At 39.2% G+C, this 103,462-nt stretch overlaps 3 protein-coding genes across 5 annotated transcripts; 1 reads left to right on the forward strand and 2 right to left on the reverse strand.

The window, feature by feature from the left end:
• Positions 1-48,874: 48,874 nt before the first annotated feature.
• On the reverse strand, positions 48,875-67,575 carry dhx38 (DEAH (Asp-Glu-Ala-His) box polypeptide 38). 2 transcript variants are annotated; one of them, XM_053323514.1, is made up of 27 exons: positions 67,437-67,575; positions 66,464-66,792; positions 65,601-65,797; positions 65,233-65,385; positions 64,969-65,131; positions 64,440-64,558; positions 64,278-64,351; positions 64,017-64,172; positions 63,741-63,902; positions 63,476-63,583; positions 61,782-61,906; positions 61,510-61,647; positions 61,187-61,373; positions 60,578-60,763; positions 60,277-60,417; positions 59,848-59,958; positions 59,482-59,598; positions 59,215-59,322; positions 58,952-59,064; positions 57,583-57,791; positions 55,301-55,455; positions 54,340-54,495; positions 53,455-53,589; positions 52,876-53,001; positions 52,679-52,774; positions 51,876-51,997; positions 48,875-50,020 (listed from the first exon to the last, which is right to left on the reverse strand). In XM_053323514.1, the coding sequence occupies exons 2-27, from the start codon at positions 66,787-66,789 to the stop codon at positions 49,939-49,941; spliced, it is 3,765 nt and encodes a 1,254-aa protein (XP_053179489.1). In that variant the 5' UTR covers positions 66,790-66,792; positions 67,437-67,575; the 3' UTR covers positions 48,875-49,938. The 2 variants fall into 2 exon arrangements, with proteins under 2 accessions (XP_053179489.1, XP_053179481.1); XM_053323506.1 differs by having other exon boundaries at positions 65,601-65,800.
• A 3,074-nt stretch (positions 67,576-70,649) lies between these two features.
• On the forward strand, positions 70,650-77,802 carry LOC128362717 (cytochrome b5). Of its 2 annotated transcripts, none has more exons than XM_053323565.1 (5): positions 70,650-71,109; positions 72,560-72,688; positions 75,530-75,556; positions 75,684-75,715; positions 76,225-77,802. In XM_053323565.1, the coding sequence occupies exons 1-5, from the start codon at positions 70,909-70,911 to the stop codon at positions 76,316-76,318; spliced, it is 483 nt and encodes a 160-aa protein (XP_053179540.1). In that variant the 5' UTR covers positions 70,650-70,908; the 3' UTR covers positions 76,319-77,802. The 2 variants fall into 2 exon arrangements, with proteins under 2 accessions (XP_053179540.1, XP_053179546.1); XM_053323571.1 differs by having other exon boundaries at positions 76,228-77,802.
• Positions 77,803-84,278: 6,476 nt separating this feature from the next.
• On the reverse strand, positions 84,279-86,762 carry zgc:162592 (uncharacterized protein LOC561993 homolog). Its single transcript, XM_053323533.1, has 2 exons — positions 85,961-86,762; positions 84,279-84,574 (listed from the first exon to the last, which is right to left on the reverse strand). The coding sequence occupies exons 1-2, from the start codon at positions 86,760-86,762 to the stop codon at positions 84,279-84,281; spliced, it is 1,098 nt and encodes a 365-aa protein (XP_053179508.1).
• Positions 86,763-103,462: the final 16,700 nt, after the last annotated feature.

The following is a 103,462-nucleotide window of genomic DNA, read 5'->3' on the forward strand; positions in this document are numbered from 1 at the left end:
GGCTGCAGGCTTGTTTTTTTTTAATCTCAGATCAGAATTTGGTGGACAGAAACCAGCTGGACTATCACTGTCATTGCTGAAATTTGCTTGATAATTTGCTGTCTGTGATAATCCATCTGTAATAAACAGATGTGTCTGTGGTACACTGTAACTAGTGCCCCACTGTTTACTGTAAAGTACATAGTACAATACTGCAGCATATGTATGTGTCTCCTGTAGCTGTGGAGTATCAGGGGATTGTATTGCTAGAGTACAGACACTGCCTGCTGTTTCCCCTTGCTGAAGGGAGCTCTTGTGCAACGTTATTGGGGAATCAGGCAGCCAGCAGCAGAGCAGTGGAGCTCCATTTCCCTGCTACAGGGCACAGACTCATCTTCCTCTTGCTCCTCCCCCGTCCCCTCTTCCCCCACCACTAGGTATGATTATTTCTCCTCCGCTCCACCGCACCATTATATTCCAGTCCGCAGTTACCCCTCCCTGCTGTCATTTTTCATGGCATGTTTTTGCCCGTGTGCAGCACTGCACATTTGCTCTGTGCCTGTGCAATATGTTAAGGAGGTGAATATATGCAGTGTGCAGAATGTAATAAGTATATATTCATTTTATTTTCTGGTGATTTACTGTTTTTTCCGGTGCTTGAGAAAAAAAGCAGACTCTAGCCATGTATCTTAACAAACATGACTGCTGCGTATGCACTCGCCTCCAAGGCTTTTTACTCACCGGGGAAACCAAATTATACATCTGAGGCAGAATGGTTGTTTTTCGTGCTATGACTGTTAAAATTCTGCTTGGTATTTTGGGGTATAAGCTTTGCTTACACCAGTTGGGTAAAGTTTTGGTTGGGGATAAGATATTTGCTGCATTACAAATAGACTATTTTAGATACAGTATTTGCAGTAACGGTTGTGTTAACGTCTGATCAGGTGATCGTACAGGGCGTCTCATTGGGCCATTGTTTGTACCTCAAACATCTGTGTTATAAAAGACACCAAGCCAGGCAGAAAGCCATCACCGGTCTCCTCTGTGTCCCTCTCTACACTGCCCCCCAGTACTCCAAACTCAAAATGCAAACACACAACACACACACAGCTGAAATTGACATTATACTCAGAGGGGAAGTAGATCTAACCCTGTTAAACAGTAGGATTTAAATGGATTCTGTGCTGGGAGCAGCACGGTGCACAAGTCTCCCCCTGTTAGGCTGTCACAGTGGGAGACTTGCAGATTTGAAGAACAGACGATTAAAAAAAACTTGATTCTTAAAGAAATTCTTAAAGGTATACTACCTGATTTTGTTTTGTGCTCACTACTGCTCATAAATACCAGAATATCCTCCTAGCTCACTGTTGTTGAGTTTAAAAACAGTGAGCAGGAAAAGGAAATTTAGAGGTGATATTGGCAACTAAAACAAAAACAAAATTAGTGACTGAGAGAGTGTCAGATTATCTGAGTTCAAAACTGTGTTAATAAAATCACCTTAATGCACAATTTCAGTACTTTAAAATGAAAATATACTTTCTAATTTACACTTTTTTGTGTAGTTTTACATTCCTTTGTTGTTTGTGAAAAATATACTGTATCATACTGTATATCAGTGTACAAATATGTTTTTATTTAGACTACTTAATCATATTGAAACTCTAATTTAAAAATATTTACTGTGTTTTTTCTTTTCATTCAGTAAGATAGAGCAGGTTCTATATAGAGAGTACCTATCCTCTAGCTGTTGGCTGTAATGCAAATCATTTCATACCATACTTTCTACCAAATTTAGAACAACTTTGAAATTACAGGTGTATTATATAGGATATTGTAGGATATTGTGTTGTTATATTGGTCTTTGTAAAGACTGACAAACAAGGAGGCTCAAATTCTGTCTTTTTGTGTTGATTCATAAAAATGTACAAAATTGAATATATCTCACGGCACACAGAGCTCGTTCATATTCAAGTATTTGCACCTGATACCTGGTACAGTGCCTTGATGTAACGTTGTTTATAGATAACTTGATTCTGCCTTCAGTGTGATTGCATAATAGCCTAGCATTCAAATGTGTGAGTGCTTTTTTTGTTCCCGGTAGTAGTAGTGGTAGCATTATTTTTCTCTGGTTGGTTGGAGGGCATACTTTCAAAGTGTTGATCTCAGCTGTGGTGCAGAATAAAGACGGAGAGAGGAGGAGGAGAGGGCCGCAGGCATTCTGATGTAAGGATGTGTGGGGAATCTGGAGTGTGGAGAGAGAGGGAGTGTTTTGCCAGTCCAGTGTGGCAGAGCAGGTCTGGCTCAGTGCCAGCCTGGGCACTGTGCCCACGAGGAGGCAGTGTGTGGCTAGCAGTAACTGTAGCACTGACGAAGAGAGACGCACAGACAGCAACAGACTGGGAAATGCAAGTGTGTCTGTGGGGGGTGTCTGAGGCTGACTGGCAGAAGAGATTTAGTCGGCATTTGCATGTGAAGTGGCCAGGTTATGATACAGCAGGAGTGTGAGGCAGCAAGGAAGCATGAATGGAGAGTTCCTGGCTGGTGTTATGTCACCAACTCTATTACTGATCGCAGGCCTAGTGTATACAAGCAGTACTGGTTAAACTTGCAGTTAAACTTGTCTCCTGTTCTTACTGACGAGGAGTCAATGGAACAATTGGCACAGTTCATTTAATCAGACATTTGTTGTTTCATTTAATCATGCACTTGATTGTTGCTGTTAATTGCTTTGTCTATTGTTTCTTTATGCGCTGCCTGAGTAAATACTTTCTCCATGGGACGCAAATGTTATCTTTCTGCTTTGTTTGCATTTACATATTGTTTGCCTTTCTACATACTATATTATCTCTGTCTCCCTCCCTCTCTCCCTCTCTTTCTCTCTCTCTCTCTCTGTTCTCCTCTTTGTATCCTTAAAATATTCTGCACACCCCTCAGCAGTTCCGCATGGCAGACAGCCCTAATATAATCTGTGCGTCTGAATTCTAATTTATACCGTCAGGATAAAATAAATAGTCTGCAGTTAATTATGGGGAGCCAGCTCCTGGCTTTGCCCCGGTGATTTATGAAGTGCACGTAGGCATTCTGCGACGCATTTTTCTTAATTTATTTTTAATCTGTCTTTCAATTAATTTTACTGCAAACGTCTTAATGATGGCAGAGGGCTGTGTTAATGAGGCCGGTGAGGTGAAATGAACAGGGAGTCACCCCTGGTGGGTGAAAGTGAGAGGCTCTGTGGATGGGGTCATGCAAAGGGTCTTATCCAGCTATAGTGATCCAGTCTTGGCCATGTCTTTAACTTACACCCAGATCTTTTATAGAGATATTCATGTGTCAAAGAAAAATGTTCCTCTGAAGTAAATTTGAGTTTTCCAGTTCTCTTGGAGCTTTTTTGTTTCATGGTGTGCAAAAGAGGGGTTTGGGGCCTTTTTTGACTTCCTCAAACAAAAAAACAATACAATACATTGTCAGTTGTTCTCAGTGATTGGCATCTTCACACCCACCGTCACTTCTATTTAAACTGATTCATTCAGCTCTTGTATAGGAAGTGTCAATCTTTTCGAGTGTTTCAAGGGATTTTGACACTGTTTGATTGTCTAATTAACATACTCAAATTCAGAGCATGAAAAAATCAGATTCACAATGGAATTGAATTAACCATGTTATTTTTTGTGACTAATTACTTTACAGTTAAGTTCAAATGTAATGCCGCTTTATAGTCTGGCTATTGCTGACTGACCAACTTGAGTGGATTTCAGGTGTTGCTTCAAGTTTCTGTGGATCCACAATCCACTGATACAGTCTTTGTTCCTGTGCGACTTATGGCTCTTCAGAGGAGGGTGAGAAAGCCACAGTCTCTGCCTCACAGACAAGAAAATGCCTCATATGATGAGAAGCATTTTATCCATCGTTTCACCCCGTATCAAATTAAACCAATGTCTCTTCTGTACTTGTTATGCACCATCATTTTCTGCCAATTAGCATGGAGCGTGGTTGTCTCAGTGCTGGGAGGGCCTGGTGTGGGTTAGGCACGGAGGCTCAGTGTAACCGTGGTGGTCAGCTACCAGACAGCTCACATCAGCCTACCCCATTAGGGACATCCGCACACAGCTCTCTGCATCAGGATGCTCTCATTTACCGCCTCCACATCCAGCCATTTATCTCTCTTTCCTCCTCTCTCACTCTCACTCTCTTCTCTCTCTCTTTTTAATTTTCCTCTCAAAAACAGATCCCACATTAAGCAGCCAAGCATGGCTGCTGCAATGCTTCTCCTGAAAGAGCAAAGGAATGATTTAATTTCTCCTCCTCTCTGTCTCTGTGGCCTCCTCTCCCTGCTCATACACAGATCATTACACACAGAGGCCTCATTTTCATCTCCCTGTGAGGGCACATGGAGGGCTTTAACTAGTCAGCCACACCATGGCCATTGCTGACGATCAATACCTGTGGTCAGGACAGAGCACGCAGCGCTTCCTAAATAGGCCCTGCAGGTCCAACCATAAAACACCTTAGAGGCCATACATGCCACCCCATAAATCGCTTCTTCTTTTTTTTTGGCATTTACTCCTATGGAGTGGTGAGCTTGTTCTGGATAGGTTATTCATTGAGCCAGGAAAAGAATGACTTAGAGATCATGACACTATCATGAAAGAAATACTGCTAATTAAAGGTTCAGGTTATGCTGTATTTAGTTAGTTTAGTTCTCTAAAAATGTGTCTAGTTGGCATAAGCTCTGGAGATGTTATTTTGGGTTGAATGTGTGCAGGATTTTATTTAATGTATACTCATTTTTTGTCAGGTAAACAGAGTAAAGTTAAGATAGAAGACATACACAATTACATGAGAAATGTAAGTGTGTGCAACCCTCAGCACTCAAAGTACATGGTATGTAATCTGCTAAAACATCAAGGCCTGCAGAGATGGTTTAATTTAAACTGTAAACTACTCACAGCTGAGAGCTGCTAATGAGATTTTACTCAGTTGGAACATAAATGGAACCGAGATAAGCTCAGAGGAATAGTCAGTTCAACTTTTCCTATATGGATAGTTTCCTGTTTAGTTTGTGGATTGCAGGACTGGAATAGGTGATATATGGACCAGATGAGAGTTTGCCTGGGGGCTGGTAGACAGAGACCGAAAAATGGATGTGTTTCTCATCTTGCTTCGCCTCCAAGGCTCTCAGCTGGCCTGATCCCTACATTAACCAAACAGATAGCCAGCAACTTTAATTACCTTTGCATCCAGTCGCTCTCCCCATCCACCACTCCCCACTTCACTTGTGCAAATGAAAAGAAAAAGAGGAATAGAAGGAAGAGAATCATAATTACTTATTTTACTGGAGTGCGGCTGAATGCCTTTTGCCAAATGACTCTAATTCCAAATGGTTAACAAGATTTTTCTTTTTAATAGAGCCGAATCCATGTGACAGCAAATTGCTTTCCTATTTGGGGCCTTAATGGCTTTTCATACTTTGCACTTCCAATAAACCCGGAAATTAATATTGCACACTGTGTTATGATGCAAATGGGAGTGAGATAGGAGAGCTGTACCTTCATGCAGAAACCTCTGATTAGATCCGTAATTGCTCTGGTGGGATGATTTTTCCCATTTGTTTGAGCTTATTTATTTATTTGTATAATTTTCGTCCACACGCTTCACTCCAGCATCATTATCAGTGGCACATCTGAGTTGCTGTATGTTGCATTTCCCTTTTGAATGACTTTTAATCAGTTGTAATAAAAGATAAACTTATACACCAATTCGAAATATGACCAAAGAGGATTTTTGGGGTCCTACCATGCTGCCTGAAGTTCACTCTTTTGATTTGCATTAAGTGATTTACGTACATCCTCAAGTAGACTTTGTCCTTTGATTGAGACAAATGCAGAGACCACGTTTTGTTTCTCACCAGTTCAGAGTAGTTGTATTAGTCTGCTGTTGTCTCGGTTAGAATGGTTTGAAGCCGCCCTGCTGTTTTACCAGCAGGCACAATCCAAAAAGATATATTTGTGCAAGATGTGTTTCTTAATTAACTTTTGATCCAAGTCATTTCATTTCCAATTCCATTTTACACATTCTCAAATATTAATCCTTGTCTGTGTAGAAGGTATTGTATTCTTAATAAGGGGGGATCACAGAGTGGGACACAGTTCACACAGCATACAGTATAGGCACAGAGGTGCTCTGTTAACAACACACAGATCAGAACATACATATATAATTTCACCACTGCCACTGACAAAGTAAACTCCTGACAACATGCTTAGGCAAAAAATCCTTTCTAATTTAATTTTACTCCATCATATTTGGCAGCCCTTCTGCCTCTTTTTTGTGTGTCTCTGTGTCAGTTATATGTGTATTTTTGCTGCATGTGACTCTGTATCGTGCTGCTTTGCATCCACTCCTCCTCAATCTTGTAACACTGTCAGAAGTCTTCTTAAAATGCAGATGTTGTAACCTGTAAATATTCTACTACGGCCCTCTTTAGCACTGGGCTCAGTTCTCAAAGGCTGTCATTAGGCAGATAGGAGTTGAGAATATCCTGGGTTTGACTGTAGCTGCAGCAGCAGACACACAGCCAACCTAACCTGCAGACAGAAATAGCAAATAAATTCAGCTGGATGGGTGTGCGTTTGCTGCCAGCGATTGAGGTTAAGTGTCCTTTGGTGTACAGGGCCTGAGCGTAGCAGTAGTTCAGCCAGATATTGGTTAGTTCAGCCAGATATTGGTCACATGACTACACACATACAGTCTTGATTCTTTGGCTATATCACCATGGCAACCTTTCGTTTCTTCACAGCATGTTCCCATTTCACCTGTCATTCTGGTAATTGGCTCTGAATTTTTCTGCATATCTGGAGAAAAAAGTCATGATGATCATAATAAGACAATATTTATGAACCGAACAGTGACAGGCAAGTGTAGGGAAATGGGAGGAAAAGCTGCTCTCATTAGACTAGAATATTAATGTTGCAACGAGGCTTTTTAGGGACTAATAAAGCTTGTTCTCCTTGTTTTCACAAGTTCCTGCTCATTGTGTGCATGAGCCACATTGTAGAGTGAGTCTTGAGATTCGATTTGGTTTTAATTGGGTCACCCTCTCCTCTCTCCTCTCATGCAGCCTTTCTGTTGAACTCAGCTTAATTAGACCTACAAGATTGTGACACTACCAGAAACATATTATATATGCTCTGCCTCTATTTCCATTGATGTTCTGTTTTTAGAAGTATTGATAAGACAAGCTATGTAATGACATTTGCTATACTGCTGTAGTCATTAATGGCCCTTGCCCAGTGTAAGACTGTATAGCAGCACAGAAAGAAATAGATAAAAGGTTTTATGGAAATAAAAAATGGTTTCTGAAGGTGGAAATAGCCAGACCTAATGACTGTTGCAGTTGCTCCTCATTACCAAGGTCGCTGGCATTGGGACCAGCTGAGATCTGCTAAGTGGTCTATAGCCTTAAAAATGGTTGTGAGGCTTGGCCATCTGCACTGCACTCACTGACACTACAAACTGATACTTTCTATCATTATCCTTGTTTAAACTAGTTTTCCACTTGGACACTGTGTTAAAAGAGGTCTGCAGTCATGTTGTGTTTACATGATGGCAGCATGTTTATATTGCAGCATACAATATAATGCATTTTTCTGTATTGTGATGGTTGCCTGAGTGGTAATTAATGTAATGTGTGTAGTGAGACATACACTATGTGAAACCTCTATTATTCTACTGTTTTTATGCATTAGCAGCAGGCAGTTGTGCAGCTTTATTTTCTAATTTACCAAACCTCATTAAATTATAAAATATCTACACCTAACTAAACTTTACTCTGTTGTGTAACAATAACAAATCTTACCTGTACTGTAGAGTTTTTGTTTAGGATAAGGACATACAAACTTAACTATTCATGCCTGCTTGGAGAGCAAAAATGAGAAACCCAAGCACAATATTGTATATGTCCTGTGAGGGAAATGTCAGTGGAATTAATTGATTTGCACATATATATCAGAAGAGAGAACGCTCCTAATCCCAGTTTGCATTATTAAAGATAATACCACAGTGGTTTCTGCAAGACCACCACACTGAATCAAAGTCTGACATGGAGTGATGATGTATGGATATATTATTCAGAGCATTGCATGGGCCTCAGAACAGGGCAGCTCCTTTATCTGCCGTCCCAGCTTACTACCTCCTCATACATACACACACATGCACACAACCACCACTCATCAACCCCTGGAGGGCACCTGTGTTTTCAAAGTAAAGACCACTTAGAGAATAGCCCCAGGCATCTGAATACTGAAGCGCCCTGTGTTACACATTAGAAACCTCTGTACAAGCCAGGAACATAAACACTCTCAATAGTCTTTGTCTCCTCCCAAGAATACCCCAAATACCTGGAAAACATGGGGAAAAGCGCTTACACAGGCCTGAATATATAACAGATGATCTGTGGGGAATTGACCATATTAAGGACCTCTCACTTAGATGTGCTTCATTGGACAGTAACCTGGCCAAGAAAATACACTATAAGAGGAGAGGCTGATAGTCCACTGAGACTTTTTAATATTTTGTCTTAGGCAACTAATAATGAAAGTAAATATCTTTCAACATTCAAGTACACTGCCTATATCTGGTATGTGTCACACAGGCTTTAGGTAGGTTTCTGATGACTGAATACATTGATAGACAACATAGAAAAACAGCAGCTTAAACAGATGCACCAAAAGATAAAATGTGTAGGAGGCAAACAGCCACCCCTCCTCCAGAGGCAGACACGGTGTTAATTCATTCGATCCCCCCGTTGAATAAATGAGGTTTGATCAGATGCCAGGCACAGGAGCAAGCAGCTCTCAGAACTGGCTTCACAATCTGTCATAATGAACACTTTAATATTAAAAGAAAAACAACCCCATTAACAAACAGAGAAAGACAAGAGTTTTCAGGGAAGCAAGGAAGCTGTAATCTAAATTTTTAATGGCCGTTCCTGCATGATGACTTTGTCTATGTATTTTGTCTGTTTGGAAAGGGAAACGAGTCAGTGCTGTCACACTTAATTCAGGCTACCCTTTTGTGCTAGAACAGTGGGTACTGTAAATAGCTGGGGGAGACATTTGAATGTCTTAATAGACATTGTAACTGCTCCATCTCTAAATGTGTTGAAATGGAGGCGTAAGGAATGGCATCATTAAGGTAATGTGTTCAGGAAGCCAATGAGTTGGGCTCTAACCTCTGCTGCTCAGCCTGAGATTCAGTAAGTGCACAATCTAAGGTCACCTTAATCAAAGAGAGGCGGCTCTTACAAACACACACACACACAAACCCTCAATTACATTGTGAAATTGCTCTCAAATGAGTTGAACAACATGTCTAGCTGCTCTGTTTATGTATTCTTGTGAAGATTCTGTGTTTATCATGTGAGTGGAATGGTACAGTAAGTTTTTTTTTGTGAGATCTTTCTGTGTTTTTGCTGCTGTAATGCTACAAACTGCAGTTTTTATATGCGGTTTTGAATGCAAAGAGAAGCCCTTTATATATATATCACTACCAGACAACAGCAGGTAGTACTGTGTGTTCAGGCAGACCAGGCAGACCAAATAAGTAGTTCTTTGGTACGCTTTAGCTGAGACTTCTCCATGAGCTACCAGAACCTGCACACTTTTTCTCAGCCACAGACAGTGTTTTCAAGCACAGTGAAAGCAAAGATTTCTCTCCTTTTTTTTTCGTCATCCCTGCAGCGAGAGTCAACAACCATCTTTTTCCACACACATTTGTCCCATAATGTGTCTTCTCTGAGGCAGTCAGTAATGACCAGAGGTCTTGTGGCATTTGGTGCTCTAATGTGTGTTTTGTTTGGGCTGAAGAGTTTTTAGTGATGAATTTCACCCATCACATTCTCCACTGTGGTTGACCAATGAGTTTTGTGAAAGCATGGCCTGTGGTGTTTTTCTTTAATAAGTCCAGAGGTGAGGCAAAGCAAGCATGTGATCAGTCAACCTGTCAGGATCTTAGCCTCTGATTAGCTCAGTATATTGGTGGAGATATTTAACTTGCCCCAGTTGCCTCGTCACAGACCACTCTTATCCGACATGTAATGGCTTTATTTAGTCAGCAAGAATGTTATATTTTTGGCTCGTTGACAATTCACTTGATTTGGCACTTTCTTTGAGTGTGTGTGTGTGTGTGTATGTGTGTGTGTGTGTGTGTGGGGGGGGGTTCTGTCAATAAAGGCAAATACATTTAAAATACTGCTAATTTTGGAATAAGAGCCTGCTGTATAGGAAATGTATGAGGGTGCTGTGTTGACTGTATTTTTCAAGTCTTCCAGTCTTCTTAGAAAAACCTATATCTTTTAGACCAGTCTGCTCTCCCCCTGCCCTCTGTCCCTCCTCTTCTCCCTCAGGAGTTAAGGACACTTGTGTGGTCCAAGGCAGTCTTTAAAGGGCCAACCTGAAGAGTGGCACTCTCTCGCCTTTGGGCCTCAGTTACACACCTCAGAATGGATCTTTATTTACAACACAGAACTCGGAAACAGCTGGTCAATCCATTTAGCCTAAGGCCACTGATTTGTTCGTATTTACTACAACAGCCAAAGAAAAGCCGGGGTATTTTTTCCTCTCTCCTTCCTATTGATCCAGCACTTAGAAAATCTGCCCTGCTGTCTAAACACTATTGATCCCTCCCTCTGAACGACAGTCTCTCGCACCAGTGTATAAAGGGACTGGATGAATTGAAATTTCATTTCCGACAACTTGTTCCTGTTATTTTTACCCTTTTTTTCAATAGTGAAGAACATGTGCTGGCAGGCCACCACTCGCAGAGAGTCAATCGGCATTTGGCTTAGAGGGGTGAGGAGGGATAGAGGTGAGACTATTCAGATCACCCTAAGCAGGTTTTAACACCACTATGCCAGAGACTGGTCCTGCTCTGTTACTGGTATCCCAGTGGTCATGGTTTGTAAGGCATATAGCCAGAATGGATATGCCTTAAGGCTTATGCACGAGCAGTTGGGATTGAGGTGATCTCTTAGTCACTTGAAAGGTCAGTCAGGCCTGACTCTGCCTTGAAGCTAGTGGTTATGTTAAACATACAAGTAAAGTCATATATACTTCATGTTACTGCTGGCTAACTTGCTTTAGTCCATTTAAGTGAACATTTCATTTTAGTTTTCTTTGGTAAACTGTGCATTATTATTGCGTGAAAGCTGCAGATTGGAGTGGTTAAATTATATATAATCATTATTAAAAGGACAATTAGAATTTGAACAAGTTGCCTTAGAAAGGTTGCTGCTCAGCAACTAATTGTAATGTCTCCAATGTGTATTACTGCATGTTCTTGAACACACCAAGAAAGGTTTTGAGAGGACCCATTACTTTTGTATACAATACAATAATGTTAACTGTCACAGAAGTTTCCAGTGTGAACCAATGGGTGCCTAGAGTCCACAGCAGAAACAAAATGTCTGTAGTGGGGTTTTATTTGTTAAAACAAATGAGTTTGAGTTATTGAAGGCTTGAGGATGCTGTTGAGGTCTTGCACAGACTGTTAGCTAAACCTGCTGTCTTCCCCACTCTGTCACCAGTTAACTTTATATAAACTTTATGTTAATGTGGTCACCTTTCATCATTCTCCTAATGGTCAGAGAGAGAAACTAAGCTAAAAGGGCTGCTGTGGGAGAGAAAGATGTTGAGCTCCTCTCGTTTTTAATTATTCTTCCCTGATTGAAAACGTCACAAGGTCAAGGAAAAGTCTAAAGGAGAATTCATAATGAAGTAAAGGAAGAACAAGAAAGAACAACCATGGTGTTGAGAGAATCTAGCTGAACTTTCATTGGGTGAGGGAAACATTGGCTAGGATTATTAAAAACATGAAGAAAAAAGTAAGTAGCATAAAGTACTATTTCTGTTTTAAGTTAGTTGCTACCAGTGCTATTTAGTAATTAAATCCTTCAAAGATTGAAATCTTACTGTAACCTACTGCACTGAACAAATTGATGCAGAAATTGTATCTGTTGTACCTTCTTTCATAGTGGTTGCTTGACTTGCTTCTGCATTTCCCAGTATGAAAGATATGATAAAGGAAGCATTAAACTCACTGCCCTGGCTTTATCTTATCACAGCTGCCATTTATGTTAAACACCTGGATAAAAAAAAGAGAGTTTGTCCACACTCATCAAAGTTGGGATTGAAACAGCCACCTTATAAGGCCGTTAGCACATCCAAGAGGAGTTCCACAGTGCCCCCCTGTAGGGTAAAACAACCAGTAATGACTTCTGCTCCATCTGGCTCACCACCGTGTCCAACTCTTTCCATTACAACAAGATAGAGCATTACATAAAAAGGGAGGTTCTGTTTTAATTAACATCAATATTCATGTAATGGTCATGAAGCCAGCCCACATTCCATTTCAAGCTCTTAATGTTAATGCATATTTTAATACATTATCATTGCCACCATCATAATTCTTATTATGATAACTGTAATTATTAGATTTATGACAGAATTATGGTTTTGTTCCCTGAAGGAACATATTTTGCAGTGAATCCAATTTTTCCCTCGTGTATAATGCTCCCAGTCTTTCCCCTCCAAAATACTGAGCAGACACTGATAAAGATAAACATACAAACACCCTAGTGTGTCTGCTGCTGTGCCTGTAAAACACTCAATCTGAATTGCATATCCGCCTTGCCACCAAGCTTGTCATAAGCTGTATTAAGAAAAATGGTCACACGGTTTGACATAAATTGGAAAATGACATTTGGAAAATGGGCGCTGCTGTGGAAATTAGAGATATTAAAATTATAAATCAGTGTCTGCAAGTGCAGGGGGGTGTGGAGGCTTTCCTTTTCTCTTTCTCTGTCTGCCTTTCTCTCAATGTTCATCTCTCGCTCTAGTTCTTTCTTTTTCCTTTTCTTTATACACTTTGTCTTCTGCTCTTTCTTAGGAGGCAGTTTAGGATCCGAGTCCAGAAGTCCAGTAAAAGTGCATTTTAGATGTAGCCACATGTGATTTTGCCCCACAGGGACAATCCCACTCTCTTATCTGGCAGTAAAAGTAGTGGATATTATTCATGTGTGTTTGTCTTTGTGTGTCTTCAGAAGCTGTATCTTGTCAGCTTATTGCTCGGCTGTCTTGCTGTAACCTGCTAATGGATCATCTCCAAGGTGTGATATGTATTATGCAAAAGTAAGGTGTGCTGACACCTTTAAAAACAGACAGCTTCAATCCTCTGTACGTCTCACCTGTGCTCCCTCTTTCCCGTTGGTGTGTTGAGCAGAAAGACGCAAAATGGCAAAATGAGGAACAGAGTTACAGGTGAAGATATACTAGAGCAAGAGCTGCAAAAGAAGGCAAGTAGCCTTTCTATTGACAATGGTTATTTTATTTATATACTACCTTTCATTACAAGTCAACTCAATGTGCTTTACACTGAATTGCATAAATAGAAATATAGGCATAAGCATGAGAACATAGGTAAGCAATATACTGTACATACAAGAATATAAGCATGATTAAAATGCAAAAACCGAATCAATAAAGCATACATACATTAAACATACTACACAACAACCCTAATCCTAACCCTAACCCTAACCCTAAAACCCCAAAACATCAATACAATCAAATACAAAACCCCTCCTGTGGCCCATAGCCGCACTCATGGTATCACACATACATCAAATATGAATTCAAACATATATTTCTATATAACACTTTTCCTTAGTAAAGACTGAAGAGTTTGCCACTACATATAAGTGCTTGTGTGTACCTTTGACTTTGGTTGATCCTTTATTTTGATTGAGCTCAAAGAAGATATCTAGAAAGGGCTGGGAGTGCTGTGGGCCTTGGTGCCTTAACCTGTTGACCTCCTCCTTTTGAGAGGGAAAAAAGTCTCTGCCTTAAGAGATGCTGCAGCTATGCCACATATGCTACCTTTAATGCCGTGGGTCAGAAGCTCTTTTCAACGGCTGTGCAGGAAGAAAACATTCATTCTTAGTGTCCTTGAAGGGTGAATGTTACTTTCACATATACCATCTTGTTGTTTAGACAGAGGTCCAAAGTCATCTTTCTAGCATGTGAAAGACAGGAGGTCATTCATTTAAGAGCAGTCACTTCCTCAGACCTGCTTCACTCAGTACATGTGCACACACTCTCTAGCTTGAAATGTAATTTCTCTTGCATTTGCAATGGTATTCACTGTTAAGGCTAATTCATGCCAGCATTCAAGTCATCTTAATTTCCTTATCATAGTGGGCCCTTAAATGTCAGGGAAAACCTGATGTAGCTAATATTCATTAAGCTCATAGCTTGGTTGGAAAAATCAACTGTGTCTACCCAGCCTCACTCCCTGTACTGTCTGCCACATCACTACCCAACAAACCACACCTGTGCACTTCAGTATTTTAGTGCTTTATTTGCTTGTACTTTAAATTTCAGTTGCACTCTCTGTCCTAATATTGAAATATTAAAGGAGGCATTCTTGAAGAGGTCAAGTAACGAGAAGAGGCACTTTGTTTAGTTAAAGTTTCAGATGCCTTCTACTGTAGTCAAGTACAGGGAGTATGTAGGAGGGGTCAGTGTCCCTGGTCATGCCACTCATGAAAACAAGAAAGGACCTTGACAGGTTCATTGGTATTGAAATGGCAACAGCAAATATTTGCTGTAAAGTCATGAAATGCCACATTCTCCTAAACTCCGTGATAATAAATAAATATATATATATGTATATATATACATTCATGAAGAGTTTGAGTCTTTGTGTGTTTGTTCGAGCCTTGTGACACATTACAAAGGAATGAGGAGTGCCAGATGAAGGACAAGGTTTGGCCCTCAGGTTTGTCAACAAGCATAACCTACACAAAGTGACACATTCAGAGACACACACACAGGTCTTGAACTATACACCAGCACACACTGACTGCCTCTTGTCACCGTGATGTTCACAGAGGAAGCACTTAAAAAGAAATGTGTTTAACAAGGCCTCACCCTTCTGCCGTGGGATAGGCGATAAGACCAGAGTGACCTTTTCATAATAAAGCCTCCTGTAAAGAACCATCTTAACTTTAACTCAATAACTGATTGTTAAACATGGAACAGGAATTCCTAACTTTTGATGTCGAACTGATTTACTGCTTTTTTATCATTATTATTATTATTTGCATGGGTGGATGGAGGTACAAAAGAGCGTGATCTTGATTGTCCTTATTAATAAAACTTAGGTCATTCTGTTGTTATGATCCAGCATCAGAGAGAAGCTGAGAAGGAGGACTGCCTGTTTACGCAGACAAAGCCAAGCAAATGATTTAAACACTTGATTTACATGTGATAGCCAAACTTTGACCAGTAGTGGTTAAGGTGGTCTTCAGGCCCGCGCTAGATCACCGTGTGTGAGGAGTGTAACCTGAGGCAAGTGTTGAGCACTGAGATGATGTGTTTTTACAGCACAGTCTTGCTGTGCTTTGGGATGGCAATAAACCACGGCCTTCAAAGCACAGCCAAGCGCCACTTACTGCTGAGTGCTTCTCTGGTGGTTGGACGAGATTACTCTCAAAACAAAGTGCAGACAGGTTGATTAATAGAAGGGTCTGCAGAGGTGCGTGCCGCAGTATATTTTCACACCCGGCAAACACTCGTTCATTTCATTCGCATGGACTTTTATGGGCTGATCCTGTCACTGTGTGAGTCTGTCACTTCATAAAAATGGTCCCCCTCTTTGAGTGTCTTTTAGAGGAAACTTATCAGAGCTGTTACAGACGTGTTTTCTTAACGTAGAGGGAGCGCTGTGACTCGGGAGAGCGATGTAGTTCATGCACCATATTAGTTCATAGCAGATTTTGGGATGAAGAGACCTGTGTGTGTGTTTCTTAAATTATTATTATATACTTCAAACATCTTTGCACTGATATAAACATGATTCATAAATGCTATTTTAAATAATCGCCTATCTGACCAGTGGGAGTATTGACTGATGTTCCTCTCACTGACTATCATTGATGGCGACTGTCATAACTGCCATAACGACCCTGGTCTTTTGTGTGCTGTCAGGTTTCGTAGTGGAGCTCCACAGCCAGGCAGAGAAGGATGAACATGACCTGAAGATGGACCTGGGATGACTTCCACACTGCCTCTGAGACAATGAGGTTTACATAGGCACAGAAGCTGCATGGCCTTACATTAGCAGGAGGAACGAAGCCTCAGCCTGGTGGTCCAGAACTGCAGGACGTAGTGAGAGACGTACATGAAGACTATGAGTGGGAAAGGCAACAAGGAGATAGCAGCAGGTTGGGACCTTAAATCTGGATGCAACTTTTCTTTTAAAGCAGTGGGGTCGAGTGTCTAAGTCTATAGCAGTAATGACAAGCAGGCTCAGGGTGATTGCAGCCGTGGGGGGGATGTTAGCGCGCCGTGCGGTCACCCCCTCATCAGATCACAGGGTTGTAATTAACTTCAGCACAGCATCAGACTGCAATCAGCAGAACCACAGAGGAAATTAATTTTTTTCCATGGCGTTCAAAAACGTGGCGTTAAAATGCATATTAGCCTTGTGTTTTTAATTAACATTTTGTGCTTAGGAAGCATGTTAACAGTATCCCTTAATGAGCTTTGTGGAAAACGTGCCATGCAGAGGACAAAGGGCAACTTTCCCCTGTGTTTGCTGATGTGCTGTTCTTTATTCTAATACAATCAGATTAGTAATCATTGTTTAACTCCTCATTCAATATAGCCTCCACATAATCCCTAAAAGAGGAAACTAACTTTTGCAGCCTATTTTTCAACATGATTTTCTTATTTAATCAAGGGAAAAAATGTTTTACTTTACATAGATATAAATGTTATTGGTGGTGTTAAAATACAGCCCCCAAAATGTATAGTTTAACATTTCCCTAAATAACAGACATTGAATGCTGTCCATATAATGGAACAAATTGTGATTAATAATGTTACTAATATGTCCTGTGGCTTTTAATGTATGTTAAAATGGATAACAGCCCTCTCCTTTATTTGTGACTCCATTCTGGGACTGCCATCAACAGACTATTATAATCACATGTATCGTCACATTTAAACAAGTGACCAATCACATTAATGGAGACAGTGATTCATAATGTCACTGCTTCTGTTTATACTTTCCTACAACCTGCCTCATGTTGCTGCTACTGAGCATCTTGATTGATTTCTCCCTCTGTGATCTTAGCAACCATACTTTGCTGTGGTATATATAGTACTATAGTATATAGTGTACATGTTATGTTTGCCATATTTCAATGATGTTTGTCTACCCTGTGTAGCATTAGAGGATTTGTTTCACTCCCCAATTAGTCCTGTATTGCCACAGAACAAATTCATTTTGAGTAGAACCGTCATTAGCAAAAAAAACTTTTTTCACCAAAGAAAGAACCATTAATGCTGTAAATGGCCTTACATAAGAAATGGTTTAACTGATGTGTCTCTTGGAGTAATCGCAGACTGAACTTTGAGCCTCTATAAAATATGATATAAACTTTAGGCTGTCCCAGAGAAAATGACAATTTTCTTGTAGTGTCCCACTGTCCCAAAGCTGTGCAGTATGAGAATTCAACTTGTCATCATGTCTCCTTTACTGCAGAACTTAGAAAATACTGTTTCTTTCCTAGCACTTGGAAGTTTTTTTCTTTCTAACGACTTGGTGAAATTTTGGAAATCCTGTCAATGGCTGGCAGCTCCTTGCTGGTTTATTTATTCCCTCTTGCATCTGACTGGTCAGTTATTTGTTTTCCACAGTGTCCTTGTGTGTTATAAATGGGACAGGCCTGTCACTTCAATGCTGAGAGGATGTTTTGAGTTCCTTGAGAGATTTTTATTTATTTAATTTTGGTTGGAGCAGAGCGGTGAATAATGCATCTCAGCGTGCAACATGTACTGTTTTTATCATTAGCATGCAGCCTGAGTTATCTGCAGAATACTTATGAGTACCGGCGAAATGTTTGTGATGTTATTTATTTATGTTGCTCCTTTCAATTATTCATTTGTTTATTTATTCATGGAAGAACTAACTGAAATTGGAAAATTCATTTTTGCTGAAGGGCACTTGGCCCCACTCTATCCCCCCTTACACAAAGGGAAATGGGGGGCGGGGCACATCAGGCTTGTTAGTAATTGCTTTATGTGGTGTTTCCTTAGACTCACCAGAGGACGTCATTTTCATCCAAGCAGACAGGTCAGCAAAGATAGAAAGACTGACAGGAAGAGTGACAAGTGAGTGGAAGCATGTAGGTGGAAAGAGTAGAGGAGAGACAGAAGGATGATACTAATTCTGTGCTTTTCTTTCAAAACTTACAATTTAGCTTGTTCAGAGGGCTGAGCTTAGGTAACATGCAGTGATATACAAAGAAATCAGATTTTCTGAACAGCCTGACAGGACTCCACAGGTTGGACTGGAGGCAGAAGTTCAGATAGAGAACGAACATAATAGGCTGCGCTTGCCTTCGGTCGCATCCGTGCCTTCACGCTCTCCTGGCCTCTCCATGTTATTGTGTGCTCACTGTGCTTTCTTTAATTATATGGAGTGGGATTTTGTTCAATTTCACACTTGCACAAACATGCAGCAATTATTCCTGATAAGTGATAACGATTCACTGAACTTTAAATGAGTGTGTTTGTGTGTATGGGCAAGCATTTATGCGTGTTTGTGTCGACTTTAGCTTTGTGTCACAAACTGCTCATAGACATAGAATCCTAATTAGCATTAAATGTAAAAAAGAAAAACAGATTTGTATGTCTGTGGTGCAACCATAATCGTATTCACTGATCGCTCATTCATTGTGGCACTGTTATGTCCTTGAACTTTCTGTTTGTATGTGTTGCTGGCTGTGCTGACAGGGCAGGAGATGCTGATCTTGCGGATTGGGGTAAATGTCCAGACTGGTCAGAAAGTGGAGAGGCTGAAAACAGATTCCGCAAGCAAAGGTACAGTTTTATCTCACAGATCTTACATGCATATGTAGACAAATATTTGGACACTTTTAGCACACATGCTCTGGGTCACAACACCAAATGCCAAACAGCTTTCTTCCTCAGTAGCTGAGTTCTCCCTGAATTCTGATCATATGACAGGCAATATAATAGATTAATTTTGCTTATGTCGAAGTTTAGAATTTTTGGAGTGGTGGAGGTGATGTAAAATATTTCCATCCCGACCCCTTGTGGGTAGCTGGCTTTGCCATCTGGTAGTGAAGTTAACAGCCACATCTATAAGAAGGTAAAAATCGTGCCATTGGCAAGATAGGGTGACAAGAGATCACCAAGGTCTGGAATGTTCTCCACTTCAATTTCCTCAGTTTTTGAAAATGTTGGAAAGCCATAATGTTCCACGAATGTTGGTTTCACTTGTTTTTCTTTGATTCTTTCAGTAGTATTTCACCACCAAACTTGAATGATTTTTATTGTTGTGATGAAAGTGTTAAGTGGTTTGAATCAATTGACATACAAATTGTAGCTGTATAGAAACATCCGTACATTCATATGATCAATATCAGTATCTACATTATGTTTTTAGTGTATGAAGAGTTAGATTTCAAATTGCACATCAAGCCATTTCTAACTCAAATATGCAGTTGCCTGAATAAAAAACATATGAGCAGCCTGCAAGTTGGAAGTTGTTAGAAAAAAGTAAATCACTTACAATTTTACAAAATAACTTCAAATGTTCTGTCATTAAAACAAGTCTGCCATCTGGCCAGAACATAACATATCATTTATCTGCAGTCTAATGAATTCTGTTGTGGATGCTGTAATAGGTCTCATGAGGTTGGTCAGGCATGTCACGCACTCTTCTTCTAGGTGTCAACAAACAGAGCACAGCCACAGAATGACCATTTGTATCATTTAATTAGAGCAGGCTTCTCTTGGAACAGTTCATTTATTTTAATCTTGTTTATGCACCTTGATTGTTTCACAATATAGTTTTTTTTTATAATTAGCCCAGATTGATTAAATTGCATTGATTCTGTCTCCTTATTAAAATAAACCCCCCACAGCTCTCCTTCCTTATTTTTCATAATTAATGGTACAGTGTGGCACTTTAGGGGAGGCACCAGTGTTGCACATTTTGTAATCAAAGCAGTTGCTCAAATTATTTATCGTGGTAGCTGTCAGAGCAGCACAGTTACAGGCATTTTATGAGTTTGTGGAGGTGTTGTGCCATGTGTGGTGATAGATGCAGATATTTGATAGTGCTGCTGCTGACTTAAAGTGCTAGAAGATGAAAGATTAAGCTGAGCTCACATGTTTTGTTTTAGCCTAGAGTTCAGATCAAGCCCATGGACACCACCCAACTCCATCCTACCCATCAACCCATCCACCTAGCACTGACCTTGGCCGCTCCGCCCTCTGCATGTGTGTATGCGTATGCAGGCTTGCACGCAAGTGTGCATACGTGTGCCTGCTAGTACAGAATCTCATTCCAACCCTAGCACTCTTTTTAATTTTGATTGATGACTCTGTTTATCTTTGGAATAACAATCCTTTGATACCCCTCACCACCATGTCTACAGCCTCCCTCTCTCCACTTCGTAGCCCCCGATTCTTCTCCCCATCACACCCCCGGTATGAAAATGATATTAGAAACAAAATGAGATTTGAAATTTTGTGTTTGACAAGCAGCTTGATGAAACAGTTTCATAGCTGGGCTTGATCCATGGAAATTTTATGCTAATAATACTGCTGGCCAAGCAATCTAGTTGGAAATTAATCAGGGGGCTGGATGGAGAGGAGAAGAGAGGAGAGGAGAGAAGAGGAAGAGGAAGGTATGTTGCTCCATAAACACCCTTCCCCCCTCCTTACCCACATTCCCTCTCTCCAGCTCTGAATCTCATCAGAAATAGCCATGGGGTGTTGTCTGTGTGATGGGGTAGGGAGAGAAATAGGGAGTTAGAAAATTACACTGCAGCTTAGCACTGATTGATGCAGTAATGTATACAGTAATGTATGCAGCCATGCAGCAAGCTGCCGTATTATGGATTAGACCTCTCCCATTCTCAAGCAGTCCCCTTCTGCATTAGAGAGGGGACACACACACACGCACACCTCTTTAGCCATGTTTGTTCTCCTGTTATTATTCAATCTATCCCGTCGAGCTTTTGTTAGCGTCTTTTCTGTATATATAATTTTCTTCCATTTTTGCGTGCAGTTAGGTGTGTATCTAAATGGTGATTCAACATGCAGCCTTAGTATGTTTCCTTTGTCTTGTCACACTTTCGCTCTCACACACGTACACTCTCTCTATATTTATTCCCCCTTGATCTCCAAACCCTGGGAGTCATCATTACACTGAGTCACTAATGAAGTCATTATCAGATTTCACTCGTTTAAAACAACACAATTAGTACAGAACCCTTAATGATGTTTGCAAGTTAAATGCAAACTAATCGCTTTTTTCCCCCATTTCTCTCTCTCATTTCCTCTCTCCCAGCTTTGTGCTCAGTTGGGATAAAGAGAGTAAATGAATCACTGAAGTGTTTCATGGATGTGGGTGTGTTTGTGGGCGCATATTTCTCAACCATGTTACAAGTCTGTATGATTTATTATTTTTACCCCAAGAGACATCTGTTACACCATTCCTTAGTTTTGTAGTGCATCATCAGCCAGAGGAAAAACAATATTATCCAGTCTGGGATATTGTACTCTGGAGTCTAATAATCTAATGTACACTAGAGCTGGTGTCATTAAAGTGCCAGTGGAGCTGTAGGGAAATGGTAGGTACACATCTGTCTGTCCCTGAATCCCCACTGGCACTCACACTCCATTCCTCCACCTTCTCCAACACAAATACACACATACCAGAGCACAACCATCACGTTCATACAAACACAAACTCACCCTCTGTCCTATAGCTAGTCCTCTTGCTCCTCTTCTGTTGCTGTAGTCCAGCCAGCAGGAGGCAGTGTATATAGTAGGCACTGAAGGCTGAAAGGACAAAGTGACAGACACTAAGCCACAGGCTCTCTAGGACATTTTGCAACCAATCCATGGGCAAAATGTGTATATATTTTGATTGGATATACCTGTCTCCTTGATATATCAGATGATTAAAATAGACCTCTGTGTGCTTTTCTCTCTCGTTTAGAGGGGAAATATATATGCGTGCATGGCCTTGAGGCTGATCTGTAGACAGGGGGCAAAGAGGCAAACTGCAACCTCTTTCCCTCTCCTTGGACCTCTACAATGATGCCAAATCATAGGTGACTTCAGAAAGTGCATGCATTGTTTTGATTAATAAGAAGAGTGCAAGGAGATGCATCGGCATGCCCAAGTGAGCAATACTTGCAACATGAAAAGCCTCCATCTTTAGAAATGTATTAAACCACACCAACCATGACTATTATTTTTAATGCTCAGTCCTTTTTTTTATCTCTTGCACAGATAGTATTATCCATTTGTTGTTCAAATCATTCAAATATACAACTATATGTTGTAAACATATTAATTGTATCTGGCATGATCAATCAATAGTCCGTTTCCATGCAGAGCAACAGTGGGAAAGAGAACTGAGATGAAGCAACAAATTCAAACAGTGTTGTGTTCTTAATGTAAATATGGACATGGATTTCTTTTATTGGTGAGCCTGTTAAAGAAAGTTTGGCCTTTCAGCCCCCGGGAGCTGTGCTGCTGTAAGGACAGTTGGTTGTGAGACTTTGTGAAGTTGATTTTGGTTTGAATAGATGCCCTTTCACTGCTACAACGTAAGACGGATCAGCTATATGGTGGAGAGGGAGCATCAGGTGTTCTAAGCATCAGTGTCTGTGAAATACAAACAGAGCTAAACAGCAGCTGTGTGTAAAGTCAGAAGTGATCTGTGTATGATGAATAGTGGGTGTTGATGCCTAGTGGAGACTAGTAGTAGAGGGTTGGAGGTGGTTAAAGGGAGCTTACCTCCATCTATGGTTGAAGTGTGGAGGTGATGCTCTCTACACACTTACTTTCACACTAATTTTCTACTCAGGTACAAGCCCAGTAAACAGACAACAAATCCCCAGATCCACAGTCCTGATCTTCCAGCACTAAATCTACCTCTATGATTCCAAAATGTGGGAGTCACTGGATGTCGCTTTCTTATGGCAGACCTTGACTAACAATACAGAATGTCTTAATCATATACATATCCATGAGCAGATAATCAGTCAGGTCTCGTGTGAGTTACAACCTATGACCTGTCTGTGTTTGTAATACTGTTTGTATTCCCCGATATTAATTCACTGTTTGTGATCATCATATGGGGTGCACAAGGTCCTGTGTTTCTCCTCTTGATATCTGAACTTAACTTGTCTACTCTGTGTGCGTAAGTACCCATGTGTTGAGAGAGGTTTAGAGAGTGAGTATGTGTATGTATAATAAGCACATTTGTATTATAACTTAAAAATTAGCAAGAAGAAGAAGCTCTTAGAAGATTTGACAGACTTCTTCAAACAGGATCAACATGTCAAATACATCGCCATTGAACAAAGGTTGAACACCAACAGTCAAGATTATGTGTTCCTAATGTGAATTAGTGATATTTAAGATTGAACTGCTTACACCAGATACACAAGCAACAGCAAAGTATAGTGATGTTCTAGACTAATTAGCTGTGTCTGGTCTCTCTCAGTTATGACTGTGAATCCAAGCTACAATACAACAATGTGTATACGACCTGTTACCAATTTTTACTACATCGCTATTATTGATATTGTTTGTACAATATAAACAGTGAGGCTGAAACAAAAATGATATTTCCTGTTGAATTAAGATTCTGTGAATCTATGACATCATCATCCATGGTTTATTTAGTCAATGGTTTGTAATCAGAGACTTTTGAGTCAAAAAAGTGAACTTTCTGGTAGCTGTGAAAGGTAGCATGAGTTTCTAGCTGAAAAGGATGATAACAATTTAAGGTCCAGCCAGGTTCATGAGAACAAGCACCCATCCTGCTGAGCAGTCCTGGGGTACACGGATCTCTGCTGGGTCCATTGAGCCCTGATATCACTGAAGGGGGACGAACAAAAAGTTATTGTTACAACAACTGTAGAGGTGGGACATGGTGGGATATGTCATCTAGAACTGTGGTCTATGTAATTATTATATTAGTCACTTTTTCCATTAGATAGCATTGTTTCATGGTACCTCTATTATGTGGTTCAAGTTATGTGGTATAGTCATTTATAAGCTATTTACTATTGTTGATACTTCGTCGGACAGTTGTGACTGATGAGTTAGATGTCAGTGATGTTAGATGACGGTGATCCCAGCAAAACAAAAGCTTGTGTATTTATTTGCAGACTTATTCATTCATTATGTGATTATTATAAAGGATATCGCTGTTACAACAGTATGTCACAAAACAATCAGATACTTAATGTTCCTCAGTGCCCAAGACGGGAAAGGAGTGCCCATCACCAGGCAGGCCCTCGGCATGTAAAGTCCATACCCACAGCAGTGACTAATTGTTTGTTATGTCAGTGCTTGTCGTGCCCGTTTGCCTTTAATGGAGTGTAGTGTGGTGATCCATCAGGCTGTCGAGCAAGCCCCATGTCAGTTGAAGTGGCTGTGTGTCAGTGGGGCGAGCGTGCCGTGCAGATGTGATTTACTGCCCTGCTCGTTGCGCCGTGTTGTGCCTCACCTCTTAGCCATGCAATGCAACCCACTCCTCTCCTCTACTCTTCTCTGCTTTCCTCTCCTCTCACCCCAGATTGATTACCAGCACAACTGGCTCATGACACTCGTCATCTTCTGGCAACCTTTTAGTGCCATTTTATAGATGGTTAGCGCACCTCATTTGGCTATTTATACATCTGTAAGTGGCCATGAAATATAGATTTGTCTTGATGGGTGTCAACATTGGAGCTATGGAAGCGGAGCTCAGTGACACCTCGTTATTTTAATGGTGTAAGATGAAGAGGCCACATGGAAGGAGTAATTTTCAAACATGCCTAAATGATAGTGTTTTTATTTTCATTTAATGTTTGCGCTCATATTTTACTGAAAGCAATAAGGCTGTTTTCTTTTTCGCAATGTTTGGTTGGTGCTGAAAGATGGAAACAAGGAGAGAAGAACATCTCTCTCTCACACACACACACACACACATGCACACACTTTAAACCACATATTCAATGTGTATGTCAAGGTGGTGCGAGAAGAACCCTTAACAGTAACATGATGTGTGACCTGTCATCCACACACACATCCACACACACGCACACACACATTTCACTCCATTCACAGGCAAGGTCTCATAGGTAATTAGGTGCTGGCACCCACTCAGTGCAATGTGCTGGTTAATTGAATAGTTAACACATCAGAGGCAGGCCTGTGCAGATTGGAGGTGACACCTGTCAGGAAGCTGTTCTCCCCCAACCCAGGACATTTCCTGCTCCGCTTGATACATATGTCATCTTTGTGCAAAAACCAAATTAGGGACAGGCAGCCGAGAGAGTGCTGTGCAGCAGGTGTGGAGATAGGTTGAGGGTGGAGGAAGGCAGGCACTCCTCCACTCTGTCCTTCAAGAGGATTTGTAAAGCTCCGGGCACCCATCTTTACTTCACCTCAGGCCATTTCCATGGGTATGTGACAGGGAAGTGACAGTTCTGTGAGTTTGTGTGTGTGCGTGTGTGTGTACGTGTGTGCGTGCATCATGTGTGCATGCGTGCACGCATGATGTCAGGCTCTCCCCCAGGCCCCAGAGCAGTGTGCCCAAGGCATTCAGGAGTTGAGTATGCATCGTAGAGAGGTGTGTCAGCTGAGTAGAGGTGTCCAGACTCAAGCAGCTCAAAGATAGCTGTCTGACAGGTTTGCATTAGCAAAAAAGATTCCAGTTTATCAAACAAAACCTTTTTGTCCACACATACCATAAAATTGCATATGGATACATACTTCATGTTTGTTGACTCAGGCGTTGCATTCTTGTCTGCATCTTCAGACGGCAGAAAGAGAAGCTTGGGGCAGAGGTCTTGTTGGGAGTCAGCAGGAGATAACAGCTCCAGAGGAGATTGTTGCCGCACTGGAGCAAGACCTGGAGGCTGCTCACAGTCAAACCACTGAGAGAGAGCAGGTTATCAGCTGAGCCATGTTCTCATGTTACAGAAGTTGTTCCATACATATGAACTGAGCAATTAAAGTCACACACATATACTCTCACACAGTGGACTCATTATGTCTTCTCATATCCTCCACAGCAGGGCAGAAAAGGGTTGGACTTATGTGTCAAGGCAAAGCACAGGAAGCTCTGCAGAGAGGGACTGTGGAGGCACAGCGGCAAGCTGCTGGAGCCGCACAGCCTGATGGCAGAATCACCATTGCTAAATCACAGACTGACCCAGCATGGCCTCCTCTTAGCCCAGCAGCTGCAGCATTCACAGGTGCTCAAGAAAGACCAAGTCCACTGTAAAAACTCAGGTATGACAGCTTTTGGCAAACACGGCATTTAGTCCTCTCTACCTGATTGAGAAAGTGTTTTTGTTTTTGCTCTCTTTCTTACTTCTACCCCTACTGTCATCCTTCAAGGTCAGATGGGCCAGAAGTGTCCTGAATCTCCTGAAATACACATTTGTTTTTCTTCTCTGTCACATACATATGAGTTTTTCTGTTCTTCTCATATCTTTTAGAAGAGACTTTAAAAATGATAAAATCGAGAAATGAAGAAGACATTGATAAACAGAGAGAGAATGATTGAAATAGTATAAGTTGGGAAGCAAGGGATGAAGAAGGGCAGTGTAAGGTTTTCGTGTCAGGTCAGCTAGCCTCCAGTGCAGGCTTTAATATGCTGTGTGAGACAGTCCCCTGTGTGTGTGATGTGGCAGCTGCCTCAGCCACTCACATGCGAGGAACTTGCCCATCAGTTTACAGCCCAAGGCCTTTTGTGCATTACACACACCTTATCTACACAACATACCCATTCGCAACACTATGCTACCATTTCATTATGCATATGAAAAGAATCCTAACATATGCACATGGAGAAAAGGTTTGCAAAATAAAACGTTTAAAAAAAACATAAAGTGTAGAATAGAAAATTGACAGGTCAAACAAAATATCTCACTTAGAATGATTTCAAAAAGTCAGTGTACTTGGCAGGGGACTCCATTTAAAACAGTTGCCTGAATACTTTGTAAACACTTTCAGGCGACAGTTCTTTTAAGTGTCATCCCATCATTGTGGATTTACAGCGAGAAACGTGTATTTGTGTGAGAGTGAATATGTATTTGTTTTCGTATGTTTCATTTGAGATGCGTCTGTTTATGTTTATGCTTGACAGAAAAAGAGCACTTTGCTGTCGGCGGGTGGGCATCAGCAGTCTCAGAAGCAGCTGGTGAGAGGTGGTGAAGACTGAGCAGGTCCAGAAGAATCTATGCACGACTGAGATTTAACTGCAGAGCTACAGGTATACTTTATTCCCTACACTCTTTAGATCGTGAACCTGAAATATTCACATCTCTCAGAGCTGGTAGGATATGAATTATCGTGGGACTGAATTTAATTTAAATCTCACATGATCCCTAGTCAATATGAAACACGCCAGGAAGGAAATCCTGCAGTGCCTCACACAGACACAACTAGTGGCCAACAGATGCTTTAGCACTGTGATTCTTGTGATGTCCTGTATCTTCTCTCCCCTCGGCTTCCCACCCATTCCACCCATCCCATTGCTCACCATCTATCCTGCTGTGTGTGGGCCAGGCACTCAATAGGCAGATCATTTCAGGTCGGGGCCCTCATGTGAAATCAGATGTTTAACTTGCTAGCTGAAGTGGGACAGGAGCATCTTAACCAGCACCTTGGTAAAGGTCTCATGTTCACTCAGCCACTGGGGCTGCTGTAAGTACGCCCGCCACCTGCCAATAGGCATTAGGGAGGATTTAGTAATTAAGTGATAGGCTGAGGACTAAATTGGGTGATTGTGGGCTGGCAAGTCACCCCAAGGTCCCTACAGCCATGCAGATAGGGGATTCTAATTGCCAGGAATATTGATCAGCCTGGCGAGCGGGGTGCACAGGGAATTCACTAGCCATCGATTAGCTGTTACTGCACCTCACTTGTCAATGGAAGAGGGAGGTGAGCATTGGAAAGGCTCCGGGCTTTTCCCACAGTATCCCTCACCACCATCTCACCACCTCACCACCTCCTGACACACACATTCAGAGTCAGTGACACAGCATGTTGGGATGAAAGCATTCTCTAAACTTCCCATACATCTTCTCAACATGTGTAGGCCAACAAAATTCTCTTATTGGCAGTCCAAGGATGTTGTATTGTTTGAAACAAGGAATAGAAAAAAAGGTTTTACAAACGTCCCATTGGCAGTATTTTATGTACTTCCACCCACCTTCCACCCAGCCCCATCTTTCTCCTTCCTCACTGCTTTTTTTCTTTTCCTTCCAACTCGCCTCCCCGAGTTTGTAAGGGCTCTGACCCGTGACTGTGGTCCTAGTTAATGTCGGAGGGAGAGAGGGGACTGAGACTGCCTGCCCTCTGATATTTAATTACTTGCTCCACCTGGCAGTAAATAGTCCCTGGTCAGCACTCACATACACATACACACACACACTTCTGCGATCCTAGTTTTATCACTTATGCTCCAGTGACACGTCTCGGTCACAAAACAACATGCCATAAAAAAGAAAACTGTGCAGGCAGAATTACTAAACATCCTCTCATTAAATGTTAAAGCTTGCCTGGTCAGATTGAGTCTGTCGCACATGCACACATTGCCTCTATTGATTTAGTTTCATGCATGACATACTTACAGCATTTTAATTTCCTATGACTGGGCTGAATAGAGACAGGATGCGTTAAAGGATATGAATTTTAAGATTTAATTTGGATTTAGATTGTGAGTTTGAGATTACTCTGCAGTTTGGTGGATTTTCAGGAAAAGTAGCTTTGTACAAAGTCCAATGGTAAGGTTGTCATTTAAAGGATGATAATATGAATTGCTTTTCAGATTTGTGAGTGTGTGATTCAGGTTAGGAGTTTGTAAGGACAGAGGAGAAGAGCTGAGCCTGCTCAGTCTGGCTGCTCTACAGGTGGTCCACAGCCACAAACAACAAATGCTACAGATGGAGGTAATACTGAAGGAAAGGAGGAGGGAGGTTTATTAACTTCAGATCTGTCAACAAAAAATTTGCTTTGATCTCAGTCTGGTGTAAAAGGTACAGCACAATCCATGTGACTGAGTATCAAGTTCTTACATAATTAATTTCCTATTGGACATCATGACTGCAAGTATCCACCCTGCTGAACACTGAATCTCTGTTGGGTCCAGGGGGCCAAACACTCAAGGGGAGCAAACCAAAAAGGAACTGTGAATAGTTACAGAAGTGGGACTCAGTTGTAATATGTCATCCACAACTGTGTTTGATGTTATTATTATATTAGTTACATTTTCCATCAGACAGAAAATGGTATCATGAACTGAGTTTATAATAAGAGAGCAGGAAGGTAGTTTGGCATCTTGTTCAAGGACAATTCAAGAAGATATGGCTTTTTGGAAAAATAAATCCTGTCCCTGACAATGCCTTTGGCATGTACATAATGTCATTTGGATTCAAAAACATGATTTTCTAGCTACTCATGATTTTTCCAGGCCATCTTGGCTTGTGATTTCTTTTTGTGCTGAAATGAACTGCAGAAACAGAAGCAGTAAGAAGGTTTGCTGTGCAGCAGTCTCTAACCTGAATCATTTAGAGCCTATTACAAAACATCAATATATTGATTGAAGTAAGTGTCTCGGTGTACTGCTCTGTAAACACACAGTCAGTTCAGTTGTGCATGTTTTATCTGCTTGAATCTTATCAGGATTTAAATCTTTTCATCTTCAATTCACTCAGTCGTGGCTCAATTGGCTTTTGAGACAAAGATTTGACCTTTTGATTTGTTGTTTAATTCACATCCTCTCACTGTTTTGAATGAGAAAGTGTGTCCAAAGTTTTGACCGGTACTATATACTTTTGATTTTCTTTTTACTTACATGCATTGAATTGTCTGCAAAGGATAGGTGTTTGATTCTGACTGGAGCCCACCCATTTTTAAAATAAAATTGCTCATGGGGACTGTAAGTCACTTTGATTGAAAAATGTCCCCAAATGAAGAAGCCTGTGTCCTGTGCACCAGCTTCAAGCTGAAGCATGCCTCATTTACAAAGAAGTAGGCTTAGCAGCAGGCTCAGGATGATCACTAAAATGAACAAAGACAATGCTCAAAATTATTTTCATCAGAATTACAAACATGCATGCTATGTTTTAAAGTCTAAGTTCATTGTGAAGATTTTTTAATATTTATTTTTTGATACATAGAGCATATAAGAAACATTTTCTGTTTTGTGTTTAACATTGCACAGTATAACTCATGAAACTACTACAGACCAGTTTACATGTCCTCTGAAACTAACTATACACATACCCCTAAATATACTGAAAAATAGCATAACATTTCAGTTACAGACATTTAGTTTTTTAGTAAAGCCAATTAAGTCAGCATATATGCACCCAGACACATACCATGTACGCAAACATGTTATTTATTTAACAGCTTTGTGATGAGAAAGCATTGTTGTCTGTGTCCATCTGTTGATATTCATGGCTTCCAGCAGCACCAGACTGTAAGCTGAGCATCACGATTTGATTCCCTGCTCCCACCTGAGTCCCTGATCTGTGTGATTTCCAAGGTCATTTTGTCATCTGAAAAGGGGAATTGTTTCTCATGCTTGTCCTCTGATTGAAGCCTAGTTACAACCGTTCATACGCCACTCCAAGTCACCCTCCAGCCATACTCACAAATTGAATTAGTTTCAGTCAGAATTTGTGTTTCAAAACTAGTAATTATTTTTTAACCCCAGAGGAAGCCAAGAGAAATGAGTCAGATCTTCAAAAGTCATGAAATTTGACGATATGTGATTTTACACCAACCAAAGGGACACAAGCCTGAAGCACAGCAATTTACAAACCATTCATCTGTTAGCAAATTAAATCACACCACATTTGACATCTTTTAGAAAGTTAGATAAATCTGATGAAAAAGTTTCTCTCTCAATTACCATGTGAAATTAATCTCCTTATCCCAATTTGATCTCTTTCATGCATATAAGGGGTATCTTTCATCTGCCCACCTATGTGCTTTAAATCTCCACCACGGAGTTAAGATGGAACGTGAATGTCAAACTTAGTGCTATGTGAAACTCCAACACCGATGCAGCTCCATTAGATAGAAGAGCTGATTAGCTGAGATGGGGACAGAGGGGCATAACTGACAGCCTCCTATTATCTCTCCCTGTCTCCAGGACTGTGTGACGATGCTGCAGAGTGCCGGAGGCAGGTGTGGTCCAGCTGTAATACATAGTCAAAAAGCCAAGCTGCCAGGTCAAAGAGAAACCCACATTCACTTCACAAATGTCTGTTGTAGACATATAGCCAGACATAATGCTGTTACAAATATCTAATGACATGGATTCATTTAATACTTACTTTTCTTTTATGATCTTATAACAATACAATCTGAAAAGGTGAAGTCATCCTTTATATTAATATTCTCTATTCTGTGTTACATCATGTGTTGATTGACAAGCAGCTACTGATTCATTTCATTTCATTTCACAAACCAAAAAGGGTCAGAGCCACTGTCACATTTTATACGTTTTAGGTGAAAGATGAACAGATTTTTGGTTTTGTGTGCACATTACTCTGCCTTTAACTTTAATTGATGCTCTGTGCATGTTTTGTATGCTGTGTAGGTATGTAACCTTTTCGATATTATGTCCCTGATGAGAGAGGCCTTAAAAAAAGAGGTGCACCAAAAGATATAAAGATATAAAGAGATGATCAGGCTACAAGCCACTAGCAGACACTCTGATGGTGAGCTGCAGATTCAGCAGCCAGGTCCACATGATGATACTGATCAGGCCTACTAACACACGAGCTCTCTCCTCTTTTAAGAGCACTTTGACCAGCCAGTGCCCTACAAGCCCCGAGCACGGCTATGATGTGAGTGCTCCATAATAGGAAGGAAAAAGAGTTTCAACAGTGAGTATTAGTATAAGATAGCCAGAGCTGGGAAGGGGCACAATGCTACCCCCTTCACAGAGTATTCTGGTCATTAGCGTGGACTACACAGCCTCTCTCAAGTAGAGTCGTAACCTCCAGAGGTCACACTGTTCACTAATTGTACTCTACAGGCAAGATCAGATTCTGTTGTCAGGAAAAGGGGAGACTATTAGCTTTGCCCTTTATATGTATTCCTAAAGTTGATTAGATAATGAGGTCTATTTTCAGACTCAGGGCTTGAGTGTATAGTTGTATTTAATGCTTTCTGATATTACCAGCTGAGTTCAGGTTTTGTTTTGTCTTTTTGTTCATTTTTTTTAATTTTAGCCACTCATACACCTCAACACTGCAGACTTCCTCTATTACTGTATGTTAGTTATATATTTGTTTTGGTCTGGAGCTCCTGGTGTACTCATTACTTGCTCTCTGCCCTCAGTGCCATTTCTTTTATTGATGTGTGTGTCTGCATGCATGATTGCATACACATGTATTATCCTGTATGCTTGTGTGCTGACTCCTGAGCCAAGAGCACATCTCTGGCTCATCTCTGAGGCCTGGCGTCAGCCTCCTTAAGTGCTGTCAATGTCACATGGTAACAGCAGCACTGCAGCCTCTTAATTGGTTTAGGAAAAGCATCCTTGTCATTTTGCGGTCAGTAAACTCTGCTAGAGAAAATGAAGTCCAAGCTGCTGCCACCTCCTCAACCCCCACACAGCCAGCCTAACAAAAAAATAATGATTATGTGCCGTGTATATTTGTGCGTTCGCTGTCTGTTTTCACTTTTTGCTTTTAGAAATAATTGCTGTTGGTTGTGTGGCTGCATCAGAGGAAGGGCATTAATGATTCTCGCTGGCCGCGAAGAAACACTGTGCTGCAGAGGGTGGGAGGAGAGCAACTCATTTTCTAGAACTAAACATGTGTGAGCGAGTGTGTGTGTGTGTGTGTGCGTGCATCTGTGCCTGAGTGTCTTTGGTCATTTATTTTTAGTAGATTTCCTCACTTTGTTCTACAGTATATATTGTATACAGTCTATAATAATTACTCTGGCAGTGTTTATGTGTGGGTATCTCCTTGAATAACTTTAATGTGCATGCATGTGCATTTGTGTGTGTGCAGCGTGTGTGTGCATGGCTGTCCTTTTGCACGGATTAGCTGGTGAATGCTGCGAGAGGATGATCAGACTGGGAGCACACCAGGGTTGCTCTGCGATCACACAGGGATTATGGGGGATATGGAGCTGTAGTGCATTCTAGGGCTGCCTCCAGTTAGGCTCATCTCCACCACGCTCCCCTCACACACACCACTTTAATTGCCTTTGCTTCTTTCATTACTTTTATTGCCTCTCCTCTGCATTGCATGCTCCCTGGGCTTGTGGAAAGGTCATTGTGATGGTGGTGGTGCACACACAGCCTCTCAGTCTTCCTGACTAGCAAGAAATGGCTGTTGAGCTGAGGCTGGTGGAACAAGTGACACAATAGGGTAGCCACTGACAGGCTCTGTACAGATTTTACAAAAAGATTTTACACAAAGTCTATAATTCATTATTTTATAGCAAGGCAGTAAGGAAACATCAGGATCATTTTTTGAATACAACCTACACACAGAAATTAAGTAGATTTCATTAGGTGGCAGCTTCAGTGGTGAACATATAGATCATTGATCCTCACTCTGACTGGCTCTATGCACTCTATGTTAATGTGTAGAATGGTAAATCAAGCAAATGCATAATCATTATTAAAATGGCTTCATCGCCTGACAAAGGGAGGAGCTGTGCGTCAGTGTTAATGATATTGGCAATATGTTTTCTCAGAGGCAGTGAAAGGGTGACAGCCCTTGGATGAGGGACATATTTACGCCTTATTGCATCCCCTGTGCACAATTTTGAATATATATGTATATATATATATATATATGTATATATATATATATATATATATATATATATATAACAACATGAGAACTGCACGCACTCGTTTAAATTGTTTGCTTGTTGAATGGTTCCGAATAGTGTGGTGTTAAACATGGTTTGTTTTTATGTGTTTTTAAAGTTTTTGCAAGGACCCATTGCTAGTATAATGTCATAGTCCTGTATCAGGTTTTCTGTATTTTTTCCCTCTAGGCTTTTATGGGTGAATTGAGGTTAGCATAGCTGTGTGTCCAACTTGCAGTGAAGCCAAGAGTAACCCGTTTTATTATAATAAGGATAGCTATTGTATCACCCAGGGCTAGCTATAGCCCTGAGTACTCTATGACTCTAAGGTGATCCAGGTCAAACCCTTTCAATCTATAAACTCTAACTGATCATAAATGTTTCCTTGCTTCATAGGGTCTCTCTCCTCTTAGGCTTTACACTCCAAGCTCCAGTCTGTAAAAGCAAAAAGTACAGTACAGTAGCTAGGGTATAGACACAAACAATTGTTGTAACATAAATGAGATATGGGAGTTTTATATTTTATTTCACTCCCATTGCCTGCCGTCCCAGTCTGAGGTGGAGGTTTTGTGTCCAGAAGATGTCTGTGCTGTCAACCAGCTGTTCCCAGAATCTAAGTAAGGCTCTAATATAACCTAATATATAGCACTACTGGTGAGGTCTCTCTGCAGTCGCACAATGATTGGTTTCTATCCCAACAATAGTTAATGTACATTTTATCATATCCCTACATTGCTGCAGGCAAGCAAATGAAAAACTGGCACTGAAAGTAAAAGAGCAAAGCATTAAGATCATTCATCTCCGCCATGAAAGAGAAAGTGGTCAGAGGGGAGTTTATTTATGTACTTTACTCTCAAATGCAACAGTATATGAAATACTGTTTGTTTGCGTGTTTGAGTCTGAGTGTGTGTGTGTGTGTGTGTGTGTGTGTGTGTGTGTGTGTGTGTGTGTGTGTGTGTGTGTGTGTGTGTGTGTGTGTGTGTGTGTGTGTGTGTGTGTGTGTGTGTGTATGTGTGTGTGTGTGTACGTGCCGGAACCCACCTGCAGGAAGGTGCAGAGGCTCGTCAAATTGAGGTCAGGAGACTTGAAGCTGAGCGAAAATAAACTCAGCGGCAAAAACTTATCGTGGTGCAATGTCAAATTTTCATTGTTATTCACGTATATTAAACTGTAACACAAATACAGTACAGCCGTCATCAAAGCTTTACAAACAAATAATTCAATCAGCCACATTATACAAATATTTTAGCATAATATTTACACAGACCCGACTGCTGAACCGTATCACTGTCAGTCATCAAATATTTCAGAAAATGTCTATAATGGCTACAATATACATACACTATAATGATGGTAAGTTGAGCATGGCATTTTCATCAGCATCAACATTTTTTTTTAAAGTATAAAGTAACTTATTTTATTTTAGACAAGTTGCTATAACTATTTCTTCTGCTAAGCACATAATATTGTGTCATCTTTGTTTGGCCTCTGGAGCCAGTTTGAACCCTTCATGCAGCATTCTTGCCAAAGAGTCCATCTACTTGATCAAAAGAATACTTACCATAGACACAGTAAAACCATCCTTATTAGTTGTGCTGTTCCCTTCCTCTGCATCATCTGACCAAACTTACAAGTAAGATGTTGCAGACTGTGACCAGAGATAGTCCTCGATTTTGTGGCTTTGGGTCTGATCGTTTTCCTCTGTTAAACGCTGATAGTCCTGAAAAAGGACCCCAGTTCTCTTCAAAAAGAGGCTTTAAATCTATACAAGCTCTTTTCTGTGAGTACATGGTTTCTGCTTTTCTGGCTGACTCCAGAGACAGTGTCAGTGACAAAGCAGTGAGCTTTCAGACAGTGCAAGTGTTTTTGGAGTGGCTCATCTAAAACACGGGTCAATACAAACACTCACCAGCACATCACAGACAGTATCACTGAAAAGCAAAGCTGCTGCATAACTCCCAGGATTTTATTGGCTGTCATGTTGATTTTTCTTGTTCGGGGATTAGCATAGGCCTCAGTGTGTTTGTGTGACTAATGGTCTGTGTTTTCCGGCTGTGAAATCAACAGCCTGAGAGACCCCGAACAGTCTGCACATCAGTGTTTGAAGTCTGCTGCCCCCCTGGGTTGTGCCTCTGGGTCCTGCTGCTAATGCAGCCCCAGCACATCTCTCTCTCCCTCCGTCTTGCAGAGCGGAAACTCTCCTTTACATACAACCATGTTTGGCACTCCTCTGCTTCTGCACCCAGGATGACCCCCACTGTAATCTGCTTGACTCTGGCCAAGTTGTCATTCCCACCTGTGTGGCCCAGCCTTAACTGATGGCTAAAACGTGTTAACACTGAAGACACATTTGTACAGTTCGCTGGGAAATGTGGAGGGTGGCAGATGGAGTCAGTGATCACAGGACATGACACAGCAGAGGAAAAGGTCTCACCTCATTGGCACACTTTGAACCTTTAGAGTTGGCAAACTTTTCACCTAACTGACCCAAGGATGATCTCTTTTCTGGCCTGATAGCAAGATAAGTGTTAGTCGCTGTTTGTGTTCAGAGACCACACAGGACACTTTAAGTAAACATGTCACTCAAGCATCACCATGGAAACTTTTAACATTTTCTAAATAAAATATGAATTTAACGTGTTGCTTGAGAAAGGGTTATTTGTTGTGTCTCACATTTGAAGCCATCTCATTTTCCCTGCCAATACCACCTTGCCTCAAAGTAAGAAAGATTTGTGTTACCTGGCATTTGCCTGCAATACATTCCTATCTGATATCCTCTCAAATTGAAAGGAGGGAAATTGGGTCTGATAAGGGATAAGTTTCTTGTGGTTGAAGGACAGAGGCAGAGCGAGTGTGAGGGGAAGAGATGTGAACCCAATCTGCCTCGTGTTGACTGTACTGATTAGGGGCTTGTGCTAAGAACAGCCTCTCTATCCCCTCATTCCTTCTGTTTACTTTGAGCCTCACCACCCTACACAGGCATCAATGCAAGCAGAGCCCCCTCCCCACCCTTCTCTTCTCAGCTTCACCCATATCACCTGCATCATAGAAGGCACAAGTGCTCCTTTGTATGCCCAACTAGTCCAATTAAAAATATGAAAGCTTACTTAGGACTAGAAGGGGTTTGGTGGAGTCTGTTAATCCATTAGAAGTGGAGTAAGCAGTGGGGTAATGGGTAATAAGAGGAGATCAGAGACATGTCTGAATATTTGCTCGGCTGTACAGTTGTCTGACAGCTCTTAATGTGTGTATATTTGTGGATGCCCGAGATCAGTGGAAACCGGATGCAAACTCAGCCCATTAAGGGCCGCAGGGTGAGTGGAGCAGAGTCCAACTAATGTTTTGGGACATTCAAAAAGCCCGCAGGGATCCCAGAGTACAGAGGTGGGCTGAAAGCAAAACGGAGATCCAGGGAATAATAATAAATAGATAAATAAGCAGATGGAGTGGCATGAGGGAAGCTAGGGAAATAGCACATCCATTCTCACGCAGCACGCTTGTTTATTTATGGCGTCTGAAGGCCTGGTGTGGATGCAGGGTGGGGACTAGGGAGTACATACACAGGCTTTCCCTTCTCAGAGCCCGGCTCCCCAGCTTTCATTAAGTGTCATTACCAGTACTTTCAGAAAGCTGGGCAGGCTGAGACCTCACATCCCCTCTACAGATAGTTGTCCATGCATATGGATGGATTTCTGATCCCTCTTATCCACCACTGAGGAGGGAGAATTAGGCCAGCGAGAAGGAGAGTTGGGGGCTTAAAGGGTGCGTCCATATCTGACTTTAATGGCAAAGATGGAGCTATTACTTCAATCGAGGGACAGTGTTCATGCTTGGTTTGTTTTTATATATAAGTCAAACAGGTTACCAACATTGTGAGTGTTTCACTTAAGATTTCTCTTCTTATGACCATATGGGTCATGTACACCCATGTCTGCATAGTCAAATAGATTTTCCGGTCCTGTGAAGAATTGTATTTCCATTTCAGCCGGTTCTACAATATACCATTTTAAAATGTGCATTTCTAGCAGCATGGTATTCATTAGCAATTTGCTCTTCCAGTTCACTCAGTCTCATTCAGTCTGAGAATGTCCTCTGATTGATGGAGGTGCTTGTTCTGTTTATTTGTATATCAGGGGATGAAATATTCATATTCATACGCTTTTCCGAGCAGAAGTTATCTAGATTCAGTGTAAATGGTACTTGGGATTAGATTTTCACAGCAGATTGCTGTTATTAAGGGGAAAAAAGGCAACTCCTTTGAGCAGTCATCTTCCTGGGAGGCAATCTATTTCTCTTTCACGCAGCCAGAGTGCTGGACCAGGCTCTTAATGCACTGAAGCAAAAGTGCTTCGGTCCGCAACCTTTCACGCCTTCAGCTCTCCTTTATGTGATTGAATAGTTAATAACTATGAGTCACCTTTGAAAGCTCTGTGCCGTTGGTCCTTCTGAGGCACTTCTCTTCTTTTTGTCTGTTTGGCTGCTGTACCTGCCCATTGCTCTGTCTGGCTGCATGTCTACTTGCCCCAGATGCCAAGTCGACTGATAGCCCACCTCTTCTCCACCAGCCCCTCTTACTTTTATCTCTGTCTCTTGCCTGACTAGCTGCTTGTGTGTCTGGCTGTCATAGTCTGTACATCAGAATTTTGAGGGCTAGGGATCAGCTTTTTCATCTCTTACTGCCTCTTTCTCTTCCTATACACATTGACACAAACAGACACGCACACACACACTCGCTCACACAGCTCATTAGCCCATCCCACGCTCACAGCTCTGGCAGAATGTGACCCTGCCTAATTGTGTACCATGCTCATTTGTTCTCCCTGCATGATGTGACGATTGCTTATTTATTCTCCTCAGGGCTCCCATCTCACATTAAAATGATTGACTCATTTCATTCACTGCACATTTTCAAGCTTTATTTGATAAGCTCATTTCCCTTGGCATTCAAATCCCTCCTTTTCCCATGCTTAAAAGTTATAATGTTACTGAGGCACATTATTGTTCATACTTGGGATTGTTTCTTTGGCTAATTATCTGTGTTAGAAAATAATTTTGTATGTGTGATTCTGTTTATTCCAGTGGAATTGAGCAGCACAAAAGGGCAGACATTAATGATGCAGTTGGAATATTTGAGGAGCCAATTGTGTACACAAAGCTGGCAGATGCGGTCAACAAGGAGCTTAAGAGGGATTGGGACACTGTGGAAGCTCAGCAAGAATAAGCAGGCCAAATTTGCATTCTGCTAGAATTTACATCTGGTTAGAGACCTGTTTTACAAATAAAAAAGCCATCAACCTTTTTGTCCAATCGTGCAATAAGGGAGTGTTTTGACACAGAAAAGAGAATAACAAACGATTGCTGATTGGGGATTTGGGCAGCATTGTTACAGTAGGATTTTGCCAGCTGACAGTTGTTCTTTTCTCCCTTCAGCCCAAGTGACACAGCAGCTGCTGGAAACCTGCTTGTGTACCTGTAAGTCAGTTCAGATTAGATAGATAGATAGATAGATAGATAGATAGATAGATAGATAGATAGATAGATAGATAGATAGATAGATAGATAGATAGATAGATAGATAGATAGATAGATAGATAGATAGATAGATAGATAGATAGATACTTTATTGATCCCCTAGGGGGAATTTAGGGTCCAAGTAGCTTAATACACATAGAGACATCACACATTACATACAACATAAACAGGAATGTAAAAAGTAAAATCAAGTTAAATGAGAATAAAGATACTAAGAACAGTATACTAAATAAAAACCAAGGTCCACATTAATGTGCTGAGGCTGTGTGATAAGAGATTGAGATGTGTTATACTGATAGTGAAGCAAAGAAATGTGGTTGACACCATTCAATAACCTAATGCATATGAGGCATTTTGGTACTGGCCGAAATGTCTTTATTTACTTTATATACTGATTCTTAACTCATTCTTAATTAAAATTTTGCCAATTCTGACTATTTTATGTAGACAAAGTTCTTGTATGGCTGCCTGTGATTAGGATAAGACCAAAACCAACTGTGAATTTACACTACTAACAAGTTTAGCCTTATTAGCCTAACACATTGATGATGGAGTGTCCTGGTAGCCAACTGGTGTCATCTCCTTGTTTTCTGTCTGCTTCTCTGCTATCAGCTCTCCATTAAAGGCAAAGAAACCCATCTTCACAAAAAAACCACACATCAATGAGACATGCCAAAGTCATGGATGTCATTAAACTATATTATATAGCAGTTTTTAAAGATCTTCAACAGCAATGAAATGGCATGGGGGCTAGTGGGCTCTGTCTCTGTCTCACTTCCAACCTAACACAATGTTGGATAGTTTTATGGAGTCAGTTAATATATTTTTATAATAATTAAAATAACAATTTAGTCAGCAATTCACAAGGAATAGATATGTGAAGGAATACTTACAGCATTGACATATAGTATCTGACTTCCCCACAAGAAAACACCGAGCTCAGCACAGCAGGAAGTGAGGAGCTACAATATTTTTTCCTCCTAGGATAAGGTAGACTCAGAACCTACAGGTGGATGCATGTTTAGGAGGGACTTCTGAAATGCTTTATGAACACCAGGGGCAGCAGGAGCATCAAGTGATAGCATAGCTGTCAGGTGAGTGGAGTGGCAGCAGGCATGCAGCAGAAGAGTAAAGGACACCACCATGATAAAAAAAGTATCATGTGCATTGTTGCTGTGAGTGTAGCTGCATTTGACCTTGATTCATTATGGAAACGTTTTTTGTTGAAAAAATATTTTATACCTCCCAAATCAAAGTATCAAAAAAGTATTTTTAAATTTCGTCATTTAATTTTATTTAAAGGGAAAACCATTGGACTGCCCTTATAACCAAATGGTTACTGTGCGTACCACATATCTGCAACATCCATGGTTTGAATCTGGCAAGGAAACTTTGTTAAATGTCATACTCATTTCTCTCTCCCTTTGTTTCTTCTCGGCCTCTTCGCCAGTACCTGTCCAATAAAGGCAAAAAGTACCCTAAGGAAAATCTTAAATAACAATGTTACAGTGCCAAGTGCATTGTAACATTGCTTGTTTTTAGCAACCTTAATGCTCTTTGATCATCCATTTATTGCATGTATTGTCTAAATGATGTCTCTTGTGCTTTCGCTGTGCTCTGACTGCAGAAGGAGCTCTGATTAGTCGAGCAGAGAGGCTACAGAAGAGGAGAAGAGTCTTGGCTGCCAACCTCCCCAAGCCTGTGTATTCCCCAGCAGCCATGAGCACTGCAGAGTTGGGAGACTTTCTGCTGAAATAGGAGTGAGGGACTTCAGCCTTGTGCAAGCATCCAAGTAGATTTGAATGTATATATCACAACTTTCCTATTCCTGGGACAGACATAATTCAACTAATGACAGACAATTGCAATGCATAAAAGGAGGACTTTTAAAATCCCACCCAATTTTCATGAATGATTTTAGAGTATTGACTACAATAATGTATTTTGCATTTCTTTAGTCTGGACATGAATATGGTTTTACTTTCAGAATTATTCAGTCTAAAAAGTATATATACATTGAATAAATAAAGAAAATACCTATGTAAGTGAAAACTGCTGTGTGAATAATTATTTTGTTTAAATTTATTGTGTTCATTTTTGAATTTCATTTGTTCTTTCATATATATATGATGAGCTGAAATGAAATCTATGTTTTATGAATAAGTTACTGTATGTTGATGTCTACAAAAGAAAAGTAGCTCTTGAAACCTTGAGTCACATAACTACTCCTAGAGCCATAGACCTCCACAATGTAGCCAAAAACTTAATGAACATGGGCAGATAGACAAGAAATTGCAGCCAAATAAAATAATAATAAAGGCATCTAAACCCTAACAAGTCGGCCTTTGTTCTTCCACTCCACCCACTAGAAGTTGGCTGTGTGAAAGCAGGCATTGTTGCAGCTTTGAGGGCAGCTCTGAGAGTTCCATGCCCATCGGCCTTCAATCACATGGGATGTCTGAGTTTGACAGTATAAAGTCTTTCTTCTAGAACAAAATAAGACCCCTAAGCAATAGTGGATGAGCTGTTAGTAACCATTCGCTCCACAGGGAGGTAGACCAAGCATGGTAGTTCAGTATACACAAAGTGTTGGTTAGGGATAAGACAATGGACCAGTAAAAGCATTACTGGATGCTGCAATACTCTTAAATTTATTACATTTACTAACAGAACTAAATGGTATCTGTTATTTTGTGTGGCAAAATGCCATTTTACCCAATAAAAAACAATAATAAAGTTTGTGAGAGTTAGTTTGTTAAAACTAGAATAGATGTCAAAAAGCTTACTTTCATTACTGAGATATAAAATGTACCCAAACATTAATTCTCCTCTTGCAGAAGTTGTATTCTGCTCCCATGGCCTACAAGTTGCACTTATTTTTCCTTTTTCTTGCAGCATCCTGTAAATACCATGCATATGGTTGTGCCCATCTCTTGTTTCATTTGACTTTTCAGAAAGCATCAGCAAACATCTGCTGAGCTCATACAGAAGCAGTTAATGTGGCTCTCTGGTCTCTGGGATGTGGGGTAAGTTATTCACTCACCGGCTGCATGTAAGGATTAATTCCAGGCTTACAGGAAGAGGACACCATCGGTTTCTGCCTTGGCCAAATCAATAGGCAACATTCTTTCCAGCATGGCAGTCAATACACAACACTTAAGGTGTCTGAGGAACTAAAGAACACCAATAAGTGTTATTAATGCCTTGAATATACCCAAGCAGTACATTTACAGGCAGTTCCCATCTAAAACACAATCACCTGTCACCTGTTCTGTCTGTGAATACAGAAATGTATAACGTGGTCATTTTCAAAAACAATATTTTTTTGAGTATGCTTGATTTGCATGTAAAAAATGTTTGAACATCCAAATTATATGTGTGTTTTAAGGGTATAGTTTTTATTCCGAGAAATAAATGGTAAATGGACTGTACTTAGCGCTCTGCTAGTCTTTTGACCACTCAAAGCGCTTTTACACTACATGTCACATTCACCCATCCACACACTGATGGCAATGGCTGCCACACAGGGTGCCAACCTGCTCATCAGAGGGAACTAACATTCACACACTGTTTGCACAGCCATCTGGGGCAATTTTGGGTTAAGTATCTTGCCCAAGGACACATCGACAAGTGGACTGGAGGAGCCTGGAATCGAACCGCCAGTCTTCTGATTAGTGGACAACTGCTCTAGCTCCTGAGCCACAGCCGCCACAGAATGTGATTATTTGCCAATACACTTATTTGCCAGTTAATGCTAATACTAATGTTAAATGGGAAGACTGATTACTGTCATTTTGTATGGTAATTAAATAACACAGCATAAAGACTGGAAACAGGAGGGAATAACCTGGCTCCCATTTAATTGAAATATTATTATAAAGCAGGGTGTACTTTAGAGCTGGGCTACATTGTGAATGGCAAGTCCACTACAGCAACAGTGCTGGTTAAGTAATGTAAACATGGCATAACCCCTAAAACATTCTTGTTTGTGAGTGTTTGGTTGTACTAAAAGACCCTCTAAGAAGTTGGATGTTCAGTTCTTACAGTAAGTATATTTTGTTTTAATGCTCTTAAGCCTGTTTTTTGCAAGCAAACATTTGCCTTAGCCCATCACAGTTAACCACTGACTATGACTGTACTGTACTAACCAAGCTAACAAACCGTTAGTGTTAGGGTCAGCTCCACCTTCTCATCCAAATATGGTCACTTATCACTTCTGGTTTCAAAAATCCAAGATGGCAACAGTCAAAATGCCAAATTTGTGGCTTGAGTCTACAAACCAATGGGTGACATTACGGTTGCTACATCCATTATTTGTATACAGTCTATGACTGGACCAAGCAAGACTGTTTTTTGTTGTTGTTACTGCTTTTTAATTAACTTCTTATATATACACCCAAACACAGCAACACAAGAAAAAAAGCATTAAGAAAAAGTAATACAAATAATGTATCATCAGTCTGTATGAAACTTATCAAAAACACAGTTTTAATTGCCCTCTTATTAAGGCCTCTTATCATGGTGCCATGTTAATGCAGTTCTTTATAAATATGAACATTTGATTTAGTGTTGGATATACTCTGTGCAACATTTTAAAGGAAACCTCTTTAACTTTATTAAAGTCTAGAAGAGCTGCAATGGTTTTATCCCCACTCAAGTTAGCCAGAGGGCTAAATCAGAAGTAGCTAGCTCAGTCACATCACTGGTACAATTCACTGGTGTGCTTGCTCTATGCAGCGTATGAGTCTTTGACAAAATGTAAAACTGTACTCCTTCATTGCATGAATGTGTATACTGAGCTCTGTTTTCCATTTTTGACATTCATTTGATCCAATAGTTGTTTTATATTGTTTATTTTGGTTTTGTTTTGTTTGTACCTATCCTACATTTGCACAACGATATAGAATAGCCAATAAACTCAAACATTCTCAGAATGTCACCTCTACCCCACCCCACCATATATTGTGTATAAAGTATTTTTAAAAATGCACACACAAAATGAACCAAACAATTTTGTGTAATAATTCATATGCTGTGAAAAATGTGTAGTCCTCTTTTGGAACCTCAAATTTGCATTTTGACCATTGCCATCTTGAATTTTTGAAGCCATAAGTGACTATATTTGGACAAGAGGTTAAGCTGACCCTAATGCAGCTGCTAATCATGTTAGTGTGGTGTATTTAAAAGCCTGAGTGTAATTGAAAAAAAGGTCATGTTCAATTTCGGTAGTGAAAAACAGGCTTAAGTGCTTGTGTTAACTACGCCTATACTCTGTAAATCTGGGGTTACGCCATGGTTACATTACCTTACCAACAGTCAGTGTGTAAACAACTTGCCAGTGAAAACACCCACTTGTCACTCGAAGCAGCCACACCCTTAATGATGCTTAACTTTAAGGCTTAATAAAATGTAAACGGGAAAGTCATATGAAAGCTATAGAAATGGAAACAGTTTTTTATACCAGCCTGTAAACATGTTTATTTCTGTTGTAAAGTTGGGCATTTTAATATGGGTGTCTGTGGGGATTGAGTCACTTTTGGAGTCAGTCCGTAGACCCTAACTGCAGTTTTTGCATTTGCGCTGGCTTCATTTTTCAGCCCTTGAAATCCTGTAGTGACGTGATATTATAAGAGCTGAATGGGTTTCTGCCGCTCAGCCTTACAGCTGATTTTTTTCCAGTGGCCACAGTGGAAAAATCCCTTTGTGGCCAAAAAAGGATTTTCCCCATAAACCATCATTGTAAAATTGATGTATGTAAAACTGTTGACAGGACACCTCAAACTGCAAACAAGGTTAATTATGACTCTTTCTATTATGAATGTTTGATTCATGGGGGTATGGTATTTGTAAAACTTCCCTCAAGCCAAGAAAAGCAATTTTTAAAATCTGTGACATCATCACAATGTAAATTCTATGACTGAACTTACAGGCAGGGCCAGCAGGAGAAACACTACTGCGTATAATCAGCAAGCTGTACAACACAGAAGCAAACCTGGAAGCTATACTGTTGTATGCACCAGCTGAGCCATTCTGATTGGACTTAATGGGCACTCATTTAAAATGGGGGAGCTGCATTTTTTTCTTTAAAAAAAGCATTATAATGTTTACTTAACTGATTTCAGCGAGTGGTTTTTATATTCAAAGGTTTATGAAATACATGGAGTACAAGTCTCAATTGTTATTTGATTGCTAAAATCGCTGCTAGATGCTCAAATGAGGCGTGTGTATCAATGTAAGGCTTACAGCACATGAACTGAATTACTTGCATAATTCTCATAAGAATTTGTAAAATATTCAAATTTGTCAAGCATGGATTTGACTTAATTTCCTTGCTTAATATTTGTGGAGACGTCCTTATGTAATATAATTTGTATAAATGTCTGTGTTGCTTATGGCCAGAAACCCTCAGAAGAAATGGTTTTACACTAAATGTTTTTTCATATGTATATATATATATATATACATATATATACTTTTTTTGTGACAGACAAAAAACAAATAATTAAAAATCATAAAATGAAACTACGGTTCACTTCCCTCACAAAAGTATGCATTTTGTTGCATACAGGGGTAGTGAATACTCTTTGAAGTGGTTACACTGTCCATTCTTCACCAACTCACACCACCCATTAAATATTGTATTGTATAAAAAAACACTCCATCAGTAAAAGCAGTTATCAAATGAAGGACAGCTAACATCATATCAAGCATACATCGCCTCCTGTTTCCATCATAAACCACATGTGGGTTCAGAGCTGGCGAAGGTAAAGAACTGCAGAAGACGTGTGTGTGTGTGTGTGTGTGTGTGGTGGGGGTGTAACATTCAAAATTCAATCAAGTGAAGGCCATCTCCAGCAGGGTAACAGGGAGTGGAGGGGGGAGATAAGGGGAAACTCAGCTGAAGTTTCCACTGGGCCTGCTGTGCTCCTAATGCAGCCTTGGATGTAATTGGGTCCCAGAAGACCATTATCGAGGGTGAGCAAGGCAACAAAACATAAAGGGGTGGAAAGAGAAAAGAAAATGTCTCATTTTTTGCTCAGTGCCTCTGTCCCGGCACCATTATGGGACAGGAGTTAATTAAAGAGCAGTTGATGCCTATGTTTTTCTCATCAATCTCACTTCTGCTCTTATTAAGTTTGTAATGACAGCAGTGCTTGTCCCTGTCTGCTGCCAGACACACAACAAGCGAGAAGAATGAGGAAGGGGCAGTTAATGTGAGGGACAGCTCGTCTCAACAAATCTCACAGTGGTCAACAACTAATATTCACCATAATCCCTCCATCAAATCTCATGCAACGATATCTAGTCAGTGGAGGAGGGCTGTACTCTTATGAAAAGGCAGCTTCTTTATTTAGAGTGTGGCACAAGAGCCAATTTAAGAGGCGTGGCTTTACATCCTAATCCTGCAGCGCCTATCTCCACCACCCTGGAGGCCATTTTAACTCCCTCCATCATTACAGGGACCTTCCCTGGAAAGCTTTCATAAAGGTGACTGCTGACACTGTCATTCACAAGGACTATTTCCAAATGTCAGCCCATAGCTGAGATTTGTCTCATTAAAGTTGGTGGAGTCCATTATATCCATCCCCTCCTCCGCCTGCCATACTCAATCAAGAGGACTTGGAGAATTGAGGGGGTCGGGGGAGCACTCATAATCATTCTTATTTGCATGTGGGTTACAGTGAGACAGACTATCACTGACCAACAAGAAAGGAGTGTAGCAGAGGGATTCAGCAAAGAGAAAAACACTTGCGAGTTGTTGCGCACCACATTTGAAGAAATCACAGGCAGGCCAGCTTCTTTTTGTCTTCTCCTTCCAAATTGATGCCAGCAAGTAAGAAAGGTTTCAGCTAAGAGACATCAAGAAATGTCAGCGTAAAACCATGATGAAGACACTGGAACACCATCCAGGCTTTTTGTTCAACAGTCTTGTGACCTGAAGATTTACATACAGCTTCAATAAAGCCAGACACATGATCCACCCACATACAGCTTGGCTCTTCATCTAAAGCATATCAACATCTTTACAGCTGAGGGGTTTCAAAGCCCTGGGATCACTCATGTAGATGTGTGACATCTGTGGGTGCGAGTGCCTGAGTGAGGGAGGGATGGACCCAGGCTTTTTGTTTCTGTCTGATCAGTTTCACTCGCCTCAGCTCACAATTGTGAAGCCAACAATGAAAACAACCATTGTGGGAGTTTCATTATGCCCATTTCAGTAATGTAAGTTACAGGATGTTGCTGTGTTTGGGTTGCGCTGTATTTATATTTACATCTCACTGACCGAGAGAAAACCTTAAGTAGTTCATCATTTGCATGTCATTCGCCTGTTAGGACAGTTTAGGGCAACATGAAGTCCTTCCATACCCAAATAATCATTGTCTTTTACTTTCATCTGTTTAGTGATTAGGCTATTAATCACCTACCTTACCTTACCTTACTTTTTTCAATCAGTTATTTCAGGCAAAAGTAATTTTTCAAGCAAAAGTGCCAAATATGATCTTGTTTCAGTTTCTTAAAGGATAATATACGATATTAAATTTAACATATTTTAGATATTTTTATGTTTCGGATCGTCATCATACAAAAAGAGCAACCTAAAGTGGAGCTGAGACAATTAGTTGATTCTTTGATCTGTGGAATGTCAAAAAGTTACTTTTGATAATAAATTAAACATTTAAGTCATTTATCAAGCAAAAGTGTAAAAATGATGTGGTTTCTTAATTGTGAAAATGTGCTGTTTTGTCTTCTTGCATCTTTTGACTTTTTTAATTTTGAGCAATTGGCCAAACAACACAAGAATGTTTAAGACATTACCTTTGGGCTTTTAGAAAATTGTGATGGGCATTGTATAGACGAAACAATGAATCAATGAATTTAGAAAATGATCAGCATATTATTAAATAATGAAAATGATTGTTAGTTGCAGCCCTAATTTGAAGACATTCCCTTTGGATCTAAGAAATTATGATGGGCATTTTATTCATTGCTGAGATCTCATGGAAAAAACTATTAATAATGGAATAATGGCCATATGTATTAACTAAAATTAATTATTTAATCTCCGGCTGTAGAAAATGATTGAATTGTGGATATGCTGACCACCTTAAATGATGTTTGTTGATACTGTGTCCCTGACACTTGTCCTCATTGCTGCCCTATATTGTCAGTTGTCATGTACTGATTTTAAAATGTGGGGAAGCTTATGATAATTTTCCACGAGGTGGACAATAGAGTCCCTAAATATTTTCTACTGTTTTGTTTTAATAGGACCAAAGTCAAATGACAGTCATGTCGGGCACTTGCAGTGCAGAAGAAGACACATTAACAACTACAATGTCAAATGAAATCACCTTGGATTAAAAAAAAAAAGCTAACATTTATTTTCCCATTTTACAAAAGATGTTGAGAGAAAAAAAACATCCATTAGCAGTCCTCCTGCTGTCTCAGCTCCATGTAAAAAAAAAAAAAAAAGACAAAACACTTTCACCATCCAAATATGGCCTTCACTAAACTGTTTTGTTACAGACCAGTCTGTCTGAAGCTGTGTGATACTCTGATCAGCTGAGAGGGCAGACGAGGGCGAACATCAACAAAAGCACATTATCTTCCCATTTAAGACATATTTGCAAACATTTGTTTATAGAAGATTCACAAAGGAAACAGTTTGCTATTTTCAACACAAAGAACATGAAAATAAGTGTTGATATGTTTAATCCAGCGTGGCGATGTTCAGTATGAAGCTAAAGCTGCAGTACATTACATTGTTGAAACAAGGTTAAAAGAGAGCAGAAAAAGGTCAATTGCCTAAGACTGCATGAGTGTGTCTGTGTGTGTGTATGTTTGTTACAGTATAACTCTAGGTCTGAAGACACTCATGCCACAAGTAGGCTACAGTTTGAATAGTGCTTCACACTGTGTAGAGGAGCACTTCATAGTGGCCACATGCTGCTCAAGCCACAACAGCACAAGTAGTAGTAAATGCAAGGGCACAAAGACAAGTAATATTGAAATTAGATGACTATTTACTGTATAGGATCTCCTCTGGTGACACTCAGGATGGAGAAAATGCATAGAAAATGCTTCTAACTCAGGTAAAATCCCCATATGGTCATCTGTAAAAACATTTTTGCAGTTACCACATTCAGTAACAAATAAATATTGAATTTACACCAACAACACAGCCATCCTTTATTCTTCCTTCAAATGTATCATGGAAACAGCCACCAGCTGATAAAAGTGGAGGGAGGTGTTATGATGGACTGGGCTGTCTTTGAGTCTTGTGCCTTATACAAGTTCTCTCTCTAGTGGTTTGTACATGAACTGCAGCTGATTCTGGGAGGGACTGTCAGCTTGTGCTGGTGTGGTCGAGGTCTGGATGACGATGAGTTCAGAGGACCCAATGTGGTTTGCTCTGACCTTCCTGGAAGCTCTGACCTTCCTGAAAGTGTTTGTTTTACAGTCCAAAGCGGGCTGGGGTGCGTCTGGGTGTCATCGGAGCCTCATCTTTTCTTCCTGGTGTGCAGATTTTCAGTGCCCTAAAACACAAGAAGAGAAGCAAGATAAGTTTACTACATACAATTCAGCTTCTTTATTACTCTGTTTGAATGCAACTCTTCATCTCTTACATAAATGGTTAAAGGCAAAAGAGAAGAGAGGCCTGAGCGGCTCAACATGAAAGCTACAGGAGAGTGAAAAGGCAAGCTGGTATCTCTGAAGAGTGTTGGGATGTAGAGCCTGACGCTTCTGACAGCACAATCTATCATCTTTAATTACAGCAGCGTGACATCCTGACACTGCCTCCCCCCCCACTCCCACACACGCACACACACACCTACACCTACAGCAATTACAACCATCAGGCCATAACCCCCTTCTGTCACTGTGTCCCTCTCTCTGGCTCCCTGTTCACATCAGGTAAAATTGTCGCACTCAGCTTGTTCCTCCACTACCTACACTAACAGTGACATACATAAATGTAGATAAACAGTATGTACATATTAATTCATATTTTAATTTGTTTAATTTGTTTATATATATTCTCCACTGTTGTCCATTCCTTTATGTACATCATCAAAAAAAATCACCCTTAAAACTAGCTGGAACTGTGCAACTGACCAAACTTGCATTATTTTTTTTTTCCCAATCATAGTTAAATTATTGTTGTACTACAATGCAAACTTTCCAAAGGAATCTGCACTTAAACTGCATTACCACACCACAATAATGTGATTTTGACTAATGATGGATAAAACAACTCACACAAGTTTCCCTCTGCTATTTGATTTTTTTCAACCAATATAGAAATAAATCGATACAACTGTCTGGAATTGAAGGAAAATACATCCATAAATCGAGAACTGTGTAACATGTATTGACAAATGTAGTATAGAATGACATAGACGATATTGCATGCAACTATTTTTTCCCCATTTGAAAAAGAAAATCTGAATAAGTTTTAAAAAATCCGGAATCTGAACAAGTATTCAAAACACTAAAGTTTGATACAGAGAACTAAGTACATCATTTTAAAGCGCTCCATCTCTGTATAAAGTGCTATACTGGCTCCATAGCCAACTCTTACCACTGATGTAATTCCAAAAACACTCAATTTCTCTATATCACATTTATACACAAAACAAATGACCGGGCCATTTACTAATTCACACCACTGATCTGCGCTGGTGAGCTGGGACGCAGGTAATAAGCAGGCGGCACATGAAGGCGTACCCGACAAAGTATTTCAATCCTGGTCACACTGAACTCAGAGAAGAGACGCTTGTGAGGCCTGCCGGAGGACAAAAGCAGCCAAGAGCCCAGGAGAGCTGACGACGTTCATTATCACACATCCAACTTCCTCTTCTTAAATCTAATTCTTAATCCCATAAGTGTGATTATTTTCAACTGATCTGTCACAGACGTGGTCACACAAACTCAGATAGATAAACCAGCTGATTAATTAACAATAAAAGTTCTTTTTAAAACCTGTCTTTATAACCCTATTTCTCTCTGTAAAGCTTGTGGATGGGTGTGAAATTAATTTTTTTGGTCTAATTTGAAAATGAACGTTCCTCTCCTTTCTCTGCTCTGCTATGGCACAATTTAAATTGCTGCAGTAATGGGGGTCAGCCAGGAGTCAATATTATTTCTTTTTGTCTCGTCTGGAGGGACCAGAGGTGAGAAAAGCTCATCATGAAGAGTGAGAAAGGTGGAGTAGAGAGAGTGGGAGAGGAGGAGGAGGGAGGGGTGAAGATATGGATTGGAAGCGAGGTAGGTAAATTAAACGTTTCTATCTTGACTGTGTATGGAAAATGAGGGCCACGGGGAACTATTGTTGGATGAGGTCCGTCTGTGATGAGGAGTCGAAAGGAGGAGAGATGGTCACTGACTTACTTAACACTGCCAGTGTTGTTCTTCCTGTCCTGCTCCTCTCGCCGAGATTGCAGCTGCTCCTCAGCTAGTGTCATCTCCTCCTCCATGTTGGTGATCTCCTCCTTGGCCCGCCGACGGTTCTCCTGGAGGAGGAAGTGGTGACAGAAAAATGAGGAAAACATTAAGAGATTTATTAATGTCGACACAGCAGATGAGTGTATAAGTGCACAAGGTACACTACATAGTCAAAAGTCTGAGGACACCTCAACATTATATCTGAACATGTGATTGCTATTGGCAGTCATGTTTTTCTGCATCAGATTTCTTGTGCATGAGGGCATTGTCATGTTAAAAAAGGACAAAGTTGGAAGCACACCATTTTTTAAAATCCTGTTTAGTTCTCCACCATCTCCTGGGGGAAATATCTGCCATTTTAGCAACTAAACTCCACTATGTTCACCAATGAGTCACAAACTATCTGGGCAGCTACTCTATATTGGGTTAATCAGTTGCCATCTGAGGTTAAAAATTCCACTTACGAGAGCAGAAAGAGTAATCCAGTATAGTTGTGCGCTAAAAAGCCAAAACAATCGGCTGAAAGATGCCATAAAGCTCTGTAGAGCTGAGGGAAAACTAGTCAGTCTGTGTATGACTACCAGTGACTCCATTCACGTACAACTAGTCGTGATCAACTGTTAACATAAAAATAGTGATTATAGCTTTTCTATAAACTAAGCTCGATCATGCAAAACATGACCAAAAGAACAAATGTGGGCACTCCCATCCACATACTTGTCATATAATGTACTTAACAGTTGTCTTACCTGTCTGCTCTTTCCAGCATGTTTGATGCTGTAAAACATTGGTCCAAGTTCTGCCAGCCACTCTCCATCCACTGCAGTCACACACTGCATGTACTCCTACAAGACAGAGCACAGGTTAAACTTCAAAGATTTCATACATTATTTGTATGCTGGACAAGTTCTGCTGCCAACAGATTATTATTATTACTATTTTTTACCTTGGTGGTCATGACAAGCTCGTGGTAGATGATGTAGTCCGGAGTGTAGCCCATACCAAACAGGGAGCTGGTGGGATGGAGGTGACATGGCATGCCTGTCCTCACGTTCACATATTCACCGATTCCCTGCAAGCAAAACATGCATTAATCAGAAATTAAATTAGTCAGAGCTTCTGAGTAAGTAAAATAGGACCTTGTGTGCTGCTAGCCCAAGTCTGGGTGAGTATGTGCAGGTCTTAATATGTGTATGTTGAATTTGTGCATGCACTTTAAGGTAAGAGTAAAACAGGTCATCTGGGCTAATTTTCTCCTCCACCTTACATAAATAGCAAGAAAATAAATGTAAAGTATATCCAATACCACTACAATTGTTCAGGTTAGCCAGCTACCCATAAGTCAAATGGAAAACCTTGATTATATAGTCATGATCTCAGATTCCCTTTCAGATTTTAGCATTGTATTAATGTGAGGCCAGAAGGAATATTTCAGGACTCTGTAATTATGCTGCTATAAATCTGCCCCAACCAGTTGCCACCAGGCTTGACATATTAACTGAGGAAAACCCAGAGAACAGAATACCTTGAGCTTGGCAGCCTGGTGGAAGTAAGCGGCACAGATGCACTTCCTGATGATGTCCCAGTCTGAGCCACAGGAAATAAGGTTCATCCTCTGCTGCACCATGATATCCTTTAACTGGGAGCGCACCTCACGTACCTGCACAAATATAAAATGTAGCGTAAGTACAACATATAAGACCACTGTCAGGTTAAAACCTTGTGTCTCTCTGTGAATATTAGAAAGTTTGAGAGGAAATTATCAGAAGTTGTGCTATTTGCAAATTGACAACAGTTCCTGCAGCTTTGAAAATTCCTTTGGGACTCAAACGTAGAGAAAAAACATGTTCACAACACCAAACTGTATTCATGTATTTCTGTATTTCTGTATATATGTATGTATTCATTTTTGCTATGTGGTGATACCAAAGATAATTTTTCACAATGTGGACAATAATGTTTCTAACTAGCAAACTAAAAGCAAGACAATAATCTAGAATTCAAAGACCCCCTGAGTACTAGTTGCGCTACAAGGGTAACTCGATACACATTCCTGTCAGGGTTAGGGTCAGGTACAGTTTTGAGCAATTCAATGTGATATTCTGCTGATTGACAGCTGGTGACAGCAACATGCAAATACACTTAACAGTATGACTGCAAAAAAAATCTGCTTTGTGAACATTTTAAGAGAAGGTAATGCATTTGACAAGTTTGTTAGACCTCAAGAATAAACACAATGCATTTTGGTGAGAAACAATAAATGTAAACGTAACCATTGTTTGTTTCACTGTTTACAAGAATGTTTATGTTTCCACATAATCATCGTGCTAAGCTTGAATTTATCAAGTGAAAACTCAATGACAGAAGTGGGTGTCGACAGAAAGAAGAGGTGAGGCAGTGGGAGTCTGACCTTGCGCATGGCCTTCGTGTGGATGAAGTGCTCGTTGCACCAGATGCCGGAGTAATTATTGTTCTTCCACTGCATGTAGACGTTGAGGTAGGTCAGGTGGTCACTCTCTGGCACTGAGAATTTCTCCCTCACCTGGTCACTCTCCTCCTCACGACCCTGCAGACACACAAATGGAGTTTTCCATGTAACACGAGGATTTAAAAAATATATATTTTAAGGGTGATTTTCCCCTATTGTATAATATCTTCCTACACAAACAAATTATTTTCCACCTTTGAATTTGTTTTAAAGTATGATGAATGAAATAAATCATTTACCTTTGTTACATTTTTACACATTTTTTTGTTTAGTTTAAAATGCTATTAATAAGGTAATGGCACCCAAAAATGTTAGAGAGATCCACCAGGCATAGAAACTCATCATTATTCCATTCTCATAAAATATATAATTCTCAAATTATATCATTCGGTCCGAATGATATAATTGGCCGAGCGACCTGCCCGTTTTCCCCTTCCGCATTACGTAATCACGCGCGCACCCCCACCCGGAAGAGTCTGTTGTGGATCCACGGCATCATAATACATCCATGATACATGGAGATAGCCGTAAACAGACAGCAGCGACTGAATGACCGACAAAAGCGGGTCATGGCTACTCCCACGGGGCAAAAGAAAACTATATCAGTAGTGCGCGTTCGCGGAGGCGGGGTGGGGGAGTTGCAGTGGAGGGGAAGGGAGTGCGTGGGTGGGACATAGGACGGAGGAGGGGTTGTTGCTGTTCAAGTTTTTTGAAAGTGCAAGAAAGGTAAGAGTCGCTTTAACACATAAAAATATGCTATTGAAAATTATTCTTAAAAAATGGGAAAAGATGTTCAGCAGCCTTTCACACAAACATATTACAGTCCATGCTTCAATTAATGTATGCACAATTGACCAACATTAACTACATCAAATGAGAGTACCTTAGGTCTGTAAAAGATGGCCGGCACAGACAACATGGAGACAATGATGAGGATATCAGCACTGCAGCCCATGTCACAGGATACAATCAGCATTTTGGACAAAGCAGGGTCAAGGGGAAACTCCACCATCATTCGCCCGGTTGGTGTCAAAGCACCTGAGAGCACAAAAGAGGACATGATTACAAGGTCAAACACAAAGATTATAAAAGTGCATGAGAGGTAAAGAAAGCTTCTTTTGCATCAAAAGCCTTCTGGTGTGAGGGAGAATGCAACATAATGTGCCACTTATTTGTCTATCACTGTGAGAGAGGAGGATGAACTGCTGACAGTTGAGAATACTTACAGTGAAAAAAAAAAAAAGTGTGAGATCAAAAACTTTGCCAGTTCTGATTTAAATGATTAGACGACAGAGTCTCAGATAAGAAGCTTATGAGGAGGAAAAGCAGAGAAGCAGAGCAGCCAGTTTGGGGCAGGTAAGCCTTAATCAGAGATAATCTGCTGTTAACACACCATACGGGAATCATCAAAAGTCCCCCCTTATCCCCAAATCCCTAAATCCCTTGGAATCTGGCTAAGGATGAGACAGAAATGAGACCCGACCAGTCAAATCAAACACGGGATCAGTTACTAGGCAATTACTCCACTGGCTAAACCTCACAACTACCTCCTGTGGACATGTTTGCAGTGTCTGCATCATCATCACAGCAGCATCTTTTGCAGAAGCTACCGCCTGTGTTTGTCATGTCAGCATCACCATGTAGCAACTCAAAGCAGCGCTGAGGAGGAAATACAACCCTCAAACACACAATACTGTGTCACAGCTTCATCTTCATCTCAAAGAGGTGATGATTAATGTTGTCTGGCACTTTACAAGACTGGTGGAGGGTGGCTAAGGCCTGATACTGCAGGCATGGAAAAGAACATTTATACTGAATATAACTGGAATATTTTGCAGGACAATATTGATACATGATAAGCAAGTACTCATTTTTTATTAGTTTAATCATGTTTTGCTACTTATTTATTATGTATTAAGGTTAAAATAGAAGCTGTGACAATTAGTTACCTAATTGATTGGTTGATCAATAGAACATTAGTAATCATTCACTCAAATCTTTAAGAAATGTTCTTATTCTTACAGACAGGACAAATGAAAGGAAAAACACAGAAAGAGGGAATATCTTTTGGAAGAATGGTGTTCATCACTCCAGTAGAGTTCTAGTTGTACTGCACAGAAGATGTTATTTCTGCTTGGCATGATTGCCTGCCGCACTTGGGCCAGTGCCCACCGGGTCAGCTGCAGGGTCGTCAGCTGGAGCCACCGTTCATTCATGTTTTACCCTCTACCCAATATATCTCCTGGAGGGGGGGGGGGGGGGCAATAGCCAGTTGGGGACGTCGCCCCGCCACTGACCCCCTGGCGTGTTGCACCCCACGCTCCATCCGTCCCATGTACGCACAACCAGTAAGTCAACTTCTCAGCTGCCTCTGCCAGCTCTTTGATGGCCCTCTGCAGCCTCTGGTTTTTCCCTTTAATTTATCACCCATCTTTGTGTAATGAAGGTCTCAAAAATGGTAGGCTATGTTTTGTTTAACTTGTTAATGGGTATTCCAGGAGATGAGGATTCCTGTCAGGAAAGTCACCTGTATGTAATATTGAGTGTGGTTACATATCTTATCATTAGTAGCATCAATAGACCACTGGAAGAGCGATTACAGTGAATTAGTTTATGCACAAACACTTGACATGTCTGGATTATAGCATGTTGTGGTCCAACACCATACTAAGACACTTGATGTTGATTTTTCTTTTAATTTTTAACCCGTCTGTATGCTACAGTACACTGAATATCTTTAGGTCTTGCACTGTTATTCAGACAAACCAAAGATGTTACCTTGAGCTCTGGGAATGTGTGTCTTTTTAAGAATTTGCTGGTATTTTATAGAATAAACAATGAATTCATGGAGAAAAATCATGGCTGAAATTGTAAGTCATCCTTTCTGAGATACAGATAAAGCTGTGTAAATAAAGAGTCACTGTCAGTTTACCTTCAATGAAATATAATGATATAACCAGTCCAGACTGTACTCAGATGTATACAAAATTTAGAAGACTGACATTAAATGCGATTCAGCCTCTCGACTTTACTTGCTCCCAAAAATGGAGAGCTGACCCAGCATATTACACGCTGGTTAAACATTTCCGACATCACATAAATGAGGTATCTTATTCACATGATATTATGGTGCCTCTGTTAATTCCCACCTCTTTCGCTACCCACCTGTGTTGTCCAGGGCTCCCAAGATCCAGAGCTGGTACATGGAATTGAGCATGTTGTCTTCAGGTGGTGGATCCATGAAATGGAAGAGGAGCAAATCCTGAACGCCCAGGGACTTCAAGAGCAGTACCACATTGGCCAGGTTGGTTCTCTGAATTTCTGGTATGGTGGTGGTAAGCATCTCATTCTTATATGCACTCTGAGTGTAGAGCCTGAATGGAGAAGGAGGGCAAAGACACCGACGTGGACACAGTGAGTGTGAAAGTTGAGCAACCATGAATACAGTTACTTAAATAGTGTAAAGATGTTTTATATTTAAACTGAAACACTGTACAGCCATGGGCAAAGCAATGAGGAAATGCTGCTGTATGCCATGAGCACTAATGTGAATTATTATTTCTTCTTTAACATGCCGACATGTAAGAAGGCTACATATAACTTTGCTGCAGAGACTCAAACAATATATGCAGGAAAACATCCAAAGCCCAAGTTCAAATGAAAACCCTGAATTCACAAAGCTTTCTCAGTAATTACAGTTATCTGATTCAAGTGCTTGAAATCACAGAACAATTTGAATGTGTATGGATATTTGAGGTTTGTGTGTAAGTACAAGCAGTCACAGCTAAAAGGGTCTTTGAGTGGGGAATTCTCCATGTGAGTAGAGCAAACCAGCATGACTCACTCTCTCAGCTCTCCAACATTTGGATGCATCCACCCAAACACCTTAACTGTATTCTGTGTAAAGCTGCTCCACAAACCACTCTTCATATGTGTGTGAACATGGTTGTATGAGCAGGTGAGTAGGATTAATCCTGAAATATGTGGGCTTTCATAGGCATTCTAACTCATTAGCAATAAAAAATGTATAACTGTGTGTGTGTGTGTGTGTGTGAGTCAATCTTTTAAAGTAAATATTGCAAATGTCAGAGAGGTCAACTAAAACCTCCGACAGAGTCCTTTGTGGTACATTTCCCTGCTGTAAACAGAGCTAACCGGCATGAAATCCTCAGGAGATTAAGGCTCTGGGTCTCTCTCTCCCTTTTACTGCCTCTGACACACATCCAGAGCCCTGAACAAACCATTTGAGAGCTGCGCTGATCTCACATGACTGAAGGAAGGAAAACACATTTGAACAGTTATGCTAAAATATTGGTGGATTTTCTAGGAAGCAGAAACCAAAAGTGGCTGTTTATTTTTGAAAGTGGACTCAGAGAGGCACCAGGGGGAGAGGGAACAAAAAACAAGAATATCCTCATTGTTTACACTAAGGAGACTTGGTATTGGCAGCTAAAAGCCAAGATTAGGAGCTATGCAGGAACTTGAATGTGGCAAAACTATAAAACTTTGCACCAAAGCAAATGCAAGCCTTTACCTATAGCACTGCCCTGGTCCTGTACGCCCTGCTCTGCCTGACCGCTGGTTTGCATTAGCTTGACTGATGGGATAAACCTGTAGAGCGTCCATTCCAATGCGAGGATTGAATACCTGTAAACAGAATAAAGTTAGTAAAACAAAAAAGTTTGGATAAATCTTGCACATGGGGAGAAGACTTTTTTAGACCTTTTAAAAATTGTTGAGTGATAAAAAAACTCAATCAAAAATTTTAAAAAAAAGGTGACTGAGGCCTTGAAGTACCTTAAGTTTACAGTATCCCGAATCCACAACAAACATGATTCCATCCACAGTGAGCGAAGTCTCAGCAATGTTTGTAGCAACAATGCATTTCCTTACACCATCGGGAGCCTAGTAGGGTGTTAAACAAAGGAGGTCAGCAGGAGGTTAGGTTTGTTTTCTCATTTGTGTTCATAAAAAATACTCAATAGTTGCAAAATGTAGAAATGTAATCAGAAAATGGTTTGCAAATAAAAAGAAATATATTATTGTGCAGTGATTAATAGAAACCTTCTGGAAGATCTTGGCCTGGAGATCAGAGGGCAGCTGGGAGTAAATGGGCAGCACAGCCAGAGCTGGAGCATTCTCCAAGTCCTCCAATCGCTCCACAATCTGATCTGATGTCACCTAAAGGGACAAGGATACAATATACACACACACACCCCTTAATCCTCATGAGAACAAGATAGACAATAACTTATTGTCAACACACGAAATATATTTAAATATAACAAACTGAATATAAAATATACATTTACAGTATGAACAGGAAGTGGCCAGCAGCTATTGACAGATTAAAACAGCAAACAAACACTTTTTACGCCTATATTAATATACGAGACCCCTTTCACTGGTACAAGCAGCCATGTCTCTCACCTCGATATCCTCCTGTCCCGGCATAAAGATGAGGATGTCTCCTGTCATCCCACTAAGGTGGATCTGCAGGGCCTGCTTCACTGCTGCCTCCACATAGTCCTCCTGAGGAGTCTACACAGCACAAAACACAAAAATATTTAAATCACCCTACAGCAGGCAAAACAAACTCGTCTGAATTTACACAAAATGTTTGAGATCTTGCAGCTGCAAGTAACAATTTGTCATACAGTACATGTTTCAAATTCTACAGATAAATATTGCAGAGACTTATTGTTTTTAATCCATCACCCACATTAGTCACGGAGGATTGAATTTAGGGCAAATGTCAGTGATGGCAGGTTTACTTTTGTAGATAATGTAATAATGGTAACGTAGTGCAAGTTCTTTTGCAAATTATGGTTATAAGAAAGTAAGTAAACAGAAACATACCTTGCTAAATAAGACGTCTACTGGAAATGTTCTTCCTGGAATGTGGAATATGGGTACATTGCCAAAAAATGCTGCAAATTTATCAGAGTCCATAGTTGCAGAAGTAACTATGAGCTTTAAATCAGTGCGTCGCGATACAACCTGGTAGGAAACAGAAGACAGAAGTGACAAAATGAGAAAATTAAAATCATCCATGATTTACTTAATATGGTAACACACAACAGGCACACAGTTGTCCATTTGTCTTGGGAATCACAAAAAGAAATCTATCCTCAGTGGATGTTAGGCAATGTGAACTGACCTCACGTAGCAGGCCAAACAGCACATCAGTATTCAAGGAGCGTTCATGAGCCTCGTCCATGATAACAGCACTGTAGTGATCCAGGTCTGACTCCCTCAGTGACTCTCTGAGCAGGATACCATCTGTCATGTACTTTATCAATGTTTTCTCAGATGTGCAGTCCTCAAAACGAATTGCATAGCCCACCTGTAGGAAAAATGCATAGGCATGACAAAGAAAGGTTGCCTTATCAAAATTCAATTGTCAAAATCAATTTGACACACTCAAAATTTTTATCATTTCCAGTATTTTGTCTTTTCTGTTTCTTCTCATTTAATTCTCTGCTAAACCCCAAGACACAAACACATGTTATGTTTTCTTTTGTCCGCTAGATGGCAGTGTGACACAGCATGTGACCAACCACTCTGCTTGTGTAAGAGCTACTGTGCCTCAGACTGAACATTACACAGTATCACATTTACTATACAAGCCAGTCTAATACACTTCATTGCAGGGGATAATTATCTCAAATCAGAGGTCATGGAGCAAACACAAGCAATCAGACAGCAACCGTGGAGCTATTAGCCAAAGTTGTTGTTAATAAGCCCAAGCTTCACCCTGCAGTCTCACCTCTTCTCCCAGGCTGGTGCCAATCTCCTCGCTGACTCTCTTCGCCACACTCATGGCGGCCACTCTTCTGGGTTGAGTACATCCCACCAGGCCGTAGCTGGTGTAGCCATCTTCATGCAGGTACTGAGTCAGCTGAGTGGTTTTCCCACTTCCCGTCTCCCCTACAACGATCACGATGCTGTTGTCCCTGCAGATGGCAGAATCGGAATGAAATGCTTTAAAGTTCATTTGGTCATAGAGCAATTATCATAGTTTGTATGTGATATAAAACTCTTTGTGGGTGAAAATTAGGAGAGCCATGAGCTCCGTCAGGGTGTCAGTACCTTATGATGTTAAGAAGTTGCTGTCTCACGGCAAAGATCGGCAGGTACTGTCTCTGCTCCAGTAAGGTCTTCTTCTTAGAAAACTCACTGCTGGCCTCAGTCTTGTCTTTCATGTGGTCTGCAAATTTCTGCTCTGCTCTGTAAGTCAGAGAAAAGTCACTAATATTTAATAAGGCAGGGCAGACACTGACACCACAGTTGAATCAGTAAAACCACTGGATTATTAAAAAGAAAATGTCATCTAGATCCTAAATTCAAAACAGTCTGGTCACCTGTAGTCCACTTTGCCATCCTCGCCTACCGCTTTGCCTCCAGAGGAGTCTTCTTCCTCAGTCTTCTTGACCCCCATGATATCTCCCAACTTGGTCCCTGCCAATTCCCAGTGTTTGTGCTGTGCCTGAAAACATTATTATTCAAATTAATTCATATGATTGTTTAGATTAAAGCTTCAGTCTGAAACTTCATGCAGATTGCAATTTTATGCATGTTCAACACACAGCAACAATGACGGACCATTTGTCAAGTTGTTGCACCTCATTGATAGTGGTCTGCTGTGAAAATGTCATCAACCAACCAGAAGAGGTGATCATGAATAAATTATTTACAGGAGTGATGAGGTTAGACAGCACTGGCATTATCAACCAGACAGGTATGAACCAACAAACCCTATTAACATTTCTCAACCGCAGATGATGAAGATGATCTGTTGCGGTTTTAGTGTTTCATCACATTCCAACATACACATGAACCTAACAATAAAATAATTTAAAACCCTGCCTGGGTTTGCTTTTAATATATATATATCAGCAACAATGACATCAGCTCTTATACAGGTGTACATTCTATCAGTCTTTTTAAAACCTTTTTTTTTTTTTTTTTTTAAAGACCAGGCATAATGTAAAATAAAAAACAAAACAAAAAATTTTAAAACTGGGTTTTATTAAATGAACTACAATCTGGATTATCACGAACACTAAAGAAGTAGCCTGGGTAAACCCATGCTCTGTTTCTAGTGACATTCCACTTCGCTCAGAAAGTTAGCATGGCCACCAAGACCAAATTTTCGCCTGAGATAGGGAACCAATCACAGAACGGGGAGGCGGGCTCAAGGCGATGACGCCCGTAGAGCGACCTTGTTTACATCCAGCATGGCGGCCACAGAGGTGCAGCAACCGTTCGAAGCAGCAGTAGTTAGTGTGCTAAATAAATTGGAAAGCAAGTTCACTTTGAACAAAAACTTGCGCTACATGATTTTTCCTTCATAAAAAATATGTGTTTGCGCTGCTCCCTACAGGCTCTGAATACGTCATCATGTATCGTTGATATGATTGGCTGTAAGTAGCGTACAGAAGCATTTGATCGACATTCATTGATCCCGCCTCAAATACGAGAAAATGAATGGCTACTCAATAGTGGTAGGGTCTGGCGTTATAATTAATGTGTTTAACTATGTAATGCTTAGTGTAATGCCCAATTAATGTATCTATGTTTGTTTTTTTAATAGAATGAAATCTGTACTGTTTCACAAAACTGAGCTGGCAACATGTGTCTTGACTTCTCTATGAGCAAGAAAATTGTTGGAGTACAGTCCTTTGAGTCACGCTTGTCCATATCCTAACCACATCTGTTGGGGAGGAGGCAAAGTTCTTTTAGACCAAATAAATCTTTGTCACATCTGGTAACTCTTTTAATATCTGGTAAGCAGCACCTACAAAGTCAAGTCAGATCTGTTCAAATGTAGAGCTGAAACTATTAGTCAAGCTCTAGGAAATGTATGGTAAACCATTTTGGTAACTGATAAACCGTTTTGAGTCATGTTTCAAGAAGAATGATAATAAACTGAATATCTTTGAATAAACAGATGAATCTCTCTAATTGTTAACCCAAATATAAACAAGTTTTCTGTCTGAAGCTGGTATTCCCTTTTGGTTAGATTTGTTTTAGTTTAGTATTTCATAGAGCCTACCTTCTTGCGTTCTTTTTGCTCACGATGTTTACGGACAAGCTGGCTGCCCTTTCGGGAGATGATGGCCATGTCAGAAGTGGCATCTTTCACAGGGATGACAGGCTCTGGCTGCAGCAGTGAGACAGGCACACATACACAGACATTCAGATCAATATCATGACTATGATTCTGACATAAAACTATGACTGAATAATTGCTAAATATTTGTTGCAGTAATAACCACAGATTAGACGCATTTATTATGACCTGTTTAGGTCTTGGTTACCTGTTTAGTGAAGACTATTCTCCCATCAAGGAAGGGGGGGACCAGGTTGTGAACCAGGAGGTGAACTTTAGTAGCATTGTCTTCCTCAAAGTCTTCATCCACTTCCAACCGCTGCACCACACCACTGGTCAGCATACGGTTAGTCTCCCAACGCTCATTATCCTGACAGGAGAAACACAGCCAGTTAAAAAGGTATACCAACACTAACAAGACAAAGTACACACAGATACACACTTATAGTTCTGATTAGGCTGATAGTTCATACTGTTGTAGTACCTCGTTGATCTGTCGTTTCTGAGCAGATATTCGTTTCTGAGTCTGCTTCTGAATGATCTGCTCTCTCTTCTTTACATATTCATCAGATGTGGAAGTAAAAGGGTTGTTGAACTCATCATAGCCTTCATCCATCATGTACCAATCTCTGTCAGCTTGCTGCAAAACAGTGAGACAATTAGCAATGTCTAAAATTAGAACCTGTCACCAGCTTTATGAGAGTTCATAGTTGCTATGAGGGCTGAGTTTGGCTGTGCCACTTACCTTCTGGTCCTCCTCCCACTGTTCTTTCTCACCCTCATTGTCAAACGCAATTCCTCCTTCGCCATCTTTTTTACCTAAAGATAAAATAAGGAATGTCATCAGACATTGATTTTAAATCTTTCATTTGAGCACACAGCAGATTATTTTCTTCATAAATGTTACCTTTTCCTTGGGATAAACGAGGTGTAGAGCCCAAATGCTTCCTGTCACTGGCCCATTCGTTGTACTTGTAGGATGGGGTGGGCAGAGGTGTGTCGTCAGGGTAACGGCCTCTGACTGACCTAAGATCACAGCAAGTAATACAAAAATATGTCAATTTGCATTATGGAAGTACATGCTGTGGTGGTATCAAATACCAATAGCCATGTTATAAAAAGCAAACAGTTTTATCTATTGCTTTGGAAACTGGGGTTTACAGGCAAATAAGGTGTTTGGAACATGTGAGTCCTACCAAATTCAAATATATCTTAAACTTCACATAGATATTTAGGCTTCAGCATTTTTTAACTCATCTTCAGCAATCTACTTGTAAAACAAAGTGATGTATTTATCAGAAACATAATTTCTCTGTTTTAAATACTACTTAGCATATTTTATGCCTATTGATGAATATAACAAATGTAATTAATTTTGTTTAAGTCAGAAGTTTTAAAAATATAAATTAAATATAAAATGAAAGACAGTTATTTACCTGTCTCTCCTCTCACTCTCTCGGCCAGAGCGATGGCTTCGCTCTGAGCGTTCAGACTCTTTGTGAGAAGGGGCTGGGGATGGAGACTCCCACTGGGAAAGCCGCGAACTGCCATAACCACTGTCGTCCTCCTCCCAGTTGGAGCGGGAGGGAGTGAAAGAATCTATATAACAATGAACAGCAGATTAGTCAACCAATGGAAATAAAAAATAATTTGTACATACAATTATACATAAAATATTAAATATGACAACACAAAGCTACCTCTGGGGCGATGCTGTGGTGTAAGGGGTTCGTTGCGCTTACTCCCCCGGCTGATGCGTTCAGACCAGCCGTCTCTCTGTGAGCGCTCACTCCTCTCACTGCGCTCCAATCGGCTGCTGCTGCTGCCACGGCTGTGGCTGCTCTCTCGCTCATCTGATAAAGACAAAGGACAGTTAGTTTCAATAATCATTGTTTTTGTGAAATGAATCTAGGATTTATTCTTTTTAAATTTTTTCATATCGTTTTCATTTTATAGTCAGTAAACTGTCATGCCCATCACAAGTCACACAGTGACTATAAAAGTAGAGCAGCATTAAAATACCACTGTTACTACATGAGTAAGTCAGCTCAGTGATCTTTAGAATCACCTCTTTCACTCCGCCGATCTCTGCCTTTATCTCTACTCCTTTCTTTATCTCGTTCTCTGTTCCTGTCCTCTTTGGAGGAGGCGTAGACTCCATGCTCACGTCTGTCCTTCTCTCTCTGCTGGTGTCTGCGACGAAACTCTTCGCTGACTCCTCCAGGGTTGGAAGGTGTCTCAGAACCAGTCACACGATACTTCCTGCTACTAAAATGAAAATAAAACATTGCATATTAGTCATAGTGGAGTGAGTACTGAGTTTACCTATTATTGAGAGAAACCCATCATCAGTAGAGTGTAAGTGATAATTAATACAGAGATACAATGATCAATAGGGTAAAAGGTCAATGAAGAAGGTTCTATGATTATGAATATAAAAAACAGTAGAAGAAAGAATCCCCAAGATCATGTATGTTTTGCATTCACTAGAGATGCACCAATCGCTTGACCACTGAAACCAGACGACTTTCAGCTGATCAGCCATGACCAGTGACCAGTCGATCAGTCTCATATATCCAATTCTTGGCTGGTGGCTTTTTTATTATTTAATTATCTTAAAGAAGTAAAATCTGAATTTCAAAAGAATGGGATAAGCCAAGAAAACTGCAATCGGTGCGTCAAGTATGCTCTATAAAATGATGTTTTTTTAATGCTGTTTAACCAATAACCCCATAGCCTCATTTAGCCAATTTTAATCTTAACCTTTAATTTATCCATATTGTTTCTTTTAACAATTTATTTTTCAATTTCACATAAAAAACCTGGGGTCATCACAGACATGAGTGGTATATGATATGGACCCTTCTTTCATGTATCCATGATCCACAATTTTTAATAAAATATTATCCAGTGTAACACACTGACACTTACCTCTCCTTCTTAGCATTCCTGTCCTGATCATTGTCTTCATCATCTGACCCAGAATCACTTTTACCTTCCTCCCAATCTTTGAAGGAGGAAACCTTTGATTTCTTAATACTTCTGTCATCACCGCTACCATCTGCCTGTTCCTTACTCTCACGCTCCTTCCTTTTCTGGGCTGCCAGCAGATCCAAGCCCAGCAGAGAGGTGCGTGGGGTGGGAGCCCGAAAAACATGCTGCTCTGAGGCAGCATTCTTCTTCTTGACTATCAGTCCACCAACTTGAGCACCTGGATCAGTCCCCTCCAGCCTGTGCATGGAGTCATCGTCATCCATTTTCTGCGGGGGAACAGCATGTGCAAAAAATGTGGTAATAAAAATGTGTAATCCTATCGAATGTGAAATCTGCTAATGACAACCACCAACAAGTGTTATTGCTCATGTGTTGTTTCTAATTGAAGGTTTAATCTTTTAGCACAAACAGGGCACCATTGAAATGGCACTGCACCTAATCATTATCGGTTATAAAATGTCAGAAAACAGTGAGTGCCCGAGTTGGTGTCTTCAAATTGCTTGTCTTGACTTGCCAACAGTCCATGAATTAAGATTAGAGATATTGAATTTACTATCCTATCATGGCAGACAAAGAAAACCACCAAATACTCACATATTGGGAGCTAGAACTGGTGACTATGGGGCAGTTTTACTTGCAGCTCAAAGGGGCAAAGTCTTTGAATATTTATGAACTTGCTATTAACTTCAACAAATCAGAAAGCAACATATTTTAAACCGACTGTGATACTGTTTTAACTTCATGTTTTGTTAGAATAAACTGTCCGTTGTGGTTGTACTAATATGTTTTATAACAGGAAATGTGCCCTTTTAACTAATTATGGTTAGTAAACTGTGTGACTTCTGAATGTGTAGTTAGAGTATTACTCTGTTTACTAACAGCGAGATGAAATGAAACTAACCTTACTTACCTCAGAGGCAGCGAGCTAGCTTCAGCTAATTATCAGTCCTGACAAAAACAGCCGTGCGTTTCTACAGCTCTCAAATCTACAAACTCTCACATTAAGTAAAACGATTTAACGACAATTTCTGAAGCGCCCAGTAATTCCGAAACAACAGGCCTAATGCTGAAACACTTAAAGTACAATTTTCGTAAACACAACGCATATGTTTACCGAAGCCGCCATTGCTTTCCCACAATTCCACCTGTTGGCGCAAAAAAGCATTTAAACCTTTATTTAAAAGCTTGTGATGACAGACAGAGGAGAGACAAGCATATTGCTGATAGTTTACATGGGATCCTTGTTCAAGACACGGTATAAATAACAGCACACAAGATGTAAATATAAACAATAAAGTTAAAACATAATATATTACAATATTGAAATATATATGTGCATTAATACACTGTTACTATTATGTGCAATAAGCTATGCTGGTAATGTGCAATTCATTCTTTAACATATGTGCAATATAGAACTTCAATCTGTGCTACTGAGCCTGGCATCATTGCCATACTGTGAATGTTTGTATGATTATTCTGATTATTTTGCTTTATTCCTTATTCCTTATTATTATATACTTATTTATTTATTTATTTGTACTGAATTTTAAATGCACCTCTGGGGTTGTCGGAAAAGTAATTTCATTGTGCTATACAATGACAATAAAGTGATTAAACTTTAAATAATAATAATTGATAATTATAACATAAAATAATGTAACACTATAATAGCCACAGTAACTTATAAGTAATTATACACATTTATTTAGTTTAAATACAAAATGTGCAATACATTCACTAATTTTTGTATATTTGAACATGCTGTATATATTGAACATAACCATCTAAAATATATAATAAGTAACATGCCTATTTTACTTTACTTGTATATAGTCATTCCTTCTATATATTTCTGAAGATTGATATATTGTTATTTTGTGTAATACATTGAGAGTCAAATATTGAGTAGAATCACCAAATGTCATTTTACCAACTGTAAAATTAACCAGAACAAATCCTTCAGATATCCATTATTGTCAATATTATCATATTGCAGGGACAACATTCAAAGATACCAGGTAATTATTATGATCCCTGCAGGGTACACCAGCGTGCTTGTAAACTTGGAAGTTTGAGGAGTGCATTATGTGGGAAAATCATCAGTAAAAAGGCTTAAACTAAGGAAGAACCTACTGGTATGTACTGAGCAGGAGATATTGAGTGAAGTTTCCACTGAACTCAAAAAGTAACAGTTTCACTTAAAACACGTTTGTGATAATGAGAAACGTGAAAGAGGATCTCCATATGTTACTTTTTAAGTTTTAGGTTGTAAAACTCTAACCATCATGTCAACATTATCAGTGCCAATAACTGAATCAAGAAGCACTGGTTAATCATTTTGAAGTGTTAAATTAAAGAAAGTGTAACTTGGTCTCAGTTTTAGTATTATATATCTAGGAACAGATTAAAACTTTCCCTGAGACATGATATGGAAAAGGGCAACAGATATTGGAAGAAATTGAAATGGTACTTGGATCTGAGATGACAGTATTACAATATGTTTGCTTCAGTTAAAGAATTTTATTTATTAATTTATTTTCCATGCTGAGACTTTTAAAGTGACTTTATGACTGTATGGGGGAACACTCCTTTTGATTGAAGGTATCCAGCATTTCACATTGTAGCAGATGACCCAGTCTTGTGTGTATTTTGTGTATGTATTTGTGGTTTTATAAAATGTATTGCGAAAAAAGTTGTATTGATAGCTATGTAATTGCATTTCAGTAAAAGTATTACCATAATGCCATCTGCAAAACATCTTGGTGAATACAGTTACAGATCTAAATTACAAACACTGCTCAGTAGTCATTTGCAGCATTTGGACATACCATTCATTTTTTCAGTTAATCAGTTAATCCTCTGTTTCTTTTAGCCTATTCCTTTGGTTCATAATGAATATTGCAAACAGTGATATTTAAATAAATGGTTTGTTTGGATTTATCCATAAATGTTGCAATGGGTTGTCAGTTTCTCAGTGAAATAGTAGTTCAGATAAGAGGTTATATTAGGGCAAACTACATTCAGACTTTAGCATGTTGTACAAAGGTATTCAGGCACTTTGTTAAGACGGGGCAGGGTAAAGGGCACATTTGAAACTGATACAGCCAATAAATCTGAGACAAGTCTCACAAAAGACCTTGCCAAATACATATCGGAATGTGTTTTGGACTGCAGAGCATTAAATCCAGTGAACCATTTGCACATATCTGCCACTCTCATGTTGTAGTTGCTACACTGACTTATCAGTAGCATCCATATGCTTCGAAGGGCCCCCTATCAGCACAGAAATGACATCAGCACCACTATATCACTCAAGTTATTCCCATATGTAAAAGCATAAAATCACTTACAGTATTTATGTTCAATATACATTCATATTTGATGTTATAAAATAGTCTAATTTGATTTCCAAGAACTGAAAACATGATCATGACTGTAGATAACACTATAAGACCCACAGCTCCTGTTTACAGCTCACAGAAACAGTTTCACCTGTATATTCATTCCTTGTGTATATTTCTGAAGATTGCTGTGTTGTTATTAGGTATAAGTACGCTGACAGCCATTATACAGTTGTCAAATTCCTCACCTAAACATCATTGGCCAAGAAAGATAATTCTGATCACTTACACCCAGGGGTGCTAAGGGTCTTGGTATCATCAAATATGATCTTTGTTTTTATAGGTATTATAGTTGTACTTTACAATAATATTTTGTTATTGTTGTTATTATATATATAATTGTAATGAATTGGTGTTTTTTTCTCACTTTTATGTGGTCATATTATTTTCTGTTGTGAAATTTTAACTTCTTTTTATAAGTGGAGGCTTTTAATATGTCCATTTGGGTTTTCTGCCTCTTCCTGCACTAAAATAAACTACATATTCACAAATTAATCTCAGCAATTTAATCGCAATGCTTTAAAATAGCCTCATACAAAGCAAATGGGACGTGGACTCTCATAAGAGCTTTTAAAAACGTATATGCGCAATGACAGCGCACATGCGAGACCTTAGCAATTTTCCGTCTCGTGATCATCAAGTGGTCGATTCTGATTGGTTGCCACCTGGAAAGTCGCGGTTTGATTGGTTAGATGTCATGTTTGCTTTGGACGGTAAAGTAACACGCATGTCATTGGTCTGTTTGTCACGTCTGCTGATGTGCCGGGTTGGGGGGTTATCTGGTAACCCAAAACTGTTTAGCATTTTGTGGTAATAGTCGTGTTTATGTTATCTTCTTTCTACGAGCTCTACTAGAGTTGTTCAAGCAGGGTGCAAACTGATCTAGACGTAGCTAGCTCGCGCTATATTCGTATCTGGCTAACTGAAGCTAACGTTGGCTAGCTGGTCAATCGATATTTTGTCGATATTAGCGTTAAAATGGGTGAAGAAATTAACGACAACCTCGTCAACACAGACAGTATACCCGCTAATAACACCAATGTTGAGGAAAACGGTGAGACAGTGGAGGGGACTGTAAAATACTACACATTAGAAGAAATAAGAGTACATAATATGAACAGTGACACATGGCTCATCATCCACGACAAAGTGTACGACATCACAGGTTTCCTTGAAGAGGTAAGAAACATTTTTGTCAGGTGATAGTGGCAATTTTTGCGTTAATATTGTCATATTTTTTAAGTTTTGCTTTAAATATTTGGTACCCCGTTTCGCGTAAGTCTACTTCCTGGTGTTACAAAAGGGTTGTCAACGTCATGTGTTACGTGTACTGATTGACCATTAACCAGCAAAGAGGCTCTCCGGTGGTTCCGATGAATCAGTGACCGCGTTAACTGGCGACTTAAAGACCAGTTAGTATATGGTTGCTCGTTGTGACTGCAACTGTTGAAACCACGAGGAGACACCTTAGGCGTTAAATTCTCTTAAATTGAATGCTCAACACAGTATATATTCGTCTGGTCTTTTTTGCATGCAAGGTAAATGGTGTCGCCAACAAGAAGCATTCACAATTTTTATTTCACTACTTATTTCACTGAAATGAATGCTTTTAAATGTTTAAACTCGATGTATCGTTGATCACACACTATATCGAGCCACAAACTGTAAATCCTAAAATATGGCAGCGGTTATAGCTGCATTAGCACCTTATACACTACATTGCATTGTAAGGAATATTACCAGAGGCGAATGCTTCTTGCTGAACACAATTTAACTTAAGGAAAAGGTTAACGTCGATAGTAAACACAGATGAATATTGACTGTAGTATACGTAACGAGGCTTTTAGGAAGACACCTAGGCTGCCGTCACTACGACAACCACTGACGCATTCGGCTGAAACTCGCCAGTTAACACGGTCACTAGTTAAACCGGAACAACGGCATTTCAAGTCTGCCGGTATTTCAAGTTCCACCGGGCCAGACTGTAGACGGTATAGGTCAAACAAGGTTACGTCAAGCGACACTTAGCCAATATATCAATGTAATATCAGCTTATGGTGTTTATATGAACACTGAACACTGCAATCTTTCCCCATCATTATTCATTGCCTATTAAAAGATCCCCCTCAAATGCACTTAAATTGTAGGTGAGGGGAGCCCAAATCCACACTGTCTCCGGAGTCATGTTATGCAAAAACGCTTTTAAAAGTTTATTTGAGGCTTCAGCAGTCTGTGCTAGCCATATCAAGTGGATATCTGCTACATTTACAGTCTTTTTTAGTCAATTGCATTAGTGTTCCCTGTTGAGCTGCAGTGGAAGTAAGTTATAGTGACAAAAAGAGGGACTTTGTCACTAAAAAGACTATAGTGTTTAAAGATATTTGCTTAATTTATCTCATTTGAATGACAGACACTTTATATTAGCTTCAGATAAACTTTTAAATACATTTTTGTACAGAAGGAGGCTTGTGGATTTCAGCCTGCATCACTTACATTGTAAGTGTATGAAATGCATTATGAAATACTGACGGACTGTCAAGTACCTCAGAATTGTACAAGTGCATTACTTGAGTAAGTTTACTACTTCTCGTCTTTTGTAACACTGTGTTAACCCAATCTACGATTTCAGCATCCGGGAGGTGAGGAGGTTTTGCTGGAGCAAGGAGGGACAGACGCAACAGAGAGCTTTGAGGATGTGGGTCATTCTACAGATGCCAGAGAGATGCTCGAGCAGTACTACATTGGGGAGCTTCACATGGTAAGATGTTAGGTCTGAAAGGTCTGGTTTCCTGCCTGTTGCATTTTGAGATAATGTGCATTTCCCTTTGTCAAATACATAAGTTTAATGTCTAACAAAGAAAAAAAGAAAATGGATATTGATGGTTTCTTACTGCTGTAGACTGCACAGAAAGGGTTTTCAGGCAAGTGGTGATTCAGTGTGTTACTCAGAAGAATTTTAGGAAACTAGTGGCTGTAAAGTTGCAGTTTTTACAGACTAAACTGAATCAACTGATGTTAGCGGACACTGAGGCATGATGCGTAAAAGTGAGCAGCTTTTATTGCGCTGTGGGAGGGACACATGGTATGAGCATGAATCTGAAGCCTGAAAAGGTCGATAACTGTAGTTTTTTACATTATAATGGAGAACAAAGTCTCAGCATCATTGTATTATAAAGAGAGACAAACCCATCTAAAGAAATCGCTTCTGAGTGTCATTCTGTTCCAATTTATAGTGTGTCAGTCTGTGGAGAGAGAGGAGCAATTTAAATAAATAAATAAAGTCATCCAATCCGATCCTAACTTTATTTGTTAAGCACTTTAAAACAACCAAAGTTGACCAAAGTGCTGTACAAAATAATAAATAAGACATCATAAATAAAAGACATAACAGCTCACATGAGGCCCAAAATTACATATAAAATACAAAAATAAATTAAAAGATATAAAACATGAGTAAAGATAATAATAGCCACGCAATAAAAAGCAAAATAAGAATGAAAATAAGAAATTAAATCAAGTAGATAAAGTCGACATCTTACTAGGTGTCAAAGGCCAAGGAGAAGAGATGGTTTTAAGAAGTGATTTAAAAACAGACAGAGAAGAGGCCTGTTTAACGTGCTGAGGCAGATCATTACGTCCCCTCTGAGCTTCCACTTAGTTTTAGGTGCAGAGCGGGCGGGTGTATAAGGGTGTAGAAGCTCAGAGAGGTAGGGCGGGGAAAGACCATTCAGGGATTTAAAAGCAAATAAAATAATTTTAAAATGGATCCAGAATTAAGGTGATGTATTCAGGTTTTCGTTGTGCTGTATGGTTTAGGGGACATGTTTTGATTGGCAGTCAGTGTTTCTGTCATTCATGAAATCACTCTGAAAGTGGTCCCAACTACATTGTTCACCACTGGCATTGTTGTTACAGTCGTGGTGTGGACTCCACCATCCATATGAGTTAGAGAAATTTTTAAAAACTATTTATTAATAATTATCACTATAGTTATTGTTCTTGGTGTGGTCGGCCCCTGAATCTAACATAACCAAGTAGCATTATTTATTGGTGTCACCAGATTGCTTTGAGAATAAAGTAGCTATTTGTTGCACAAAACGGTGCCTTGAGTCACAAGATGGTGCAATGTCTAGCCACTAGCATGTCTCCTTAGAAAGAATCAAATTATGACATGTAATGTAGCCAAAGTATTAAACTATAAAGTAGTTTTTTTATATCTCCCATATTATTTTCAGCCTAGCTTAAACGTTTTATCATTTTGGAAGTATCATCCATCTAAACTGGTCAAAAGACATGCTGCCATCAGACATCATGCTAGTAGGACAGCAGGCACTACAAATCTAGTCGGTATGGAAGAGTGACTCGAAAAGACCATGTCCCTAAGGGACAATAGCATGACTGTTTGCCAGAAGATTCAAACAGGCATGAGGCAATACATTCTGATGAGTGTTGAAACTAAACTCATCTTTTCCACCCAACATTATAAAGTTATGGAAGCTGATCAGCCTGTTTACAGAGCGCCCTAAGACTGGGTTCAGACTGCAAGCCAAAATCCGATTTTTAGCTAATCTAGATTGGAACCAGATGGCTCTTATGAAGTCTGAACAGTCATAAATCACATGAAATCCGATTTTTGAAAACCAGATCAAAACCACCTTTGGGAGGTCATTTTAATTCGCATTTGGACAGATGTGTCTGATTCTGAACCGCTCCAAACACACAAATCGGTTTTGACTGTCCGTGACGTCTCTCTACATCTCTACGCTACTCTACGTCACTCTATGCGACACCAAACCCGCGCTTATTCCAGTTGTTGTTGCTAGCTGATCTCAATGGAGGCAATGGAGGATGTTGAAAACATCAGTCCTTAGACAGAGGACGAAACCAAATTCTTAATTAATCTTTGGGGAGATGGCTCTGTTCAAGCGAAGCTCGAGTCTGTCTGAACAGAGCCAAATCCGATTTGGACACTTGCTAAAAACAGTGTGGACAGTCAGGTCTAAACATCGGATTTGAGAAGGAATCAGGTTTGAATCAGGTTTGTCTGCAGTCTGAACGCAGCCTTAGATTTATCATAGTAAACAAAATAAAGAAGGTTAAAGTATTGTTAGAATTTTTCACTGTCAGTAGCGCTAAGTGACAGTAAACGCAGGGGCAACATGTCAACAGCACTCAGAAAACAGTGACTGAAAATGAGACAGAGAAAGTTACACAAAAAAATCGAACTATATCTCAATAAAATGTTTGTGTCTCTAAAGTTTCATTTTGCTGTATCACTTGTCTTGCTGTTCTTTTTTCAAACACAAAGGATTAAATAGTATAGTAAGATGAATTAAAATATTAACTCCAAAATTATTAATCAAAAACCATTTTTCTAAAGAAATTTCTTAAATGTTCATATCTGACTGAAATTGAAACATGACAGTGATAGTATTGTGACTATAAACAAGATTGCTGAGGTGATATTATGTAGGTTAATACTAAATATTAAGATGGTAATTCATATCATTACATCTGGAGTTTTGAGCTTGTGTGTCAATATTCATTTTTCAACCATCACATCAAAGCAGTAATACTTATGTTTTTATTTTCTTTGTAGGATGACAGGAAAAAGGAACCAACAAAGGTAAGCTCCACTGTCTGTTCATCTGACCAAAACTGCAATAGAAAAGTTGCTGAAGCAGAATTTGCAAGGTTTTGGGTTACTGTATTTCTTTTTAATATGTGTTCTTTTCCTCCATTTTCTGCTACAGGATGTAAATGTCACAAATTCAGGAGAGTCCAGGTCAGTCATCATGATGTGCAGTACCACATGTCATTCTCACAGTGATTTAAAAAAAAAAAAAAAAAAAATCAAACACAACAGGTCATACATCAGTCTTCACCCATAGTCGTTTTATACAGTGAAGTTATTAAGCTGTAAAATATAATATATATATACCTCCATTTCATATCTCTTTCATATGTTTGATGACTACATTCAAGGGATCACTGCAAAAAATGTGCATTAATGTATATATTTTGTACATATACAACTATAGGCCTGTACTGTATATTGATATTAAAAAAAAAATTAAATCGCTAATATCTACATTGGTATCGGCTCCAAAAAAGTGTTTTTGCAACAAAAAGGTATTCTTTTTAAGTTGTATTTTTACAGATTTTGCCATTTTTTAATTTGGATTTTCACAAGCCACTAGCTTATGTTCTCATTTAAATCATTATTGTTGTCTATCTTTAAAAGAAAAAAGTTTTTCAGTTGCTCTTGCTCAAAAAGTGTTTTCTGTTTTCCAGCAGCTCCTGGACCACATGGTTCATACCCGCTGTTGCTGCAACTGTCGCTGGTATCGTGTATCGCTACTATATGTTTGAACACAAGTCCTCTTGAGTGCTGTTTTCATGTCATTTTTCATCTGGAGGCCTTGAAATGTTTGACCAAAACCTCCTTACACTGAACACACACAATTACTGTGTGTGTTTGCATCCTTTGCAACAAGAAAAGGAGGGGAGCAGTTTGATAAAGTACTTTTGTCCTTTGTCCATCAATATGCAGAGTGCACCAAACAGGCAGTTGGGTAGAGACTTTATTAAATTGTCTGCCTTCAGTTTCTTTGTACATCATTGTCACTATGCCTGTTGTCATAATTGTACAATGTTATCTTTAACTTTAATATTCATATGCATCTGACTCAGTTTGGTCTTTGTATGTTAATGACCCATATGCCCATTCTAAAAAAAACAGTTTGTTTACCACCAGTTTAATCATACACCATTTTTACACAGAAAATGGAAACGCTGAAGTGGATGTTAGTATGATATGAGTTGTTTTCTTGTTTGTTTGTTGTTTTTTTTTTTCAAAACGCTGCAAGTGTTTTTCCCTGCAATTTCTTAGTTTTAATTGTCTGTCAAATGTTACTGCCAGGTAATATACAACTTATGAGTTTATTTAATTGACTCCTTACTACACAGTTCTATAAGACTGCTGAATTGCATTTATCACTTGGTTTTAAACACATAACATTTCTAATCATGCAAATGTTTGTTCCTTTTTAAATTAGTGGTAAAATAGATTGTATCATTAATTAATTAAGGTATAGAATGTATTATGATTTGTCCCTTTTTTTTCTACAGTTCTATAACCAGGAATTTCTGTAAATGTTAAAAATATCTGATCAATAGATGTGTATAATTTAATGTAGTATGTAATAAAACAATATTTTACTACCAAGATATGATGGCTGAAAAGGAATAACTACAGTGAATTCCATTGACAGAAGAGAACTATTTGTTATTTGATTGGTTTTTTAAATTAATTGTTTGTTATTTAACTGATGCTTTTTCACAACTTTGTTTCATAGTAGTGCAGCTTCATTTTTTTGTTTTGGGTGATTGATACTGGCAACTGTCACTGGAGGACGCGAATTGTTTTGAATGAAGTCAAGTGTGCATTTCTTGACTGGCTGCTGTTGGCAAACTGGTGGGCTTGGCAGTTGTCATTAGAGCCATAGATGGGAGTCTTTAAATCTACACATTGTCATTGGGCATATTTAATATAATGTATTTTAGTTGTCTTTGAATTCCTTAGAGTTGCTTTTCAGATCTTCAAACTGACATTGCCATTATTTTATATCACACTCTCTATTGGAAAAAGCATTTTCCAACGACAAAGACGGTAACAATTTGAAATCCATTTACAGCCTGTTAATATATCAGAGTTCATAATTTAGGATCTTGCTGCTATTTTTACATATGATTATTACTTGCGTATTTGCAGAAAACTTACTAGGTCGACTTTAATTGCCATTTGTTTGCATTCAACTGCCATTTCATGTCATTAAAAGTCTCTTTGAATAAAATTAATCTTTAAAAAAAGTATCTCGTCCTGATGTGCTTTATAAATAACTTAAAACATTTATACAATATGGTATTTATAGTATGGGGTGAAGATAATCACTAGTTTTAGTCTGGTACCATTTAGAATCCAAAAAAAAAACAGTCAAAAGAAAAGTGGTCTGTAAATGACCTGTAAGTGTGAAGAGTCACTGCTGAATAGGACTGTACTGTATGTTGGTAAGCTTTTATGCACTTCATACGAGCCTGACGGAAGTGTTGCAGCTGTGAATTAACATACAGTTTAGCATATAGACAGCTCAGACAATTGCAATTATTATAGTCAAGACCCCAAAACATCCCTAACATGAGTGTATGAATGAAACCGTTATTTTAATAATGAATCAAAAGATGAATCCATTGACAAATATCTCCTCTAATGTTTGGTCAATGAAGACTGAGAGACATGAATTATCCTGAAAGTTGTTTGTGTTAATGGTACATAGCTTTTGAAGTGGATGTAGTGAAAATGGGTGAAATACCTCTTCAAGCTGTTGTCTCTTTCTAGGAGTGAGCACTTCCTGGAGCTTCCTGATGCAGAGTTTAAAACTAGCTAGAGACAAAAGAGACTCTCTCTGAAAATCAGCTTCTGAATGAGCAATAGACTCTGTGACGCCAAAATGATGATCTTGATTGTTATTGAGGGACACCAATTGCTAGGGTAGAAATGACAGGGTGATGATGGGAACAGAGAATAAAGTACAGAGTAGTGCGGTACAAAAATGCAGGTTGAGCAGGCTGGGTCTCAGATTCATATATCAGCTGTGATGGAAGCAGCTCCAGTCACACACTCATCACTTTGTTATCAGATAAGGTGGCACTAGTGAATTCATATGCCTCTATAGATGTCAGACTTGCGTCCTCTTTGGTCACTATTTTTAGTTTAGCACATCATTCTTTTAACACATGCCTCGAGCTGCTGTATAAATACTTTCTCAGATGGTTACAACCAGAAGGGCAAATTCTTTCTTTCTCCTTTTCCTTTAAATATTTATGAACTCAATAACTGACAGTATGTTGTGACACTACTGTGCTAATTTGAAGAGAATACATGAAAAATTGAACAGCTGGGTTCAGTTTCACCCTGTGGTCCTCTTGGTTACAGTAGCTTAGATGGGTGCTCATTCATACTTGCTTGACTGGAGGCCATGAGCCCTTTTTAGAAAAGATGGCTTTAAAATTCTGACACATTATATCATCAATGCAATGACTGGCAACAAATGAATAATGAGAGTCCTCTTGATGCTTTACAGGTGAGTGGCATTCTTAAACACTCTGGGTTCCTTTTGTTAAAAGTATAGTTAGTCATTTTCCCACTTTAAATGATATAGCATAATATAGCTGATGATATGGTTTTGCACTCATACACTGATTTGTTTTTCTTAGATAACTATTCCATAGTGCAATACCAGCATAAAGTGAAAAGTACTTGAGTCCTGAATATTCTTGTTCCCCCCTAAGCTACTTTCCTGTGGAGAGAAGCAGGAACCAGTGATTGAAATTAAAGCGTTTTCCATCCACAGCATCCACAAGAGTCCTCACCGTGCAAAGTGCCCATGACCTGCAAACCACAAAAAGCAATTCATCCTTTTTAATCAGATGTGGCATATCAAGAACTGGATGGCCCTTCAATGGTCCTGTAGTTAACTGGTAAAAAAAAAGTAACAAATCAAATGCTGCTGCACAACACACCACATATTTGTTTTTTTGGTTTCATAAACGCTCATTAAGACCAACCAACAAATGATATGAGGACACTCTGAATGATGAAAAATACATGCTAAGCAATGACAAGTGTAAAATATCAGTCAATCATTTGATTAATACACCAACAAAAAATTAAACCACCTTGTTCTACTTTGCAGCACATCAACCAAACACAAAGTATTTTAAAGGTATTGCAATGCTTGGTTATGCTCAGTATCAACACAAGGTGGCATTACTGCCTCAAGATGCTAATATGTCGATTGCTTGATTTAGACCTCTACCACAAACAGTGAAAAAAAATTGAAAATGGCTAATCTGACTTGTGCACCCACACTAATACATTCATCACAGAGTTTAGCGGTATTTATCTCCAGGTTTCTATGTGCATGGAACAGCAGTGAACACGATAAAAACAATGCAGTCACACATGGTGGGAGAGACATTATGCAATGATGGAAAAAAAACCTGCAACACTGTCTCTGCAATAGTGTGATACTGATAAAGACTTTGTGCAATAATATGGTTTGCTGTAATATCCAGAGACAATATACTGACTAAACTGATATGGGGCTTGTTTCTGTTTTCCTATTATCTGAAATGAGTTAAGAAGTATTTACATTTGGAGCATTTTAACTGTGGTGTTTCCTAGTTTCTGTACAGTAAATCAAAGACAGAATTATTTTAGAAATATATTAGATCTCATCTGTAGATATTTTCTCAGCTTTTGGTCCAAGTAGTATTTAAAACTACTGACCATTTAAGATACATCTCAGTAATTATGACCTGCGTAGACAGTATGACCAGTGCATATGAGACAGCATATTGTATTTGCGGTTGTATAGGAACATCACTTTCCGTGATTGAATGGCCATCAGCAGTCATCCTTAAGGAGAGCTGAGGTTGCTAATGCACAACACTCTAGTGTCCTGAGAGACTGGCTTTGCAAAAATCTCAAACGGCTGGAAGAACACTCATGGATGCTGCAGAATAAGCATGATCTCTGAAAGTAGTTTGAGTTAGTTGAAAAGGTCAAATATTCATAGGATACTACATATTATGATGATGTTTTATATTGGACAATAGTAAGATCAAATTCCACATTTGTGCTCAGGTGCACAGGAGCACTTTGGTAGAAGAGATGCATCTACAGACAGAAGCAGTGTCAAATGTGTCTGCAGAGGAAATCCCAAGAGGATTTCGCAGCTTTGACAACTTCCTAAAAGGTTCAATAAAACACTCAACGCTCAACATATGAACATTCTCAACTTCCCTCCTCCTCTGATGGATTCAGACATTAAAGGATTAAAATTCAGCTGTTTTCATTCAACAAGTATTTTTTTCCCTCCCTGCTGAGTCACTTTTTGAATCACTTAACCTGGGTCCTCACATCACACAACATCAAAATATATTATCATAAATCTTAAGTGCCACGTCTAAACAATAAATGTGTAGTTGTCAAGCTCTACCTGAGGAAATTAACATTGCTGAATACATTATAGCCGCCCCATACAGTATCAACATTTCATAACTAATTTGCAAACAATGTTATTTTTTTACATGGACTAACAAAGGACCTGTTATATTTGCTTCCGTTCTGACCTCATTCTTTGAAAAATAGTTTTGTGAAACTACTTGCAGCTCTTTTATAAACAAATTGCTGGTCTAATTATACTTAATATATATATAAACCTGTTGTTGTGTTGCTGTTCTCTTGTCAGGAACAACACCAGGCACACAATCAATCAAATATTTCCCTGTTGAGTATGCAGACGCCAGAGCATTGTGTTCTCTTCTGACTGTATTCAGTAATATTTTAAACCCCATGCCCCTGGCTCAACCTGTTATGCAACATGGCACTGGTAGGTAGTAATTAGCATAATCCAGTTCTAATGATTATTCATCAGGCATTTTATTAGATGTAAAATTGAAGAAAGTGTCAGTGAAATCCAAAGAAATGTCAAATATTTGTGTATAGACTATAATTACACTTGCAGCAGTCTATTATTTAAGTACATGTTATTGCTGATATGTAACTGCTAACATATCTATTTTATATTTAATAATCACACTCCATATTATACACAGCTAATTGTTGACAATGATCCTTAAGCTCCTGGAATACTCATTAACAAGCTAAACATAACAGAGCATTTGAGACTTTAATTACATGCAGACGGTTAACAAATTAAAAGAAAAGCCAACATTAAGTCTTAGTAAGGTGTTGGGTCACCACATGTCCCTGAACTCTACTGGAGGGATGAACTCCATTCTTCCAAAAGACATTCACTGTTTTGATGATGGTGGTGGAGAACGCCATCTATCATGTTGGTCCAAAATCTACCATAGCTGTTTAATTGGGTTGAGATCTGGTGACTGTGGAGGCCATAGCATATGATTCACATTATTTTCACACCCATCAAACCATTCAGTGACCCGTCATGCCCTATGGATGGGGGCATTGTCATCTTGGAAGAGACCACTCCCATCAGGACAGACATGTTTCATCATAGGATAAAGGTGAACACTCAGAACAACTTTGTGTTGATTTGCAGTGACTCTTCTCTCCGAGGGGACAAGTGGACCCAAACCATGCCAGCAAAACGCTCCCCACAGCATAACAGAGCCACCCCCAGATCCCCTCACTGTAGAGGTCAAGTATTCAGAGTTATACCTGACCCTTTTCTTTAATATGTCTCTATATCAAAATAGTCCTTTGGAACTGACAGTGCCAACAGAGCAACCCTAAACTAACAACAAACTTCTAATTTAGTTTCATAGTCATCTAATATTAAAGATGTATACTGTTTTAATGATGTATGCTGTTCTACGATAGTAATTACAACCCCTTGAATAAAATGTTTATACACTGGGTATGAAGCACCACAAACATGAAATGCTTGGAATTTTGATTTCCAACTCCATTTCCTGCAATAGAAACGAAATAATTCATAAATAGGGAAAATAGAAAAATATTACAATATCATCTTTCATTATAGCAGGCGTTTTTGCTGCTCTATCAGACACCTAGCTTCAGATTTGGGAGATATTTCTACCGCATACTAAAGCAGTAATGTTCACAGGAAGCAAACCATGCAAAGAGGGTGGAGCAGCACATGCAGAGCACTGAACTCATATTATGAGTGAGTTACACTGCTCTTTCCAATTCCAGGTCTGTTTTGTGCTTAAGTAATGTGGTGTATAGTGCACAGAGAGCAAAAAAAATGGATACAGGTTGAGTAATTCACACTTTTCATTTTCAATTTCAGATTTGTTCCTTTTTTACTTAAAGTAATTTTAGAAAAATCTAACTCAGACTAAAGGAGGACACAATCTAAAGGCACAACACTTTATTTAATAGATCATTCATAAACCAACACATAAGTTATTTCTTCATTATTTATAATATTAAGATTTTCGAAACATAGCAAAATTAATTAACACAAAGGGTCATGTTGAAGACAGTCATTTCCCTCACATGATGTAGTGAAAGACATTTTCTGATGGCTACAACTTTGTGGAGAGGGTCACCGTTTGCTAATGCCCAAAATCAATCATGGTGACACTATGCAGCACTCTGAAAACTAAAATAAGTTGCTTGAAATGATTCTTAAATTTCAGTTTTTGGTTGAATGTTTTGGAGGATTACGCTCTTGATTACCAAACATAAAATTTAAATCAACCTTCAAGACAGTTAACTCTATTAAGACAAGATGACATGGGCATTGCCAAGTTGAAGCCCTGCTGTAGTAAAATATACTGAGGGGGGGGAGGGGGGGTTAGATCATAGGATTAATAGCTCAAAATAAACAACCCCGGCCTCACAAGTTACCCAAGTTATCTCTTGCCAGCACAAATGTGGTGACCTTTCTACAGTGTAGCTGCTTAATTACTTTTCTCCTTGCATACACTGAAATGCTGTGACTTAAAGGTTAACTTCACCCAGCTGTTATATGCCAAGGTCTTTGATTCACTGTTTAAACTGAAGAACAGGTAGATGTCCTGAATCCCTCAAAGTAATCGGATAGTGATGTTGCTTCATGAAATGTCTCATCTGAATAGAAGTCTAAATATCGGTTTCTTGTGATGAACTAATTGACTAGTATTGGATGTTTGAAGCGAAATGTGCTGACTTGAGCAACAAATGTATCAACACATGCAGCATCTGACACCATTAAAATACTGATTTTTTGCTCTACATATAGTGATGGTGGACATTTCTGGGGCACAAGCTAAGCTGAAAGCTAACTATAAAACAACTTAAAAGTAGTTTAAGAGGTGTTGTCTGACAGTGCATTACATCTTGTCAACACTGTGTGTGTGTGTGTGTGTGTGTGTGTGTGTGTGTGTGTGTTTGTGTGTGTGTGTGTGTGTGTGTGGGTAAAAGAAAACAAAAAATCTAAATAAGTTATAAACTGAGCTTGTGTTCCAGTCAACAGAACACATTTTTTAGATTGAAAATGGATAAAAAAGGAAACATACAACAATCAAAATAACTCAAATAATAATGAAGTAGACTGTACAGTACACTTTTCAGTTTTTCATACACTTGCTGTCATGTCCTGTCTTAGTATCAAACCATTTGCATTGCAACTCAGTGACCCATTACTCTAGTTCTTACACTTAATGTCTTTCTATGGATATGCCAATGACATGGCTTCAGTTGACCAGCCAAGTCATACAAAGCAAGAGAATACAGAGTTTCATGAGCATGTCCTCTAACATGCCAGTGGTGTACCTCAGCTGAAGAGGTCCTACGCCAGACTCAACAGGGTACAGGTGGAGGACACACTGGAAGACCGCTCATGGACACTGTTGTTATTATCCAGAATTCCTGACACAGTCTGTGTCCTTGAAGTTGTGCAGCACCCAAGGGTTTTGGCCAGTTTGGGGCAGAAGGACAGAGCCAGCCTCTGCAGGATGAGGTGGAATTTCCTGCGGAAGCTTCTGTTGATCCAGAAGTAGAAGATGCAGTTGAGGAAACCATTTGAGGTTGGTAGCCATACCACCACAAATTCAATCCACTCTGGTACACTGTTACCTGAGAGTGCTGTGGGTCAGAAGACACGTAGATGAGCGTGTAATGTTTCAGCATTTCATTGTGAGTCATTCCCTTGACAGCACTGATATGAGGCAATCACTTAACATGTAGATATAAAAGTACAAATTAAGAGACAGATTTGGTTGGAGTGGAAGTGGCTACTTTGCAGTGATGCTCACTATTCACTGGGACGACAGCACACTTTGAAGTTTAAATTAATACTTTCAGCTTCATTTTGCAGGGATTTTCATCCATATCAGATGAATTACAGCCCTTTTTGAAAAAAGGTCTCCAATTCTAAAAATATTCAGCTAAGACTCCACTTTGAGCCTTGATTACTGTAAGACAGCACATGGTTGGGGTAAATGACAAAAAGTCAAAAAAGGTCTGACTCATAAAACTGGCCATGAATCAGTATATTCATGTCCAGAATTACATAAATAATTTTGACAGCCATTTCCTTCAGTCCAATCCTTGTTGAATTGGAAGGAGTTTGTAGACGGGGAAAATAGCTATTAAACTTATATTCTTTAATGTGTCCCAAAAATATTATATAACCTACTATTATGTTTCCTTGTTCCCCATGGAGGCATAAATTCCAGTCAAGCATACAAAATGTAATATCAACAAAGCACTATCTGAATTTTTACTTATTTTAACCTTAAGATTTTAAAAAATGCATGACCTAAGACAATTTAAAGCTATACAATAATATGACACTTCCTATATGTGGTCCTCATATACAAACCCTACTACACTATACTAACTCATACTACACAAGAACCTAGCCACACAAAAATGTGCACTTTTCATATATTTCACAACAGTGAACAGTTATGGTGGATCTCAGGAGGACTAAACACCACATAGTGGAAGCTGGTGGGGATCCAAATGAATAAATAAATAAATCTATATCGTGATCAGTGCAGTCTACATCAGCAGGATGCTCGGCTACCCCATTCACTGGTATTCTTCATCCATAATACAATCCATACAATTCATGATACAATGCAATAATTGTGCAATGTCAAGAGTGCTTTTTTTTTATTTTGAAGGAATAATGTTGCATCTGTAGGTAATTTCCACTTTTTTGAAAGTTTAAAATCTTGATTGTATTAGAAGCCAAGTTCAACTATTTGTTTAAATGTGAATAGACGAGCCACAATATGGTAAATGTGCAGAATGGAGCAAAACTATATGTTCAAGCGAATTTGAACTTTTACCAAGGCTATATGTTAAGGAGTTGTAAGAAAGCATTAGACATCCATCTTCTACATTATTTTAAGAAATTCCTCAAAAGAGGAGTCATCAACTATATCATAATGGAAAATTCTTTCATTCAATGCACACCCTTTAAAGTTCACTAACCATTCCCACTGCCTCATTCATGCTTACCATTGTAGATGAGAGCTGCCACGCAGGGTGTCCAACAGGTGTAGTAGGCTGCCATCACAGGCACGAGCACTCTGGATGCAACGTCGTGTCTGCGGCGACGTGCACCGCAGTACTTGCGCAGTTTCAGTCTCTGTCTCTTGGCAGCACGCCACACTCTGAGGTTTGCATATGTCATGATGATGGAGCAAGGAAAGAATATAAGACATGTCATGCTTAGGGAGTATCCCACGTTTGTAGAGTAGGATAGATTGCAGACCAGTGATGCTGTGGAAAAATGAACCTCGATAATGGCACCTGGAAATGGTATTGGCGACAATAAACACGGAGGGACGCACCAGGCAAGGGCGATCAGGAGCAGTGTGTTTCTTCTTGTCAACAGAGATGAGTATTTCAGCGGATAAAACACTGCTATGTACCTCTCCAGGCTTATGGAGGCTAGCGTATACATGCAGGTGGAGTACACGGTGGCATTGCAAAAGGCCACGACATGACAAAGCGCATCTGGCCCCTCACTGTAGTCCTTTATCAGACTCACCCACAGATTCAAAGGCATGACCAACAGTCCAAACGCTGAGTCTGCAGCAGTGAGAGAGAGGAGAAAGTACCGAGAGCTTCTTGACCATCCAGCCACGGAGGAAGTAATAACCAGGAGAACTGCAATATTTCCCAAAGTGATCATCACACCCAAAACGACTATTATGCTTACTTTGACGGACCGATGAGTCAGCTCTAACAGTCTCTGAGAGTCAGCAATTGACAGGTTGTAGTCGTCAGACTTTGAGATGTTGAGTGTTGTAAACATTTTTCCTCAGAGTGGCATGACTGCGACCAAATTATCAAGCACCAAAATGTAGGTGAAAGTCCATTGTAGAAAGCAAACGTATAAACAAAGATGTGGAGTTACATTAGAAAGCAGCCCTGCAGCTGCTTGTAGCCTTTTGCGTCAACCTAAACAATTAGCAGCACACCTGGTTCAATTAGGGTTGGGTGGAAACAGCTACCTCTCCAAAATCCATTGAAGCACCATCATCAGTTGTTATTTACTGATACCACAGTGATTCATTTATAACTTGAGCTAATTTCTAATAATAAATTCAGAAATTGTTACATTTATTTATAATATAGGTGTTTCAGTTATTTTTTATTGCATTTTTATAAGAACTTTACACAACTTCTCCTCACCTACAAAAACCTTAATGGCTGGGAACTATCATATCCTAGAGCGCTCATAGTACCCTGTTACCCCAGAGTACAGTGCCAGTCCCAAAATGCTTACTTGTGGTTCCTATAGTCTCCAAAAGTAGAATAGAGAGACAGAGCAGAGTCTCAGTTATCAGTCTCCATCATTCAATTTGGGCGCAGAAGGCAAACACCCCCTCTACATTTAAAAGTAGACTTAAAACTTTACTTTTTGATAAAGTTTATAGTTATGACTGGCTCAAGCCTGCCTTACTGCTGTAGGCCTAGACTGCTGGACTTTCCATGATGCACTGACCTCCTCTCTTCTCCTCCCCCTCTTCATTTTCACACATTCAGTGGATCATGGTTGTAGACTGACCAGTTATGAATAGAGAGCTTCCATAGGTCGGGGTTGTGGCCCCCGTCTTGCTGTATATCCTGCTTGACGTCCACACCTGCTATAATTGTTATTAGTCATATTTCTATTATTATTACTGTTGTCATTGTTGTTGTTTTTATTGTTATTATTGTTATTGTTGCTTCTCTGTGTCTCTCTCTCCTCTCTCCCTCCTTCTTTCTCTCTCAACCCAACCGGTCAAGGCAAACAATGGCCCAGTTAGAGCCCAGTTCTGCTTGAGGTTTCTTCTCATTAAGCTAATAAGAAACTTCAATAGTCCGACTTAAATCAAAGCACCAATAACTGAGTCTGATCTGGGCACAATTCTGGTCTTGGGTTCTGTGCAATTTTAGATGCAGTAAGAATTCCCCAAACTTATATCCTACAGTTGTATACCTTAGCACACTATATACATAATTGCTGGGCTAAACTACTACACAGTATTTGGAAACTGACCTGTGTTTAATAAATACAATTAGTAAGACAAAGTTTTAGCCATGCAGGGCTTCCATCAGTTTCAGCAGGGCTGTCTCACTAACCAGAAATAATGAAGATGCCATGCGAGAGAGAAGTGTGGCCTCTACGTATTATTAAGGACTACATGTGTCAAATATCTATCATGAATAATTCATATGACAGAAACATTGTAATACAGCTCCTTTCATGTTTTACCATTAATGATACTATTTTTAAATGTTTGACTGCATTCACAACCATCCAGTCAATAAGTTTGCAGTGCAGCCCACCAGGACAGGTTTCATCACCAATAATAACAAACAATTCATCACCACCAAAAATGGGCACAGAAGATGTACGCTTCGTCACAGCCTCAGAACGACATCTCACAACAGATCATGGTCCATTTTCAACAATCACACACCATCAGTGTCAGGCTCCCCTCCACCTCCTATTCCAGCGAGAAGCTTAAGTGTTTTCGTCTGCACTGCTGAGTGGTAGCTGCCAACTGTCCTCCTTCAAAAAAACTCTATGACTCAAGGGCAAAGAAAAGGGCAGGGACGATTGCTGCTAACCTTTCACACTCAAGTAACCATTTGTTTCAGAGGTATTCTTCTGTGTGACAGTCAGTCCATTAAACAGCATATACAGACTTTTCCTGAGCACATAACCTACTTCCCTGTATTCCCAGGGACAATATCACCTATGATTTATTATATCTCGAGCAGACAATCATACAATCTTACTTGTCTTAGTGTATAATCGGGGGGGGGGGGGGTTGGGGGAGGATGTTGATATTGATTTCATGCAAATGAATGGAACATCACAATAAAGAAGACATTTAGATCAATGAAAAAATAGATATTTATAATGTAGAATTCAGGTGATAAAATAACAATTCAAAACCACCTTTCCAAGCAGAGTCCTTGTGACTTCAAAGTCATCAATCTTCTATCTCTCCTAAGAATCCACTGCTAATATTAATGTTTTAACAATAGTGCAGCATCTGTTACAGTGTGCCATGGGAAGACCTTTTACTATAAAAGGGATGCAGCACACACAGGATGGACTGTAAATATACATCTATGTACAGCCCTAAAATACACAGTTTTTCTATTCTGCCGACATGCGCAGGATCCCCTAGAGGAGAACTGACAGCGATCTGAGTTTGATATATGTGTTTCTTACTGTCCTAATGAGCAGATTTCTCTTGGTGATGTCTAACACAAGGCCTGGAGGAGGGGATGGACTCAGGCTCTTGGGTAGTCCCCCGCCCAGAGTGCACCTCCTCTTGTTCGTTCCACAGTTGATTGCATGCTCCTTACCTGATTCTGTCTTGTTTGCAAAGACATGGAAGAACCGGGCAGAGTGAAGTGCAAAGAATTTGTGGTATCCTATTTTTTCACATAAAAGGTGCCAACACCAGATCCATTTATTTCCTTTTTAAAGTGTTCCACTTTTGCTTCCCATTAGCTTAATAATATTCAGTGCTAGTCTTATCTGACAACATTATTACTCCGCTAAATAAACCCAGAGGCATAAAGTGGACTCTCCACCAATGTAAAGCCTGTACCACAAAAACTGGGGAGGGGTAAATTTAAACAGTGACGGGAGAAGTGCACTCTGAGCCATTTTCCTCGCCTCTCACTTCATTCATAATTCCAGCTGCTTTTTAGAGTATTTTCTGGCTAAAATCCTGGGGTGTTTTCATATGACAGGGTGGGGGTTTTTATGTGTTTTTATGTTGGGTCTACATGTGTGGGTGTGCACACACACAAGCAGTACTTGCCCAAAGGTGCATGTGTAAAAGCAGTTGATCCCATTGGAACATGAGTGAGATAGAGTGAGGATGGATTTGAACATGCTTGCAATTGAATATCCTGTGAGTGGGCGGACTCCTCCATTGGCCACCTACTGCACAGCACTTCCTGATGTGGAGGAAGGTGGCCATTGATTTGATCGGTCTGTGTATGTGTGCTTGTGTGTGTGCAAGTGTTTGCGTGGGCAACACTATCTAATTCTACCGCAGAGGGTTGATGTATGATGTTTAGGAGAGATAGCATAGCAAGGAGGCTTGATGGGCAATTGTGTGAAAACTTGATGTCTGTCCTGACAGTTTGTCTAACTGATAACAGCTCTGCCAGCACAGACAAAACCAACCTGGCAGGTTGGAAGTTATTAAAGTGTTGTCCAAGATATATCCTCTTTGTGCCTACACTCCGATGTGTTTCCCCCGTGGGATCAAATAAACAAGACCATCCCATACTGTGTGAAGATACGTGCAGAAACTGAATGATACTGTGTGAAGATACTATATATGTAAGCATGCACTGCATATCAAAGACAGATGAAATTATTCTTTATTAGGGAACATAATCTTATCATTTTGAAATATATCAAAATATATATATCAAATATATTTGAATTATATTTCAAATAGTAGTACTGTGACTGTCCAGCAAATACACTTGTGCAAGTTACTTTCACTATCTCGTAGTCTGCATCCAAAAGCAAATAGTTTCTGAGAAATATTTTAACTACTGTATTTTTAAGCCTATAAAGATTATATATTATACAAGTAATTACCTGATTTTTGGAGATTTTGTTTTTGTAGCTTCTGGACTGTTAGAGCGATTCTAAGACAAATGATGAGACTCTGGACCAAAATTGGAACTTTTCTCTTCAACATATCTGAACTGCCTTTTGCAATTCCCTGGCTCAAACCAGATAAGACAACAAACTGGACAATGTAGCTGAACAAACACTGTCATCTCTTTCAAAATGATGTACAGACTTCTGTCCTTTAACCAAATTAGCAGGCCAAATCCTGCAGTGGCACTTACAGTACAGTACAGGACAGCACAGTACAAATAAATAATTTTGTCACCTGGAGCTCATTGAATATACTTGTCTGTTTAAAAAAAAGCTATAGGAAACATGCCCTCCACCTTTTTATATTTTCTAGACACTTTTGTGCAGAGACCCAGCAACATATTAATGCTCCAACAAGTCATTTTTTCAGCTTTGTCAAAATGTTTTGTGATCATTGCTGAACAATGCTATTAACATTTAAAAGTAAGAACAATGAGGAGAAAGCGGTGGTATAGATCAGTAAAGAATATACAGCATGTTTTTAGTCTCAAGTATTTGTGAGATCTGCTAATGCACAGCATTGTTTAGTCACATAAATGAGAACATTTGTACGTTTGACCCCCAGATGCGCATAATTTGATATGACTGTACTCTCTGTTGTAGCAGAGGTTATACTGGTGTTTCACTGCTCTACAGTCTAATAGCGTACCATCTCTACTTTAAAACCCTGACCCTGCCTGGTCCTCTACACCCCAGAGCAAAGAGTGATAAAAATTACAGTTGTGTAACTGCAATAATAAGGCCATGTGTGTGAATTATAGTGAACACTAAAAAAATAAGGTCTAGAAAAGTGCTTGGAGAGAGTAATGTTGAAGTCTTGTTGCACAGTTCATCCTTGGTAATCTCAAGCTCAACAAAAGGATGTCAATACATATAATATTTACATGCCTTTCTGCCAATATGTAATGAGATTTTTAGATATTGTGCTCTATAAAACATACCTTATCTTTTTGTAAATATGGACAGATAGATTTTATTTGTAAGCCTGAATAATTGAAAACATGCTTAATCATAAATGGTCTTGTTAAAAAATATAATATAAAGAGGATATTTTCAGCTTGTCTAGTTTCCAATATTCCTTACACTAGACACTCCATAGACGACTGTGTTACGTCAGGGTTTGACTGAGAGGTCAGGCGGATCAGAGGAGAGGAAAATATTGTTAACAGCATTACTCTACCAATAATAGGTAAGGTATTTATAATAATAAAGTAAATAATGAAAGAGATGTGACCCGCAGCTTAACCCACAAATCATGACAAGATTACCTTTATTCAAAGTCTCCTTTTTGATTCCTCTCTGCACAGCATATGACTTTCTCACTTTCTCTTTCATCAGTTATTCTGTTCCTGATGATTGTGCAGAGCAATGTGATTGGATGACGTCATCCATGTGTGCGTCAAGCCTTTGATGCTGAGTAACAGGCAGTGAATGAAAATGAGCCACTGAGTGAAAACTGTGACTAAAATTCAGCCTGTTACAGTTATGGCAATACTTGTCTCCTCTGCTGTTTTTATCTCAGGAAATTGAGGGTTTATTGGCAGCTTAATATTATGCCCTTCAACAACCAAAACAAGAATATCAGAAATTTCACAGCCACCACAGACACATAACCAAACGGTTGTGTTATTAAAATGACTGTGTTGGATTCAGCATATAATTGTAATGTTGTTACAGCTGAATCCTTCCTAACCTTTTGAAAAGTAAAACACTCAAGCATTTACATGAGCAGTAATGTTTATCTGTATACCCTAACATCACTTTAAAAGGTCTTAATGGGCTTCACAACTTGAAAACATAAATAATTCCCCATTTCAGTCAAGCTGACAGGGGACAAAACTAAACTAAAAAAGGAACAGCAGCAACATTTGGTCGAAGATAATAAAACACATATCTTTGGATAGCAGAGTGTGCAATAAACAACTGTTGGAGGGGGAAAAATAATTGCAGATAAGACTAAGAGTCTACAACCATGCTAACGGCTCTGTGAAGCAGCACTTTTACACAGCTGTGCTTTGATCATAAACCTAAGTATTGGACAAGTTCAAATTGTGACCTGATGATGGCTTTAGATGAAAGGTCAGGGTATCATCAGTCCTTTTTTCATCCTAAGATGAACAAGGATGTCTGTACAACAAATTATGATAATTGGGATTTCCATCACTAGAGCCTCACTACAAGCTGTTAGTGGGGCTACATTAAAATGGAGCAGAATTAGTAGAACATCAAAACACAGCAGGTTATAATCCAATCATACTAAACCCAGTACTCATTTATGTACAAACATTAATGTATGTAATGTAAAAACAATAAAAATCAATAAAATGAACTCAGTGTGAGAAGTCCTTTATGCACATATAAATACAGAATATTTGTAATGTATGATACTAATTGTTTTGTGGTGTTGCCCTCCTATGATAATGAGACACACATGCACGCACGCACACACGCACGCACACACACACACACACACACACACACACACACACACACACACACACACACACACACACACACTCACTGTTCTGCATCACAAAGTGTGGTAGCTGATGCAGAATGGTTTATCTCATATTTTGAACACCATATAAAAGGATCAAAAGCAGAATTGATGTAATGCACACAACGTCAGCGTTTTATCTCCAGCCTCAGGACTGCTGTCAAGCTTAATGATGAGCACTTATTAAACCCATCTGTTTGGTGAGAATCACTTTGTTTACCATGCTAACAGAAAATCAGATTGTAGTTGCCACCGATGAAATCTTTCTGGAGAGAAAAACACATTTAAAAGATGTGCCGGAGTCTTCAGCACCAGACTGTGATAAGAGCCATCTACAGGCTTCATCTCCAGGCTCAGAAGAAGGGATGTTTATTGCTTTAGTACCTGATAGTGCAACCCAGTCATTGTCAAGACTCAATAATGGTGTTGTTTTTCCAGCTGGTGCCTTCACAGCTAACATATTGTCAGTACTGGTATAATGGCAAATATGTTATTGGTTTCTACATCTTAAGTATTTTGCCAATTGGATTTGCATTAAATTAAATTCTAAACTGAATGAAATCAGGAATAAATACTGAAATTTAAGTTTTTTCCCCGGATGTTTAGAGGTAGAATTCATGTGGTCAATTTGTATGCAGCAGCCATTATTCTAACTGTATGAGCCATCTCTGTAGATAACAGATCTGCTCAAGTCAGCAAGGTGTTTGCAGGTCCAGGGAGAGGTCATGAGGATCTCAGCACTGAATAATTGTTGATGTTAAAAGCTCTATCACACATTCTGGTTCACACCCCACATCTTCATTCATCTGAAGAGGTGGATGGAAAAGTAGATCACTCAGTTGGGTAACTTGAGGGAAGATAGAGGGCCGCTACACATCATTAAGGGGGGGAAACCCTGCAGAGCTTTCAGCTACAATGTTCATGAACACTGAAAACCAGTAGAAGGATCGATCCTGAGACATAGATTAGACATTAATTAAAGCACTTGCAGACACTGTAGACCAAGATGCTGTTACACAGAACTCCTCAAACATCACTCCACCAAACAAAGCCACTGACAGCCATACGGGTGATCATGGCTCCTTAATCTATGAGATTCACTTAGAAAGATAGTAGGAATTCAGCTGGATTACCAACCGAGCAAAAGAGGCAGCTGCTCAGGAGCCCCACAATCCCCAGGTTTACTCTATGGTGTTAGTGTCTTACATGTTTTGATTCATCTCAAATGTGTTGCACCATTTGTTTTAAAGCTGTGTTTTATAAAATTATACACAGAGAACTGAGGGCAAGCATTATACCATCTAAAGAATACTACAAGGCTACAATCAACATGTATCAATATTATAGATAAATTATGCCAAATGTTAGCCCCAGTTCCCCATATGAGGTAAATCTAGCCATGCTACATTGGTGATTTGGTATTGGTATTTTTCAGGTATCGGTGAGATGATCAAGTACAATCCAGACAAGCTATTGAAGAAAAAAATAAAATTAAAATTAAAATGTCTTATTAGATTCCAAAAGACTGTACAGTGGTTTAAAATACTATGAGGAAGGATATTACAATTCTAGACAGTTATCATATCAACGGTGTTTGATTTACATTGTTCACATTGCAAATGACTCTAGTGAGTGAACCTGCATTTTAACAAGGACAATTAAAAAAAAACCTTTTATATTTTTAAAAAGCTAAAATAATCACTTGTAAATGATTCTGTTTTTCAGTGGTAAGGAGTGTTGAGTGAAGCACTACAGTATATACATGTTTCCAACATACTTGGGGGCACTATATCCTGTCAGTGGGTTACATATACGGTAACCAACCCTGGTGAGGTTTCTTCATCCGTGTTCACACTAAAGGAAAATCAAATTCAGACAACTCAGAAATCTCCCTCTCCTCATTTCAACCAGTCAGGTCACGTTCAATATTCAAACATCAGATTGCATCAGATTACATTTTAGGTGTAGTCTTTCTACTGTTCATATTATATCAGATATTCTACTAACAACACTCATGTAGACCATACATGCCTATCCTTCTTCCCCTCCCTTCAGTCTATGTCCACCCTTATTCTGGATTCACTGCAGTTTATCTTAACAGGACCAGGTGCTTGCTGAAGAATCCCCCATGATTTAAATCTTCACATGAAGCTTGTTTACCATTCACATATTGATGCCCTATTCACTATAGAGCTGCTTCCGTAAAGTGTGGTGGAGAAATAGTGAAAGATTGATTTCTGGTATCTGCATGTTACAAAAAGCAACATATTTTATCACTGAAAACAGACATTGGCCCATTATGTTGAGGTTGACAGTTATATATGTATTAGTTGTAAGCCCATTATTGAGAGGTAGCTTGTCAGTATGATAGAGTTTTTACCTAATCTACCTTGTTGCTTTCATAAATGAGTCTGGGTTTATTTTTGGTGTTTTTGTCACTCTTCCTCCATCATTCTTTCATAACCACTATCTTTTACTTTCACATTGCACAAAAACCACACATACAAGATGTCTGTTTATGACCTGTTGAGAGAACAGACTGAAACTGGCAAATGTCACAGATTTCATGGGTTGTTACACAAAGTGAACTGTTAGAACTAATGGAAAAGTCCTCCCCAATTGTATTAAATTTCCTTGTGTAGTCCAGTCTATCCTTAAGAGAAAAAACATGACAAAATATAAGTACGGTCACAAGACAACTTTCAAACTAAATATTTCTGTTATATCAATGCTGCGCATCAAAATCCATTTATATTAATCACACACTAGGAGGCGTGGATGTAGACATCTTAAATAATTTATCCTTTTAATGTTCTCAAATACATCCAGGCAAAACGACACCGTGGACCATAACCACAAAGCTCTTACTTCTGAACACAGCTCTACTGTGCCTATATCTAAAAAGAATGCAGCTGTGAATATATATTCATCTAAAACCCAAAGGTGTAAGAATTCCTAGCTACTTAGATAAATCACAGATTATTAGAACATTAACTACACATGATAAAATCTAGACTTGGTGAAGCTATTGTGCTCCTGTTCTCTGTTTCAAACTCCCTGGTGACCCTGAAAACAGTAAAACCTTATTGAGAGTGTTTGTCTTTGTGATGATTGTCTGGTTTGTGAATGTGGGTGTCACTGTTGTTCGTTCTTGTATTTTATTGATTGAAGTCTCAAGCCACTTGTTGACATATTGCACTTCCATGTAAAGCACACTGAGCTTACTGCTAATAAAATATGCTATATGAATAGTATTTTCTTTTCAAAATAAATATTTCTAAATAAAAACAACAGTGTGAAAATGGGTACAAAGCTGTTTGCATTTTCAAAAGGACACAAAAGGGGAATCAGTGACTGTTACAGGATTATGATGAACATCATAGATAAATATTTATCTTATCTTTTTAGTCCTAAAAGCAATAAAAATGGGATTAAGGCCAGCCTGCCTTAATAAGACCGCATGTATCATATTGATAACCCTCTTAATCAGAACAATAATCAGCATTGTTTTAGCTGGTAATACTATATTTATGAGGTTGATCTTTAGGTTCTCACTAAATAGTTAGTGGTACAGTGTGTTCAGGTATGAGTCTGAGTTTGATTAATAAATAGAGAAAACACAAAAATACCAATGGCTTGATATTGAGCCTGGGTTTCTTTACAATAGGGAGTTGCCAAATGTGGATATTGTAGGATTTTGTGTTTTACATACAGTACCTAAAACTCTTTTAACAATGTTAAATTCAAATAACAGATACAAAAAATATTGTAAATGGATCTGAAGTTTAATGTAGAAGGAATGTGTCCTCTTAGGCAAAAGTAAAGGGGAGGGAAACACTGAAGCACCTTACTGTAGCATTTGTCTTAGCTGACATTCATGTATTTCTGGGTCATTTCTCTCAGTTGGAAACTTCAAGTCAAAAATAAAACAACTTGAATTGATAATAGACTGAAACTCTGAAACTTCTGTTTTCATATCAACCCTTTCCATGCACCTTATCCATGGATGCAGCCAAAGCTGATCTCATATTCCTCTTGTGATCTGTGTCCATTTTTCTGCTGTATCTTAACAATGCACTGGTAATGTGCACATTTTATATAGGCTGAAACTCCAATAAAAGGAATCCATTAATGAACCATTAACACAGCAATACTGCGTTAGCCTTGGTGGTAATCAGTATGGATGTTGGCAGCATCATTTCTGTCATATGGCGGCTTTAGTATGGGCAAGCTGGCACAGGGAGAGAAATGTGTTTTTTGGCTGGTGCTGCTACATCCCATGTGTGACAGATTTGACAACTCTCTTTTATCCCCTCCATACTGTCATCACCACTTCCACTGAAAAAATGTATATGTTAGTTTACATCAAAGTGCTGATTAATTTGAAAAAAGGAAAAGAAATATAGAGTTACTGTGCAAAATATAAACAGTTTCTCAGTGAAGTAAAGCTCCCAATGATTCTTTTTTATTATTATATTAGTGCAATGATGCATAATTGAAAAGATTACAGCATCTAACTACAACATATTTTATCCTTACACTGAGACATACAGTGGTAACCAGTCAGACCGATTAGGGCAACACGAAGTCATCTTTAACTGTTAGTACACTATGTTCAGTATGATTTGGTGTGTTCACACTGAGAGAGATCATTTTGATTGAAATGTGTTGGATGGAGACTACCATTTTGAATGATAAGGAATACAGATTTATCATGGTGATCATTTTGGGCTGTTAAACACAGGAATATGTAATAATATCCATAATGACGACAATCTATCAACTGTGTCAGTTTCAGAGCTGCCGTAATGAGCTCACTGGCTAACTGGCACTAAATGGAACATAAAGTGTTCCTTTTTAGTTAAGGTCAATAGGTTTCTTAAAATCTTCAGAAACAAGTCAATCTGAGGTCACTGATAGTTTTCTGGGTGATTCAGTGACATGAGAATACGTTGAGCCATATTATGGCAACACCTTGTCATTCCAGTATTTAATTCACTTTGAGCAGTAGGACAATTCATCTCTGCAAAATATGTTCATCACTCAAAGGAATACATAAATGAAAGTCCAGTCAAGTAAATGTGATTTTTATAGTGACAAATCACAACAAAGGTTATGCCAGGGAACTTTTCACACTGAGCAGGTCTTTATTTACAGAGACCCAACATTTCCCCATGAGCAGCCGTTGGTGGTGGTGGCAAGGAATAACTCCACTTTAACAGGAAGAAACCTCAAACAGAACTAGGCTCCTAGTGGGTTGAGAGAGAAATAGGGAGAGAAAGGCAGAGATGCAAGGAAACAATAATAATAATGACAATTTAAAAAGGCAGTCCTCGACATTTGTTGTATGTGGGAGTTAAAGGACATATCCTGATTCCTTATGGTGTTGGAGGCCAAGGTAATGCCATCCAGAGTAGCTGTATCATTGGAGAATGTGTTTCTAAGGTATTTGTCCGTGTGAAATAGTAGAGGAGGTGTTTAGAACAGTGAGTGAGTTGATTTGCACTCTGAGAGAAGCCAATTGCATCTACTAATGAGATAAACACAGTGCTAAGGCTGTCATTATCGACATTTACATGAATATTAAAGTCACCCACTATAATTACTTTATCTGTTCTACGGACTAAGAATAAAATAAATAAATAATCTAATAAAACCTCTGGGAATTCAGATGAAAATTTAGGAGTCGGAACACTATATAGAATTGCTTTTTTCCAGGTTAGGTGTGAAAGACTAAGAACAAAGCTTTTGAATGAATATAGAGTTGATTAATAGACTTGAGTTGAAAATGGCTGCAACTCCATCTCTTCAGCCAGTGAAAGTATTTTATATAGATTAAAAAGTTTTATATTTTCTTCTAAACAATTATACAGTTTATTTTAGTAATTTTGAAGCAAGGACATTTTGTGAAAGTTCAGGCTGAACTGCAGAAAGATATTAAATATTCCTGACTAACATCACTCAATCTGTATGCAAAATAGTAGGTTTTAAGTACAGTTTCAAAGTCTGTCAGTTGAAATTAAGTGTTAGTTATGCGGAATATGGAGAGCTAAAAAATGTTTTTTAACAGTCTCTTTCCTTTTAAAAATGTGTGTTGTGTTCTCTCTCAGGCACATTTCATTCTTCAGTTTAATTATCATCTTAACTTTACCACACAAACCAGGAGGCAGCAGGAACACGACTCTGCAGATTCTGTCTACAGGGAATAGTATTGAGTGTTCAATAATTCAAACTGAACTCGAAAAATTGTGGTTTGTTGCCCAACTATTCAGCAAAGAATTTTATTTGAATTCTATCACCAGAAAGTCATGAACAGCTTTGATTTTTCTGCATTTTGTGGCTTCACAGTCTGAATTCTAAGGTGATTATTACACAGAAATAGTCCGGCTCTACTGAGATCAGAGTCTCTGTCTGCTCATTGTTTAATCATGTGATTTTCTGTAAAGAGGTGGACTCATTTAGGACAGAAGGTACTTGACTGCCCTGAGATGCCACTTCCAGTTACACTAAATTAGCAGAGATAAATACTAAACTAAATAATCTCATTAGTAGGGGTGTGACGATACACTCAGATATTTTATTGATAGAATTTTGGTATTTATGGAAATAACAGCCATAAATACCACAATTATATACAATCAAAAATACCAAAAATGAAGCATGAAGAATAGAACCAGTATATAAATATAAATGAAAGAATCAAATTATCACAAATTATAAAATATTCCTAATAAAAAAACACAGAAATAAAAGTAAATTACATCAATCCTATATCATACAAATAGAACAACATACTTATAAATGGTGGTTTATTTGATAGTGTGACTAATTTAACTTTTTGCATTAGTAGGCTATGCGCTAGATTCCTCCACTGCTCCTACTTCAGGCTTTCAGTGTAGAGACCTCAGGTCAACCTACCCCTTCTCCTCTCACCGTCTCCTACTTCTGACTGTGAGATCCTCTCAGCAGGTAGAAGCTGTTAGTTCACAAACTACAAGGGCTCTAGCTCCAACAAGATTAATTGACCCACACAGTGACATTATAAAAAGAAGACGTGACATGCAAATGAGCGATAGAAAACTGATCCCTTTTTAAAAGCATGATTTTTTATCCCAGTGTTCAGCATTTATTTTGCTTTCTGCCACCAAAAGGTTGGTAAGTTTACTCAAGTAAAGGTGTGTATTCTTGCTATTCAAACATTAAAAGAATCAGTGAGTGAGAGTTTGCTGTGGTGCGGTTGTAGATTGCATCAAATACCAAATGAATAGACTTTCCATCACCCTCCCCTCCCAAGCATGTAGGAGAACCTACGACGTGCCAGAAAAAGAGCAGGATCAATAGCTCAAGTTGCCTTTTTCATCAAAATGCAATTAATCAGGATGTTGTGATCAGTGCTACAACAGCAACATATTGATATGTGAAATGTTCCACATAGGATACAGTCTCCAAAGACACGTGTCCTCCTGTTGTTCCAAGAGAAGCATTAATTGATAAAGGTAATTGTGTTTTTAGTAGTCTGTCAGCTTTGTAAATTACTGATCAGTAGAGCATATGGAATACATGGTAAACAGCTAACTGCTAAATGATATTCTAGTATGATATAATATCATCTAATATGATACTTGGGGGGACTTGAATGGGAATGACACAGGAATGTGAAAGATGGAGCTGGCTGCCGAAAACATAGATTATAAATACCAGTATTTTACATGTATACCTTTAAATTCCCTACTTTTGCATTATTGAGTCTTGCATTTTTATAGAGGAAAAATGAATTGATATGTATTGCTGAATTTAAGCTCATTCAAAAGCTCATTCAAAAAAAAAACACTTTTTGTTGGATTTAATTAAAACACAGACATGGAAGGTAATGTTGTGAAAAGTGTGAAAGGTCATGAATTCATGCTAGTGTTATTGCCTGTGGCAATATGCTTGGCAGTGAAAGATATAAAATACCTAATTCTGTATTTTTCTTTATATCTCTATCAAAGGATTTGGGACTTCACAAGATTAAACTTGTAACTTCTGCTCTTTGGTCATTTTATATTTATGTGTGAACAAATGATCAAAGACATTCACCAAAACAATTTCTGCAACTGCTTAAATTTAACTACTTTCTAACACACCATTCCTTTTACAGTTGTTCTCAGTCGCTTTGGTACATTTCTCGAATCATCCTCGATATTTGCAAAACAGTAAGTGCATTTCTCAAAACTATTTGTACAAATAGCAAAACACCATGGATTACCTGCAAAAGCCAGTCTCTTGCTCAAAATCCTTAGTTCATCTCTCAAAATAAATATCTGTGTCAATGAACATGTCAGTGCCATCAGAATGACAAGTCCTTGTGTCATTGTGTACGGATAAGACAGTCAAATTACTTAGTCATGTTATCAATATAACAGTGTACTCTGGAGGGATGTTCTGATGTAAACTATGGCTAAAGTTTTGAAGACAATTATTGTAAATTGTAAGTTACACCTTAGTGTATGTGGGAGATTTATTGCAAGAGACTGAGATTCACATTTACACTTTTACTGTTTGTACTGTAATTTGTTGACAGACCATGTCATTGTGATACAGAAAGGAAAAGACAGCACTGCATAGCACAAAGAAAAAAGAAAAAGTAGAAATGTGAACATAGGACAATCTCCTTAGGGAAAACTGTACATGCAGTGCAGTCTTCCTACACCTCCTGACATTCCCATCTGTTGAGCCACAAATTCTCCACATCACAACGAATATCTTCTCTTGCGATGCAGTGTGGAAAGAATCTTTAAGACTGTCTTAACCAACCTCTGCAGGCATCTGCTGTGATATCACCACATGCTGCATCTATAGCAGCCAGAAGGGTCATCTGTGTATGTGGCTGGTGATCATGTACTTTCCATTTCCATGCTGAGAAAAAAAATCCTCAATGGGGTTAATGAATGGGGAGTAGGGTGAGAGGAACTCCATCAGGATCCTGTTGTGGGTCTCAAACCATTCCCTGATGTTGAAGCGATGGAAACTGATATTGTCCCAAACTATCACGTACTAAAAGATAGGAGGAGAGATGAGCAGCAACATTATATATTTATAGATGTTTTACTATAAGTATTAAAAAATACTGACAATAAAGCGACTTCAATTTATAGAAATGTTTTTTCATACAATAGACTGTTTTATTTATTTAGCCTGTCAATCCAAAAATATACCACTTCTCACTGTCCTGACGCGAGGCTGGAAATTGGCATAATCTCTCAGACAAAAGTCTGTGGCAGTGATAAAATGTCAGTCAAACATTTTAAAATGTCAGGCACATCGATATCAGGCAAGGCGTAGGTGGAGGTCTGTTTGTGCCAGAGGGAGTATAACAGAGAGAACTTCAGGGATGGATTTTTCAACTGCTGGAGACACATCACACTGCCTTTTAACACCAAGCCTTGGCCTAAATATCTGAAGAACAAAAAAGAAAGAAAAGGAGCAGCATGATCCGCAGATAAAGAGCCTGGTGTTATTAACATTTCTCACCTTTTCTTCTGGCTTCAACATTCCCGGTCTGTTATTTGATATAAATGCCATATTTATATATCACAATGGGGAAAATAGACTTGTTTTCATCTTGTATTAACAAAATATACTGATTGAAATCTAAACCTTGAGCAGCATCAGAATGAATAACTAGTCAGTCAGTGTCAGTCACTGAAGCTACTAAACAATCCAACATGGAACAATGTGTTAAATATGAATTACCTATGATACTTATTTTGGTACAGTTGGACCACCGATTGTGAGATATGTAAAGCAACCCATATTAAAGAATAATCAATATGATTGTTTTCTAATGTGGCAACTATTATAGGTTTTGGCAGAATTCAGCAGACTTAGTTATGCTGAGGGTTATAGAAATCCTGGTTTGGATTTAAAAAAAAGCCAGCTTTGCCAATGTTTGACCCATCAGTCCACCACAACATCACACTGGTTCTACTTTGGCCTTTTCCTCTAACGCACAACGGAGACCACAAGATGAAGAGTAGTAGGTGTCAGAGAAACAGTTTGACTCTCCCTCCTGCTTCTCTATTCTCTTTTTCATGCCCCTGAAATTGCATAGTTTGTTTTCTCATTGTTGGGTGTGTCAGGAGGTATTCTTCAGAGGAGTTTGAGGTTGTGTAAAATAGGGAGTCTTTTCACATGAACTTCAGCAGCTATAGGACAGAATGCAATGTTTGCACAGTACGTGTTCATCATTCTTGAGCTCAGGCTGGATTCGATTTTCTTTCATTTTCAGTTTTATTTTCAGTTCCTTTCGATTCTTTGTTATATACTGTACCCCCTCTTT

The sequence above is a fragment of the Scomber japonicus genome, chromosome 1, assembly GCF_027409825.1.
Source record: "Scomber japonicus isolate fScoJap1 chromosome 1, fScoJap1.pri, whole genome shotgun sequence".
Classification (NCBI taxonomy): domain Eukaryota; kingdom Metazoa; phylum Chordata; class Actinopteri; order Scombriformes; family Scombridae; genus Scomber; species Scomber japonicus.

Coding starts and splice junctions, on each gene's coding strand:
- dhx38 (XM_053323506.1), bottom strand. CDS start 66,789: ATGGATGACGATGACTCCATGCACAGGCTGGAGGGGACTGATCCAGGT. Junction 65,386..65,600: donor AGATCGGCGGAGTGAAAGAG/GTGATTCTAAAG, acceptor TGTCTTTATCAG/ATGAGCGAGAGAGCAGCCAC. Junction 64,559..64,968: donor GAGAGTGAGAGGAGAGACAG/GTAAATAACTGT, acceptor CTGTGATCTTAG/GTCAGTCAGAGGCCGTTACC.
- LOC128362717 (XM_053323565.1), top strand. CDS start 70,909: ATGGGTGAAGAAATTAACGACAACCTCGTCAACACAGACAGTATACCC. Junction 72,689..75,529: donor ACATTGGGGAGCTTCACATG/GTAAGATGTTAG, acceptor TTTTCTTTGTAG/GATGACAGGAAAAAGGAACC. Junction 75,557..75,683: donor GGAAAAAGGAACCAACAAAG/GTAAGCTCCACT, acceptor TTTCTGCTACAG/GATGTAAATGTCACAAATTC.
- zgc:162592 (XM_053323533.1), bottom strand. CDS start 86,762: ATGTTTACAACACTCAACATCTCAAAGTCTGACGACTACAACCTGTCA. Junction 84,575..85,960: donor GGCAGCTCTCATCTACAATG/GTAAGCATGAAT, acceptor TCTGACCCACAG/CACTCTCAGGTAACAGTGTA.